Here is a 143,610-nt window from a genome sequence, read left to right on the forward strand (position 1 = left end):
ATCACATTCTTCTTAGCTCCTGAGGATAACTTTAAGTACGGCACAGCTGGGCGTGGTGGCACAATCCTGCAATCCCAGCTACTCCAGAGGCTGAGGCAGAAGGAGTGAGAGGCCAAGGCCATTCTGGGCAACCAAGCAAGACCCTGTCTTGGGAAAAAAGAGGGTTGGTGGTAGGGGAGCTGGAGATGTAGCTCAGTGGTAGAGGGTCCCTGGATTCAATTCCCAGTACTGCAGGAAAATGAAAGCAAAAAGGACCAAAAGGTCACCAAAATGCACAAGGCCTTAGTAAACTAGAACTTGCCCTGAGAATAATTAGGACTTACTGTAATTCAGCTCTTTCCCATTTCCTGATCTTCTTATTCACATTGATGTGTACTAATGTTTTAGCCTTCAAAAAGCTGTGGTAAACAAACCTAGTGCAGCTTGCAGTTCATTTTAGGTCTCTCAGAATGATCATATAATTTATTATCCAAACCAGGCACTTTTGAAGATGAAAGGAGACGCTAAAAATAATGAACCGTGGTAACTGATCTACACCAGGAGTAACCAGGGGCTGGCCCAGGCAAATCAGGACATCTGGCTACTCTGCCTATCTATAGATAAGAGAGGCAGAAAAATGGAGAGATCTGTCGTTCACTTGCCTGTTTTCAATTTTTATGTATTTGTTTTTCTTTTCTTCCAGTGCTTGGGATTGAACTCAGGACCCCTGCACCCTTAGCAGCATTACAGTGACATTTAATAATGACATGTCCCTCATGCTTTCCTTACATCCATTTTTGCTCAATCCTACCTTAACCTCCCCGCCTCACCCCTCCTCCTGGCTCTTCAGTCTAGTCAATCCACCAGCTGGCCCCTGCCTTCCTTTATCTATGAAAACACACATTAGGACTCAGCAGTAGAGTGCCCACCCAGCACAAGCCAGGCCCTGGGTTTCATCCCAACACTCCCCCCCCAAAAATTTTTTTTTAATTAATTAATTAAACCTACCAGGTCACATTAATTGCTCCCTCTTCTCATGCAAATCACATTCATTTTTTAATATCATGGCTGATTTAAAACCAAACCAAATTAAATGTAAAAAGAGGACACTGAGGTCCACCCCACCCCACTTCACAATCTTCTCAAAGTCTCCAGGTCTTTTTCTTTACTGTCTCCCAGGTGTACTCTGTGTGTGTGTGTGTGTGTTTCCTATGCTATCTTCTATTTACTGAGTGTCACTTTATCAGGGGTGTGTCTTGCTTAAGATGATAAAAAATTAGATATGCTTTTCTCTGGCTCCATACTGCCCTGTTCAGCATGCAGTGTGCTGAACGCTGCATTCTGAATAATGCAGCATTCTGACTGACTAAACACATCCTCTTCCTGGGACGTGGGGGGCAGTGCTGGGGAATCCAACCTAGGGCCTCGTGCACACAAGCACACGTTCTACCGCTCAGTTACACCCATGAGCTCTAAACAAAAATTTTATTTTCCCTGTACTGTGGCTTGAATCCAGGGACATATACCACTGAGCTATATTCCCAGTCCTTTTTAAAATTTTTATTTTGAGTAAGGGTCTTGCTAATTTACCCATACTGGCCTTTGAACTCAAGATCCTCCTACCTTGGCCTCCCAAGCCACTGGGACTATAGATATGCATCACCATGCTTGGCAATGACAGCCATAAAATTCCAAGAACTTTTCCTCCCCTTCTCCAAAATGTTGCATTTTCTTATTGTTCCTTGATTTTCATTAAAATATAATTAATCTTTATTTTCATTGATTCCCAATTCGTGAATTTGCTTACTTGCTAAAATTTATGCATAGCCTCGATAGCCGTACCCGTGGCATTTCATGGTCATTTGTGTGACAAGGGCAAAGTGGTGAAAAATTTGTCACCAGTGGGTATGTTCCCAGCTGAGGCCCAGCAGGGAAATCCATTGCCTTCTTGTTCCAGTTCATGGTGTAAATAAGTATCTTTTTCATGGTGAATTTGGTGCCACATTTTTTGCATTCTTGTACTTTCTGTTGGTGATTTAGCTGTTTAAAATGGTTCCCAAACATAGTGCTGAAGTGCTGGCTAATGATATATATATATTTATATATTATATGACATACATATATATGACAATTTACATAATTATTATATATATGATGTTTATATATAAATATATATATGGTTGTAGATGAACACAATATCTTTATTTATTTTTATGTGGTGCTGAAGATTGAACCCAGTGCCTCACATGTGCTAAGCAAGCACTCTACCACTGAGCCACACCCCCAGCCCAATGGCTCATGTTCTTAAGCACAAGGAGGCTAGTGCATTGTGGAGAAAATGTGTGTCAGATAAATTTCATTCAGGCATAAGGTGTTCTTTACCATGAATATAGTGTTAGTGAATGAATCAACAATATGGCTGGGGTTGTGGCTCAGTGGTACGGCGCTTGCCTGGCATGGGTGAGGCCCTGGGTTTGATCCTTACCACCACATATAAATAAAGAAATAAAGTAAAAAAAATCCACTGGCAACTAAAAAAATTTTTTTTTAAAATGAATCAACAATATATTTTAAATTAAGTGTCTTCAAACAGAAACATGCAGAAGACAAAATCATGTATTGACTGATTAACAAAAACATCATGACTAGAGGCTTATAGGAACCTAACCCTAGTGGCATTTGTTCAGTATTTGCAAGTTTGGTGTTCACAGCAATTTTATAGAATGTAAGTACTGCAAAAAGTGAGGACTGAACTTAAATGGTTAAAGCAATGTTTAGATTTGCACAATCTGAAGTACTAGAGAAAATGTGCTCAAGAATAATCCATACTAGGCTGAGTGTGAATCAAGATTGTGCTAACATGTAATAATTTACTCCCATAATCATCAAACACATTCTGCCCATTGAGAACATTTTGTTTATTCTAGATCAACTCTGTTCTATAAATAAACGATAAACTATTACATAGTTTTGATGTGGCTTATATATATGAAGACGCTACTGCCTAAGCTATTGTAATTCTCTTGGAAACAACTCAAAGAGCCTATTTTTGCCAGTTATTTCTTATGACAGAAAAATGTGTCCAAAACCACACTGTAAGAGTGACAGCGATGGATGCTCAAATATGGAATACGGCACTCACTGCAGGAGGTATTCTTAGGCCTAAGGAACATCTGGAGGGAAAAAAAGATCAAGGACTAATTGGAATTAGTAACTAATTTCATCTTTTTTTGAGGAAAAATATATATTTGAATTGCCTGATGTCCTGAATTAATTTATGTAGAGTTATTAATCCTTCTGAAGAGCTTGTTAGATTGCTCTAAATTCCTTTGCATGTTGAGTAGAAAATCCAAACAATAAGCTGAGCTATGTGGTTTTGGGGGGAGCAGTAGGAAGAGAACTAGGCTAAAAGTCTGGAGCACATTTAGGGTTATTCCAATTGAATCTGCATGTGTGTTCTTTATACTTCTTGTTTGGAAAGAAGAACTACAATAGATGGTCAGCTTCAGTGTTGTCTGGCACACAAAAAAGGGTGATAAATCTCCTTAACTTTGCCACAAATGGTGAGTCACAAGAACAATTGCGTATATTCATCCCTCATTTCCTACATGCCCTCTGCCGAGTGTTTGCATGTGGCAACTCAACTAAATTTCCTGCAAGGGCCACAGGAAGCATTCTGAAGCCAGACATGGTGGTGCTCTCCTATAATCCAGTGACTGGGGAGTCTGAGACGGGAAGATTAAAAGTTGGAGGCCAGCCTCAGCAATTTAGCAAGACACTGTCTCAAAAAATGGAAAGGCTCGGATGTTGTTCAGTGGTAAAGTTGGCTAGGTTCCATCCACATTACAAAAAATAAAAATTAAAAAAATTAAAAAAGTATTCCAATTTTCAGAGAAAAAAATCGAAGCAAGAGGGGCTTATTGTTTGTCCAAATCATTTTGGTAAGAGGATGAGAGCATCCTAATTAAAAAAATATTTTTTTGCAGTTGTAAATGGACAGAATGCCTTTATTTTGTTTATTTTTATGTGTTGCTGAGTATCAAACCCAGTGCCTCACACATGCTAGGCAAGTGCTGTACCACTGAACTACATTCCCAGGACAAGAGTACCATAATTTGAACAATACACCAACTCTGTTGCATGAACACTTACACAATTTTTTTCATGCATGTTTTTATGCATTATTTCGGCTTCTCACAGTTTAAAATTCTCAGGTGACAGTGTAAAATGTATTAAGGCATGCTCCCTTAGTCAATGTTTTAAAATTTCTTCTTTGCATCTCTAAAGAAGAATCATTAAAATAATGGCCATATGGGCTGGGGATGTAGCCCAGGAGCAGAGAGCTAGCCTAGCAATGCAGAAGTTCCAGGGTTCCATCCCAGCACTAAGAAACTTCTTCAAAGACCATAGTCCTTAAGAATGTATTATCTAATCAATCAGTTGATAACGATCTGTTTTGGCTTCAGAAGATATCAAGACTTGTATGTATGATGAATGTGACATTTGCAGATAAATAAGAAAAATTGAAGAACAGCAAGTATTCTTTGTTTTCTTCCCATTGGAAACTAAAGCTGTTGACAAGACAGAAAGATAGATGTCACTTATAAATTTTAAAGTTTGAGACCATAAATTTTTTACCAAGGTGCCTTGTCAAAGGCAATGTCTATCTCAGATGGAATTTTCAAAATTGTATCAAGTAATTCCTTGCTTCCAAAATCCAGATCAGGCTAGATGGTGGAGCCAGTTAATAATTCTTTTCTGCCTCTCCCTGATAGGAGTTTGACAAACTGGATTTTTTTTTAATGAAAGGTGTCATCACTAATTTATGAATTTACATAAAATTTTCTTAGGGTGTTAAGTGTTTCTAACATGTTTTGTGGACTTTACAATAAGAATTTATTTATCTCGTTTTGATTGGGCATGTAGCTCACTGCCTTCAAAAGAAAAGTGTCCCCAAATGCACACAGCCCGATGAGCCTCTGATATCATGGCTAACAAGCAAATAGACTTCATGAAGTAGTTCCACCTTGGATTTCTGCTTTAGGTAAAATGTTCACACAATGAAGCATATAAATTACTATGGGACACTTTTGCTTTAAATTAGAAGAAATTCAGATCGTTATAGGAAACTAACAGTTTTCTAGTGCTCATTTAAGGTATTATAATATATATATATATATATATATATATATATATATATATATATATATATAACACTTTGTGATAATCCCGTGACTCTGCTCATTTAAGGTATTATAATATATATATATATATATATATATATATATATATATATATATATATAACACTTTGTGATAATCCCGTGACTCAGGAGTCTGATATCTAGTGTTAGTTGGGGGTGTAGCTCAATGGTGGAGAACCTGCCTAGCATGCTCAGGGCTAGGAACAAAGATGAGGGACCAAGAGCATGGGAAGCCCAGGTAAGCCTCATGATTCTCACCACCACCCCCTACCAGGGGTTGAACCCAGAGGCACTTTACCACTGAGCCACATCCCCAGCCTATTTTATTTTATTTTTATTTTGAGACAGAATCTCACTAAGTTGCATAGGGCATTAACTAAGTGCTGAAGCTGGCTTTGAACTTGCGATCGTCCTGTCTCAGCCTCCCAAACTGCTGGGATTTCAGGCATGAGCCACTGTGCCTAGCTAAGTCTCATGATTCTCAATCACATCCTAGGTGTGAATTGGCTTCTCTTGATCCATTTTCCTGTGCCCAGATGATCAGCAAGTTGGTGGGGGAAGTATCCTGTGCTGCTGCCTCAGTAATGGTCACCACCCTCCTCTCAGACAAACAAGAGCATGTCTGGGTTTCCTGGAAGCTGAGCAGGTTCACTGCTTCCCAGAGAAGTGTCACTGAGTGCAGAGCCTTATAACAAGTGAATGAGGAGATGGATTTTTTCTTTAGGTAAATTGATCACACATTTAAGGGTATAAGTTATTATGGGACACTTGCTTTCAGACACAGAAGAAATTCAGACCCATGTGGTCCCATCGTCCCAGATGTGGTACACATCTGTAATCCTAGATACTCAGGAGGTTGACACAGGAGGATCTCAAATTTGAGACCAGGCTTGGCAAGTTAGCAAGCATGACCCTGTCTCAAAAAAATATATAAAAAGGACTGGGGGTGTAGCTCAGTGGTAGATTCCCATTACGGCAACAATACTTACATATACCAGTGTATACATTTATAACAGTAATAATTACATATAATTATATAATAGTAATAACAAAGCTATAACATATTATTAATATTTAATATAATCTATAAACTCTAGATTATGATTTCCAAACTATTTTAATGCAACTGTGTCAATTTTTTTTGTTGCAATATTCACAGAAATTGAAAACTTGAAACTTAATGGGGTTAAAGTAGTTGGCAGTGTATAAAGATTTTACACTCAGTACAGTATACTGATGAAGGTCTTGCATTTCCAGCTACTAGACAGGCTGAGGCAGGAGCATCCCTTGAGCCCATAAGCTTGAGACCAGCCTGGGTAACATAATGAGGCCCCATTACAGAAAACAAAAATGAATTCACACTTGCAGCCTTCTGCCATCCATATCCACATTTTTTCCTTATGGCTAGGACCAGACGACTATTACTCTATTTTTTAATGTGCTTAAAAGCTCCATACCCAACTGGGTGTGGTGGCATACGCCTATCATCCCAGCAGCTTGGGAGGCTGAGGTAGGAGGATTGTGAGTTCAAAGCCAGCCTCAGCAAAAACAAGGTGCTATAAGGAACTCAGTGAGACCCTGTCTCTAAATAAAATACAAAAAAAGGGCTGGGGATGTGGCTCAGTAGTTAAGCGCCCCTGGATATACTCCCCAGTACCAAACCAAACCAAACCAAACCAACAAAAAAAAACCCTTCATACCTAGAAAGCTCTTCCCTCTGTCTTTATTTTTTTGTTTGTTTGTTTGGGTTTTTTATTTTTTATTTATTTATTTTTGTGGCCAATTCTCTGGCTACTGAGCCAGAGTTTGTTATGACCATTCTGCTAGAAAGAATAAAGGAAGACCCTCTTGGGATCTTGGCCTAAAGTTTCCTGGGAATGCTGCAAGAGTCAAGAGTGTTCTCTCTTCCAAGAGGCGACTCCCCACATCAGGTATACATGGTCCTACATCTAGAGAAACGCTTGTAACAAATGTGGGCTCACTGACTGACCGTACCTCAGGAACTATACACCCGTCAGTGTATAGGAATGCCTGGAAGCTCTAAACATGGGGCTTCTGTCAGTTTGGGCTCACTCATGAATTCTCAGGGGTTTTTGTTTGTTTGTTTGTTTGTTGTTAGTACTGGTAATTGAACCCAGAGCCTCACACATGCCAGGCAAGCACTCTACCACTAAAGTACATCCCCAGCCCTGATCCTCAGTATTTTTGCACAATCTCTGTCATGTAACAGATGTTCAGAATGAAATTTATTTACTGATAAATTCCACTTATAGTTGATTAAGTACAGTCACCCTTAGGTATCTATGGGGGATTGGTTCCAGGACCAAATCTGTGGATGCTCACATTCCTTATATAAAAAGCTGTAGTATTTGTATATAATCTGTATACATCCTCCCATATACTTTATTATTATTATGTTATGTTATTTATTTATTTATTTTGATACTGAGGGTTTAACCTAGGAGTACTTTACCTCTGAGCCACATCCCCAGCTCATTTTATTTTTTATTTTAAGATAGAGTCTTGCTAAGTTGCTTAGGGCCTCGATAAGTTGCTGAGGCTGGCTTTGAACTTGCAATCCTCTTGCCTCAGCTTCCTGAGCAGCTGAGATTATAGGCATGTGCCACAGTGCCCAGCCTCCCATATACTTAAAATAATCTCTAGGGGTTACCTGTACTATCTAATACCTAGTAAATGGCATGTAAATACCATGTACAGTAGAGTGTTGCTATTCTATATTGTTTAGGTAATAATGACAAGAAAAAAGTTTGTACATGTTTGATACAGACAGAATTTTGCTTTTTTTACTTTTTTTTTTTTTTTTTGTGGTCCTGGGGATTGAACCCAGGGCCTTGGGCATGCAAGGCAAGCACTCTACCAACTAAGCTATATCCCCAGCCCTCAAATATTTTTGATCTACGGTTGGTTGAACTTGTAGATGTAGAAACCACAGATACAGAGGCCAACTGTATAGTATTATAGTCATCTCAGTGTGCAGTTGGTCCTCAAATTTTTGGACAGCTGGGCACAGTGTCACACACCTGTAATCTAAGGCACTCTGAAGGCTGAGGCAGGAGGATGGCAAGTTCAAGAGGTCAACCTCAGCAACTTAACAAGACCCTATCTCAACAGAAAAATTTAAAAGGACTAGGTATGTAGCTCAGTGAGAAAGCACTTGTGTAACATATACAAGACCCTTGATCCAATCCCCAGTACCAAAACAAACCAACCAACCTCTTGGACAACTTCTTAGGAGATTCAGTAGAAAAAAAGATTTGATTTGAGCAGTTCAACTCACTTTCAAATTTGAGAATTACCCATATTGAAGGGAAACAATTGTTAGCTGCTAGTTGTAGACAGGCATAACTTAAATTTGTTTCCTCCCATTTTTTCCTTCTTTCACTTGTTTCTTCCCATGATATTTTGTGGACAAAATGTTGTTAGGGGGGATAAGGAAGTCATACAGAAAGATACAGATTGGATTACATGAGACAGCTTTTTTGTCTCCTTCTGTTATTTCCCCCCAGCGTGGGTCTTTTGAAGGCTGGGATGACTTCAGTCCATTATTTGCATGATCTTCCATTTAGAAAGTTCATGGACAGATTATGTCCTTACATGGTATAATTTTCTGCTTGGCTCTTGTAACGTCTGGACTTAGGGGATTTTCTTTCTTCTCTTTGCAAATCAAAAGCTCAACACTGCCATCAAAGCCTATGAGAAATAAAATGGACCAATGGCTTCATTTACTAGAGTAAGAACACAGCAGTTTTATCATTCACAAAACAATTCACAGCCAACAGTATCCTATGAGCTCACTGGTGTTTCAGTAAATGTATGCAGTCTGCAAATAACTTCATTACAGCGTTCATCGGAGCAGCGGGTCACCTAAAATATACATAGCTCTCTCCAATGTGTCTCTGAGAATACTTTGGAGGTGATTTTACCTTGACATTCTTCTGTGGAGTTATTTCATTCCCAAAAGAAATTGGTTAAGTTCGGTGTAACTCAAGAATAGGCAGAAAATTTCCAAGTGGAAGGTCAAATGTCTAAACACGGAGAAGGAAAGGCAAGGGCTGGGGGGTGCGGTGGGTAGCTCTGGTAGAGCGCTTGCCTATCATGTGCAAGAACATGTACTGATCCCCAGCACCAGAAAGAAGAAGAAGAAGGGGGGAAAAAACAAACTCAAGACAATGCCTTTCATATTGATGGAAAAAGAAAGTTCAGACTAGGCCATCAGAGGCAGAGGCTGTGAGATCACCTTTCAAGCATTGGTGTATCCTGTAATAGAGTTTGATGCTGGGCTTCAGAAGCTGTTGGGAAGAGCGGAGCCTTGGCCTGTCCGGCTGCCGCCTTCGTGTCGACTTGGATGCCTAAGGCAGCGCTGGGTAAAGAAAAGAGGGCCAGGGTTCATTTGCCCCTGAAGTCCTCTCTTAAGTCCATAAAGGTTGCGGGGAGGGAATGGCCTCGTCTTGCAGGGAAGGAAATATGAATTGAACCCCTACTCCCTACCCTCTGGGGACTGATAACGATGTCCCTAGTTCACCCCGGGGAGCCGGCACCCAGGCACGACGTGAAAACCTCCAGACTCTCCGACTGCTGCCACTTCCCAAGGGGCCGGGGGGCGCGCCTGTTGGAAGGTGGAAGGCGGAGTCGCTCCGCTTCTGGGAAGAGACCAAAGGAATGAGTAATTGGAAATTCTGTAACCTAGACCCTTATCCCAAACCCTTTGGCTCTTTCACCCCAGATCCCCTGCCGAGAGGCAAGGGGACTGGAGACAGGAGACGTGGTGAAGGAAGAGTCACGTTTCGGAGAGGGAAGTGAAATAAAGAGGGCGGCACCCGGGGGGACCTGTGCGTCATTGAGGGACCGAGGAGAAGCACAGGGCGCACGGGGCTGCAAAAGGAGAAGTGGGAGCGAGTAGCCGTCGGGGGCGGCCGCCGAGCGGGTGGGGGCGCGGCGAAGCGCCCGAGCCTCCGGCCTTTTCGGGCGGCGCCCCGGCAGCTGGCAACCTCGTGGCGCTAGTCGGGATCCGCCGCGCTCCGGACCCTGGCAGGCGGGGCGCGCCCGCCGCGCGCAGAATGTGGCAGCCGACCCGGTCCCGGCCCCGCGCGCTCTGGCGTTGGGTGCTGGCGATACTGACCCTTGGCGCCGCGGGACTGTGCCACGCCGGCCCGCAGTCCGGGTACCCCGCGCGGCCCAGCGCCAGGAACAAGTAAGTGCGCGCCTCCTCGCTCGTCCCAAACCCGAGAGCTCGGGGACCCCACCTTTACCTCCCCGGCCCGTCGCCGGTTCCTGGAACTGGCTTGCCAAAGGCGACAAGCGACAGCTGGGGGTCCCTTATGGACTCTCCCAGGAGACTCATCTCGGTGGCCGTGCGCTCCACCGCAGGAGCCTCAAGCAGTGCTGACTCCAGAGACGCGGGACTCAGGGAGTGTCCTGCGGAGCAGCGTGATCTGGGAAGGACTCCCAGAAATTCCAGGAGCCCCTGGGGGCGTGGGTGCCTTTCTTTCCCCGGCCTTTCGTGGGGTAAAGGGGCTGCTCTCCGAAGGCACCCTCGTTACACCCTCTGGTGTCTACTGAGTTAATCTCCCGCCTCCGCAGGGGGTGACCGGTTCCCTGACCCTCGCTCCATCCGCTGCTGTATCAGCTCATTCCCTTTTCCCGGGCCTCATTGTTCTCGGGGTGGACTCTACGTCCTTCTCCCTCTCTCCCCTTCACCCCAGGAACTGGTGCGCTTACATCGTGAACAAGAACGTGAGCTGCTCTGTACTGGAGGGAAGTGAGAGTTTTATCCAAGCTCAGTACAACTGTCCCTGGAGCCAGATGCCCTGTCCATCCGCGCTGGTGTAAGTCCTGGAGCCGAGCAGCGGGCGGGGCTCACCCGGGCCCGGGCCGTGGGGGTGGGGTGGGGTTGGAGCGTCGTGTAAAGTCTCTTACACATCTAGTGAAAACCCAGCCGCTGACAAGTTTGAGCGCTGAGAGGGGGCACCAGCTACTGAGTGAGCATTGAGGATGCGCAGGACTTGGGAGTTTGTGATTCCCCAGGACTTAGGAGAGGATGAACAAAACCCCCACCCTCACTTCTCTCTCTCTCTCTCTCTCTCTCTCTCTCTCTCTCTCTCTCTCTCTCTCTCTCATTACTAACGTAAGGCAGCTGAACCTAATTAGATCCATATTGCGTGTTCTGGGGCACACAGAAGATTCTAAAATGTATACTGCTAACAACTTTTAGATGTAGGATTAACTGAGAGGTTTGGCTAGCTAGTTTCCTAAAACAAGCGAGTTTTGTCGAATTGTCCCCATAAAATGGACTTCTTCAGTATGCTACAACTCTAAATAAAAGCTTTAGGAATAATTTGCTTAAAAGTATGACTTTTCAAATTAGATTTGAGGATTTGCTAAGCGGTTGTCAGAAGAGAATGATACTTAAAGACCAGGGAAGAATTAATCATCGTTTCTCTTATAAAGATTTCACCATAAATAAAAAATAAAAGAAGAAGAAGAACAGGAAGTCATGCGATAAAGTACAAATTCCGTTCAACACATCACACTCATTCGATTGTCATCAGGCAAGTCTTTGAGTTTTTGTGTAAGTCAGATACCAGAAGATGGGCCGATGTGAATAAATGGCTGTTGGGGAAACACATGTGATAGCTGAAATTGTTTTCCACTAAGAATACGTTGTTTGTCTTAGAGCACAGTTGTCATCACAGCAAAGAATGGTCAGTAGGCAGATCTGCCTTGCAAATCTAAGGGACAGACTGAATTTGTACTCTAGGAAACCTCCTTCCAAGGGGCAGTAGATAGGGTACTAGATAGCAGATACTCTGGGTGGAGCTGACACTGGATTTCACTTGGGTGACTGGGGGAGCTGCAAAGAGGGATGGGATAGTTCCTGTTGGGCAAAACAAACCCCCACGGGTGGTGGCCTTTGGGAAACCTTAGAAGAGGTCTCTGCTTTCTAACTCATAGAGGAAAAGGCTAAAATGGAGTTTCTGGCTATCACTTAGAGTAAAAAATAAGCTGTCAGTGAGATAGATACCGTCATCCCATTTTAATCTAACCAGTCAGATTTAGACCTCAGAGTCCAGGGTCAGCAGTCAGTGACATGAGAACCAAGTAAAATTTTTATGTTGTGGTAGAGAAGTGAACTAGTGAACACCTTTTGAATGATTTTGTTTGGAATTAGAATTGATTTTTTAGGGAAAAAAATATATTCATTTCATAGAAGGACTGTATTTTTGGGTTTGTTAATATTTTTTAATACTGTGGCAACGCAGAAGTAAATGAATTTTTCATTTGGGGAATAATTATTTTTGTTTAAAAGATGACTTGTTTTCATTTTCTCAAATAATTTTAGCTGGGTGGAAAAATCAAATGATTTGATTGTTGTATTTAACCAAAACTCAAAGAAACTTGGTCATCAGTGGGGAAGTGAATTACCTCCCCATCTACAGGTTAATGAAAGGCAGTAGGAGTGTATTTTTGCCATCCAGTGAGAAGGACAACAGAATTGTTATTTTATTTATTTATTTTTGGTACTAGGGATTGAACCTGAAGCACTCAACCACTGAGTCACAGCCCCAGCCCTATTTTGTATTTTATTTAGAGACAGTCTCACTGAGTTGCTTAGCACCTCACTGTTGCTGAGGCTGACTTTGATCCCTGGACCCCCCTGTCAGCTGCTGGGATTACAGTCGTGTGCCACTGTGCATGCTAGAATTGTTAGTTTCAAAATGGCAGTTGTTTCTGTTGTTTTGTTAAACCAAACCAAAATAAGTGACCTGGGTATTCTTCTTCAGTAAAAATCAGGTAAACAATTCAAGCATATTTTTACATCTTAAGTGTTGCATTATAAATGTGAAAATTGTAAAATGCACAGAATATTTTCATTGATCAACTTGAAAATCTTTTTTTACACAATGTCTTTATTTATTATTATTATTATTTTTTTAAAACATTTATGTTTAGTTGTAGTTGGACACAATACCTTTATTTTATTTTGTGGTGCTGAGGATCAAACCCAATGCCTCACACATGATAGGCTTCTTCTTTGAGCCCCAGCCTTCTTTATTTATTTTTATGTGGTGCTGGGATTGACAGTACCTCCTACATGCTAGGCAAGCACTCAACCACTGAGCTACAACTCCAGCCCTTCAACTTGAGAATCTTGAAGAAGCTTTGGCAGTTAATCCAATCTTGACCTTAGGGATAAGAAGGGTATGGTTTACCTTCTTTTTCTTTCTTTCTTTCTTTCTTTTTTTTTTTTTTTTTGTGTGTGTACTGGAAATTGAAGCAGGGGAGCCTTATCACAGGGCTACATCTCCAGTCCTTTTTATTCTTTATTTTGACACAGGTCTTACTAAGTTGTCAAGGCTGGCCTCCAACTTGAGATTCCACCTAAGCCTCCCAAATTGCTGAGATTACAGGTGTGCACCAGGGTGCCTGGCTACCTTATTTTTCAGCAGCTAAATGTTTCCTATATTTAAGGATTTAGTGGATGAATGAAAACATAAGGACAACTGATACCTTTTTAATTTATTTATTTTTATGTGGTGCTGAGGATTGAACCCAGGGCTTCACATATTCGAGGCCAGCACTCTACCACTGAGCCACAACCCCAGCCCAGAGAAACATTCTTTTTATACTTAAAGAGGATGAAGGGTTGTATCGCATGTGATTTCTTTCTTTCTTTTTTCTTCACGTATATTTTTAGTTGTAGATGGACACAGTGCCTTTATTTATTTGTTTTAATGTGGTGCTGAAGAATGAACCCAGTGCCTCGCACGTGCCAGGCAAGCGCTCTGCCACTGAGCTACAACCCCAGCCCCGTGATTTCTTCATCCTTTCTGATCAGTTACTAAGCCTGCTGGAACTCTTTGAGTCCACTGGTATTGTGGACACAGCCTTTGCATGGTTTGTTCCTTAGAACCAGAGACCTGCAGGAGTGAAGGTTCTTTGGAAATGCACTCTAGGGTGACGGAGGGGTGATTCTTGTCACTGTTAGAGGTACAGACTGAATGCTGGCTGAGATGGCTGGAGTGTTTCTGCAGCAGGGATGGTAGGTTTGGCCCATGCAGAGCAGAACTGAGGGCTGGGGTGTAGCTCAGTGGTGGAGTGCTTGCCTAGCATGGGCGAGCCTGGGTTCAGTCTCCACTGCCAAAGGGAGAGACAGAGAGGGAGAGAGCAGAACTAATTCTTAGGGGCAGTGCAAGGGAAGAAAAGCCCGGGAAGGGATCAGAGAGCAAAGCGAAGACATTGGAGAAGGAAATGCTGTTGGAGACCCGGAAGGCTTGGAGGCTGAGACCTTCAGAAAGGCCTGGCAGGGGCAGGGTGGGGGGTGGGGGTGCTGGCACTGACAGGAAGAAACTGCTCATGCAGAAAGAGACAGCAAGTCAGTGGAGTAATCGTGTGAGTTAGGGGAGTTAGTTGGAAGGAAATCCATTTACCCAGGAATCTATATGGTACTTTGAAGACTGGTAGAAAAAGCAAGTTATGTGGTAGACAGACTGGTAAAGAATTACTTTAAAAATGCACCCATTTGGAGGCAGAGTGAAGAAGCCAAATGGGAAAGACTGAATGGCCTCCGAGACTGAGGGGAATTCCCTGGGGAACAAGGGGCTTGAGGGAGGGACTCAAATCAAAGGAGAACTGCAGCACCCAGCCATAGCATTGGGCGTGAGCATCCTCCTTGTATGTAGAGACTGAGGGCACATGCATTTTCAGAAGGATTTATTTCTGAATATGAAGATGCTATTTGTATATATGAAGAACCTTAGATTCCAGGTTGTGAATTTAGATATCATTAAGTGAAACCAGGAGGGTGTTTTTGTTTTTTTGTTTTGTTTTGTTTTTTTTTTTTTTTAGTACTGGGGATTGAACCCAGGGGCATTCTACCACTGAGTCAAACCCCCAGCCCTTTTTTATTTTATTTTGAGACAGGGTCTTGCTAAGTTGCCCAGCCTGGCCTCCAACTTGAGATCCTCCTGCCTTAGCCTCCTAATTTGCTGGGATTACAGGTGTAATCTGTGCCTGACTGAAAGCAGGAGGTTTTTATATAATACTTGGGCATACCAAGAGCCTGGCAGGTGGAAAGCTCTGGGTTCAACCCCCAGCACCACCAAAAAACAAACAAAAACAATTATACCCGCTTTCATGGAAGGCAATTCCCATATAAGTGTAGAGAATGGTGTGTGTGCACGTGGCCTTAACCTCACTCTACTGTGTGGATCACTTTGCTATAATTCAAGGGACTTTGTCATGTGTCACACTGTCTATTATGTTATACAGTTTGTTTGCTTATTTTAATCACTGACACATCTAATGGTTTAGGCTGCTAGGTCAGTTGTTTAAAGTGTGACATTCATGAGACCAGAGTTCCTGAATATAAATGTAGGGGCCAGGGCTCAGCTGCCACCACAGAATTTGTTACAAGGGGATGGTGTTCAGAGAATATTTCCAGAAAAACAATTTAAAGTCCATGCCCTAATGAAGTGAGATAGTGCTACTATTCTTGTATGTAAAAATGGTACATTTTTCTATGAAGATTTAGCATCACTTAAGAAGTTAGAAGTAGGGTGCTCATGTGCTCTTTCTCTCTCTCCCCCCCCTTTCTCTCTCTCTCTGTCCGTCCTTCCTCCCTCTCATACATAAGCACTAGATGTAAGGAGAGTCCCTTCAACAGAAAATGATTTGTCTCCCCTTAGCTAATTCCTAAAGTGGTCCAATGGGATGGTAGTTATTTATCATTTACTCTGAATTCTCCAAGGGGGCCTAAGGAAAAAAAAAATCTTTTTTTTTTCTGAGATAATTGTTTTACTTTCTACTTCCATATTAAGAAAGCCAAATGTCACTGAAATTTTCATTGCATTGAGGAATTTTTCTGATTGCTCATAAAGCCATTGGCAGTTTGGCCTTTTCTGTAGACTTGTGGCCACCCACGATGCGCTTAGGAAATAGCCTGTCAATACCGTGGATCCCAACCTCTGAATGTGGAATCTTTGCATGGAAGCCTGGGGAGGTTCCCTCTTGGCCCTGGGTTGGCTTTGGAGACGGATTTTGGAAGACAGGGCAATCTGAGTGCCTTGGATTTCTTCCTGTGGGGTATGGGGCAGATGGACTTCTTGGAACTGAGGCTGCTTCAGATGGGACTGTCACTCTAGAGTGTGTCCTTGGGGTGTCATGAACCCTTTGTGTTCCTTATCTTCTGTCTTGGGATCATTATCCCCCATTTTACAGGAGGGTAAGTGGTTAGGAAGTAGCAGAGTCTGCAACCGAGTCCTGGCATGTTGTTTTCAAGCCTTAGGCTCCTCCCACACCACACCCCTGTAGCCCCAGCTGTCTAAACCCTCACCCACCAGGACTCTGGCAGGGGTGTGTATGGGGACCGGCACCTGCTGCCAGTCCTCCATGGGGTGGAAAGGGTCGAGGGAAAGGTGTGCGGTCTCCTGCAGCCCCCTCCACCCATTGCTGATGTTTGGGTGGACAGGTGGGAGACTACGGCAGTTCTTCTCTTCACTGGACTAGGCACGACGTTCTTTCATGCATCATTCATGCTTCGTGGAAGTAATTCCAGATAGTCACAGAACCTCCTGCCTGGCCGGACAGCTGTTCCTATTTGTGGCATTTGGAGGCTTCCTGTCCACGGAGCCTCTGCATTGTTGGCAAGGATGGCCAAGGACCCCAGATGCAGGGCAGGATGGTTGTCAGTGTTCTCTTTGCCTCTCAGCTCAGGCCTGGGAATTTTCTACTTTCTGACCCCACGAATGGACTGGGGCTTATCCGTGTCTACTCTTCCCCACCTGCCAGCTTCCCACCACCTCCTTATGCTTTGTATGTTGGCAGAATTTTTCCCATTCTTAAAAAACAAAACAACAAAAAAACCAAAACAAACAAACAAAAAACCCTCATGAGCTGGGGAAGGGATCTGGGTGGGGTCAACACAGAGCCTGTGAGCTGCCAGGGGAATGCAAAGAGAATGTGCAGCAGGTGTTAGTTCTGGGCTGGAGTTCCAGGACACCTCTATCCTCAGGTTCCCAGGACAGCAGAGGATGGTGGGTCATTGAGCTGGAAGAAAAGTTGTCTGTTAGGGAGCAATCTCCTCCCAGAAAAGTCACTTTTTCTTTCTAAAGCACACAACATTTAAGGCTAGGGGAAAAAAAAAAAAAAAAAAAAAAAACAAAAAAACCTGTGATGGCTGACTTCTACAGCCAACTTTATGTTTACTACATCTCCAAGAAGAGAATTGCATCCAAGTCAAAAAATGTTTTGTTTTTGTTTTTTTCCCCTGCAGTACTGGGAATTGAACCCAGAGGTGCTTTGCCACTCAGCCACATCCCCAGCCCACTTTATTTTTTATTTTAAGATGAGGTCTCGCTAAGTTACCCAGATTGGCCTCGAATTTGGGATCCTTCTGAGTTATGGGGATTAGGGTTGTGCTCTACCACGCCCAGTCTATGCTCATTATTTTATTGTTGGCACGGACTTGGCCTGGAGATTGGGTTGGACAGAAGCTGGGTTCTTAGAATATAATGCTTAAGGGCTATATTTTCTATCTTTTTTTCATCTTGGAAAAAAAATTATTAGGATTCAAATAGAGGTTATGGCCTTAAGAAAAACAGGTTGCTTCTTGTTAAAATCTGCTTTAGTCCTGTTAATTGGGTAATGGGTCTTCCTCATGATCTGTTCCACCCACATTAGCTTGTGGTACTTGAGTTAAAATTCAGAGGTAGCTAGGAGAGGGCAAGTGGGCGTGGGTGGCCTGCAGGGAGCTACTAATCCTCAGTAGGGCTGGGGCAGGCTCCCTGTGGTTCCTCCAGCTCCATCAGAGCTGGGTGGGGTAGCACACCACTGGCTCTGGAAGGAAGATAGGAGACTTGGCATCTGGCCCGTGTGACTTCAGGCAAGTCCCCATGTCTCCATTGCAGGGTGGGGGGAGGAGGCCCAAGGGAGAGCCCTGGTAGAGGACTTGTCAAGCCAGCACTATCACTGGACTGTAAGGAGCACCAGGCAGAGGGTCTGGCGAACACAGTTTTCTATTTGGAATGTTGATCTTTGAAGGCTGATCTTTGAAGGCTTTGGATTTGAAGTTCATGCAGATATGTTTGAAGAAGACTGGTGTGTTGAAGAACATAATAACTCAGTGAGCTAAGATAATAATTAAGAAGATGGCATGCTTAACATCAACCTTTAAAAATTAAGTGAAAATCAGAGAAGGCTTTGAAAGTAGAGCCAGCCGTACAGTTTCTTTAGGGAGTGCATGCCAGCGATGATGTCTCCTTCAAGCAAATGTTCCAGTTGCTGGTGGGTGTGTATTGCTGTTTCTGCAGGTGTTTGCATGCCTGTGGTAGAGTAATAGAGAAAGGGTGGCTAGGATGTTGGGTATTGTGGTTAACTAGTGCTGATCCCTAGGTAATCCTTCACCTAACCACTAACACATTGCTTGATTTTTTTTTGGCCAGGGCCTTGTACATGCTAAAAATATGCTCTCCCATTGGGCTATATTCTGTAGCCTCTAATTCTTTACTATTATGGGGGAGAACTTTTCCTCATGTGGATAATATTAAGATATTACTCGTGTTTGCCGAGTGTGACTAACGTGGTAGGTGCTGCATACAACAGTTACACAATGTTTTATGTACTGTTTTTTAAAAACCTAAAACTGATAAACTCTGCCAGCATTCAGATTACTTCCAGTCTGTCACACAAATGTTCTGATTTATTGCTTCTCCGAAGTAAAGAAGTCATGGAACCAGCAATAAATGCTTCCTGAACCAAATAGCCAGGATCTTTCCAAACACCCGGGTCAGAATCATTATAGGAAAGCTAAAGATCCCAACTAGTGGGCAGGCCTTCCGTCCTTATGAAGCAGTTTTCCGGGCTTAAAAATAACAGTGAACCGTTGGATCAAATGATGTAGCTGAGCGTGACATATCGTTACAGAGGACAGTTTTCCTGGGAGGATCCAGGGGGGAATGTGGTGCTTTTCAGTGTGACAGCAATGCACATTGAAGGAAAAATAATCATCAAAACTAAACTCAAGGGGAAGGAGGGGAAAGGAGGGGGTAAGGGGGTAGGAATGAAGGTGGAATGAGTTAGACATCATGACCCTAAGTACATGTAGAAGACACGAATGGTGTGGAAATACTTGATGTACAATCAGTGTCTTGAAAAACTTGTGCTCTATATGTGTAATATGACAGGAATTGCATTCTGCCATCATGTATTACAAATCAGGAATAATTTAAAAAATTATATTTATATAAAAAAAATTTGCCAATAAGTTTTCTTCTTTCCTTCCTGTTTTAAAGAGGGTGATGGGGTGCTGAAAGAAAGTAGGGAGGATTCAAAGGAACTAAATTCCTGGTTTGAAAAATGCTGCAGAAGGCAAACTTTTTGGGGTGTGTCGTTTCCAGGGACCCAGCTGCTCTTAATGTTTTTTCCCCCCACCTAAGAAAATACCAAAGGATGAGGGAATACGCCTAAAAATTATGCTTTGCCGTGTCAGCCTTTCAGGACAATGTAATGTATTATGCATTTGGCCAAGAGAGAAACGGTGCAGGCAAAGCCGTCTCAAGCTGGTCATTTGGATGAAAAATTTTTTTTTTTTTTTTGCTGAGATGTCTCAGCATTTGCCCAGCTTTTCCCCATCTCTCTCCACATCTGTGATGCTTGTGAAGGGTTCTGCCTAATGTGTGGGCTTCCTTAGATTATCTTTTAACTGAGATCAGTTCTCAGTCCATTATAAAATAAGGTGCTAGAGATGGTTCCCCCTGGCTGGAAGGTTTTCCTTACATTTGCCGGACAGGGATATTGTTAGAGGATAATGAGATAAGGCTATAAAAATGCCTTCTAAACCATACTGGGGGAAAATACTGCTTGTTTTTCTGCTAACTGAAGCTTTTCCGCATATCTTGAAAAGGGAGGACCAAAGCTGTGGCTTCGATTGCGACAGAGCTCAGGGCGGGGGTGGGTTTTGCAATCCATCCAGCCCTTTAACAGGAGAGCTCATCTCCATTAAGCGTTTCTCTGGCTCTTTTGTCAGCCCAGAGCTCTCACATGCTGTTCCTTTTTCTCTGCGGCGCTGGGGATGGATCCCAGGCACTCACATGCTGAGCAGGTGCTCTACCTGTGAGCCACACCCAGCCCCTCACATGCTGTTTGAATGAGGGGCCTGGGCAGGGAGGCAGCAGCAAACCTTGATATTCTGAACACTCCAGAATCTGGAATCCAGCCTGCCAGGCTGAACAGGGGTCAGGCTGGTTTGTGCATCAGGTGTCTCTTACCTTGGTGGTTCTCCAGGAACTTCCTGGACAAGGATGAAGGCCAGGACCCTTAGCTGTGCTATGATAGGCCAGGCGCCCCTTTCCCATCACAACCCATTGCATCATTTTCTGGCCACTGGCTAGATATTTAGGAGTCATTCTGTTGCATCATTGCAGAAAACAAGTGGTAAGACAAAACCCAGAGCTCCTTCTCATTGCCTGCAGGAGGGAAAGCCAAAATGCTGCGCATAATGCTTCCTACACCAAATAGCCAGGATCTTTCCAAACATCCGGGTCAGAATCATTATAGGAAAGCTAAGGATTCCAACTAGTGGCCAGTTTTTGCTGTATTTTTTTTTTTTTTTTTTTTTTTTTTTTTAATTTCTGTGCTGGGGATTGAACCCAGGACCTTGCACGTTAGGCAAGTGCTCTACCACTGAGCTACATCCCCAGCCCCTGTTTTATTTTTATTTTTATTTTTTAATGCTAACATCCATTTTTGTATATTTTATACAAAATGGGTTTGTTTGGGATTTTTTTGGTACTGGGGGTTAAACCCAGGGCACTTTACCACTGAGCCACATCCCCAGCCCATTTTCTTTCTTTATTTTTATTTTTAAGACAGTATCTTGCTGAGTTGCTGAAGCTGGCCTTGAACTTGTGATCCTCCTGTCTCAGCCTTCTGAGTCACTGGGAGCACAGGTGTGTGCCACTGTGCTCAGCTACAAAAACATGTTAAATCTCAGTTCTCAAAAGGCAAAACTCACAGGCTGTGTGTCTGAAGAGTAATCCTGTACATTAAAAACAACTCAGTTAAGTCCATTTTAAAGTTGTAAAAGACTCAGAGATGTTGACTTTAGTTTCTTTCTTTTTTAAAAAAATTTTTTAATATTTATTTTTCAGTTTTCAGTGGACACAACATCTTTGTTTGTATGTGGTGCTGAGGATCGAACCCGGGCCGCACGCATGCCAGGCGAGCGCGCTACCGCTTGAGCCACGTCCCCAGCCCCCTGACTTTATTTTCTAATTGAAATTTATTATTGGATTTTCAAGATAAGACTCTAGCACTTTGCTTTCACAGACTTGGAAATTTTATTTTTATTTCTGTGGTTACTTTTTGATGCTGAGGATGGAACCGAGTGCTTCACACATCCTCAGCTTTTGCTCTACCACTGGACTACATGCCCAGCCAGACCTGGAGATTTGAAAGCACCCTAATACACAGTTGTTTAACTTTATGGAGCTGGGCGCAGTGGTACACACCTATAATCCCAGTGGTGTTAGAGGCTGACTCAGAAGAATTACAAGTTCAAAGCTAGCCTCAGCAATTTAGCAAGGCCCCAAGCAACTTAGTGAGACACTGTCCCAAAAATAAAAAAATAGAATGAGCTAGTTGAGTTGTAGCTGATGGCTTTTGGGGAGATACAAAGTATGGGCAATTATTTATGTTGATTGTAAGGTTACTTCCCTGATTTTTTTGAACAACAGTTGAGAGGAGAGAATAACTACATAACAGATGTAGACATGAGATAAAACCATAATGGAGCTTTACAAAAAAACACATTTCACATTCATAGCCCTGGAAAATGTTGGATTAAGGATGCATAATTAGCATAAGCCATTTTGAATTGGCAGAAAGCTCAATCGGGTTGAGAGAAGACTTGTAATTAGGGGATTGTTGGTTTCTCAGTTTCATTAAACAAATATTTTTGTGCATGGCCTACGTCTGACCCAGAGCTGGGCTCTATGGAGATTCAGTAGGGACCCCTTTCATGCCCTCTGTAAGTTCAAAAGTGAGACAAGTAGATAAAATAAAACAAGTAGAAATAAGTACAACATGTAGGAATGAGGATTGCAATAAGAGAACCACAAAGTGTTCAAGGTATTCAGAAGTGGGAAAAATTATTCTAGCTAGGAAGAACCTGAGAACTTGTTTGGAAGTGGCGACATTTTGGCAGGGCTTTGAAAGAAGGTTCTAGTTGAGTATATGCAGGTGGGAGTGGAGTCAAGGATAAGTCATGAAAACAACTTGAACAAGGACCCAGAGGCCAGAAATGAAGGGACATTCACAGGGAATAGCAAACCAAGGTGTTGGTGGAGTTAGTTCCTCCAGGACTGAGAGCTAAGAGTCTGTTCCAGGACTTTCTCCTGAGCTTGTACGAGGTCATCTTCTCCCTGTGTTCCTTTACGTCACCTTCTCTTTATACCTGTGTCCAAATTTCCCCTTTTCTATCCAGCCATCCATTCTCCCATCAGTATTGGGGGTTGCTCTACCATTGATTCCATCTCCAGCCCTTTTTAAAACTTTTTAAAATTTGAGGCAGAGCCTTGCTAAGTTGCCCAGGCTGGACTTGAACTTGCAATTCTTCTTACAGCCATCATTTCTTTCTTTCTTTTTTCTTTTTCTTTTTCTTTCTTTCTTTTTTTTTTTTTTTTTAGAGAGAGAGCGAAAGAGAGAGAGAGAGAGAGAGAGAGAGAGAGAGTTTTTTTAATATTTATTTTTTAGTTATTGGCGGACACAACATCTTTGTATGTGGTGCTGAGGATGGAACCCGGGCTGCATGCATGGCAGGCGAGCACGCTACCGCTTGAGGCACACCCCCAGCCCCATAATTTCTTTTTTTGAAAATGTGCTAGTTGTCCATTTGTATGTTTTCTCTGGAGAAATATCTGTTCATGTCCTTGGATGATTCAATTTATTCTTTGGCGGGGAGGGTACTAGAATTGGATCCAGTGACTTACAACCCCAATCCTTTTTATTTTTCATTTTGAGACAGGTTTTCACTAGATTTCCCAAACTAGCCTCAAACTTGCGATCCTCCTATCACTATAGATTTGTTTGTATTTTAGAGTTTATGTAAATGGTGTCATCTGTTTTGGGAGGTCTGGCTTCTTTAAGCATAATTAGGAAATTCATCCTTGTTGTACCCTATCAATAGTTGATTCCCTTTTATTGTTGAGTACTGTTTGCAAAACACGGCCCTGTCAATACACCTATCAGTCATACATCACCCCATGCCCAGTTTGACTTCCCCACACAATTCCTTGGCTCTGATGAGATCCCTGATCAAAACCGTCCCTGACTCCCCTTTACCTGAACAATGAAGTCCAAATTCCTAACCATGTCATTACAAATTTTGTCCTCTAATAAAGATTTGCTGGAGTCCTAGCCCCTAATACTTTAGAAGGTGACTTCATTTGGAAAAAGGACCTTTTCAAAGTCAAGGTAATCAGTTAAATTGGAATCTTAGGATGAGTCCTAATGTAATATGACTGGTATCCTTAGAAAAAGGGGAAATTTGTCTGGGCCAGGTATCAGCCAGATCCCAGGTCCTCAGGAGTCTGAGGCAGGAGGATCAGGTGAATTAGTTCCCAGACTGTTGACTGGAGGTTATGGAAGGATCACTTTTATCCACGAGATGATCAGGACCTCATTATTCATCACCTCATACTAGGGAATTAACTATAATCCATCATGGGGGGAAATGAGTCCATTATTATAGAAGGGGGATCTTCTTGAGGGGAAATTCTTCTATATCACTTCCATTACCCTTCCCATTAACAGCAAATACCGTTTTTTTTTTTTTTTTTTTTTTTTGGTGAGTTTTTCTTTTCTTTTTTTTAAATTGATTTTATTTTTTTTAAATACATGACAGCGGAATGCATTACAATTCTTATTACACATATTTACCACAATTTTTCATATCTCTGACTGTATATAAAGTAGGTTGACGCCCAATTCATGTCTTCATACATGCACTTTGGATAATGATGTCCATCACATTCCACCATCCTTGCTAATCCCCTGCCCCCTCCCTTTCCCTCCCACCCCTCTTCCCTATCTAGAATTCATCTATTCCTCCTGTTTCCCCTCCCTACCCCACTATGAGTCAGCCTCCTTATATCAGAGAAAACATTCAGCATTTGGTTTTTTGGGATTGGCTAACTTCACTTAGCATTATCTTTTCCAACGCCATCCATTTACCTGCAAATGCCGTGATTTTATTCTCCAGTATTTTTTTTTTTTTTTTAATCATTCCAAGCAGCCCCCCTTCCCTCCCCCTACTTGTCACAACCTCAGGCCTGGGGGGTGGGCAGCAGTCTTCCAAAGAAAAATGCTGCCCCTTTAAGCAGTGGACATCTGAGTGACAATGGTTCCACCTCACTGTGTCACAGGTGACTTCAAAAAACACTTTGCAGTACTGAGTTAGTATGATTTTTGAAAGAAAAGCCTCAGTTATAATATTTTCATCTTTTCCCCAGTGTGGTCATAAATTAGAAAAAAAATCAGTATTCCTATGTTTTCAGGTTCCAGATTATTATTATGTTTCTGAGAATGAATTGTCCCAAAGGAAGAGCCACATCCCCTCCCCAGCCCTTTTTATTTTTTCAGACAGGGTCTCACTAAGTTACTTAGGGCCTCGCTAAGTTGCTGAGGCTAGCTTTAACCTCCTGCCTCAGCCTCCGGAGCCACTGGGATTTCATGTGCCACCATGCCCAGTAGAACATATTTTTATATCTGCAGAAAGACTCCTGTGTCTGGATACTCTGTTTCCGAGCACAAGAGCTTGTCCATGTCCAGAGTCTTCACCCCAAGGTCTGAAATAGATTACGGGAGGGATGGCTTAGCCAATTCTCTTGTAGCATCTAAAAGCAATTCTGAGAACTTTGGATAAGTAGCAGGTTGAGGAATGGCTGGAAGAGGTGGAGCTGAGAGAGACCTTTGAAAAGAGAGGGATTGCTGTTGCAAACTAGAGAGAGGCCAAGCTAAGGAAAAAAGATTCTTAAATTATTGTGACTTTTGTAGAAGTTGGGTAATTAAAAAAGAAAGAGGGTAATTAAAATAGAGTTCTTCGGTTGGCTCTGAGTAGAAAGGCCTGGATCACAAAACCACGGGAAGTGGTGTCTGGGGTGAGCATTATGCTGGCCCAGGCCAGCAGATGTTCTCATGCTCCATACTGTGGGAACGCAGAGAATGAGTTCACTGGGGAGTGATCGGGAGACAAGTGTTCTGTGATGCTGACTCCAGGAATGAGCACACTTGGGGGAAGTTGGGGAAATGGAGTATGGAGTTTATCTGGGAGAAATAGCTCTCTCATAAAGAATTCTTTACAAACATGTAGGCCTTCACAACCCCTTGAATCATTCGGCTGTCACAGTTGGCCAAGGCCCCGTGCTCCCTCCCCCCACCCCACTGTGGGGGAGTGATTTGGGGATGTGTCTCCCAAGGTGAAGAAGTCAAAACTGAAAGTGTGGATTCCTTGGAACCCAGGCATAGGCTATATGTCAAGAGACCGGACAGCAGCCAGCTCTTGGAGAGATGATGTCATCTTTAGCAATGCAAGTTTGCACAGAGGAAGGTTCTGATTTTTGAGCAAATTCAGGAATAGCAGTTGCACTATCTACAGCAGCAGAGTTTTGGGACTTAGCCTTGCTGCTGAGCTGCTGTGGTTTTCTTTAATCCCCCTTCTTTATGACTGTGGAATTGTGGATTAGGGGGATAAATGGATGGTGGGGAAAAACTTCTCATTACACCATGTCATCAGAGCAAAATGCTGAGAGGTATTTTGGATTTTAGGTTTGGAAACCCAACTTGCCACTCTAAGTGCATAAGGAAATTCATTCAAGAGGAAATGAAAATATAAGCAGCTTACAGTTGTGGTTTCTCCAGTAAATGTATGGTTGTGCTGGGAAACAGGCTCCTATATTTTTATTTCTGAACACATTGTTTTGGTCTAGGATCTGCATTTGAAAACTATATAAAGCTTTATTGTAATCTAATTTTAACCAGGGCATATCAGTTTGGCTTGTAGATTCATTAGATACATTTCGTATTTCAAAAATATATTTGCCCAAGCCAGGCATGTATTGTAATGTATTGTACATGCTTGTGATTCCAGCGGCTTGGGAGGTATAGGCAGGAGGATTGAGAGTTCAAAGCCAGGCTCAGCAACTTAGCAAGGCACTTAACAACTCAGTGAGACCCTTTCTCTAATAAGATATAAAAAAATGTCAGTGGTTAAACACCCCAATATAATTTGCCCAGATATTCTAGCTTTTAAAATTTATGAATTTCCTAAATATCCGAGTAAAATGTTTCACATTTCTTTGCTTCACAGTATTAATTTCTCCATGCAGAGAACTAATTAACAATGTATAATGTAACAGAAAAAGATGAGAATTCTGATTTTATGTGTGTTCACATTTTATGTGTTAAACTGTAGGAAGGTCCATCGGTGTCTTCGTTTTCTCTTGAGTGGGGACACTTTTCCAGACTTGGAATTGCAGAAACTGTCTTTGTAGATGCATATGTTTTTTTTTTTTTTTTCAAATGGCCAATTTTTTATTGGCAGTAGGACAAAGTGGATTCAAGTGGGAGGTGTGTCATCTGCTGGGACAGAATCACTTTTCACTTCGATATTGTTCTTTTTTTATTTTTAATTTTTTAGTTGTTGATAGACCTTTATTTTTTATTTATTATTTTTAAAATTTTTTGTTTTAAGTTTTTTAGTTGTTGATAGCCTTTTTTTTTTTTTTTTTTTTTTAATATATGTGGTGCTGAGAATCGATCCCAGTGCCTCACACATGCTAGGCAAGTGCACTATCGCTGAGCCCCAGCCCCAGTTCTTACTTCAATATAGTTCTGAAATCACTTCTTTTTAGGTTATAGATGGACACATGCCTTTATTTTATTTATTTTATGTGGTGCTAAGGTCCAAATCCAGGGCCTCACACATACTAGGCAAGTGCTACCACTGAGCCACAACCACAACCTCTGAAATCACTTCTGACTTCAGATTTATAGCCTCTACTGCCTGACTGTATTTTTGTTTTTGGCAAAGTGTCAAAAAAATATGCAGGTTAGGGATGTGGCTCAAGGGGTAGCGCGCTCGCCTGGCATGCGCAGGGTGCTGGGCTCCATCCCCAACACCACATAAAAATTAAAAATAAAAATATTGTATCCACCTAAAAACTAAAAAAAAAAAATTAAAAAAAATATGAAAAGTGTCCATAAATATCAAAAGCTCATTTGTTTATTCACTAACAGAGCAAAACCTGAAACCTCCCAACATCTCAGACCAACAGCCACAAAAACATTTGTCACAAGTAGTTTCTAGAAAATAAACCCACTGTCATCCATTTCTACCATGGAGACGGAAATTTTGAAAAGTGAATTATTATGTAAAAAAGGAAGGAAATTCTGACACATGCTATAAGGGATGAGCCCTGAGAACATTATACTAAGTGAAACAAGCCGGTCACAAAGATAAATGATTCTAGGATTCCTTTTATAGGAGATAGCAAGGGTCATCAAATTCATAGAGAAAGCAGGAGAGCGGTTGCCAAGAACTGGAATAGGGAGGAATGGAGATTTAGTATTTAGTGAATACAGAATTTCAATTTGGGAAAATTTAAGAAGTTCTGGAAGTGGGTAGTAATGGTTGCAGAGCAGTGTGATGTGCTGAATGTCACGAACTTAAAGATGGTGAAGTTGGGCTAGGGGTGTAGCTCAGTGGTAGAGCCTTGCCTAGCATGTGCAAGGTCCTGTGTTCAATCCCCAAAACCACAAAACAAATAAAAGGTTAAGAAGCCAATTTTTTTTTCTTCCTTGCAGTACTAGGGATTGAATCCAGGGATGTGCTTTACCACTGAGTTACATCTCCAGCCCTTTGTATTTTTTATTTTGAGATAGGGTCTCCCTAGTTGCTGTTGATCTCACTAAATCGCCCAGTTTGGCCTCCGACTTGCAATCCTCCAGCCTCAGTCTCCTGAATGACTGGAGTTACTGGCATGTGCCACTGTACCTGGAAAGATGCTAAATTTTATGCCACATGTATCTTACCTCAATTTTTAAAAAATAAATTACTGTGGATGGAATGGATGGTGGATAACCCAGTCTATTCTGGGTGAGCAGTTCTGAATCTTGTGGACTTGTACCCTTTGCATGCTGATTTCCCTCTCTCTGGGTAGCTGATTATTTGCTAGGTCTAGCAGGGATACTTTTCCCAGTCTTGGGGGGAAGTCCTTCTTTCTGGCTTCCTTCTGCATCCTCTCAGTTCCGTTCCAGTCAATACTGTGTGGAACCACACATGCAGAATAAAACCAGCAGAGTTGGCTCCAGGTTGTTTGGGGCTGGCCAGTGATTGGAAAGAGAGGAGTTACTAGAAAGTTTGTTCTTGGAAGAAATCCCAGTCTAGCCTATATCCCCAAAGGGTCACGGGTTGGATAAAGCTTTAGTAAAAGGCTGTGTGAAAATAAAATACAGGTAAATGCCAAATGCAGGGCAAACCCTTTATCTTGTGCAAAGTTGTCTAAATGTTCCCTTGCTGGGGATGTGTCGCTATTTTCAGGGAAGCATTCTGCATCAGGGAAGTAGTTCTGGAATCCATGTTATGCAAATGTTCTAGTGGGAGGAAGAAGAGGATGGGTTGGTGTGGGTTGGCGAATAGATGTGTGCATATGGCTGGTTCACACACATCTCATGAATGTCTAGGTTAGTTCTGTCCTGTAGAATTTACTATGATGATGGAAATGTTCATGCTTTGAAGTACTTGAAATATGGCTATTGTGACCAAAGAACTAAATTTTTCATTTTAATTTAATTTTTTTTTTTTTAACTGGGGATTGAACTGAGGGGAACTTTTACCACTGAGCTACATATACCCCTAGCCCTTTTTACTTTTTTATTTTGAGACAGGATCTCGCTAAATTGCTGAGGCTAGCCCTGAACTTTCGATCATCCTGCCTCGGCCTCCTGAGTTGCTGGGATCACAGGTGTGCATGAGTTGCTGGGATCACAGGTGTGCACCTCCGTGTCTGGCTAATATTGTTTTTAATTAGTGTACATTTAAATAGCCACATGTGGCTAATGGCCACCTTATTGGACAGCACAGCTCTGAGTTAACTTTTCGCTGTGTGATTCCTGTGCAGTTCTTCATGACCCCAGGATTCTGGAGTTTGATTTGGTTCTGGGGAGACTTAAGAATTCATATCTGCTTTGAGTTAGACCAGAGGATAACTAGGTTTATTTGTTTGTTTATTTGCAGTACTGGAGATTGAATCCAGAAACTCTTGACCACTGAGCTATGTCCCCAGTCCATTTTATTCATTTATTTTTTCGAGACAAGGTCTCACTAAGCTGCTGAGGCTGGCCTTGAACTGGCGATCCTCCTGCTTCAGCCTCCTGAGTTGCTGGGATTACAGGTGTGCACCACTACACCTGGGTCCCTGACAGTTTATAAAAGTTTCTAGGGCAGGATGTTTTCCTGTAGTGCCCTGGGTGATGGAGAGGGGGTCCTGGGACTCCTATTCGTTTTTTCCTCATCCTCTGGGGAACCTTCAGACCTGATTTCTTCTGGGAAAATCCCAATGGAGCTGTGAGACTGGACACCCCTATATTGTGGCCCACTCCCCCCCCCCCCCAAGGCCTGAAGGCCATGGAGCAGGGCCCAGAGCCACCTCAGGGATCCGTGTCGTCGTTAGGCACCGTGAAATCCCTCGGTGAGCTTTCCCACGGCTGGATGGAGGTGGCCTAATGATCATTTCCAGCTGTCGATCATTTCCAGCCAGGACGGCCTCCTCCCCCCACGGGGCTTGAGAAGCTGTCAGGAACGTGCGGGGGGGGGACCCTGGAAACCGACCGCAGGCTGGGCGTGGCGCCCAGGTGGGCGTGGCGATCGTGCAGGGCGGGAGGAGGGCGGGGACTCCAGGGAACTTTCCTGAGCCTTGAACTGGCTGCAAAATCACTGCCTTTGAAGAAAGCGATGAGGTGGGTTGGGAAAGCAGGGATTTCCTGTCTTGCAGCGCCTGCAGTTAGGGGGCAGGTCCCCAGGGCAGGGTGTGGTGTGGTGGGGAGGTGGCCCCGCGCCCCTCCTCCACAGTTTCGTTCCCTGCCTGGCTCCACCTTAGCCAAAAAGTTTTCTTATGGACTGTCACCTCCAGATGCACAAGCCCCGCGAGCCAACACGTGTTCACATTCCGTCTTTAATGCTCAGAGGAAAAAAGGTTTTCTGAGATTACACATTTTTCCAGCATTATGCTTGGCTTGAGTATGCAAGACTGTGAAATGGAATTGTCTTTTCTTTTTTCTTTTTTTTTTTTTTAAGAGAGAGTGAGAGAGGGGAGAGATATATATAGAGAGAATTTTAATATTTATTTTTTAGTTATTGGCGGATACATCTTTGTCTGTATGTGGTGCTGAGGATCGAACCCGGGCCGCACGCATGCCAGGCGAGCGCGCTACCGCTTGAGCCACATCCCCAGCCCCAAAGAGATTCTTTTCTTTTTTAAAATTGTATTTTATTATTTTTTTTTTCAAGAATTCTCTGTATAGGGGCCGGACGTGGTGCCGCTGTTCGCCTGTAATCCCAGCGACCTGGGAGGCTGAGGCAGCAGATTTGAAAGTTCGAGGCCAGCCCCAGCAATTTAGCAGACCCTTTCTCAAAATTAAAAATAAATAAATAAATAAACAAGGAAAGAAAGAAAGAAAAAGGCTGGGGCTGTGGCTCAGTGTTAGATTCTTCCCTGAGTTCAATTTCCAGTATCAACAACAACAAAAACCTTTGTGTAGGTGGGGTGGGAGGGGACCAGGGCCAGGGCTGGTGTGTACCTCGACCAGTTAGATGCTCAGGCATGAGTCTGCTGAGTGAGGAGGTTGACTATCTTCTCACCAGGTTTTGGGGGCTTTTGGGAACATCTCCAGATGGGACTGCTGACACACACTTAAGGCAATTACCAGAGGGAACAGGTGCTGCTGCCTGTTGAGGGCATGCAGGGTACACAGGGAGGGACAGGGGCTTGAATTCCAGCCCTGCCACTTTCGGAATGAACGCAGACAAGTCATGTAACCCCTGTGAGCCTCTGATTTTTCACCAGTGAAAAGGAGACAAATATAAAGTAATAGAGCCACGATGGGGTGGGGGTGGAAGGGAAAGGAAAGAATGAAAAACCTGAAAGTGGGGGGCCTTTGCTCCCCTTCTAACCTAACCCCACCTCCCATGAGCACCCCTTGCATTTCCCTTTTACTTATTGAGATTCCTTTCCAGTTTTTCTTCCCAAAAACCTCCCTTGGGAGCTTCTCAAAATCCACATGCTGAGACCCCACCCAGACTCTGTCAGAACCTCCGAGGGGGACAGCCAGGCATGGGTATTTTTTCACTGTTCTTTGGGTGATTTTGATGGCCTTGGTTGAGACCCACAGTCTTAAAAGACCTATGGAAATGGTACAGCAAAAGGTTCAAGGCTTGGCAGGTTCCACCCTGTTGGTGGGGCCCTGGGGTTTCTGCAGGGACACCTCGCTGTCCAGTGAAGTAGGTCCTTACATGGAGGGTTTATTGTCATGGTTTTGCTGGGGCTTTGCTCAGTGATGGCTGGCCTGCCTAGCATGCTCAAAGCCCTGGGTTCCATCCCCAGCACCATACCCAAAAGAAGGATCTTATGAGTCGGACCCAGTGACACATGCCTATAATCCCAGCTACTGGCAGGAGGATCACAAGTTTGAGGCCAGCCTGGGCAACAAAGCAAGAGCCTGTCTTAAAATAAAAAATAAAAAGAGCTAGGAATATAGGTCAGTGGTAAAACGTCCCTGGGTTCAATCCCCTGTACCCCAAAAGAAAGGACCTTCAGTTGTCATGGTTATGACCCTCAGGGGAGATGTCAAAGGTCCATTGCATTTAGCAATTTGTAGTTTTGTTAAGAACATGATTTTGAAGTCCCCAGCTCCAAGGTTGGTGCTCAAGTTGGACTCGCTTGGCTGGCTGAGTCCTGCAGGTCCCAGCAGCCCCCACAGCTGGTCATCCTAAGGCCCCCCGCAAGCAGCACGCAGCAGCCCTGAGGAAGTGACGCAAAACCTGTTTCTTTCTGGGAACTGACCCAAAGACAGGGCCAGCTGCTGGTGAGAAATGCAGAGAAAGTGAAGGTTTTCAAGAGAGAACGGTTCCAAGCCAGAAAGTCCAAGTTGGGGTAAATCAAAGGAGGGCCGTCCTGTGTGGCCATGGCTTCTGTCTGCTGAGAGCAGAGGCATCTGTGAGCTTCATCCGTAGTGTGCACCATGGGCTGCTGGGCTGTGGCAATCTGTTCTAGGTCCAGGCCCAGCCCTGGGTCTGGAGGACTTGACAACTCACTGGAAACGTCTCACGGTGTGTCAGGAATGTACACTGGACTCGTGAGGCAAGTTTACTTGCTTTCAGTTCCACCTCCTGATTGCTGCATTGCCCCAGGGCATCTTGGGAAAACATAAGGAGGCCAGCAGTCTGCTGCTTCCTTGACCATGATAGAGATAGACGGTACAGAGGGGAAATATGTGGGTTTTATGGGGAACAGGGGTGCAAGGAATTTTTTAAAAGATTCTCAATAATTAGTTTATTAAATAATGAAAGCATAGTCATACTGAATTACAAGTGAATATGAATATTTAATGTGTGTTCTCCATGTAGGTAGCCTGATACATTTCACACATATTATTCAATTTGCTTGGTACAGTAGTAACCCCATGTGGTAGCGTTTCTCATTTTAAAGAATAGGAGACTAAGGCTTACAGAAGTAGGTAGGCTTCTTAAAGTATTTAATCTAGAAAAAGGCAGATACATACTTTGAATCCAGATCATGCAACTTCAGAGCTGCTGTTTTGAACCATTATGATTATGCACATCTGTTTCCTCTGCCAACAAAGGCCAGTCTCCTTTTCTCCACTTCAAAAGCTCATTCTTTTTTAAAAATTCTAATTTTTTACGTATGACAGCAGAATGCATTACAATTCCTATTACACACATAGAGCACAATTTTTCATATCTCTGGTTGTACACCCAGGGTTGTTTTTCTTTCTTTTTTTGGCGGGGTGGGTACTGGGGATTGAACTCAGGGCACTCGACCACTGAGACACATCTCCAGTCCTATTTTGTGTTTTATTTAGAGACAGGATCTCATTGAGTTGCTTAGTTTCTCACGTTTGCTGAGGCTGGCTTTGAACTCGCAATCCTCCTGCCTCAGCCTCCCAAGCTGTGGGTGTACAGGTGTGCGTCACTGCGCCGGGCTCGGGATGTTTTTCTTAAAACACAAAATAGAAAGCAACACTGAGTCTCACCTGAAGAAATCCCCACAAAGCTGTGAATTGTAAACAGAAGTTTGTTGGTGAACAAAAGCTCAGTTTAGGGACCCAAAATTGTCCACATCAAATGGGAATTGCAGGCTGAGTTTTTCTGTTTGCCCTGAATTCAAGAGCTGGAGGGAGGAGGCCAGTACCCAGGGTGGGAAGGCCCTGCCTTTCTGACCCCCAGGGAGTCAGCTGGACCCCAAATCCTCTTTACTTGGCTTTGTCTCTGGGAGAGAGACACTAAAAGAGAGGTGCTGCCCTTTCTGTCCTCAGGTATCGGGTGAACTTCAGACCCAGGTACGTCATCAGGTACAAGACGGTGACCCAGTTGGAATGGAGATGCTGCCCTGGCTTTAGAGGAGCGAACTGCCAAGAAGGTCCCAAAGACCCTGCGAAGACCCCCCACCCCACGCCTGCTCGGCCTCGAAATAGCATAAAGAAAGCCACAGGTAATGTTTTATTGGTGCCTCACTCTGCATGGCCACCTTCAACATTTCCAGTACTGCTTCAGAGGGCGAGATTTGTCATCTGCGAGATTTATCATCTGCAAGATTGAGAAATTTTTTATTTTGATACTGGGGATGGAACCACTGAGCCACGTCCCCAGTCCTTCGAGACAGGGCCTCACTAAATTGCTTAGGCCTTGCTAACTTGCTGAGGCTGGCCTCAAACTTGCCATCCTCTGGCCTTAGCCTCCTAAACTGCTGGGATTACAGGTGTATACCACCATACCCAGCATGGCAGGTTCCGCTCCTGCAAATAAACTGCTGTCATGCTGGGTATGGTGGTATACACCTGTAATCAAACCCTGTTGTGATTAAATTGCTTTATTAGAGCCAACTCCTGTTGCCAGCCAGCACCTTAGAAACCTAGGTGGTAAATGCTGATGGGTTCAGACTGACGTAGCCTGGGGCAGTAATGTGAAGAACATCACATGTAATGATGCTCTGTTTTTACTTTCAATTCTAAGACCCAGAAATCTGAGTTTAAAGGAGTTAAAATTGTCTTTAAAAAAAAAGTGAATGGTTCTCCTTGTGTTTGAGATGAGATATTTGCAAAGCTTAGTCCCAAGTTAGAATTTTCACCCATAGATCACGTCAGCTTTTGAAGTGTAACATTAAGGGAATAATTCTTACGGGTAAAAATTTTCCCTTGCATTTTGCTCCTACATCAGCTCATCTTTCCTCCTCTAAAGATGAATCACAATAAACACAGCTTAGCTTTCCTTGGGAAAAAAAAATGTTTAAGTTATGTTTGATTTTTATCTTCCCATGAGGTCTTTGAAACTGATAGTGCTTCCCAACATTATTCATAAAATATATTTTAAATAATCTTTTTATTAAAGTCATGCATATCAATTAAAGAATGTTTATAAATCATAGGAACATGTTTTTTATTTAAAATAGTTAACTGTCAGGTTGAATGTACTCAGGCTGTACAAAGTAATGCCTTTATAGTATGCATATGATGTATAATGATTAACACAGTCAAATTAATTAACATATCCATCACCACCTAGGGTATATCTAGAATTTGTTCATCTTACAACTGGAAGTTTATACCCTTTGACCAATATCTCCCCGTTTCCCCCACTCACAAGCTTCTGATAGCCACTGTTCCTTGCTTTTATGAGTTTGATTCTCTTTAGATTCCATGTGTGAGATCATTTGTTATTTGCCTTTCTGTGTCTGGCTTATTTCACTTAACAGAACATCTTCCAGATTCATCCATTGCTGTACATGACAGGATTTTCCTTTTTAAGACTGAATGGTATCATGCTGTATGTACACACACACACACATACACACACACACACACACACACACACACACACCCTACAATTCTTTGTCCATTCATCCATTGAGGGACACTGAGGTTATTAATGTACCTTGGCTGTCGTGAATAATATTGCAATGAACATGGAGATACAGATATCTCTTCAAGATATTGATTTCATTTCTTTGGGTATATATCCAGAAGCAGGATTGCTGATTGTGTGATAATTGTACTTTAATTTTTTAAGAAATATTCATACTTTTTTAAAAAAATGTTTTGTTCGGCTTACACTTTCCACCAAGGTCTGATTAGGTTGGATTTATTTATATATTTATTTTAGTTGTAGATGGACACAATAACTTTGTTTTATTTATGTGGTGCTGAGGATTGAACATAGTACCTCACACATGCCAGGCAAGTGCTCCACCACTGAGCCCCAGCCTCAGCCCCACTTTTTATTTATTTTTTTAATACTGAGACTTGAATCCTGCTCTACCATTGAGCCGCATCCCCAGCCACATTTTTTATTTTTATTTTTTATTTATTTAAATATTTATTCTTTTGTTTTAGGTGGATACAATATCGTTATTTATCTTTATGTGGTGCTGAGGATCGAACCCAGTGCCTCGTGCATGCCAGGCCAGCGTGCTACCACTTGAGCTACATCCCCAGCCCCCACATTTTTATTTTTTTATTTTGTGACAGGGTCTCACTAAGCTGCTTAGGGCCTTGTTCAATTGCTGAGGCTAGCCTCAAACTTGCCATCCTCCTGTGCTACCTCCATACTTTTTTCCATAGTGGCTGTACCAATTTATATTCCCACCACCTTTCTTCATACCCTCACCAGCACTTATCTCTTATCTCTTTGATAGAAGCCACTGTTTCAGTCTGTTTTAGGTTGGTCTAAACAAACATCAGAGATTGGAAAATTTAGAAAGAAGAGAAATTTATTTCTCATGCTTGTAAAGGCTGGGAAGTCCAAGATCAAGGGCCAAGGGCCAGCATCTGCCCATAAAAAAAAAAAAAGCCTCATCATAATATGGCAGAAGGACAGGCAAGCATGAGGAAGACAGAAAAATCAGGTCAGTTCATACTTTTACCAGGAACTCACTCGCTCCTGCAGTGACAGCTGCTGTCCATTCACAGGGGTAGAGTCCTCAGGGCCTGACCACCTCTTGTCAATGAGATCTCAACCTGAGATCAGGGGCATTCAAACAGGGACAGCCTTCCTAACGTCTAGTCTTCCCTGTGTCTGCAGACGTCTGACAGGCTCTGTCCTAGGCCCTTGGAATAAGTAAAAAACAAGGCAGACAGGGTTCCTGACCCCAGAGAAGATAGACATTAGACTGTGATTACAGTAAATCCTGTCATTTGCACTGTGGGAAACATGAGGCAGGGGCTGCTGGGTCCTAGTGGTTTATCTTTGTTTTGTTTAGTTTCGGCTTTTATTTATCAAAGCTTGAATATATGTATAGTTTTACAAGTTGAATAGCTTTACTACACAAATGGGAAGAAGCGGGAACCCCTCTTCTCTCTCACTTCCCCTTCCCAGAGGCTATTACTTTAAACTCCAACCCCCCCCCCATCCTCCCCCCCCCATCCTCCCCCCCCCCCCCCCCCCCCCCGCCCTTCTGGTGCTGGGGATGGAACCCAGAGCCTCCTGCGTGCTAGGGGAGCACTGTCCCACTGAGCCACACCCCAGCCTGCTCTAAGCTCTTCAGATAAATCTCTTGAAATTTACCTCCGTATCTATTGACTTCTTTTTGTGGAAGTTGAGGATTTAACAATCTTTCATCTATTCCCCAAACCCCTACTTTCTGTACAGAAAAAAAAAAAAAAAAAAACACTGTCTTTTTTACTAAAGCCAATATTCAGTATTTATACTGTATTAATTTTATGGCTCATGTTTACAGCTAAGCCCTGTGATATATTATGAATGGGTCTTTCCTACACAGATTTCTGATCTTCTATAGTTAATAATTGTCTTACTTTTTCCTTTGCTTGGTCGTGTGTGTGTGTGTGTGTGTGTGTGTGTGTGTATTTGTGCACGCTGGTGTGCGTTTCCTATTTCAACCCAAATCCTTGTCTGGTTATTTGATTGTCCCTGCATTATGTTCAGACACAGCAGCTTCATTTTCTCGAAGAAACAGCTCCAGGAGCCTTCTCCCACCTCCCATCTGGACTGTCATCCTCTTTCTCTGTCACCCTGGGGTCTTAACCTGCCTCTTTTCAATTCCCCATTTTCTTTTGTATCTCCCTGCTCACTCTCTTATTTTACTCCTTTGTTTTACTTGAGCACATCCTATAGTAGTTTTTTTTTTTTTTTCAGTTGTTATGTTTCTAAGGATAGAACATGCTAGGCAAGTGCCCTTCCCCTGAGCTACACCCCCAGCCCACTCTAGTAGTTTCCTGAGAAGATTGTGTAGGAGGTAAACTTTTTCAATACTTTATAGTATAAGAATATTTTTACTCTAGTTTCAGAACTCTGGTTGGAAATATTTTTCCTTTAGAATTTTGAAAACATTGCTCATTTTCCCTCTACCTCCCAATACTGCTATTAAAAAGTTCTTAGCCATTCTTATTCCAATTCTTAATATATAAGTTGGATGGGGTTTTTGGTCCCCTCCCTTTTTCATTGTTATTTTAGTGGGATTTTTAGGAAGAAGTGAAAGGAAATGCTTATTCTTGATCAGCAACTTAGTTTTTACTTGTCAGTCAATAATAACCTTTCATGCTATTAAATATCCTACAATATCATTTTAAAAATATTTTCATTAGTTGTTGATGGACTTTTATTTTACTTATTAATATTGGTGTGACATTCGAACCCAATGCCTCACACTTGCTAGGCAAGTGCTCTACCACTGAGTCACAACCTCACTCCTCTACAATATCATTTAATAGCTTCAAAGAATATGATTGTTTGAACATAGTCTTAATACAATATTGTATATTGTATTTGAATAAGTGTCTTTCTCTGTTAAATTTTGTTTTGTCATTGATTATTTTCTGGAATACATTTCTAGAAATGTAATTGCAGGGTCAAAAGGATCTGAGTATTTTAATACATAGTACTGTAATATCCTTTAAAGATATTTATAGCAATTTACACAATCACCAGTGGTGGAGGAGAGAAATATTTCATTATATTTTTCCCATTCCCCCACTTTTTCTGCCTTTAATTTTTTTCCCCTTTGCCCAGTGTTTTAGTTGTTTTTTTTTTTTCTCTTGTGACTAAAAGACCTGACAAGAAGAATTTAGAGGAGGAAAAGTTTAATTTGGGGCTCAGAGTTTTAGATGTCTCAGTTGGGCTCCATTCCTTGGGGCTCAAGGTGAGGCAGAACATCATGGCAACAGAGTCTGGCAGAGGGAAGCAGCTCACGGGATGGTCAGGAAGCAGAGAGGCCCCACATGTCAGACACAAAATATATACCGCAAAGGCATGTCCCCAGTCCCTACCTCCTCCAGCCACACCCCATCACCTCCAGTAACCACTCAGTTAATCCCACCGGGGGATTAATTCACTGTTTGGGGTACCGATCTCATAACCCAACCATTTCCCCTCTGAATGATCTTGCATTGTCTCACATACGTGTGAGCTTTTGGGGGACACTTAAGTTAATATCAACACCATAACACCCAAAATAGCATTTCACTTATTATATGTGATTTGGTAACTTATATTCTCCTTGTAGGGTCCCCGTGCAAGGTACCAGATGCGCTTGGGAGTTGGGGCATCTAAATTGCAGCATTGGTTTACAACTAAATTATTTGTTAGAATTAATTTTAACAAATAATAGCTGCTGCTCTCATCTTGTGTGGAAGTTTAGGGGCGGAAGAACAAATATCTGCAGCTTTCTCAATTTGCTTTTCTTGTTTTCAGTGTAGTGTGTTGCTGTGTTCAATTCAGGTGTAATGTGTCTGACCTCTTCTACTTACTTTCCATGGTCTCCTCCCTGTGGGCTCTAGGGTGGACAGTGTTGGTCCCCTTCTGATAGCCCTTTCTAGGGCATGGCTCCTGACTTATTCTCTTGCTGCAGGTTTTTTTTTTTTTTTAATTTTTGTTTTTTTTTAGTTGCAGATGGACACAATGCCTTTATTTATTTTTATGTGGTGCTGAGGATCGAACCCAGTACCTCACATGTACTAGGCAAGCACTCTGCCACTGAGCTACAACCCTGGCCCCTTTCTGCAGGTTTTGGTAGTCTCTTTTTAAAATTAGACTACATCTCTCTGTATGAATTTATTTCCATTTTATGACTCATCACTATCATTATCACTTTTTTTTCATTTGGACTGTCTCCTTGGGAGATATTTTATCAAAATAGGCCTATCAAAAATTGAGTGTCTGTGATCTTTGACCTAAGGCATCTTACTATATATGGCTAGATGGCTTATTGTTAGGAGACACCAGTATAGTAGTTGTTATATCTGTCCTTTGCTTTTAGTTTTCTTGACCTCTTCATAGGACCAAGTGATATCTGTAAGATTCTTAGCATAGGGATGCTAATAAAAGCTAAAGAACATTCAGGAGTGGTTTTGAGGATAACCTCAAATGATCTGATATTATATATTATCATACCTTCCAACTGCTAATGGGGGGCTTCCTATGGCTTTACGGTGTGCAGTCAATGACTGGGTGTGGCCACATTTTACTAATGTTCACATGACAAAGTAGTTATTTCCCTTCAGGGCGAAAGGGACCATGGATGGCCTGTATATGATATGTACATTTTCTCTTAACAATCCTAGTAGATCCTACCCCCCCCTCTTTATAGATGAAGGGATTATAGTTCAGAGAAGTTAGTTAACTCATTTGAGGCCAAACAGTAAATAGCAGAGCCAGAGGTACATAGAAGTTTGTTTGACTCCAAAGCCCATCCTGTCTTCCACTCCACCACAATAATTATCTAAGTTAGGTAGGGGGGGCTTGTAAGGGAAGATTTAAGCATGTCCTCTAGGTACCCCCATTTATTGTCTTTGCAGCAGCTGTGGAAAGGAAGCAGATGTTAACGGAGGTCCAACCTTTTCTTTATAATAGATAACGAACCAAGCCAAGTCTCAGACCCCACGGACACTTCACCACCAACTCCTGCAGGAGAACCGAGTCAGAAGGTGGATCCCAAACAGGGGCCTGAAGAACTTCAGGATAAGAAAATCCAGATGCTTGAGGAGAAGGTTCTCCGACTCACAAGGACAGTTCTCGACCTCCAGTCTTCCATTTCAGACCTGAACGAAAATCTCAAACATGCTACTCAGGATGATGCCAGCAAACCGACCTCATGGCTGGGCGACCCGCATCCCCAGCCGGGGCCTGGCAGTGAGATTGCCAGAGACACAGAAAGAGCCCAGCCTCCCAGCGTCCTCAGTAGTAAGGATTCTGGTATGAAGGACATTAAGTCTGAATTGGCCCAAGTCAAAGATACTCTGAAGACCAAGAGTGACAAGCTGGAGGAGCTGGATGGGAAGGTGAAGGGTTATGAAGGGCAGCTCAAACAGCTGCAGGAGGCTGCCCAGGGCCCCACGGTGACCATGACCACCAGTGAGCTCTACCAAGCCTACGTGGACAGTAAGATCGATGCTCTGAGAGAGGAGCTCATGGAGGGGATGGACAGGAAGCTGGCCGACCTGAAGAATACGTGCGAGTACAAGCTGGTTGGCCTGCAGCAGCAGTGTGACGACTATGGCAGCAGCTACCTGGGGGTGATAGAGCTGATCGGGGAAAAGGAGGCGAGCCTGAAAAAAGACATCAACGACCTTCGAGCCCGGCTGCAGGATTCTCCAGCCCAGCCGAGTTGCTGCAGCGGGGGAAAGGGTGGCGACTTCGGTCAGCAGCTCAAGACGTTGGAGCAGAAAATCGAGAGAGTGGCGGAAGCCACCAGAATGCTGAATGGACGGCTGGACAACGAGTTTGACCGCCTCGTGGTTCCAGAACCAGATGTGGACTTTGATGCCAGATGGAATGAACTAGACGCCAGGATCAACGTGACGGAGAAGAACGCGGAAGAACATTGCTTTTACATCGAGGAAACCCTCCGGGGGACCATCTCCGGGGAGGTCGATGACTTGAGGCAACTTCTGGATCAGAAAATACACTCTCTGGAAGACCGTCTGGGGAGCGTCCTCCTACAAGTGGCCAATGACACTGGTGGTGAATTTGGTCCCCCAGCGGCAGCCCTGCCTGGGCTGTCTGGATCAGGCCATGAACAGGTCATGATAGCATTAAACCACCTGCAGGACAGAGTTCAAGTGGTTGAGGACATTTGCCTGCAGAACTTCCAGGGAGGACAACCTGGGTTGGAAGGTACTGTGCCAAACAGAGAGGACCACCTGGTGGGCGATAGCCTGAGCCTTTTGAAATCTCTCAATGACACGATGTATAGGAAGTTTCAAGAAACCGAGCGTGACATCCAGAAGCTGCGAGAAGATTTTAGTCGTCTTTATTCCCAACTAAACCACACAGGTAATGACGTGACTCATCTTCAGAAGGAAGTGAGCAATTGTAAAGCAGGTAAAAATGCTGCAGCAGGTGGGTCTACTAAGGTGGGTGGGCAAGAAAGGACGGTGGACACCCGCCCGTCTCCCCAGGACCCTGTGGCTCAGTGTTGCGGCCAGCTGGAGGAGAGGTGGCAGAGGCTCCAGAGCCAGGTCCTGTCTGAGCTGGACACTAGTAAGGAAAATATTCACGGGATCCAGAGGGGGGTCTCCGTGGTTGAGGACAGGGTGTCGCATATGGAGAAAACGTGCAGCAAGCTGGACTCCATGTCGGGGAGTCTGCAGAAGATCAAAGAGGGGCTCAACAGGCACGTCAGCAGCCTGTGGAACTGTGTCAGGCAGATGAACGGGACACTCAGGTCGCATTCCAGAGACATTTCCGGCCTCAAGAATTCCGTCCAGCAGTTCTATAGCCACGTTTTCCAGATTTCTACCGACTTGCAAGATCTGATCAAATTCCAGCCATCGGCAAGTAAGTTGAACTTGACCGTTCCGTTTCTTGTGTGCATTTGTGGTGTCTTTTGGACGCTTTAATCCCAAGTGTGGCTCCGGGTTTAGTGCCAGCTCGCGAAGGGTTTGGTGTTCGGTAGCAATGAAATAGGGGCCAGCATTGAGAGTGTGTATTTAAGGCCTTAAAACTAATTTGATGTCACGTTGGCATTCAAACACGAAATCCACATATCTTACAAGAGCACCAAATTGGAAATTAAAAAGGAAAACTGGCCCTTCGCTACGGATAGATGGCCAAGTATCGATGACACTACATGTCGGGGCACTACGATTTGGGGTCAGATTTTTGGCACAACAACTTGGACAGGGGGTATTGCTGTTCCCGTCTCTACCTGGGGAGTCCCCTAGATGCTGACCTGGTCACCTCTCTCCAAGCTTCACCTACTGTTTATGTCATCACAAGCTTTATCATCATTGTCATTGGGTTGTTACCCTCTCCCTAGAATCTAGGGCTTAGATCATGGTGGATAGGATGCTGTGGAGAGGATGCTGTCGTATTTATTTCCAAAGACCTGGGCAGGACCCTGGGCGAAAGCAGTTTAGGGGCAGTCACTGCCCAAAGCCCCGTGGTGCTGCGATCTGGAAGTGTGTCAGAAGGGCTGAGAGCCCTGCTTGCAGCACCTTAAACTTTCCACACATATTTGTTGAAAGTTTGAATGAATAGTCTCTTGATAGTTTGAGTAATAATTCCATTGTTTATAACTGGTGGCTAAACACATAATTCCTGAAGGACAGAGCTTCTCTTATATCTAAATTCTATTTTTTTTCCCACTTTAAAAAATTCTAAATTTATTTTTAACCAATAACATAAAAACTATCCCTATTGGGGCTGGGGTTGTAGCTCAGCAGTAGAGCACTTGCCTAGCGCACACGAGGCCCTGGGTTCGATCCTAAGCACCACATAAAAATAAATAAATAAAGGTATTGTGTCCAACTAAAAAATAAATATTAAAAAAAGAATATACCTGAATTCCCCTCCCCCTCCCCCTACTTCTCCTTCTCCTTCTTCCAGGGATTGAACCCAGGGCACTCAACTACTGAGTCACATCCTCAGCCCTTTTTATTTATTTATTTTGAATTTTTTTTTTTTTTTTACATTTTATTTTTTAGTTGTAGTTGGACACCTTTACTTTATTTTATTTATTTTTTTGTGGTGCTGAGAATCAAATCCAGGGCCTCGCACGTGCTGGGTGAGCACTCTACCGCTGAGCCACAACCCCAGCCACCAGCCCTTTTTTGTATTTTATTTAGAGATAGAGTCTCACTGTGCTGCTTAGCACCTTTCTGTTGCTGAGGCTGGCTTTGAACTCATGATTCTCCTGCCTTAGCTTTCCGAGCCTCTGGGATTACAGGCATGTACCACCGCTCCCGGCTGGATTCTTATCTTTAGATAGCCTCAATAATAAGCTAGCCTTTTCTAACTGGATGCACCAGCACTGGGCTAGTCCCTTCAGGGCACAGCTCATGAGCCCTGTGACAGCCTCACAGAGAAGGTGCATCGTTTTCCAGAGGGAAATATGTGCAAAGCCACATAGCTGGTGACAGAGGGTCAGCGGTGTGCCCAGAAGGAAACTATTTCCTGACATCCCTGTCTTTATTTTCTCTTCCCCACCTCCCGCAGGTCTGTCACCTTTTCCTTCTGTTCACTGTGGGTGACACAGGCCTATAAATACTGACAGAGATTTCATGGGCTCTGTGAGCCTGAGGAATTTTAAGATTAGGTCCCAGCTAAGACATAAAGCCGGGCCGGGCACGGTGGTACACACCTGTAATCCCTGTGCTCGGGAGGCTGAGACAGGAGGATCACAAGTTCAAAGCCAGCCTCAACAACTTAGTGAGGCCTTAAGCAACTTAATGAAACCCTGTCTCAAAATAAAATATAAAAAAATTGCTGAGAGTGTGGCTGAGTGGTTAAATACCCCTGGGTTCAATCCCCGGTGCCACCAAAAAAATAAATGAATGAATTTTTAAAAAAGATGGAAAGCTAGAACACGGGAGGTGGACAAGCCCTTCCGCACCTGGGGAGAGCCTCAGGAGGAGTGGGAAGGGTTCCATGTAGTCAGGAGAGAAAATGCTCTGGACGGTGACCTCAGAGCACGGTGCTTATTTTGCAGATAAGGAGTTACCCAGTTTGAACAGGACCAGGCATCTGGCCTCCTCCCCGTGCCCAGCCCTCTGCACTGTATATGACTGACTCCTTCCTCCCTGGGCCCACTCAGCTCCTATATCTCTGGAATGTTGAGTAGAGGTCACAAGACCTGTGTGTGTTCACAGAGTGATTGTCCTTTGTGGTGACAATGCTGTCTGGACTGTGCTTTATAATAACAGACTGGGCCAGATATTTCCAGTTGGTTTGCAGAGCCCTGGCTGCGTGGGAAGCTGTATTTGCTGTTTGACATTTGTCTGGGCAGTAGGAGCTGCAAGGAGATGCCTTTGGGCAGAATGTGGCTTCTCAACAGGGTCTTTGGGATGGACCCATTGTGAATGTGGACGGCATGGGCTCTTGAGAATTTCCATGACTGAAAAGAGCCAGAAATAAACAGAGCCTCATGCAGGCTTGTAGCACACCCAGGCCTAGGAGACCTACAACCTGGACATCAAAGCTTCACAGGTGACCCTGGGGCTAAGGTCCCAGAGAAAGTCACATGTCTGTCAGTTGAGCACTGACTGTGTGCGAAGCTCTGTGAGGGATATAGAGATGAGCTGGCATGATCCTCACTCAGGGCATGCCTCAGCACAGTGGGAAAGAGACATACAGGTCTGCAGAGAATGCATGAGGTCATTTGTAAAAAGCAGGATGACACCTGTAATCTCAGCAATTTGGGAGGCTTGCAAGTTTGAGGCCAGCCTCAGCAATTTAGTGAGGCCCTCAGCAACTTGGACCCTATCTTAAAAAAGAAAAAAAAAAAAAAGGTGGTGTGTGTGCACAAATAGTGTAGGGCTTGTTCTTTCAGTACATAACCCCTTATTGAGCCCCTGGGACGTAGGTAATGGTTGTATGTGGCACATGTGGGTAAAAATGACAGTCTGGTAGAGAAGCAGGCAAAGGGGCGGCCATGGGAATGGGGTATGGATGAGCCTCAGGGGGGCAGGTGGAGTGCCCACAGCTGCTGTGGAAGTCTGGGAGGACATCTCCAAGGAAGGGGCCCCTGAGTTGAGCCTATAAGATTGAGTAGGTATTTCCTCCAAGGGCTGGGGGGAGGGGCAAGGTGAGGTGATGTGACTGGATCAGTTATTTATTGCTGTGTGACCACCTCCCCAAATCTTGGTGGCTTGAAACACGGGGAGGTGTCATTTTATGTTGTGTACGGAGACGGGTAACTCGGGCAGGGCTGAGCGGGGTGGCTCTTCTGCTCCATGGGGCATCAGCTCGAGCCGCCCACTCAGCCTCCCTTGGCTGGCGGTTGGCTGGAAGGTCCAGGCTGACTCAGTGGCCCAGCAGGTACCTCTGGGATCCTCCACGTCGCCCGCCCCTCTCTCCCACGTGACTAGGTTGGGCTTCCTCCCGACATGGTTCCTAAGTAGTCAGACCTACTGTGTGGCAGAGGGCTCCTAAAGAGAAAGGGGCAGCTGCTGGCCTCCGACAGTGGGGCCCAAGAGCTAGCACGGAATCACTTCTGCCACATTCGTTCTGTTGGTCACAGCAACTCGGCTCTTGAAGGTGACAGGGCTGACGTGCCAGGTGGCAAGGGTAGTCATGGTGGTCGTCATGCCTGCCTCAGTGGGTGCAGGTCCAAAGGTGAGATGATGGGCTTAGGTTTGGACCCGTAACCAGGTTCTGGGCCACATACACAAACTCTGGTGCTTCTGCTCAGTCCATTGGCTCTTGACAGATCCTGTTCTTTGGCCACATCTCTGATGGGGCTCAGTTACCAGGAGGCAGCTGATGCTCAAATAGATGCAAAGCTTTTTTTTTTGTACCAGGGATGGAGCTAATGAACACTCCACCATTGAGCCACATCCCCATCCCTTTTTTGTATTTTATTTAGAGACAGGGTCTCACTGAGTTGCTTAGGGCCTTACTAAATTGCTGAGGCTGGCTTTGAACTCACGATCCTCCTGCCTTAGCCCTCCAAGCTGCTGGGATTATAGATGTGCCTCACCACTCCCGGCTCAAGTCTCCTGCTCCCATCAGTTCCTGACATGTTATGCCGACATTTGGCTATTTTTTTAGCTAGAGGGATGTGGCTTTCACCTAGCACTCTGAAGGGCACCTGGCTTAGGAGAGATGAAGAACCACTGTGTCCCGTCGTCACCGTCTCACCCTCAGCTCTCCTCACTCCACATCCCAGTCCCTTCATTCACTCACTCATCAGGTTTCTCCTGAGCCATGTCCTGGCGTCTCGGCCCTCATGATCCTGCGCTCTAACAGAAAGACGGCCAGTGAACAGCCGCGTAAATATTGGATTTCGGGTATTGATCAATCAATGCCATGAGGAATGATGAAACAGAAGGCGATGGAGGATGGGGGCAGGAATCTATTTTGGATGGATGGTCAGGGAAGGCTTCTCTGTGGAGATGACCTTTGAGTTGAGACATAAATATAAAGGGGGAACAAACCCTACAGAGATGTCTGTGAGATTATGGTCCAGGCAGAGCTGGGCATGGTACACACATCTGTAATCCCAGTGACTCAGAAGGCTGAGGCAGGAGGATCTCAAGTTAGAATCCAGGCTGGGCAACTTAGGGAGGCCCTATCTCAAAACAAGTTGTAAAGGTTATGTGTGGGGGTGCTGGAAGGTAGCTTGGTAGGGGAGTGCCCCTGGGTTCAACCCCTGAGTACCCAAAACAAACATTCAAACAAAAACGCTGTAAGGGCCAGGGCTGAGTTTGCCTTTGCCCTAGTTGAAGAAGGCCAGGTTGTTCAAGTTCATGAGCAAGGGGGAAGGCCATAGGCAATGGGTCAAAAAAGTGGTCGGAAATGGATCATGCCAGATTTTTATAGGCTATGATAAAGGATGGAATTTTTTTGTGTGTGCACACTGGGGAATCAAACCCAGGGCCTTGTAAATGCTGAGCAAGTGCCTTGTCACCAAGCTACATCCCCATCCCAAGGATTTTGGCTTCAGTCCCAAAGGAAACCATTGGGAGATTAGAGCCAGGGAGGATTGTTATTTCCCAGGTTTGGAATCACGGCTCCTCCATGCTGGCTCTGTGACGTTGTGTCCCTAGCATCACTTTCTCCATCCATCTGAACTGGACATGATAGTGATGAACAATCTACCTCAAAAAGTAGGTAGGAGAATCGACACCCCTGTGTCGTGGAGAGTGGTGGCTCAGTATTTCCCCCCGTTCAGCCCTCTCCCCTCTGGATGATGACATGATCTTTGTCCCTTTCTCTTCCAAGGCAGCCCCAGGCCTCCAGCCTGGAGCAGAGCGAGGCCTGGGGGCGGGCTGCTCTGGAACAGAAGCGACAGGGTGGCTTCTCTTTCTCTTCCCTGGACTAAGAGTCAGACTGAAAGCGTGGGCGCCTCCGAATCCCCCCCTCCCGGCAACCACAAGTTCACGTTCAAAACTTGTTGACTGGAAGCTCATGACAAATCAGGTTCTAAATGAAAAGGTTTCTAGATCCTTTTTCTGTGCCTTGTGGCCAGCAGGGTGTGGCCCTGGGCTCCGGATCTGCTGGCTCCTGCTTTCACGGGTGGGCAGGAGCACCGGTCCTTGGACCATCTCGAGCACCCTCCCTCTTTCCCCAAGGCGCTTGGTTCTGCTCCTTCTGGAGCCAGTGGCTTTAGGTGGTCATGCACACATGTCCCTGGGGTGGGGCACATCCTGGGTGCCCTGATGTCTGCCATCCTAGGAAGTGGTAGTCTATCTTGCTGCCTTGCACCCAGATGGCCCTGGCCTGTGACACAGGCTGGGTGCAGCCACCCCAGCGGGTGGATCCTTCTCCTGGCCTGGCATTGAGGTGACGCTGAGCCCCAGCTGGAGCCCCAGGTGGCACTGATCCTCGGGGAGGGAAGGGAGGCTGGTACTGAGGAAGGAAGGTAGACAGAAGGACACTGCTGTGAGTCAGGAAAGTCTCTTCCTCTGCGTCACGCACACTGGAAGGGACAGCGCTCCTTACACACCGCAGCAGTGTTTCGACATCATCTGGGGACGCAGCAGGGCTTCCCTCTCCTTCTTTCCCATCCCTTTCTGTTCCCGTCTCGGCTCCTTCTTCCTAGTACTTGAATTCTCTTAATCACATCATTTCTGTTTTTGTCAGCTTTTTTTTTGTGGCTGTGAACAAAAGAGCTGACCAGAACCATTAGAGGAGGAAGAGTTTACGTGGGGCTCACAGTTTCAGAGGGCCTCAGTCCATACAAGGCCAGCTCCATTGCTCTGGGCTTGAGGTGAGGAAGGACATCATGGTGGAAGGGTGTGGAGGGGGAGAGCAGCTCGGGACATGGCATTCAGGAAGGGGAGAGGGAGACGGACGCCCAGTGACCCACCTCCTCCAGCCGCACCCTACCCTGCCCACAGTTAGCACCCAGTTGATGCCTACCAGCGGACGAAGGTGTGATAGGGTGAGGGCTCTCAGAACCCACTCGTCTCACCTCTAAACTTTCTTGCATTGTCCCCGATGAGAGCTTTGGGGGAACACCTCATACCTAAAGCACAACGATTTCTTTGGTGTGTTATGGATTTAAGAATCCTATTTTTATCAAGTTGCCCAAGTAAAGCAGTAAGAATGAGAAAGCACAGACTATCAGAATAACTGTTGGGCCGTGAAGTTTGGCCCGGGTGAGTGGCCTGCCGCCAGCGTGATCACAGCTTTGGCCGCTGACTTGCTGTCAGCCGAGGTTGGGGTTGATTTAGGTCCAAGACAGCGTGATGGGCCGAGTCACAGGCTTACAGCTTTATATAAAGGCCAAATCAGCTGTGTGTATACATCAGCACCCCCAAAAAAGACAAAAGGAAAAAGAAAGGCTGAGAGTTCACACCCTTCTGCCCTGTGGGCATCTGGTTTTTGTAATGCTCTTTGGTGGAGGTAAGTGGCAGCTGCTTGTCTCCATGGTGACCTGGAATCTGTACTGGCCCTGTTCTAGATCCCAGCTTGGCCCATAGCTGCACCCATAGAACCCTGAAGGATCCTTACAGACAGGAGGACTCCAGGGGACTTAGGGGATGCCACTCCGCAGGGATCAAGTGAGCCCCAGCAATGTGCAATTCAAACAAACCCTAGCTCTGGTTCTGAAATGGGAAGGGAGGTCACCTTGGAGGTGGCAGAGTAGGATTAACCATTAGGGTAATGGGTGCCAGAAACAAGGGGTGGGGGCGAAGAAGGGAGAAAGAATATAACCCTCCCACCTTGGCACTACAGCACCCACAGAAGGTTGGCTGGTCCTGTGTGAGCCCTGTACAGACTGTTCCAGCTATTTAATTATTCTGACTTCATGCAGTGCTGGGGATTGGAACCCAGGGCCTGGGCATGCTAGGCAAGTGCTCTACTCCAGCCCCCTGATTCAATTATTGATATGCCCCTCCCCTATGGCTTATTCATATAAATTTTATAATTGGCTTGTGAAGTTTTAACAACAAAAAAACACACAAGTGATGTTGATGCTCAGGTAGGTCAGCCCCACTCTCTGTGGGAAGTGATAGCAACGCCCTTTCCAGTTCCAATGTCTTGGTGGAGATCTTGACCAAGGCTGTCTTGCTATTTTCTCTAGTTCCTACTTTGCGCAAACTGAGATCTGCATTCTCTAGCCAGCCTATTCCGTTCCACGGCGTTTCAAGGTTGGCACGTCTGGACTGGTGTTTTACAGCATGGCCTGTGCAGTCTCTACTCTTGAGGAAGAGCAGTCCCTTTTGTGATGCAGCCAGAGAGAGTTTTTTTTTTTTTTTTTTCTCTTCATTCCAATCACAGCCAAAAGCCTTGAGTTGGCCACTTGCTCCTGGTGGATTATTCCAGTGCATCTAAGTTTCCCTTCCTGTGTTGTCAAGAGAACAATCCAGGTTTTCTGAAGAGCTGCTTCTCAGCCCTGAGGGGCCTTTTGCATGCCCACCTGTCAGGCTGACTTATCGGCCACTTCCTGGCCAGTCTTCCTCACCCGGGGTCCCTTCAGCCCCCGTTTTGCTGATTTCTTGATGAAGCAGGTGCATCTCATGCCCAGGGCATGATGGCTGGGGTTTCCTCCCAGGAACTGGGGCTCTGCCACTGGTGTGGCTGACTTCCCTGAAAGCATCCCTTGGCCCCCACTTGGTGTTCTGTTGCTCAGCATTTTGGTGGATTTTTGTTTTCAAGTCTGGATCAGCGTTTTAAAAATACCCCAGTTGCAGCATTTGCTTGGCAGAGACACCCTTTAAATGCTAGGGAGATGGTTTGACCTCCACTGGACCTCAGATGGATTGTACTTGACACCTGAACAGTGCTTTTCAGTCAGCGAGACGCCCCACATCCCTCACTTTGTCTGATGGGCGTTGAATTCTGCCTGGTGACAGGAGGACACACAGCAGGGTGAGCCCATTGCATGGATAAGGTTGATAACTTGAGAGATTTCAGCCTCAAACATAGACCCTAACAGTGTAGGCTGGTCCTTGTCCCCAGCTCCTTGTTTATCGACTAGACACCCCCCAGCTGCCAGGTGCAGGGCTAACCCCATGCCCCCAGGTCCTCCCACAGCCCAGCTCCTCAGGGCACTTGTTGGGGCAGGTTCCTTTGAAATTGGCTTTTAATAGGAGCTTCAGAGAAGAGGGGTTGGAGTCAATGCTGGGGGTCAGGTCCCTCCTGCCTGCTCGTGGTGGCATGAGCCCGCCTCTTGGCAGCCAGGCCAGGTACCTTGGGCCGATCTGCCCCTGACTCTTCATTCCTCAGGCATTATGTCCCGCAGGGAGTCACACTTGGCTCCTGCGAAGATTTGGATTCAAATGGTCGCTCCGTGAATTGGAACCATGTGTTCTGTGCAGCAGTCAGCCACGGAGAGGGATCCTTCCAGAATCGCTGTCCAGTCTTTTTTGTGACTTGGTAATGACTGTCTGTGCTGGAGCGCCACGTGACGCTGTGGGTGGGGCCTGAGCTGGGAGAGGCCGGGGCTGGGGTGATGACTGGAGGGTTGGGGGCCTGGACAGTATCTTGGTTCATTCTTTTTTTTCCTCTGCCTTCCACTGGGTGTGATAAGCCTTGGTGTTGAGAGAGTGATGAATATTAAAAAAAAAAAAGAAAAAAAAATTGTCCCATGTGTGCTGCCCCCAGTGGGACCCCGGAATAGCAATGATTTTGGGCAAAATTCAAGTGCCCAATTTAATGCCTGAGAGCAATTAGGCCATGACCCATAGTACCTGTCATATTTTCAGCCTCCTTTTATTTACCAAACCCTTCAGTTGCTCAATGTCATATACTAGGCTCTGTGCCAAGCCCTGGGGATGAAAGATAATTGAGATGTATAATCACCAGACAGCCGGAGAAGAAAAATACACAAAATCAACAAGTCCCTGGAGGCCCCAATTTTTGCTGGTTCAGAGAGAAGCTTGCTCAGGGCTTGCTGGGCAGATCCAAGAGGGCTTCATGGAGGAAGTGGTATTTGAACTAGGGCTTCAGGCATGGGGGCTGGAAGAGGCTGTTTTAGGGGGTGTGCACAGCAGAAGCAAAGGCATAAAGCCAGGAAAAGGCAGATGAGAGCCGGGCACCAGCGAGGCAGCTATTGCCAAAGGAGGTGAGGGACTCAGTGTCAGGAGATGGAGGACTAGAAGGGGAGATGGGGAGAGCCATGGTGGATTTCTGACAGAGTACTGATTAGGAGGTTTGGTGAATGAGGACCCATCTGAGAGGCCTGTACATTGCCATTTTTTTTTTAAATTTTTATTTTTTTGGTACTGGGGATTGAACCCAGAGGGGCTTAACCCCTGAGCTACATCCCCATCCCGTTTTATTTTTTAGTTTGAGACAGGCTCTACTAAGTTGCTGAGGCTGGCCTTGAATTTGCAATCCCCTTGCCTCAGCCTCCTGAGCTGCAGAGGTTACAGGCGTGTACCACCATACTTGGCCGTGCTTAGCTATTTTTAAGATATTTTGCTGATTGCAATTCATTCAGGGTTGTAGGACTGAGGAAAAAGTACTTTAAAATTTTGGATGGAGGTGCATAAACTTGGGCTAAAGAGCCAGGAAGCAACCAGAATGGAGGAAGGAAGAATGATTGAAAAGAGAGGAGCAATGTTGGTTGGAGCAAATCCAAGAAGAGAAGGGAGGTGTTGGGGCTTGGGGCTGGGGTGGAGGTGTGTGCTGGGGAGGAAGGCAGCCGCTGAGCTGGGGGCAGGCGGTGGCAAATGAGGGGGAAGAAAGAAGACAGACAAGGAACACACTCAAGCATGCTTGAGTTGGAGGCGAAAGAGTGGAAACTGGCCCTTATGAGTGTCTCCTACAATTAAATTTTATATGAAGAGGTAAAATAGCACTGAGAAGCTGATACTGAAACCCAGACCCCCTATCCCCCAATTTCCCTTCTACAACTTTTTCCAGGTGTTCCTCCTGCCCCCACCCCCCTTGATATTTACCTCCGTACTTCTAAATTGACTTATCAACTTTAGACATTTTATATTGGCTTCCCCTCCTCCCAACTCCAAAGTGGTTATACTACCATAAATCAATTTTCAATATTTATGCTATTAGGAGCACCATAGCTCTCCATGGTCACATTGCATTCTTTAACTGCTTTTCTCAGTTAGCAGTCAGGACTTGCTTAGATTTTATGTATCTATTTTGGATTCTTCCCATTCTCCCAACAGACTCTCAGTATAATTTTATCTGCCATAAAACTTATCAGGCCATTTGGCCAGTTCTGTTTTTTTTTTTTTTAATTGGAAACCTCATTTCTGGAATTCTTTCTGATCCAATCTGGGTCCATCATTTTTCTAGATTGACTCTAAGGCTTTCAATCTGAGACTGCTTTCACTAGTTGTTCTTCAAGAAACAGCTTGCACCTTTTTTTTTTTTTTTGGTGTGAGACCCTCTTTCTGACTCTTTTTCATGGCTGACTCCTTTATTTCAGTGGAAAATAGTTTCAATTGTTGTTTTTTTCTTTTTTAGTATTTTTAAATTGTTTTTTTGTAGTTATATATGACAATAGAATTTATTTTGATATACTTATACAAGCATGGAATATATCTTATTCTACTTAGGATTCAGTCTTTTGGTTGTGCATGATGGTGAGATTCACTCTGGTATATGCATATATGTGCATGTCAGATTCCTTATGTCAGATTCATTCCACTGCCTTTCCTATTCCTATCCCTCCTCCCTTCCCTTCATTCCCCTTTTGTCTAATACTTTGAACTTTGAATAGCTTTTTAAGAAAAGGGCGCTTTTGAGGGGTTTTGTTCTGTTTTCTTTTAAACTATTGCGTTTCTGAAAATGTCTTCATTTATTTACTTATTTTAGTCATAGATGGACACAATACCTTTATTTATTTATTTTTTATGTGGTGCTGAGAATCAAACTCAGTGCCTCACACATGCTAGGCTCTACCACTGAGCCACAACCTCAACCCAAAATGTCTTTATTTTGCTCTCATGATTGATAGGTATTTTGGCTAGGTATAGAATTCAAGGTTAATAATTATGTCCCTTCAATATTTGAAGGCATCGTCCTTTTGACTCTGGTTTTTCATAGTGTTGTTGAAGAGCTTGATGATGCCCTTGTGGTTTATACTTTTTATGTGTTTTCTTTTGAAAGTTTGTGGTATCTTTTCTTTTTTATTTATTTATTTTTAGTTACAGGTGGACACAATATCTTTATTTTTATGTGGTGCTGAGGCTCAAACCCAGTGCCTCACATGTGCGAGGTGGGTGCTCTACCATTGAGCTACAGCCCCAGCCCGTAGTATCTTTTCTTTATCTTCAGTGTTCTGAATATGCTGTGGTGTTTTAGTCTTCTTGTGTTGCCATAACAGAATACCAGAGACTGGGTAATGTATAAAGAAGAGATTTATTTCTTACAAATCTGGAGGTGGGATGTCCTAGGACATGGTACTGGGCATCCGGCGAGGGCCTCTTGGTTATGTTATTCAATGTTCCAAGGGCAAAGAGGCAAGCAAACTCGTGGGAATGAGAGAATCACAAAGGGGATAAGCTCACTTTATAACAACCTGCTGTGGAGATAACTCACTCCCATCACATTCACCTGCTGTAAGGTTAGAGAACCCGATGACCTAAATACCTCCTGTGCCCCCCCCCACCCCTGTGCCCCCCTTCCACCCCTGTTGCATTGGGGATTAAGTTCAACCTGAGTTTTGTATGGGACATTCAAACCATAACACTTAGATTTTTTTATTCAACAATGATGCTAGGATCTTTAATTTTCTTCAGTTCTGGGAAATTCATTCTCTCCTTACCACCCCCCACCCCTACTCTATAGTTTTTCTGATCATTTTCTAGAAAGACTGAGTTGACCCAATAATTTTCTTTTTTTTTAATGTTTATTCTTAAGTTTTAGGTGGGCATAACATCTTTATTTTACATTTCTGTGGTGCTGAGGATTGAACCCAGTGCCTCGTGCATGCTAGGAGAGCGCTCTACCACTGAGCCACAACCCCAGGCCCCCACCACCACATGATAATTTTCTTATGGTTTCCTCCTCCTGTCCATCATTTTGTCCTACCTTCTGAAAGATTCCCTTGATTTTGTCTATCAACCCTTTTATCAGACTTTCTTATTTTGCAAACATACTTTTAATCTGCAAAGGCTCACCATATTCTTATTTCTTTTAATTTATATTTTAGTTATGGATGGACACAATACCTTTATTTTGTTTATTTATTTATTTTTATGTGGCGCTGAGGAAGGAACCCAGTGCCTCACACGTGTTAGGCGAGTGCTTATTGCTGAGCCCCAGCCCCAGCCCCCCTTATTTCTTTTTTAATATCAACCGATTCCTACATCTTGTCTGTAGTGTTACACATTTATTTTCTTTGCAGTGTCTCTTAAGAGTTCCTTTTCACTAGTTGTTTAGATAGCTTGTTTTGTTCTGTTTCATACTGGTGGCTTTGCTCACATGCCAGGTGATCCTTACTTGGTTCATCTTTAACAGTGAATTCTAGGTAGGGTTTCATGACTAGATTCCATTTCAGGGGCAATTCTGAAGAATCCTATCACTGATCAGAGGTATGAACAAATGTCTTCAGGGCTGAGCAGAAGAAGGGGTCTATTCAGTGTATATACTTTGACTTAGTGCTTTTATACCAGTATCTTCATGTCTATACTCCTTCTGTCTCAGTGTTTTTTTTTTAGTTGGAGTTGGACACAATATCTTTATTTTTATGTGTTGCTGAGGATCGAACCCAGTGCCTCACACATGCCAGGCGGGCACTCTACCACTGAGCTACAGCCCCAGCCCGTGCCTTGGTTTTTCTATCACACCCAGACCTTCTCAGCGACAGAAGCCATTCTGTTGTATGTAATGAGTGAACTTTTTGGTACATAGAATGGAATTAGCTCAGTACCATCCTTGGGAGAACGGAGATAAAATGATCAAATCATTTTGTGTAGGGCTTAATTCTCTCATGAAACGTGGGTTAGGAAAGGCCGTTTGAGAAATAACCTCTCTAGGGGTGGTCTGGGAACCTGGCTCTGGGAGGAGGGGAGCATGCATTTGATCTGCCATATTTACCTTAGAGAATGCTCACTCTAGATGTGGGCCACGACACAATCACTGTTGCCCAGCTGTGATGATGTAGATTTGGAACCTGGGGCATGGCAGGACCAAACAGAGGAGGTGGGTGTTTGTTTTCCCTTTGCAAATGGTATCTCAGGCAGACTGGTTATTTTTAGAGGGGTGCTCAGGAATGGGTTCCTAGAAGGTTGGTTCTGAGAATGTATTTGGAGAAGAAATGGGCGGCAGCTTCGGGATGAGTCACAGTGACCATCTCAAAAAGAGAATGTGAATCAGGAGGTTCCTCTGTGGGAGATTCCTTCCACTGGTAATCCACAGGGTGTGGTGAGATGAGTGTGCATCCCTGGGTCTGTGTCAACTGCAGAGAGGGGTCCCCTGAAATATGCATAGATCACCTGCTGGGGATAGATGTGGGGTCTCCACAGCAGAGTTCCTCAACAATCAGCTGACCCTGAGACTAGCTTGTGCTGGAGACTGAGGTGGCCAGTGGCTTCAGGTTCCTTTCGTTAGTAACCTGTGATACCTCTATGGCATAAGCATAGAGTGAAATCTGTTCGTTTAGGTGCTGGAGTCAAGCAGGATGCCATTTTGGAGAGTGCCTCTGTCTGCGTAGGAGAGGTGGAAATCCTTTTGTGTTGGGCAGAGGGTCCCATCTGGCTTCTTAGGGTGACCAGAAGGCAGCTTAACCGTAGCTTCTTCTGATGTGATGCAAACTGCCCCAAGCTGTGGTGCTGTTCTTGGATGTCCTGGTGGGGACAATGCTCTAGCCACGTGGCTGATGCTCCTGAGACTAGCTTGTGTTGGAGACTAAGCAAAGTCCCTCGCAGACCTGAGACCGGCAATGACTTGGAGATTTTTTAACCCTGTGTTTCTTTCTCCTAATTCTTAGCGGAGGAACCCTCAGAAACGCCCCAGCCCCTGGCCCCAAAGGCCCCACAGGTGCCTGCAAGGCCCTTGCCATCGGAAGCCCCTACGGAGCTGCCGCAGCCCAAGCCAACACGGCCATCACCGGAGGACCCCGCAAGACGACTGCACACAGGCCAACGGCCAGTGCTGCCCAAGAGACCCCCGCAGCGGTGGCCCCCAGAAGAGCCACTGCCCCCACCAGCTCGACCTGGCTGGACGGGGCTGCCTTTCTTGCCTGGCTCCACCGGGGTCCTAATGGAGACTGGAGAGGCCGGGCCTCCGGGGAGGGTGGGCGTATCAGGGAGGGGCCTGCCCCAGGGTGTGGATGGCCAGACGGGACAGGAGGCCATCCCCAGCGCGGAAGGCTATGCAGGAGCACCAGGTGAGCCTATCACAGAGAATGCACAGGGACGGCTGCAGATCACCTGAGCCTTGGGGGACAGGGGTGGGTGTGCTGCAGGGTCTTAGTGGGTTTAGGGTCCCAGATTTAGGGGGACAAGTTCAGAAAGAAGCTTGCAATAATGGCAAGGACTAGAGGGGGGTAATTTATGCTAATCTAATAAATGTTGGCTGGGACACTCCAGGGACAGCAAAGAAAATTATACTTAGAAATGTCATCATCTCAGGGGTTGGACTGTCTGTTCCACGGGGGCAGCTCACTGGGCTTCCCAGCACGAGAGGTCTCCAGAAACCAAGTTTAGTGAGCCTGGTCGGGGCAAAGACCGTTAGGGGCACAGCAGAGTGGGAGGCAGCTTCGCCACAGCCCTGGGACCTGGCATTCAGTGTCCCTAAAATTTAGTTCCTTCAATGCCAAGGGAGGACGGCAACAGAATCTCAGGGTGAGAATGAAAGAGCAAAGGACTTGGCTGCGGAGCGTGCCACACGTGTTGTGTCACTGCTGTTACTGTCCTGGTGATGGTGTAGTTAAGAGTTAAGGCAGGAAGAAAAAAGGAGTGAGCATTCTGGGCTCCTTCCCCAGTGCCAGGTCTCCAGCCCCCAGCCCTCCTGGGAGCTGTTACCGGTGAGGAAACAGCCTTAGGGCTGTGGAAACAGAGGGGGCAGATGATGTCGGCTTCCATAGACATTCCTGGTCCCCTCTGGGACCAGGCTGACCTTCAGGGGCACCTGATCATGGTCAGAGTTGGGGTTGGTCCCTGTTGGTGACAGCCTAGTGCACATATGACCAGCGAAACATGGTGGCTGCTTGGGTCACTGCTGAGTCTCTCCTAGCTCTCCTTTTCCCGTTCCTTCTCATCCTCCCGAGCTACAGTGATGGCAGTTGCCTTTTCTAAGATGTTGGGCTTCCATTAGTTCCGTGTGTCATGGGTGACTATATTCTGCTGGGCTTTTTTTTTTTTTTTTTTAAATCCATCCACGTCTGCAGGCCCCTGCCCAAGTGTCCACTCGGTCAGTTCAGTTGAAGGCCTCCCTGGCCTGGCCCCAAGGCCCCAGCGCCCCACCTTTCTCTTTGGATCCCTGCAGCGGGCTTGCTCTCAGGGCCCTCTGGCTGTCTAGGGCTAGGCAGGCTAGTGAGGAAGCAGGAACAGGAGTGCAAATGTGCTTCCAGATCTGAGAGGCAGCTCTCAGGATGGATTTCCTTGCTGTGTCTGTTTCATTAGTAATAGAGAATCAAGTAGAACACGTTGGCAGGGAGGAAAAGGGGACTCAGCAAAATGAGTTATTGTTTCAGGTCTTGACATTCCTTTCTCTGTGTTTCAGGATACCCCAAGTCACCTCCTGTAGCCTCCCCAGGTACGTCTGCTCAGAGACAGGGCAGAAAAAAGGATGGTCCTCTGTAGCCTCTATGCTGCTGTATACTCCTGCTTCTTCCCTGAGCTGTTAGCATGAGCAGAGCTTAGGGCCCGGCCCTTGCACACCCACAGCAGCAGGGCAGGCCGCTGCTGACTGCAGTGGACTGAACCCTTCAGAGAGGCTCGAAGGCAGGTCCAACACAAGGAATTTTCCACCCTACATCATCCCAGCTCAGTTTCCCAAGGGGATCACTGGGTGGGCCCATGCCCTGGGTGGTCCTGATGAGCTTCCTGGGGGCCCAGGCTTTATGGGCTCATTAATAAGTAACCAGCTCCCTAAATGATTCTTTTTATGCACCCAGAACCTGCCCCTAGTTTGTAAGCAGTTTTACACATGCATATACCTGTCTTCCTCACACATGCAGTTAGTCACTCTCATGGTCATAGTCTACCTGTCTTGCACACATGCGTGCGTGTATACACACACACACAGTCTCTCTCTCTCATCCTTCTAACCAGAGCCAGTCCAATCCCAGGCTTCCTTAGCTGACTGCTGATCACAGATGAGGGGGACCTTCTGGCACTTGGGTACTTTGCCACTTTCAGATGAATAAAATGATCCTGGGATGTAGGCCTGATTTCCTGGCCCTGTCACCTGTCCCTGCTCCAGATAGACCCCCCTCCCCGGAAACTGCCATTGTGTTGACATCCCCTCTCCCCCAGCAGGGGTTCCAGGGCCTGCTCTGGTCTCTTTTTCTGCTGGGCTTACCCAGAAGCCTTTCCCCAGTGACAGTGGTGTTGTCCTCTTCAACAAGGTGCTGGTAAATGACGGGGATGTTTATAACCCCCAAACTGGTGAGTACTTGCAGGGAATGTGGTGCAGCCTCCTCTTACCCCAGTGCAGGTGGGGCGCTCCCACTCCCGTGGGGTCAGGGAGTTCACCCTGGGCATGTGCAGCTCTGCCCAGGACTGTGGGAGGCGAGTGAGCAACCACGTTCTCTAGTCATGAGGTCAGCATGCTGGTCCCTCATCACTGAAGGGTCATTCACTTTTGTATGGTACTTAAGAACGCTCTGACAGCCCTGGCCTATTGCACTGTGACCAGTTCCCTCCCAGCTGTCCTCTAGTGGCCATGAAGCACCACTCTTTCTCCACATCTGACAGTCACTCTAACCCCCTGGAACTTGGCAAGCAATAGGCTTCCTCCAGAATCTTGTTTATGATGAACAGAGCTAAGAATGGGGCTGTGTTCTCTCCAGAAGGGGAGGATTCTGGCATTTGGGTCTCATACTGTAAACAGAATTACTTAAAAATGTATACTTCGGAGTCTGTCTGCAGTGCCTGCATTGTCCCCATGCCCTCAGCCCTGGGTTTTGGGGAACCCTGTGAGGATAGTGGGGTTGGAGCTTACCCCAGGCTCCCTGACAGTGCCATCCGTCTTCCTTTCCTCCATGGGACCCTGCGTGGGGATCTCCTTTTCCTCTGTATGAAGGGAAGGGCCTTTCCCATCAGCCCACCACTGTCCACCCAGGTTTGCTTGCCTGTCTGGACCACTGGGCAATCCCAAGAGAAGCATGGTTTCCTGGCATGCCTGAGCCAACCAGGCCAGGGAAGAGCCCACAGGGCAGGTGGTGTGAGGTTGAGGTCCTTTTCCAACCAGCCTTGGTGCCACTGGCAGTTGTTATTCGATGTGGACGTGGTGCTCCCTAAGGCACGCTGCTTGTAAGCTACTGGAGAGGGACTTGATTGCCTTTTGGTAATTTTTAGCCACTGTCCTCACACTGGCCCACCTGGTCAGCATCCATTCTATATCCCCTGTTGTGAGGGCATAGAAGCCCCCTGCAGAACTTGGAGAAACAGAACTCCGGGTACCCCAGGCTTTTTTAAGTTTCTGATCAGTTCATGGGAGACTGTGCAGCAGCATCACATGCCTTGAAGGAGTCACATGAGCTCACCTGTCTGCTTTCCTCCCCCTAGGGATCTTCACAGCTCCTTACGATGGGCGCTACCTGATCACAGCTACTCTCACCCCTGAGCGGGATGCCTACGTGGAAGCCGTCCTCTCAGTCTCCAATGCCAGTGTGGCCCAGCTGCACACAGCTGGGTACAAGAGAGAATTCCTGGAGTACCACCGACCCCCAGGGGCTGTGCACACTTGCGGCGGCCCAGGGGCCTTCCACCTTGTTGTGCACTTGAAGGCCGGAGACGGTGTCAATGTGGTGGTGACCGGGGGCAGGTTGGCCCATACAGACTTTGATGAAATGTACTCCACCTTTAGTGGGGTTTTCTTATATCCTTTCCTTTCCCACCTCTAGGGTGGCCAGGGAGAGGGGAGAGATAGTTGTAAAGACTCTGAAGCTTTAATATATTCAGTTTATGTATGTAATTGGAGCACTGATCTAGAGTTTTCTGCATACATCCTTCCACCTGCCCCTAAGATAAAGGCCTTACCTCGCTGTTGGGCCACCACACCTTAGAGTTTGCAGACAGGCAGTGAGGAGTTCACCCATTTTTCTGTCACTCTAACTGGACAACTGGAAGACTTGGAAAGCCCCCTTGCCTGCAATCCGGCTCCCCTCTTGCATCTTCCCAGCCTCTAGCTCCGTGTCGAGGTTCCTGGGGAACACACCTGGTGCTACCTGTGGAGGTTTACACAGCTTCCCAGAGGGCAGGGCTGCTGGTGTCTTGCTGCTAGAGAGGAACTGCAGCTGGCTGAAGGTGGGGGGCGCGGTGGTAGTGGTGGGTAGCCAGCAGTCTCCTCCTCCGTAAGCTACACGCGGGAGAAAAGTTTAAACACTGAAGTGCTAACGTGGCCCATGCCACCCCGTACAGGGACCCAGAGTTCAGTTTGGGTTGTTCCCTACCTGGCTAACTGCCATGGCCTGGGACTCATCCCTGCTTACTGGGCCCTGGCCCCACTGCAAAAGGGGATGTGCCACACACTATTTATGAAACTTGTTGGGCTCCTTAGATGACATGTACAACTGAAGTGCAAGGACAGGGAGTGTCAATAAATATGTAAAACCACTTTGAGTTACTTCTCTAAGTTTGGTGCCTTACGGATTGGGAGTTACTGCTAAAAAGCAAACTGTAGAAAGGCAATTGACTTTTTTTTTTTTTTTTAAATGGCTGCAGAAAAATCTTGCATAAATTAGTCTCTACTATAAAACTTATCTATGAGCAACCAGGCTGTATGCCTGGGTTTTGTCTTTGGCTTGTAAAGGCAGACTAGCTGTGCTTGGAGGTCTGGGTTCGCCATGATCCCGCAGCTAAAGAAGGGCTCTTCCATGGAAGACTGGAAACTCACATATAATCAGCAGATTTGGTCCCAGGCTGAGACCAAATCCTCACTGCTTCATTGCACAGATCACTGGCAAGACATAGCTTATGAACTCTTTAAGGTTCCTAAGCAACAAGAGGCTCAACACAAAACTGATCACTTCTGAAAGTTGAGATCATCTGAGAAGGTGGGCATCTTCCCAAAGTAAGCACACACTGTTCTAGGCCCAGGCGCAGTAATACTTCATTAGCAGCCCCAGAAACCTATAGGCACACCAGACCCTTTAGCACAGTGTGGATTCCGCTAACCAGGTTGGGAAGATGTGTTCGTCAGTCAAGTTAGCCGGGGGAAGGTACACATGAGAGAAACAAGAGCTTTAGTGTCCTTGGCCTGCACTGAGCTGGCAGAAGAGGCTCTTGAGCTTTAAAAATGCCTTGTGTTTCAAGGCCTGTTTGCAAAGAAAATTACAGGGTGGCCACTGCACTCATCCCCTACTGCAGCTGGGGAGAAGTGAACAAGCACTCAAGGTTTGCTGCTGACTATTTTATAATTCAGACCTCTGTCCAGGAAAGGGAGGAAGAATGGCCGTTCTCTCCCCTTGTTTCTGCAGCTGGTGAATTGGCTAAAGGCAGCTGTCAGTGTATCCTTGGCTATCCTAGAAATGACTCATGGAAAAAACCCAAAGCAGTGGAGTGTTTTCAGGAAAACCCAGTTGGCACACATGCTTACACCCTCTTTCCTCACACTCCCCTTCTAAAGACCTCAGTGCCAAAGGAGACAAACACTCAATGGAAAAGCAGGAACTAGAGAGAAGGTAGGTAACAACTGCATTGTCTACTCTTCCACAGGCTGCTTCTAGTGCATCACACACAACTTAGTCATCCTCAGTGCAACTTGACTCGTTTACCAAAATACATGCATTTCAGCTCTGTGCATCCAAGACAGGCAAAACAGCATAATTATAGCAGGAGCCTGCATTTATTTCAAGATAAAATGAGATGAAAGCTAGACCCTGCCACATGTAACAGCAAGATTATAAGGGAAGAGCCTGTCTTTTCATAGAGATGGAAAACAATAGGGTCAAGAGAGCTCAAAGCTGAGTTGGGGGTAGGACAGAGTTTCAGAGCATGGCCCTTCAAGAAGTCAATACCCTTGAAGCTGTGCATGAGAGGTACAAACCAAATCCTAGGGCTTAATCAAACGTAAGTGGTTATGACTTAAAAAAAAATTTTAAGGGGTTTTTGCTATGCCGCCCAAGTTGGTTCTGAATTCCTGGGCACAAGCCACTCTCCCAATCAGCCTCCTGATTGGCTGGGACTAGGAATGGGTGCCATGACACCCCCAGCTGAGGTTATAACTTCTGAAATCAGAGTTGTTACAGAGAAAAAGGTCCAGGTACTCAAGTCAACACTTTCCCCCCACATGGAACACTACCAAATGGCCTCATTAAAGAATGCAAATCAATGGACTTTGTATTTGAAATTATTTCTAGGTTAACAACATTACTTAGCTTTCCCAATGACTACCATATTTTAAATAGTTTCCCACATATTATTTGCAGTTTGAAAGGGGTATCTGTGGTCAGAGACATGACTAAGTCCAGACCTATAGATCTGAAAATGGCTTTGCCCATATCTGTTTTCTAAACATTCATGTTTTTCTTATGCCTTCCTAAGATGGGAAGGAAAAAAGGACACATGCAAACTCCACTGGGTGTAGGATGTGACAGAACCACAATGGAGCTGGGCCTCTAAGCTTAGGGAAGGATGTCCGCTGACCCCTTACTTAAGGGACCTGGAGCTGTTCTGGGCAAACCATTTCCTTTATAATCAAATTCCCTGAGAGTGTGTGAATGTGTGTGTGTGTGGTTTTTTTTTTTTTTTTGGCTGGGGAAAGAACAGAACCCAGTACCTTATACATGCTAGGCAAGTGCTCTATCCTCTAACTCCCTGGCCTTCTAGTAATTTTTTTTTTTTTTTTAACTTAAGTTTTTGCCACCTGGAAATCAGTAATTACAAAACATGCCAATATACCAGTTCTTTGGTCCCTGTCCTGAGTTCTGTCACTGACAGGAAAAGAGATGACAGGGATGCTTTCTCCAATCTCACCCTCAAAGGTTAGGAAGTAACCCCCCATGCATCATTTTTCATGAAGGATGACTAATTACTTGTCTCCTTCAAGAAGGGTGACTGTGCTGTTCAGAATCTGTACCAGCTCAGAAATAATCACTTCCCTGAGTTTGTTAGCTTTGTGTGAAATAAGATTTCCTGTACCAAAAAATGCTCCCTCTCTTGATATTAGGGAACATATTTAACAGATTACTAATCCACTCTACCTTTGTAATTCAGAAAAGTTAGCTACCTTGTTCAATGCCCTAGCATTTGAACCAAAACAGTCTGGGCACATATGGTACACAGGGTCATGCATTCAAGTGGTCTAATTATTGCCCAAGAAGTCCTGTGGAATTCCAAGAAGAATTCAAGAGGTCTGGGAAAATGCAATAACGACAAGAAATTAACTGGTGTAACAGTCACACTGTTACATGATGATCCTCATGGTGCCAAGAAGAAATCAGTACTGCGGTTCTGCTACTGGACGGCCCACATTTTCAGCTTCAGGTAGATGCAGTCTGCAGCTGACATCCAACTGCTAACAGGCTCTTACAAAGCAACAGTAGCACAAAATGATATAATGCATGCCTACAAAGGAGTGATTATTAATTTCTGTGGGCCTCAGCTTCTTTATCTGTAAAATACTAAGGCTACTTTAACCCTTGCTGAGTAAAATGAGATCTCCAGACCAGCAATAAAGCTCGAATTGTTAGCTTGGGAGCTAACCAGAAATGCAGACTCAGAAATGCAGACTCTTGGTACCCTCAAACCTGTTGCACTTTAACAAGCTCTTAGGAGATTTCTGTACACATTATAATTTGAGATGCTGCAGTCTCTGAGTTCTTCATTTTCAGTCCCAAAGTATACCCTAAAGACTCATAGTTCTGTCACCCTGCCCTCTTATCATAGCAAAGAGGAATTAAATACCAAGTTTTTTGATACTTGAAAGCTCACTGATGGAGGGACCCGTGATCCAACATGTGTTGCCCTGCAGCAATCTGAGAGGATGAAAAGGATTTAATCTGTGGGATGTGGGCTTTTGGTCAAAGATTACTTTGACTCCCCCTGATCTAATGAAAACATCAGGATTGCTAAGTGGCAAATCCTGAGGAAGGGTTTAATGAAAGGTGGGGTGTTCAGGACTCTGAGTAGAACTCCTAGGGGACTCTAACGGGCTGATATGTCCACCAGCCAGACTACAAGAGAAATTACTTATGTATGAATGAATCACTTCCTGGCAGAACCTACAAAGCAAGAGAGGTTAGTTCCTATGAGTGTAGCTTCATTTCTGGAATCAGGTTTTAAAAATAAGCACATAGACGCATCGTCTAAGTGTCAGAAAAGATCAAAATGCTAATTTATGGAAATTATCAATTTCTGGCAAAAGTATAGAGAATATGATTTAACTGTCCCTTGAAAGAAAGAGTCAAATGCACTCAGAGTTTATGTTTGTTTATTGTTGTAACATTTTGTTTTGAACATCAAACACTGCACCAAAATATGAGCCATTCATCTTAAGACGTCTTTACCATAACTAAAGAGTACTGTATTGATGTTTACAATTAATTTCAGACAATTGAAAACTTATTAGTGATATTTCTAATAATCAAATACTTCATCACTGGCTGAACGTAATTATTAAATTAAAGAGCAGTTTCCCCTCCCTTTCTTACCCTCAAACCAAACCAAAAGTCATTTTCCACCTGGAAATAACATTTATTTTAACCAGTTTTAAATAAAACCCAGCATGCTCTAAAACATGGGAAAACGAGGTTTCCCAGAGTGAATATGATACTTGAAAAGATAAAGCTCCCTGGATGAATCGTTTTCACCAACTTGCAAAAAGAGAAAGTGCTTAATGTTTTTTCTAACCATTTCTTCTCTCAAAGGCCTTGCTTCACCTTCAAAGCAACTAGAAGGGCTGTGTGCAGGCCCACGGTCAAGTGGGCTGTTCAGGGCAGAAGCATGTTTCAGTCACTTAGTTACCTTTCCTCCTCAGTTGGTTTCCCTATGATTTTTAGCAGCTTTTGTTTTAGGACAAACTAGTAGGTTTCTTTTTCCAAATGAAAACTCTATGTAGATGTGTTTGAACACAGTGAAACATTACTGATTATGGCGCTAAGTGTGCATGCTCCAAGTCCACACATGTACCTCGCAGAGCCTGATGGAGAGCAGACATTAACTTCCACAGCAGTACAAGCTTTAACACATGATATCAGAGCAAACACTAAAGTTAGACTGAAGTGGGAAGAGGGAAAGGGGTCATGTCACCAATGGAGCAACTGACAAGAATGACTTAGAAGAGCCCAATCTCCCTACAGCTGTCCTTGTGACGTTGCTTGTCACTGAGCCAGCATGAGGTTGATGCTTCAACTCGCCATCCTAAGAGATTGTGTGCAAACACACTCAAGGGCATCTCTCTTTCACAGAAAGAACAAATGTCATTTGTACCAAATGGCAATGGATGTTCAGCACAAACTTAATATTTTCTTAACATTACAGCAATAGTAATCATCTACTTTCAGCAAAAGGGACTCCTTTAAACAAGGAAAAAGACTCACGGTCATTAGCCTACGTACCCACTGGATCAATCTGCAGCAACAAAGTCTAGGGCTAGTGGACATTGAGACAGAAGAACCAGCCACCCTCAACACAGGCTGGGAGATCCAGATACTAGGCTGGATCCTCTCAGAAGGCCTGTATATCCAAGGAGAAGAGCTTGTCAAGAAAAACAAACTAGTCAAAAATTGTGAAGGACAACCTAAAAAGAGGATGCATATTAAGATTTTCTGTACCACACATACGCAAAGAAGTCCTACTAAGCGCAGATTAAGCACATAAAGCTCTCATTCTTCCTCTAAATCAAAGGCAATTGAAAGGACACACTGGTGGCATCTATGGAAATAAGAAAACTGCTTGGATATTTTACTAAAATTTTAATTCACTAACTGGCAGAACTTCATATAAACATAACCTAGTTCTCTTAGTTATATATAAATAAACTCATTAGACAATTAGTCCTTAGCACTATTTAAAGGGGAGGTTTTGCACTGGAGAAAGCCTGTGTCATCTCTTCTCTAGGAATATGTGCCTCCAGAGTTTGCCACTGAGAACTGTGTTCAAGGGGTTTCAACAGTGCCTCCATACCCAACAGCACTAGGGAAAAAAGGCTGCAATCAGTAAGGGCCTTTCAACTCTCCAATCTGGAAAAATAATCACCCGTTTCTCCAACTCTAGATCAGTATTATTTTGGGTAAAGCAAACTAAAACAAGAGAAGTTCCCCGAGAAGATGACAGGGACACACAGGAGTTGGAAATGAAACTACCTAAAAGCATCTGCAGCTCCCCCTCAGCTCAGGATCCACTGCTTCCTGCATCTTCCTCAACGGAGGGCTCTGACCTGGGGCCATTTCAAGTCCCCTGAAAGCCCTGAACAGTTCTCTCGATGTTAACATCACAGTGACTGTCAACACTCAACTGATCACCAACACCAGAGGGGCTTCTGGCACACAATCCTTCCCTGCTGCTCTCTATTCCCACATTTGATACGAGCTCATTACAACCAGGCCAGTTCATGCAGTTGCCATGTATATTTTAGTGCAAATGCATGAGTATCTCTCTGTCCCCATGGGGTCTCAAAGGGTAGTCTCTGCACTTGCCAACCACATAAGTGCCCCAGCTGCCAGAGGAGTTAGAAAGCTGGTCTGGGGTCACTGAAGGGCTGATTGCTCAACAGGAGCTCCAAGACCCCTTTCTCACATGGTTTCTATAGAATTTAACATAGGGTTGTGATGACAAAGCCAAAACTACCAGCCAGTGGCCTTTACACAAGCTTCATTGTGCTTCCCTGACTAAATTGAAGCATGGAATTTTAGAAATCCTGTCCCAAAGCAAGATACCTAAAGCCCCATCTAAGCCAGGCAACAGGCACAAGGACAGAGAAAAGGGCTATCCCCAGGACCCACTGCAACTGTGTACTTGCATTTCTGTGTTGGTGTTCTTTGTTTTGAAACTCAAAATCCCACTATTATTCCAGACATCAAATATAAATCTATTCTTCAGCTATGTCTAAGAAATAACTTAAAGGCCTCTCACCATAGAGTAGTCACAGATAAGAAACTGATTATCCAAGGGGATTTTCTCCCCAGAAGTTCATGTTGGTGGGTCTGGGTTCAGTGGCTCTGGTGCATAAGCCCTGGGGGCCCACCCAACTTGGCACAGCGAGCAGCTATTCTGTTTCAGGGTGCAGAAATGGAGGAACCCAGAGGAAAGATGTGCACAGATAGTTTTACCCAGCATCACAACTGGATCTGTGGCAGTTCAGTGGACCGGACCCTCTGAAGAAAGCCCTGGTTATAGAGAGACAATCTCAACTGCTCGGTAGAAATTGTTAACACTTTACTTTGTGTAACGTTTTGGTCCATTCTTTAACTTCTGTTTTCTTCCTTTTAAGTTACGAAAATTGAAGGAGTGCCCAGTACACAACTCCGCAGGAAGTACGTGTGAAGGCCCATGTGTGACAGAGCACAAGGGCTTTAACTCAGGCTGAGCCCCTCTCTCCTCTTTCCGAGGGCTGAGCAATAGCCTAGGAAGGTGAAGGAGGGCGGCCGTGCCAGTTCCAGGGGCCCTGTCCCTGCTCTAGAAAGCAGGTGCCCCGCTGTCAGCCCTGGATCCTTGTCCACAGGATAGGTCACCTTCCCTGCTGTGAGGAGAGTGACTACACCTCCCCATTACCCCTACCACAGGTGCCACTTCAGGCCAGGTCATCCAGGTCCACATGAGGGATTGGGTCTCGCCAGTAGCAGAAGGAGCTGAACTCTGGGCACAAAAAGGCAGAATTCTGTTCTTTATCGAGAAGTGGGAACACATGCTCCACAAGCTCACTCAGCCTATGATACCTAGGAGAAGGGATTGGGGAAGAGATGCAGACTGTTACTTCAAAATCAAGATAAGGCACAGTGCATGGGCTGTAAAGCTGCTTATTCAGATTCTTCACATAGGCAGGTTCAGAGACAGGTCTCAGTCCCATCCCAGGGCACAGACTTCCTCTTACATATCTGGGTAGTCAGGAATCACTTAAACAGCTATTCTAGAGGAGAAAACACCCAGAGGAGGAACAGCTCTCTGATCCTCCAAGATAGGTCTAATTTCAGTTATATCTATTCCCAGCTGCAACTGTTGCTGTATGGTGCTGGCTGAGAATTAGGAATGCACTTACGATGATTTGTTTCCTTTGGTCCTTTCTTGGATTAATTCACCCTTAGGATTCACGGTGAATATTCTACAGTCTGGAACTCCAACTTGTGTGTAAGCATAAACATCCTGCAGAAGAAAACATGGAGAAGATGTTAGGAAAAGCTTCACTGGTTACTGTGAGTCAGAAACACTGCATGAATAGAAGACTTTACAGAAACATATGGTGCGGGGCAGTATAATTTTGCCTCTGAAATTGAGCTTTAGACAAATCCAAGCTAGTGTGTGGTGCCACCTGAGGGTATAGAGGGAATCAAGCAAACTTGGGCAGCGCCAAGGAGAAGCAAGGCCTTCAAGTGTAAGATAAATCCAGAAGTAACACCTTCGGTACATCTGAGATGTGGTGGCCCCAAAAGATAGGAAGCAGGTCAGGGAAGTATTAATAAAGGGTGGAGGGTTTACACTGTGGTTCTGGGGTAGATACAAGAACATGGCTTAAAATCATGAAGGTCAAGAGGCAGAGCTGCCTGGGGAAATGGAATTGAAGTTGCAGAAACAAAGAGTATTCCTGTATACAATTCTAGGACAGATCTATAAGTCCCTATAGGACCTCCTCAATTGCCATGGAAAGGTGGAAGAGATCCAGTGAAAATACTGAACAGAACAAACATTTCATTCTGCTTACAAAAATGGGTTGATAATTATGACAACGTAAATGATCTGAATTTAGCCTATGTCAGAATCTGGGTCCAGAGACACTTACGTTTGGACGGTTTCCAAAGGCAGCATAAAAGGGCTGCTTGGATGGGGCAAACAGGTTCTTAATATCATTGAGACATTCAATCTTGAACTTCTCTGGTTTCTTTTCTATTACTTCCCTAAGAACAAAAAATACAATCACCAAACTGAAAATGGCAGTTTTCCCTAATGTGTGTTCCTGAAAAGATTTTTTTTTTAAAGGAGAGAGAGAGAGAGAGAGAGAGAGAGAGAGAGAGAATTTTTTTTTTTTTTTAAAGAGAGAGAGAGGTAGAGAGAGAGAATTTTTAATATTTATTTTTTAGTTATCGGCGGGCACAACATCTTTCTTTGTATGTGGTGCTGAGGATCGAACCCAGGCCGCACGCATGCCAGGTGAGCGCGCTACTGCTTGAGCCACATCCCCAGCCCCGAGAGAGAGAATTTTTTAATATTTATTTTTCAGTTCTCGGTGGACACAACATCTTTGTTTGTATGTGGTGCTGAGGATCGAACCCGGGCCACACGCATGCCAGGTGAGAGCGCCACCGCCTGAGCCACATCCCCAGCCCCCTGAAAAGATTTTAATGCTCACAAAATCCTCACTTTTTCTTTTTTAAAATATATTTTTAGTTGTCAATGGACCTTTATTTTATTTATTTATATGTGGTACTGAGAATCGAACCCAGTAAGTGCTCTTCCACTGAGCTACGACACCACCCCCAAAACCCCCACTTGTTTAATCCTATGTAACTGGTACACTTCTTTTTCCTCTTTTGCCAGTCTAATCTTATGATTAAAAAAAAATCTGATGGGAGTTTAGGGTTGGAGAAAACTTTTCATTACAATATTTGACAGAGACTATGAGTCAGAACACTTTGAGGCAGCCAAAGAACAGAAATGCAGAAGCTCTGAAACAGACTGGTAACCTCTAAGAGCCCAATATCTGTTCTCACACATACTCTTCTGAGTCCCTGCCCACAAGCACACAGGGAAACCCAGAATTCTTGTTGGAGAGGTACCTGTGGAAAGCGGAGAACAAGCTGCTGGGGGACAACATCAGAGGACCCCGGGGCAAGATTGTGCCCTTGTCATTGACCCAGTGCAAGTAGCCACGGGTCATGTCAGCCATGCCAATGGCACGAGCGGAACAGTACAGAAACTTGTAGCCATTCCTGAAAATAAAAACAAAAACACATCCTTTGTAGTCCAGGTATTTTGGCAAAAGGAAAAAAAAAAAACAACTATTATTATTTTAATAGATGAAAATCAGATTTTTGAATTTAGCAAGAAACTAGTTAGAACTGTAATGATTTCACCTTTCCATGGAAAACACCAAGGGAATAATGGAGATATATTTGAATACAGATTATGCTAATATGTGACCACAGATTATGCTGAATTTAAAAGTACTGATATAATACACAGAGCATCTAATCCATGAGAGCCACACACAGAATGGACAAAAATCTTCAACTATCTTTAAAGTATCTGCTGTAAAGGAAAGACACAAAGAATCTTGTTTATAAGGACAACTTGTAGGATGCAAATCATTCTGAAAGAAGCAAAGTTACACATGGTAACTGACATTCATAATTTCATATTCTAGGTAAAAAATAATTATAGTTATGATGACATATACAGGTGGTCCCCAAAACGCATAGCATTGTGAGAATTAGCTGAGATAATACCTGTAAGTTGGTGCCAGGCACACACAGCTCAAGCGCCATAAACGGTGGCAGAGCAGAAATGCCTGGACCATAACATGATTTATTGTAGACTGATGATTTATGCTATTTTTATATAGTTCTTGAGCAAAGCAAACTTCTATCTCATTAGACTAGGATGACACATGGGAAGAGAAACTTACTCATTAATGGAATGATAGAGCTTTGCTATACCCTGATGAGTCCAGTCTTTACCTAGTTGTGGGAGAATCTGCCCCAAAGCATCAGACCTGAAAAGGGAGTATTAACAGAAAAAGGTATCAGGAATGCAACATATGAAAGCCAAGAATTTTCCATCTCATTTTCTCTTTGATCAGCAGCTAATTAATCCTGACTAGTGGAACAGGGAGGAGGATACTCTATAAAGCTGATTCACTATATATTTGCTAGGCAGACCCTCCAAAATCATGAGGTGCTTCTAAAAGTGGGGTCACATGAGAGCCAGATGTTCATTTTCAGAGATAATTTACAAGCACAAATCCTCTTTTTCTCCTTCTTAATATCCAGTTTTATTTAATTATTGGTACCAGGGGTTGAACCCAGGGGAGTGTTTAACCATTGAGCCACATACCCAACCCTTTTTATTTTTAAGACAGGGTTTCTCTAAGTTGCTTAGGGCTTTGCTAAGTTGCTATGGCTGGCTCTGAACTTGCAATCCTCCTGCCTCAGCCTTCTAAGCTGCTGGGACTATGGGGTTGCATCACCACACCTGGCTATTTTCTTTTTTCTTGCAGGGGTGGGTACCAGGAATTGAACTCAGGGGCAATCGGCCACTGAGCCACATCCCCAGCCCTATTTTGTATTTTATTTAGAGAGAGGGTGTCACTGAGCTGCTAAGCACCTTGCTGTTGCTGAGCTGGCTTTGAACTTGTGATTCTCCTGTCTCAGCCTCCTTAGCCGCTGGAATTACAGGTGTGTGCCACAGCACGTGGCCCAGCTATTTCCTTTTTTTAAATATATTTACTTTTTAGTTTTTTGGTGGACACAATATCTTTATTTTACTTTATGTGGTGTTGAGGTTTGAACCCAGTGCCTCATGAATGCTAGACGAGCACTCTACCACTGAGCCACAATCCCAGCCCCCAAAATTTGTAACTGAACATCTTTTTTTCCTTTTTTTTTTTTTGGTGGTACTGAGGATTGAACCCAGGGCCTTGTGCATGTGAGGCAAGCACTCTACCAACTGAGCTATATCTTCAGCCCTCCAGCTATTTTCTTTTAATGTATGAGTTTGAAGGCCAAATAACTACATCTTTCTAAAGTTATATTTGACATTCCATTTGTGTGGTTCCACCCATATTCTCCCTCCATAAAATGATTATGTGTGGATTACATTCAGGATCTCTTAGGAAATATGGCTTAAAAAAACTCTCCACTGGAGCTGAGGACTGAGAGCCCAAGGTGAAGGACCCCCCTCCCCCATGCACATTAACTGTTCCTCCCTGGGCATAGGGTTGCTCTCTGCTACCTACAATGGGCTTCAGCTTACTTGGTTATTGTTCCATCGATATCAGAAATGATGATCTTGTCATTCCAGTTCCACAGGTAAATGGTACCTGCACAACGGCAGGTACCTTGATACTGGGTTGTAATACTAAACACAATATCATTGGGGCCATCATGGAGCTTCAATTTTGCCTTTTATAAAAAATAAAAAGCACAAGAATAAAGAAAGTCAGTAGAAAACTCAGTTTGGAACAGTTTAAAAATCTATAAAGCAGTAACTGGCATTTCAGGATCCTAACAAATTCAAAGCAGGATGTCTGGTGTAGCACATAGCCCAGCCCAGAGCTTAGCATGCTCACAAGATGAACCAAGAAAGCCACTGCTTGAGTAGTGTTCTGGGTTTCCAAGGACTTCTCGAATACCCCATAAAACCAGGTAAACAGAAGTGAAGGACATCAAATTAAACAGTTACTAAGATAAGTCCTATTGGATTTGCACAGATCACAAGAGACTCACTATCTGGTCTGAGGAGAGTCGGAGAGACTTCTTATATGAAGTTGTGCTGCTGTGGCTCATGGTCTCTGTGGGGATGGGGTCCACTTTGATGGATTCTTCAAGTTCTTGTGACCCCTCATCACTGGATGTGTCATCCTCAGTTGGCCTATTTAACATCAAACTAGTTATGGAAGAGGCAGCAGGGGGAGTTTATTGATAAGAGCTTTTCAGTAGGACCAAGAAAATACAAATATCCTTAATCCTTTCTAGAGTTAGCAAGAGTTGTTTCTTCTTCCATCTTCCCAGTTTCTCTGAAATATGTACATCACTAATTGATAATGATAAGGACACCTTTCTCTTCCTTCTCATAACTGGCATGCAGTTACATTCTGACTTTCACATGTTACTTTCTGCTATATCCAGTAAAAGCTATCAGGTCTACCTATTCCTGCTGTAAAAGATGTGTATGTTTCAAAAGGAACAAATAAAAGATTGGTCCTGGGTTATACATTTTGGACACTGCTTAACCTGGGTTAAAAAAAATAGTAGTAAGAAATTTTATATACTCATTCAAAGAAGAGGGTAAAGAGTAAAATAAAACTCCTAGACTTAGACTGCTGGGTTAGAGAAGGGATTGAGGAGAGAACCTGGACCAAGGAAAGTAAACAGATGGAAAATATCAGAATAAGATACAGTGTGAGCAACTCTTCTCAGAGTCAGCTAACTCAAATGTCCAAAAGAAATGACAAAACATTCAAATCAACCCTTCAGATACTTTTTTATGTCTCCCTTTGGTGCCTACAGGAAGCAGGAAGAACAAGGTCACCAAGGGTAACACCTCTTATAATGCCTAGAATTCCTTCCAAAGTCTCATATTTCTCAGCACATAATATCATGGCTCTGTGACAGAGGCAAGGTATTTATAAAGTAGTAATGAATATATTTATTCCTCTAAGCCGATAACATTTTTCAGAAAAGCAGTTGTCATCTGCTGAGTGATGTTAGTGACCTACTTGATGTCATGTTCATCTACAAGAGAAAGATGTTTCTGACTAAAAATTACACAAAATTGCCACAATCAATTCCTAGGTAATGGTCAAATGAGCAGCCCGAGTGCTGTGAGTGAGAGGAAGAAGAGAGCACCCCACCTGGCACTGGCTGGCTCTTCAGTACTTGATGGTAGGTCACTGGTTGGCGGCACCTCGGACTTTCCCTCCTTAGCCTCTGGCAGCTAAAACAGAAAGATGATAATGGCAATGTGAAATATTTTCCCTATGAACAAACCAAAATTAATCAGCAGCCCTCTCTAAGAAAAAATAAACCTTCTGAATCTGCGACCCCACTACAGAGAAACAGATTTTCTCTACTTTGAGCTGAAGGACAAAAACCTGAGACAGAAGTCATGCACTGCCATGTAAAAAGCTGTCTCTAGAGAGCCAGAAGTAAAACCAAAAGCATTTTAAAAGGTGCCAAGTAACAAAATATAATGGTCCAAACTAGCTGTTGGGTCACTGGCAGACACACAGGAACTGAAGAACAGAAGTGACTGAAACTGGTTTTTAGAAATAGCTCAGCACCTACATGAGGAAGAGGTGGTTGGTGTGGACATGAACGAGGTTCAGGCAGAACTATCCTTGTAATATCTGAAGAACAACAGTTGAAAATCCCAGAACCCTGTTTATCAGACTTGGGGTAATAAAGACTTGATCTACTGCTTGTTTAGTGTGGTTCTCTGGACAAACCTATTCTTCTGATGCTTTTGTTAAAAGAGCAGATTCTGGTTATTTGCATGTGGAGTTGTGCAGAATAACCTTTTGCTTGTAACATGTGAAAACTAACTCAGGAAGTGGACCTTGGCTCTGGAGCCATACAAGGTCAGCCCAGGCTCCATCCCTTACCAGTGCCTTGACCTTATTTAACAACAGCACCTCTTTATGCTCAAGCTTCCTTAAAGTAAAGTGGCAATGCAAACATCTCTGGTGCTGAGCTGCAGCAAAGGCTGTAGGTAACATGGGCAAAGCACCTCATAGCACATTCATGCATTAACTGCTCAAAAATGGCAAAAGAACCTATGTAAGAGTACTTTCTTGTATGTGGTAAAGGTTTGTTGAACACATGATCCACTTTTTCTCAGCCCATGGAAATGATTACCGCTAGGTCTATTACCTGCTTAGTCATGCTTTCTCTCTTCCGCCAAAACCACCAGCGGCCAGATTTCTTTGGCATCTTGTCTTTAACCCAGGACTCAACAGTGGCCTGGAAATAATCAGTTTAGGTCAGCCTGGTCAATCTGTTGGTTGTAAAGCACCCGACTTATAAAATTGGCCTGCAAGACAGTGCCTTTTTCTGGAAGTAAGTGATGTTCTCCATACCTCCCAAACTCCTCTAGTATTTTTTATTTATTTATTTTTTAAGTTGAGGATGGACACAATACCTTTATTTATTTTTATGCAGTGCTGAGGATTGAACCCAGTGCCTCACATGTGTGAGGCAAGCGCACTAGCACTGGGCTACAATCCCAGCCCTCCTCTAGTGTGTGGTGGTGTTTTTTTTTTTTTTTTTTAATATTTATTTTTTAGTTGTAGTTGAACATAATACCTTTATTTTATTTACTTACTTTTACATGGTACTGAGGATTGAACCCAGGGCCTTGAGAGTACTAGGCGAGCGCTCTACCGCTGAGCCACAACCCCAGCCCTCTAGTGTTTTTAATACCCTTTAAAGATGAAAAAGGTCCAACTTTGGTGGCAGCAGGCTTTGTGGTGGGAGGCCTGGTGGTTTGGCTATGTAAGACTTTAGGCCAGCAGTTCTTTTTCATTAACTTTGGAACATATGAGGATATGAGGACTGACTAGGCTAATGATATCTTCATGGAGAACAGATTAAAAACAAATTTTGAGGTTCTAAATTAACAGGTGTCCCAGCCACAAGCTGACCCAACTACACACCAAACTGATCTTATGCTTTAGCTGGTCACCTCCCCTTCTTCTGAAAGCTGTTTCTTCCTGTATTAATGAGGGGAAGATTTTTCCCCCTCCTATTCATTTCATATTTTATTTATAATTAATAAAGTCTCTAAACTTTTATTTCCCTCCTGTGATGGGATCAAACCCAGGGCTTCCCACAGACTAGATAAGCATTCTACCACTAAGCTACATTGCCAACTCAGATCTCTGAACTTCAAATACACAATCAGAAACTGGCATAAATATCTAATTACGATGACAAAAAAGTGCAGCCCAGGTAATTTCCCAGATTTGGGGAAAAAGGTAATTTTGGTAGGCACATATAGCAATGTGGATCTTTTATTAGATTAATAAAACTTTGAACTGTATCTGTTCAGAAATATAAGTGTTAGAATTTGGATCTTTAATGCTGCCCTAGCTCATGTATTAGGCAAAACAGGGATTTTTAGAGTGAAATGATCAGATTATGAGAGCTATAGGCTCATTAATAAATTAATCCATATGATGAATTAATAATTTAAATGGAGTACTTGTGGTAACTGTAGGCACACGGGGTATGGTTGAAGGAAATAGGTCACTGAGTACCTGCCTTTGGACTTTGATCTGTCCCTGGCCCTTTCCTGTCTCTCTGCTTCCTGGCTCCAATGAGCAGAGCAGCACTCCTCCACCACACCATTACACCATGATGTTCAGCCTCACCACAGACCCAAAGCAATGGAGTTGGCTGAATATAAACTGAACCTCTGAAACTGAGCCCCAAATAAACTTTTCCTCCTCAAAGTTGTTCTCATTAGATTTTTGGTAATCAATGTTGGAGAAGTTCTCAAATGTAGATCACTCACCTTAGGCAAACTCTTCTGAAATACTTGCAGGCTAAGGATCATAGGAGCAGCCAAAGCCCAGTTATAGTAACTGTCAGAAACAAAAATTGTGCAAAACCATTACACAGAGTAAGATAGAGAAGCAAAGGAGGCTGGGAAGGTAGTGAGTAAGGGAGAGAGGAGTACAGAGAAGTAGAAATAACATATCAAACTGCTTATTCTTTAAAGATTATCAACTAAATTTTTCTCACATAAAAAGTATTTGCTTTAAGCCAAACTTCTATGAACAGAGAAGCAGTAAAATCTATGAAACAGAACAACAGTATTTCAATGTCTTATTTACAAGTAAATTTGAGGCTTAATTTTCACTTCAAAGTCATTGCCTATTGATTTGTTTATATAAGATGACAAACTTTATATCAAGAAAAATGGTGTCAGTTAAAAACAGTACTTATTTAAAAAAAAAATCTCATATGATGATGTTCAAAGCAAGAAAGCAAGGGTACTTACCGGTTATATATACGAATTACAAGATTAGGATTGTCTATAAGTCCAGGGTTTTCTGCAAATTCGTGATAAGTAATGATATGCTCCATGAATTTTTCTGCAATATAAAATAATAACTATCAATTTGGTTAAAGTGCATAAATCCATTAAGAAATTACGCAATCCTCTTGGCACTGTAAGAATTGCAGGCTAAAATAAGTCCTTAAAAAAAAAACTAATTTTTTTTAATATCAAAGGCAAAATGTCACTTTTTTTTTCCCTAAGAAGAAAATATAGTTTCTTTTTTATCCTCTCTCTCTTACCCCAGTTAAAAAAAAAAAAAAAGAAAAAGAAAATCCAGGAGAAAGACTTTTAGGAAAATAGATTAAGATGTGGATAGAGAGAGAAGGAAAGAAAGACAAGTATAAGCAAATAAACTATTAAAAAACTAAGTTCCATTCTCATCAGAGGGAAAACTTTACAGACAGGGAATTGCACAATTGGGGAATATTTTTATAGTTCTAAGTACATGCTATACTAGAAAATCAAAACATCTTTATAAATGCTTGAGAAAAAAAATCACATATTCAGAATTTGGCTCAGAATCTGTCAATAAATAAATCCCAAATTCTTACAGAATTGATGAAGATTTTTTCCTTGAATTTCTGTACCCTGTTCCTAAATCTGCACTCCAATAGAACCAGACTGACAGAAATTTCTTGTGTGGGTTATTCCTCCAGGTAATATGTGTATTATTTATTTTTACTTGCCATTTCTGCCTCCTCCAATAACAAACTCTACCAAACGAGCGGCATTTAAAACAAAAAAATTATATTTTATATAAATTTTATATTTTCCATCCCCTCTCACATAATTTAACTGAGGGTTTAAAAGAAATGGAGAAGAGACATAATTAGCATTTGGTGACTCTAAAAAGGAGAAACTTGAGGAAAACTTGATTCTAGGGCACTGGATACCCATTCTGACACATCACACCTTCAGTTCCTCTGAAGGGGAGAGAAAACAAAGACTAATGCTAAAATGATGATACAAATTCATGGGAAGAAAATATTTCCTTGGAGGAAAATCAATTATGAGCCTTTGGCCAAACTGAGAAAACATTAAGAGTTTGGTTTAAAAATGAAGGTAAAACCAAAAAGGCTAAAGAAAGTAGGACAAACCATGCAAGTGTTCCACCATACCTAGAGGCATCCATTCTCTGCTAAGATCTTTCCCTACTCTGAAGCAGACTTTACCTCACTGGCCATCTCTCAAGCCTGAGACAGAAAGTAAACCTTCTACTTTTTGCCATAAAGATTATTTACTCAGTGGATCACCAATTTTCTACAACTTCAGAGCCCTCATGTCTAAGTCCCATTGCTTTCCAGGAGGGATTCTGGGTCTCAGTCCCACAAACATTTGAATGATTTTACCGATGAGAAATATCAATGCAATGTGATCTGACCCAGGTCATTAGCAAACAGGGCACCCTGTGAACTTTCAGCTACTTATTTAGAGCCTTCAAGGTACACACCCTCACCAAAGCCACCCCACAAGAGGTACATTAAATGAGAGTCTAAGGACCTGACATTATAGGAAGACACTTAAGACTCACACAAGTTCACTGAAGAACTAAAAACACCCTGAAATGGCTAAAGGCAGATTTTAAATCAAGTGATGATCAGGCTTCTCTCTGAGGTGAAGATAGGGCATAACTGCCCAGTATACCTTTAGAAATTTCTCCATTTTCACTGAGGCCCCCACATAGCGAAAGGGTGACATCGGGCAAGTCCATGGCAGAATCTGAGAGGCACTCAGTGCCACTATCTGCAGCTGCACTTCCCACAGACTGTGGGGACTGGGAGCCAGAGAGTGTGTCAGACTCGGGCCACTGCCTGGAGCCAGGGTCCGTTTCACTGTGGCAGGTGAAAGAGAAGGTAAAATATTTGATTTATTACAATTTATGGTATTCTTTGCTTACTAAATGATTGTCGGGCTCAGATCAAACAACGTATTCCCTAAAAAGGAACAGATGAACAATTAGACATAGTTTTTCTTAGGCAATGTTTAGAATAATATCATAAATGATATTAGAGAGATTCTAAATAGTGATTCTGAGGAATTAACTGTGAATATAATAATATATCAATATATCAGAAAATCACTAGTCATTCACAATAATGCAAAATTTCAACTATAGCTTTTCTGATAATTAAAGGAGTAAAAGAGTTATAAGCATTTGTTAACATTTCCATGTTGAAAATGACAGGGTAGTTAAGAAAACTCTCATGTTTGGAGCCTTTTGATCAAGTTCCTAGAAAAAGCTATGGTACATACTGTATACACATCCTGTGAAAAATTACTGTAGTCTAAACTATACTCTCTTTAAAAAACAAGGCTTTTGGGGTAGGTTGTGGTTCAGTGGCAGAGTGTTTGCCTTGCACATGTGAGGCACTGAGTTCGATCGTCAGCACCATATAAAAATAAACAAAACAAAGACATTGTGTCCATGTATAACAAAAAAATATTTAAAAAACAAGGCTTTTAAAAATTCATCTATTACCTCAAAAAAAAAAAAAAAAAAAAAAAAAAAAGAAAAAAGAAAAAAAAAAGGAAAGAAAAGAATAAAGGAAGCAAGAATAAGGAAAAAGTCCTCAGGAGGCTAGACCCATCTTGAAAAAGAAATATATTAAGAAATAAACTAAAATTAAATTGTCCTTACAGTGGTGAGGGCCAAAGCTAAAGATGAGTTTATTCAATATTTTTATTTTTCTTGATGATAAGGCACAGAAGCCAGGTCCCAGAAGGTGACCATAATGGAAACCTTATATAATGGAGCATACATTTGAGAGAAAAGAACAAGGAAATGGTGTCTTACGTTTGTTAGTCATGAAAGCTGACGATTCTATACCTTTGAATAGGTATTTAATGTCACATTTGAGATATTATTCTAGAGTTTTCAAATTCATTTATTTTATTAAAAAACCACTATTTTTAACATGTGATTAAAAACATGATATCTGATGAAGTTATGTGATCTTTTAAGAAAACTTGAAGATGAACAGTAAATGGCAGTAGAGTGCAGATACGTTACTGATTGGGTGCAGTTTCAAAACTATTATTTTTTGCTTTTGAACTAATGAGAGACTCAGGTTTTGGAGAATTTCCCATTAATAGCAATATATATACTCACATCCCCCAAATTCAAATTAAATAGAGTGATAGAATGTTATAGAAATATATATACTCACATCCCCCAAATTCAAATTAAATAGAGTGATAGAATGTTATTAGAAATGATAAAAAGTCAAGCCTGCTGGCAAATAGTAATGCAGCAAAACCTGTGAATATGCTGGGGTGGAGTAACAAGGCCAACGTTCAGATGAAGAAAACAGACAGAAGATGGCTACATGTTCACCAATGGCTGTGCTGTCTTTTACTGTGCACATGTGGAGACTCCAGAAGCAGTCAGGTGTGGCTACATGGCCACATGACCAAGCTCTTGTTAGGTCCTCTCTCCATTCCCTGTCTGCTATCTATAAATATTGAACTCTGAGGTCCTGAGGGGATGACAAAAGAAGCCTGTGCTTCTAAATGCCTATGTGTAGGCCTCCCACCAAACACCAGCATTGGAATGTTATTACAAGAAGAAGAAATAAAATTCTACTGTGGCAAGTCTCTGAGATCTTGCACTTTATCAGTTACAGCAGATGGTGTCACCCAAACAGAAATGTTGACTCTCAACATCTAAAGACAGGAGGAATGTCATCTCACTCAGCATGCTGCCAAATCCACAGGATTCCTATGGATTAAAGTTTAGCTATAACTATAAATACTGGTTATTAAATAGTAAAGATAATTATAAAAAAATAACATATTAAAGGCTAACTATAAGTATTTATGACATGTTTCAAGAAATAATTAGTGCATAAACTAAGAACTTTACAGTGGCCCTAACAGTTAAGTTATAATAGTGTGGTACTAAGGTCTTATCATATTAGTTACTCTCCCTACTTTTAAAATGGAAAACTAAAAAATCTACTAAAGGAATACTAATATAACTAAATAACAAAGGATTGGGAAACAAAATGTTAACTCTAAGATAGCTTACATTTTAATTTTCCCACTATAAAAAAGAGAGCAGTTTCAGTTTTCTGACCTTAAAAAATCCATACTTCAAGTGAAGTAGGTAGATATTTTGAGACAAGTTTAGGGTACAGAGTTAGGAAGAAATTTTTAGAGCCTCCCACAAATATCTGTAAAAAATTTATATGATAATCCCATCTTTCTATTCCAAGTGAAAAAAATATGTTTTTTCAATAATTTACTTAAAAGTGTTTAATTATGTATATATTTGACTCAATAGATTCAAGGCATACTCTCTGTGGGAAAAAGTTGAGTTTTCTAACCACAGAGTAACATAATGAAATTCCTTTATGGATGAAATGAACTTGAGAAGACAATCCACATGTATCATATGTAAAATTCATGTTTGGGTTATTCTAAGGAGAAAATCATGAGGCTCTCAGAGGGCAGCTGTGTGACAAATGGTGGGAGCTACAGGAATGTGGAGAACCTGCAATGGGGTCTCACAATATTAGGCCTCACCAAAGAAAAGGCTTGGGAACTCAAGACTCTCCAAAGGAGTGAAGGCATTCTTTGTAAAATGTTTTCAGATAAAGAAGTATTATTAAAACAAACGATAAAGAACTTTTCCAAAGTATGATGAATTTGCAAATTTACACTGGTGACTATAAAGAGAAATAATCTGAAGTCTTATACTCATATGTAGGTTTGACTAGTATCTCTCTCTTATTGTATTAAACATGTTTTCTTTTTTAAAATATTTATATTTTAGCTGTAGTTGGGACACAATACCTTTATTTTACTTATTTAAATGTGGTGCTGAGGATCGAACCCAGGGAGTCACATATGCTAGGAGAGCACTCTACTGCTGAGCCACAACCCTAGCCCTTAAACATGTTCATAAATAGCTATTTATTAATTTCAAGTCGCTACAGTCAAAACAATATATTCACTATTTATGAATTTTCTAATTCATGAAACACTCCTACATGCTTGATTTTTTTTTTTTTTTTTTTTGATTGTGGTGCTAGGGAGTGAACTTGGAGCCTCATGCATACTAGGCAAGTACTCTGCCACTGAGCTACAATCCCAGTCCCTGAAACAATCAGATTTAGCTAATGCATAAGCATATTGCTCTTTCTGCTTAGATGAAATGATTACAATATTTCAGAGCTGTTTACCCCTAAGTACACATACTAAGCACATACTACCTTTTAGGGAAATAGAGAGCTGCAACTTCAGGTTCTAGAGCCTTTAAGTCATCGAGGTAAATATCATCAGGTCCCTGGTGCTGACTTCTCTTGTGGACACCTGTTTAAGAAAAATGTATCAGAGGTACAAATTTAGTTATTCTTAATTTAAAATTCTGTAAGAAAGTAAAAGGTCTGCAAGCAAACTGACCATAATTAGAATAGGGTTTTATTTTTAAGTGTCAACTGGTTAGTTCCACTTATGTTGATTCTCAACCATCCAAGTCAATGGAAGAGAAAGTTTGAGCTCTAAAATAAACATATATCATTTATTCATTCTTTCATTTGTTGTTATAGGAACAATCCTAGCCCCTAATAATTCACATTTAATGGGGAAGTTTTCAAACACATTCAGATAAGAACAAATGTGCCCAAACTTGAGGAAAATTACCTGCATGAGAACAAGGCCATTACTCTAAAATCATGAAAGGAAGTTTGCTGGGGATGGTATATTTACACAGTGCCCAAGTATCAACTCACATATTACCTTCTAACTGCAAAAGGACAAAAATCCTTTATGATTGATAGTATGGCAGATGATATGTTAAACAATGATTGCATTTAGCATCACATATAGTGGATTATCATGAAATATAGTATGAGGTACCCAATATATCTCATAAAGTAATCATCAATTTAAAACATACAAAAGAGGGCTGGGATGCAGGTCAGTAGGAAAACAAATAACCCTAATATAATTAAGCCTCAAGATTTATACTACTCATAATAGTGGCCACCAGCCACATGTGAGCACTTAAACTGTCACTAGTCTTGAGTCATGTAAAACATGTTTTAAGAAAGTATTATCTCAACTTCTAAAAATCATCTAAATTAATTTTATAAGTATAAAATTTTATAAGTATAAAAAATGCAAAATATTTTTATATTGATTACCTATTAAAATTTATAATATTTTAGATTTATTGCCTTAGGATGCACTGCTAAACAATTTCACTTGTTCATTAAAGTGGCCCTTGGGCTGGGGTTGTGGCTCAGAAGTAGAGCACTTGTAATGGTGCTGTTCTAAAATAAAAAAGATCAATGACATAAAAATCAAATGCAGTGAGTGAACCTTGATAGGATTTTTGTTTTGAAAAACATTCCACAGGCTAGATGTGGTGAGACATGCCTGTTATCCGAACTACTTGTGAGGCTAAGGAAGGAAGATCACAAATTTGAGACCAGCTTGGGCAATTTACTGAGACTCTGCCTAATGACACAGTTTTTAGACCACATGCATCATTAAGTGATGTGTAACTATATAATACTTTTCATAACAAAAAGCTGGGGGCGGGGAATGAGGCCAAAGAATTGTGGGAACCATTCAGTGTTCCTATCTCTGTCAGCTCCTATACTCTGTGCTCGGACTAGGGGGTCATTATCTCCTAGATTAGAACAAAGCATTCACCATGGAAGAAATGAATCTCTCTCCTTCACAATTTTTAGAATAAAACAGTTATGCTCTTTTGGTGAAAGTTAGGTACCAAGATAAGCCATCATCAGTTGGATGGACAGATATGGCCAAAAATAACCTTGATAGTCACATTCTTTCATTTTGGGTAACTTACTTCTAAAAGGCCTTGCAGATCCATACCTGTTTTGGATATTTATTAATGAGCTAACCTTTGGTGCTAATTCTTATTTTTTTTAAAGCTACAGTAGTAAGTATTGGATTATATATGACGATGTGTAATTTTAGGTGAAATTTTACTGCGCTAAAAATAGGACTTAATGGGGGCTGGGGTTGTTGCTCAGCATAGAGAGCTCGCCTAGCAAGGCAAGGCGCTGGGTTCAATCCTCAGCACCACGTAAAACTAAAATAAAGGTTTTGTGTCCAACCACAACTAAAAAAAGATTTTATATATATATTTCATAATAGGATTTAAGGCCAGTGTTCAGAGAATATGTATGTTCTGATCTTACTGTACGAAGTATCAATGGATAACTATACTTTTAAATAGTAAGGATGTTCTGATTTATTGAACTTAATACTCCAAAAGTGAGAGCTGCTGAGTCAAGAGTTTGACCCCATCCTTCTCTCTACCTGTTTTAGAGGAAAGAAAAGAAAAGCACTAATAATTTTTTAGCATATATTTTTTAACTTTATATCATTGCAAAAAAGTACTTAATTCAGCCTTAATGAAGATGTTTCAGATGAAATTCATTTTTCTGTTTTCCTTCTGTTTAAACATGTAATTGTTTAAGACTTCACTTTACTGGCATACCTACCCAATAATCAAATGCAACATGTTGAGAGTCCTAACAGACTCTTGGTCAGGGGGGAAAAAAAATCAGCTAAGAAATATTATTAAATTTTGGGAAATATAGACTCTTCAAAATGACAATGATACTATGATTGTATACATTAACTGATTTGAACTCATTATTTTCTAAAAGGCCAACTGAGTCAAGACAGGAGATCTAGTAAGGAAGTTAAGAGCCCTGCTACAATGGAATTTAGAGAGTAAAAGAGAAACCACAATAAATAATCAGGACAAAGCACATAACAGGTTCTGACTGGGGGCTGCGAATACAAGATCGCCATTACATATTATGTGAAACACTGAAATAATTATCCATCTAAACTCAGAGTACCCAATACCAAATTAAACAAATGATTACCTTTCTTCTTTGATGGTGAGTCTACTTTAGCCACTGGTTTCGGTTCTGAGGCAGTTTCCACTAAAGATGGGCTATGAAGGTGGTCTGCATCTAACATAGATGAAATCTGAGGAGTTGCAAGAGGAGGTTCAAGAAGTTCTGCAGGAGACGTCGCATCACTCATCTGCTTACACAAGGCTCTGGGTTTGGGTTTCACTATGGTACAGACAGTATCTTCAATGGAAGCATCTTTCTCTACTTCTCTTATGAGGCTATCCTCACTTGGAATTACCCGAAAATGGGTATTTTCTGATGGTGTAATTGTAGCTGTCCTAGGATGGTAGTCAGATCTTTCTCTTTTGCTGACCTAGAAAAGGTGAATTGTTTAAATATTAAACTAATTTCAAAGGTATCTGTTAAATCTAATTCTTATGCTAGTCAAAATATGTTCACTTTATAGCATGTTCATTAAATATATTATTTTGTGTGAAATAGTTAATAATTAAAAAGTGGTAAAACCAAATAATTGCAGTTTGTTCAATATCATGATGTTAGTAAACAAGCTGTATTATAATCATTCTATTATAAAGAATTAAACAACTGGAGAATATTGTGATAAAACAGAGGTAAAGAATATTTATTTTGAGGGAGACAACTTATAATACCAAATAAGAAGTTAACTCTGCTTGGACTATTTCAAGGTTCTGTTAAAACAATGTAAAGTGGGAAGTCAAATCCAAACTCAGTCACAAATATGAGCAAAATCTGTCTCTCTGAAAAACCTTAATTCAAAAGGAGGATCTAAACATTTTCCTCCCTCAAGAAATGTATCTTGGGTTGTGGCTCAGTGCTTGCCTAGCAAGTGTGAGGCGCTGGGTTCGATTCTCAGCACCACATACAAATAAATGAAATAAAGGTCCATCAGCAAGTTTTAAAAAAGAAATGTATCTTTCCATTTTTTCTTCTTTCATAATGTGTTGTCAAAAAAATTTAATAACCATACATGATAAATTTTCAGAGTGAAAATTTTAATTTCCTTTAGGTGCCTTTAAAACATCTTTAATTAACAATCAACATTATTGTCCACTAAATACAAACACAAAATACTGTTGGATTCCTTCTACTGCAATGCAAATGTTATGAAAAATGTTAACTTTGAATTTATTTTTATGACCACATGAGGGCACTACTGTCATTACATTCAGTGAGCTCAGTCAGAAATTGCTTCTTAGAGATGGAGGGACTAGTCTTTATCAGATATATCCCATAGGCAAGTTAAACACCAATACCTTAGTGGACTCTGGGAACCCGCCCCATGTCCATTCCATGTGAGATTCAGATCTGAGCAGGCTCTCGGCAGGTTTCACCTCCAGCTCTGAATCACTCTTAGGACATACTGCCTGGACATAGGTGCTACAAACACAAGAACAAAGAAAAGTGAAGCCTTCCATCTTGCTGAGCCTTACAGAGTAAAGGAAATATAAGTCGCAATATGCAATAACTCTGTATCCCACAGATATAAACATTCTTGAAGGAAGAATCAATTACTTATTCCCTTTGTGTTCTTTAATGATAAAAATGGGGCTGAGTCATAGCTCAGCGGCAGAGTGCTTGCCTAATATGTGAGGCACTGGGTTCTATTCTCAGTACCACATACAAATAAATAAAAAATAAAGGCCCACTGACAATTAAGAAAATATAAAAAAATATATAAAAATGGCAACTAGTGTTTACTGAGAAGTTACTGGGTCCTCTCTAAGCACTTTATATTCTTTATCTCATTTGCTTCTCACAGGAAATCAATGATACAAGTAATTTTACAGAAATGTACAGAGAGTTATATTAACAACTAATAGGTGAACATTTGATTGCAGAATAAACAGTAGGACTACATGTGCTTTTTCATTATATTATCCATAGTTACACATAATAGTTGACATGAAACAGAACTGAAGAACTGGCAAATTCTATGCCAACTATACAGATCTACAACTGGCCAACAAGATTAGGGTAGGCAGATTAAGTTTAGGAACAAAATAATTATTTAGAGAAATAGTTCTTATTCATAAGAAAAGAAAATAGTTCATTTTAATGTATGAGAGAAATGGGAAAAATTATTGCTGTCAAATAACAGAAAAAGTTACTTAACATGTCCTTTCTCTTTCCTTTAAGAAAACAAGAAATTTCAAAGATACTCACTTCTCTAATGGGGACCAATCTCCATCAGATAAGGGGTAGTGATCTCCAGAATGGAAGAGCAAAGGCTCCTTAAATTCTTCTTCCTTTAAGGAAGCATTTGAAGATCCTCTGTGAAAGGGAAAACAATGACGACATTTATTAGCTTTAAAATACTACCCAAATCTGGCCAACTTCCTAAATGACAAAAACAAAGGGGGCTTTCCCCCCCCTTTTCAAAAGGAAATATGAAAGGGAGATTTACCAATGCCATATGCTACTGTAATCACTAACTATGGATCAGAAGAAGGACAGAAGAAGGAAGAAGGACAGAAAGAAAATCTAATTAAAAATTCATTTTTAAATCCTTCGGGATAATAAGGCTTTGTATGTATTTCATTCAGTTTTTACAAATCTGAGGTAATAACATTCCTTTCTGGGGGTAGAGGGGTACTGGGGATTGAACCCAGGGGTACTTTACACTGAGCTATATTCCCACTCCTTTTTATTTCAAGACAAGGTCTTGCTAAGTTGTAGAGGGTAGCCTTGAACATGCAATCCTCAAGTCTCAGACTCTCAAGTCACTGGGATTATTACAGGCGTGCTCTACCATGTCCAGTGTACTACTACACTTTAGATATCAGGTAATCAAGAATCCAGAAGTTTAGTAATGACCCAAATCTAAACACTAATGCCCTGTGCACCTGTTTTCATCTTTATTTTTTTATTTTTTTAAATATTTATTTTTTAGGTGTAGAAGGACACAACACAATGCCTTTATTTTTTATGTGGTGCTGAGGACTGAACCTGGGTCCTGCCCATGCTAGGCGAGCGCTCTACCGCTGAGCCACAATCCCAGCCTCTGTTTTCATCTTTAATTGGAAATTTATTACTTGTCCTGTCTACTTCACAGAACTGATGTGAGATTTATGTGGTGTAACATGTTAAATTCTCAAAGTAGTATAAAGAAAAAACTCCGAAAGATGTAAAGCACCATATTATACAAGTCTAAAGTTCTTAAAGTATATTCAATGTTCTATTATGTTAAGTGAAATAATATGAACTCAAAAGGTCAAGGGTTGTATGTTTTCTCTCCTATGTGGAAGCTAGAGGAAAAAGAAAAAGAAAGGTGGGGGAGATCTCATGAAAGTCAAGGGGAGATAAGAAGAAAAGAAAAAAGGAATCAAGGGGAGGGAGGATGGAGGAAAAGGGGAAATACTGGAAAATAATACTGGCCAAATTTTATTGTTATATTGTATGCACGTATGAATATCTAACAATGAATCCCACCATCTATAGTGCACCCATAAAAAATGTGGGGGAAAAACATTCAATGTTCTAATAGCATAGATATTAAATGTAAAATGAGAATATTCATATCAATTTGCTGGACTAACATTAGGGAGAAAAACCAGTTAAATTATTTTTTAGTATTATTTTTCTTCCTTTATAAAAACTATTTATCATTAACTCTGACATGCAGTAAGTTTTCCACATCTCTGCATCTATTATTTTAAAGTTTTCCTAATGCTAATTTTCCTTCTGCCAAAAGATTTCCCCAACACAATCTCATTCAAGGGAAGAGAAACACAAAACTAAGGAAGGCAGACATTCATGTCACCTTAAACACTTACACTCACCATAGAAAAACCTGTAGGGTTCCCTAGAAGTCAGTTATTGATCAGGAGATGAAGAATGTAAACTGTTTGATCCAGAGACTACTGTTCTGTAACCAGAACTCTTAATAGGTCCATGCTTCTTATTTCAGAATACAACCTGCATTCTGATGATTGTTTACATTTTGCTGTCTTTATTAAAAAAAAGTGTTGTCTACATAATTTAGCAGATCTTGTTTTAAGAAAATTTCAGGAAAACATTTCTTCAAGTGAGAGCATCTACAATTCACTAGTGACCCAAAGAAAAAATAAACCACCAAGCTTCTGAGAAATACCACAAGGTACTAGTTTACACGTGTTGTGACTTGCCTGCTTACCAAACAAGGTGCTAACTTAGATAAGCTGGCAACCATTTTAACTGTCAATCAAAATTGGTACACCAACAGATTTGGCTGACGCAGCCTTTTGTACAATTTGGCTCATATTTCTGCAATGCATTAACTTAACATTTATAAATTTAGTGACTTACTTATCCATTTATAAATAAATAATGACTCTTGTCTTTTTAAATTTTTTACATATATTTTTAAGTTGATGTACCTTGATTTTATTCATTTATTTATATGTGGTGCCAAGAATCAAACCCAGTGCCTCACACATGCTAGGCAAACACTTTATCACTGAGCCACAATCCCATCTCTGACTCTTACACATTTAGTAAGGAACTTCGTGTATGTCTTAGACATATTTTGGCTTCCCAAGTTAAAGCTGCAGATAGTTTAGGAGTTTTAAGCTTTGCTCTATTATTTTAACAAAGGAAACATGTCAATAAAACTTTTGGGGCAAAAGTATTACTTCAGGCTCAGGAGTTATAGCTCAGTGGTAGAGTGCTTGCCTATCATGCATGAGGCCCTGGGTTCGATCCTCAGCACTATGTTAAAAAAACATAATAATAATAATAATAAAAAAAATGTTTCCATCTACAACTAAAAAATATATTAAAAAAACAAACTTCAGTTGGCAAAAATATTCTTAGGAATAAAGCACTTAAGGAACACTACAATGCTAATCCAAATAAAATTTAGATATATAAGTAATTGGAGTTTTTCTGAAAAATACAAGTTTCTATATGTAAGAAAATTTTTAAATTTTTAAAGATTTTTTTTTTTTGTGTGTGTGTGTGTGTGTGTGTTCTTAATGGTCCTAAAATCAGGCAGTGGCATAGCTGAAATATTCTCAAAGTTTATTCTCCTAGGTGAGGAAAGGATAAATAACCTCTAAGAGACTGAAAGCAGTATGTGGGGGGGAAGGACAAGAAGAATATTTAAGAAATTATGGCACTTTAAAAAAATATTTATTTTTTACTTATAGGTAGACACAATATTTTTATTTTTATTTTCATGTGGTGCTGAGGATCAGACCCAGTGTCTCACGCATGGTAGGCAAGTGCTCTACCTCTGAGCCATAACCCAAGCTCCATTATGGCACTTACTAGTAGCTTAAAATTCTTTGAGAAATCAATGATATGTAAAAGAAGATTTGTAAAAGAGGAACATAATTAAAGTCTTCCCATTTTTTAAAAAATAACAACAGAAAGACACTGTTGATTTATTCAGGATTTTAAAATTTTATAAGAATAGTTTATGCTGGTTTGTAGAGTGTAAAGTACATTTTCACCATTTCTTTGGATCTTTAATTGGTTAGCTGTACAACTGAAATAAAAATCTAATGGCAAGAGTGAGAAAGAATATCACACAAGTGAGCTGGTAAGTAATATAAGACAGGCAGAAAATTTTTCACGTTAAAAAGTACTATCAAATGTAGGACTTTATGTCAGGATTTACCATCCAGATTCCAAAATTTTAGAAAATGAGTAAACAGCTGGGTGTGGTGGCACACACCTATAATTCCAGCTATTCAGGAGGCCAAGGCAGGAGAATTATAAATAAATTGAAGGGTAGCCTTGGAAAATTAGTGACACCCTGTCTCAAATAAAAAAAAAAGGCTCAGGATTATAGCTTAGTAGTAGAGTACCTACTGTGGGTTCAATCCCCAGTATTTAAAAATAAATAAATAAATAAATAGTTTTGCCAAAAGGGAATCATTATACCATGCTATTCATTAATGTAAAACAATTAAAATATATCAGTCACACATTAGTACCATTTTTTTCCTGGCTTGACCATGAAAACAAAAGCGTGGCAAATAAAATATGTACAAGATCCAAGTAAGTTACTGTTTGGTTTCGAAAACTAGAAAAAGAAATTATTTCCCCTTCTTTTCTCTAATAAAAAACACTTTAACATAATTACTTTTCCAAAGGACATAAATTTTCCTTTCAACAGCTTATCTGAAAACACACAAGTAGATCAGAACCTTCCTCCTAATCCCTGGGCCTGCCCCCAATTACATAAAGGTTTTGAAAACACAGGGCCACTTATGGGCAGCAGTTTCTTGTCCAACAGTTGGGTGAAGAGAACCACCCACTTAAGCATGGATGGTCCTTCTGGTGCCAGGGTAACCACTGAGTGGAACAGGTACAAAAAAAAAAAAAAAGAAAAAAAGTTGAATGAGAAAATAGACTCTCTGCCCCCAATTATTATCTTTAAATTCCAGATAGTGCTGACTTGAAAAGAGGCATATGTTTTGAGCTATTCTACTAAGCTGATAAATAAGTGATAAATAAGAGTTCTCACTTAAAAAAAAAACAAAAAAACAACGAAAACTCTGTTGTCTTCAACTTTCAGGACATTTTTAAAAAAACATATTTATTTTTTTAGGTGTAGATGGACACAATACAATGTCTTTATTTTTATGTGGTGCTTAGGATTGAACCTGGGTCCCGCCCACGCTAGGCGAGCACTCTACCGCTGAGTCACGATCCCAGCACCCTTACAGGACATTTTGATGGTGAATTTGAATAAAATAAAACTGTGAACTGCTCAGGAACTGGTGAGATACTGACCATAAGACCCTTGGTAGCAAAACTCCACAAGTGGAATGATGGTGTCCCTACCTGTATCTGCTCATGCAGGACAAGTCACTAATTCAGATCTTCTTTTGACTTATGATTTAATGCCTTTTGGTAACTTACTGGATGAAGAGAGATACACCACTATTCTGCCACAAATGAAATTTTAGTATCACAGCAGGATGTCTTATGGCAAATTCGCACAGTATCAAAAAAAAAAAAAAAAAAAAAAAAACCAAAACAAACAATCTCTTCCATTTGATTCCACAATAAACCACTGTGGAAAAACAAGTCTAAACTCACACTGCACATCCATAAAAGCAGTAGCAGCTTTTGGCTTTCCTTGAGCCCATTCTATGGCACAAGGAGCTAGCCAAGCACCTGCACAAGCCCCTGTCCAAGTTGAAAGCCTACCTCACTGCCTGGGCTTCCTTCTCATCATCAGAGCTCACACCCACTTCACAAGTGTCTTCTGCAGCAGGAGAAGCAGGCTGCTCTTCCTTTTTATTGTCCTGTTTGCATTTCTTTCTCCTTCGTTTTTTCTTTTTCACAGAAGTTGGAGTGAAAATGGTCTCTGTTTCTAAGATGTGTGAGATATCTGAATTCTGGGATAGTCTTTCTTCTCCACTTGATTTCACCAAAGGAGTGTCAATATCTTTAAAGAACTGATCTTCAGTGGGAATTGGTGAGGTGGCAAGGTAAGCTGGAAGCTTTTCCTTAAAGAACATGGAGAAAGAGATTATTCATGACAACACTGGATCAAAGCAATTGTTACTTCTTTGAGTACATACAGTTTCACAATGGTGAAAAGAGTATGTAATCCCTAAAGGTCAGAAAGTCATACTGAACTGAGACTCTGTCTGCTCTGAGCAGGTCTTGTCTTTCTAGACACAGTTGAGGGTTAGTTCATTTTGGTCCATGTAGCTCAGTACATTTGGAGGAACTGAAATGTCAGGTCAGCACAAAACACATATAAGCTGTAATTAAAGCAGAACTAATTAAATTCTCTGCAAAGAGAAGTTCAAAACAGCAGCAGTATTCTTAGGAGGCATTAAAAAGATTATTGAGAATTTATAAAGAACATTAAGAACATGATAAAGCAGAAGCCACATCAAACAAAGAACAGCAGAACGGGTAAGTGATGAACTAGGTAAATTTATAGTGGTTAATACCAAATTAACTAACTATCCGAGGGTGGAGGAAAGTGATAATACAGATGATACATAATACCCTGTAACAAGTGAAATTAGTGAATTTTAAACCATAAGTAAATATATTTTAAGAATTCAAAAGAAAAGGCAGCTCAATATTAATAATTAAATTTCTAATTTAATACTGAATAAAATGATCAGTCTGGTGCCCAGTAAATTAACTTCTCATCCATTTGCTTCATTCCTTTTTATCATCAGTAAAAACAAAAGATAAGTAAAAGGTATAAACTGACCTCAGATAATTTAGAATACTCAAGGTCTTTACAAGTAGTCCTGAAAATGCATGCATTTCTAAAACTGTTTCCTATTAACTTTTGAACTTGGTTTAGGTAAACATTTTACCCTAAAATCAAGAGTTCTATTTACCTAGGCAAAATCTGTGTTCATCATCAACACACAGAGAGAAACTCTGCTGAGATATACTCTGCTGAATGTCCTTAAGGCAGCCAGATGAGAAGCTCTGGTTTCTGATTTCTAAGAACTTAACCTGAATGCCTATCAATAAGAGAATGGTCAAATAATTTGTGGTATATCTACATCATGGAGTTTTTTTTGTGCAGCTATTAAAAGAATAGTTAGATCTAGAACTTCTGACTTAAAGAGATGATTATAACATACAGTTAAATAGGAAAAGTTTGAAACCAAAACTAAATAAACAGCAGTCAGATTTATTCCCCTCTAAATAATGAACTCTTGGGCTGTTTTATTCATAGTATATGGCATATAGTAGTTATATCAATGGTTTTTTGGGTTCATTAAATTTTCTATTTAGGGAAACATGCTACACTATAGAAAACTGTCAATTTGATCATACATGAAATAGGAAAATGGCTAGAAGGTTGATGTTCTCCAAAAGTTGACCTCACTAAGCATAACTATTAATGGAATTGTAAGAACAGCACATAAGACTAGGTAATGGACTATCCACAACCCAGTCTTCTCACTTACTGTATCTATGCAACAATAATCACTGATATGGGTTATACATTATTTTAATAAAGACATCAAGAATGTTTTAATCTGTGACAACTGTCATTTATTATGCTTCATTCTGCTCTTTTTCTCTGCTGAAGGAAGGAAAATTTTGCTTAGATTAAGTAAATGCAAACAAAATAACATAAAAACAAGTAAGAAAGATACTAGGAAAACCAATGATCTGATAAAGTTCTTCATAAGTCATACTGTTTCAATGCTTGCTTTACATACTGGTACCTATGTTAATGGCCTTTCTATAAACTAAAAATAAACACAATCTTATTTTTCTATTGTTTATTTTTTTGGTGATATTTTTATTTGTGATTTTATAACCCAAATTAGTAGTTTACCTTTGAAACAAACAAACAAACAAACAAAAAACAGTTCTTAATAACTTGAAGCTTATCATTTTTGCTATTTGAGATTTTATTATTTATGGAAAAAGATAAAATAATGCCTTCCACAGGTTTTTCAAAAAGATCCACACTAAATCTATTTAAAAACCCAGCTTATCTCTGTCTAAACTAGTTTATACACTTCTAGGGGGAGGAATAGGATGGGGCTGGATAAATTATGTTCTCTTGCTGAAGGAAGCCAAACATGTAATCATTTATAGAGGGACACAGACCAAATAATTAAAATCTCTTAATATCATATAATTAATTCACAGGACTACTCAAGGTTACAGATATAGTGTTCCTAACCAACAATGGTAATTATATTTTCCAAGTTTAAAGGTCATGTATATACAAACACACATAGCCTGAAGAGAGATGCCTGATTACTTGGGTAGAACTAAATGAATTCAGGTCAAGATATGAACTAGAATAGACATTAAGAAAGTTCATTAAAGTCAGAAAAAGACACGCTACTCATTACACAAGAACCAAATACAAAGACTTTTTGCATGTTTTCTGTACCCTTAAAGTTGGTATGAGGGGCTGGAGATGTGGCTCAAGTGGTAGCGTGCTGGCCTAGTATGCGTGAGGCGCTGGGTTCGATTCTCAGCACCACATAAAAACAAAATAAAGATACTGTGTCCACCTAAAAAATAAATATTTTTTTTAAAAAAAGCTGGTGTGGAGTAAATTTTCTCATCCCTCCAGCTCCTTTTTGACAGCTTAGTTCAACATAAAACTAAAGCTTCACTAACTAGCAGCAATCATTTATACAACCAACAAGGAAAACTGACTATCTTTGAGACTGAACACAATGTGTAAAGTGGATATGACTGTGGAGAACTTACATATTCTTCTTCAGTCTCCTCCACAAAGAAAGCTTCTCCATTGTCACCCAATTTCATGTGAAGGTCCACTGCATTGCCATTAATTTCTATATCGATCTAAGGAGAGAAATGTGATTTAGCATTCAAAAAGTCTCTCATTCAAGCTCAACCAAGTCTGGTTGAGCAACCAGATTTCATACTGAGTTTCTGAAACTGTAGCCTTAGAGAAAATACTGTCACCTGCCTCACAACCTCCCCTTAAAAAACAAACAGATCTGGGTTGGGGGAAGAGATGGATAACCAGGCATTGAAAGAAGCACTTCACCACCTATTTTTACAACATATAAAATTTGTTTATTTTCTAAAATGTTGTTAAATGGGGAAAATACTGTCAACAAATATTTGTGTACTTTCCAAGTTATGGCACAGGTTAGCCTCACCTCACCAAGAGTTCAGACATACCCAAGATTCAGTAACCCCTGTGTATATGAGCTGTGCACAACTTCTCTGCCTGCTTTTTTGTCCACAGACAATTATGTTAATAGTAGATACCATCCGGATCAGTGAACAATCACCACTCTTCTTCAAAATCTGTCAGTTACCGGTCACTGGGCATCTATTATCAGTTCAGGCCTGATAATTATGTGGCCTCCTCATTCTCCAGTGATAGACCCATGCAACATTCTATAAAAATACATAACTAAAAGAGGAAATTGGTGATGAAACTGCAGCAAAAAACATCCAAACTGATAATCCTAGAATCAAAATTCAAATTAAACTTAAGAAGAGTTAAAGAAGAAGCAGGTGGCTATGGAAATTATGATTCTGCTAGTCACTAGAGAGATCTAGATGAGCAACTGTGTTTTTATTTTATTTCTGCCAATGGGATTGAGCCCAGGGGTGCTTTACCATTGAGCTATATCCCCAGGCTTTTTATTTATTTATTTATTTTGGAGATGGTGGGTCTCACCAAGTTGCTCAAGTCCTTGCTAAGCTGCTGAGGCTGGTCTTGAACTTGCAATCCTCCTGCCTCAGCATCTTGAGTGGCTGGAATTATAGATATGTACCACCATATATGGCTAGAATAGCTATGTCTTCAGATGCATTAAAATGTCTAAAGACAAATTATATATGTATTTGTATATACACACACATTCACACTCACAATACAGACACATATACACACATCCATAAACAAATATTTTACAGTAGTAATTTTTTCTTATTGTAGATGTAGATTAGCAATTTTAAAACTATTTTATAGGTCTGAACAAATAACTAGATAAACCTGTGGATAATCAGAATCATGAGAAAAGAGTCACAAATACGGAGGGGCTAAGAAGCCTGTGGTGATGTACTGGAATCAGGGGAATCCAAGCAAATTCCTGAGTTTTTACAAATAGATGTAGATGGGTACATGTATGTATGTGTATATACATACATATATTTTCTGGTTCTGCCAGGTGAAACAACCTAGAAATAATGATACCTCAATAGTAATGAACACATCTAGTGATCAGATCTTTGTTTTCAATACTATTTTCCAAGTAAAAGTAGCCAGAATTCTTTTGGAGGTATAAAATAATTAACTTCAGAACTCAGACAAGGAAAACAGATTTTCCTGTAATATGTTATAGTGCCAGAAAAGAAGGGCTCAAAAAAATGACAGAAGCAGCTCAGAAAGAACTCAACTTGAAGGAGCTACGCTAACAGCTGAAATGGGACAATTTGAGCAACCAAATAAGTAATTATAATAATGGGTAACAGAAAATCCCATATTATAAAATTAATATCTATGCATTCATACTGATAGAAATAATTGAATAAGTAAATAGAAGAACAGGGACAGCTCTGAAATACAGATTTTCAATTAATGACTAAATAGTAATTAATTATTGAGTTATTATTAAATAGTTTATTTATTTATTATTAAGCTTTCTCCCCCAAGTAAATTTACAGTACAGAAACCCAGCAGACACCATTAGCCAAGGGACGAAAGTTATTATCACCACTGAGTGAGACACTGCAACATGACGGAACTCCTCATGTGATTCACTGAGAAGGATACAGCATATTCTTGTGTTGCTCTTGCCCCACAAGAGAAAAAGATCAACAAATTCAAACTTAGGGTCAGTCTATATAATAACTGTTTTTATCTTTTTTTTTTTTTTTTTTTTTTTGGAATACTGGTGATTGAACTCAAAGGTATTCTACCACTGAACTACATCCCTAGCCCTTTTTATTTTTAATTGAGGCAGAGTCTCACTATGTTGCTAAGGCTGACCACAAACTTGCTACCCTTCTGCCTGAGCCTTCGAGAGTCACTGGGATTACAGGCATGTGCCATCAGGCCTAGTTGTTCTACATTAATAGTCAAGGTCAGGGGTAAAGTCTAAGGAACTATAAGAGCATGCAGATTAAAGCAATTTGGGAATATGATCCTGCAACAGAAAGTTGACAACTGTGGAAAAAATTGTGAAACTTAGATAAGGTCTTTAGTTAACAGTATTATTAGATGAATGTTAATTTCCAGTTTTGATAACAATATTTGACGGCCAAAAAAATGTTAACATCTGGGGAAGAAGCTGAATGAAAGAAATTTAAAAAACTACACCTGCAACTTACCTCAGTCTAAAATTAATTAAAAAATAAACAGTTAAAATAAATTGATGTCATAAAAAATAAGGGCTGAGGGCTGAGGATGTGGCTCAAGCGGTAGCGCGCTCGCCTGGCATGCGTGCGGCCCGGGTTCGATCCTCAGCACCACATACAAACAAAGATGTTGTGCCCGCCGATAACTAAAAAATAAATATTAAAATTCTCTCTCTCTCTCCTCTCTCACTCTCTCTTAAAAAAAAAAAAAAAAAAAATAAGGGCTGAGGAACTGTCAGATTGGAGGAGACTGGAGGATAGAAAACAAAACATTCCTTATTTCAACTGGCAATGGCTTCCTGCATGCAATATGTATTAAAACTTATAAAATTGTATTCTCTAAATGCATGCAGTTTATTTTATGTTGAATATCAAACCATTAAGCTGAAAAAAAGGATAAATAGTATAAAAAAGATGGGCAGAATGAGTAACAAAATCCTGTGTATTTAAAGAAATTATTTTTAAATAATTATTTACATAATTATTTTACATGAAATCATTTTCCTTTTACTTTTTCTTAAAAAAATGGCTACGTAAATCACTTTCCAAAGGACAAACATTAGCCCTAACTCATTTTTTCCAGTCAGTCTTTTTAACATTCCAGAGAATATTTGCTATAAAAACACTTCAGGCTAGTTGAAGCTGGTTTCACACCTAGTATCATCCAAGATTTCCAAAGCATCTGCAACCTAGCAGCAGCTTCTACAATCAAAGAAGAGGCTTACTAAATTAAAAATTTTTAAATTTTTGTTAGAAATGAAAAAGTAAAAAAAAAAAAGAAACTAAACAGTCCCATCCTAGCATATTACAAATAAGGAGAAAACAAAATTAGCTCCATAATCCCAAATTTCAGGATTTTCAGAATGACTTAAACATTAAAATCTGTTCAACTGAAAGCTTGACATGGAAAGTAATTAAAATAATTGATTTGTTGTATAATGCTTATAAATTAATATAAATGAAATAAAGGTACTTTATCTTTAATAAAAAATAGTTAAACTAATATTTCTCCAAATTTTCATTTCAGAGATTACATACTCATTCCACCTAGCTAGAGAAATGGAATAATGCTTCTTTTAGGATACAAATTCAGAGTTTAAATTGTTTACATACTATCTTAACACTTCATGGCCACAACTTTAAGGTTTCAAATACGACATTACTCAACATAACTACTTATTTTATTCTCCTGATTAGGCTTGGAATGGATTTTGGTCTTTTCAAAACTTAAATTTAGCATCAAATTAGAGCAAATTGAGGACACTTAAAAGAATATGAAAGAGCTCTTTAGGCAACGAAGGACAAACATTTTAAAAATATTTTCAAGGGGCCGGAGTTGTGGCTCAGCTGTAGAGTGCTTGCCTAGTACATGTGAGACCCTGGGTTCGATCCTCAGCATCACATAAAAATAATAAAATAAATGTATTGTGTCCAACTACAACTAAAAAATATTTTTAAAAAATTTTCAAGTCCACTTCATAGATGTCAAAAATATTTGAAAATTTAGAGTCCTAGGGAACTAACAGAGACTGATAGGACAGTGCAAATTGCCAGTGTTATCTCAAGGTAGACATAGTTTCAGTTTTATTGTTACAGGAAAATTGTGTTTTGGTTTTAAATCAAATGGCCAAATTTCTTCCCAAACATATCCTCTGGGTTCCCAGGATACCAAGGGAGGAAGTAGAAAAAAAGAAATTTTATCTTTCCTTATGTCTCACTGATTACACTCCTATTAAAAATATAGGTTGAGGGCTCAGGCTGTAGCTCAGTAGCAGAGGGCTTGCCTAGCATGTGCAAGGCACTGTGTTCGCTCCTTAGCACCATATACAAATAAAACGAATGCATTCTGTCCATCTACAACTACAAAAAAATAAAAATAAATAAAAAATACAGGTCGAGCTGGCTGCATGGCCCACACCTGTAATTCTAACTGCTTGGGGCAGAGGGTTTGCAAATTTGAGGCCAGCCTTAGCAAGTCAGCAAGACCCTTACTTAAAATAAAAAATAAAAAGTGCTGAGGATATAGTTTAGTGGTAGAGCACCCCTGAGTTCAATTCCAGTACCACAAAACAAACAAACAACAACAAAAAAACCCAAACCCACAAAGGTTTGACAAGGTATTTAACAATGAATTAGGTAGTCTTGTACAAAAATTATATTCCTAAATGCATATAACATGTAGAAAAAGGCACCTTTATCTGCTTGATCATCATTAACAGATATACAAGTGCCTACATATTTGCCTGAAGGTTCCATTTTGAATGGCCAAAAAGACCAATTCAATCTGGTGATCAACAACCCAGGTCAGCAGGGGAGCCTCAAAGGCATTGGTCCTTGCACGACCAATGGGATATTTCAGGGTACATTCAAACAGTTTACAGCTTTTGCCAATTCCTCCACAACAGATCCAGTCTGAAAGTACTTTCAATATGACAAGAGAAAAATATTGCAGAGAAGCTAAATTGTGGCAGAAGAATACTGTTTTGCAATGGAAAGTTTCCAAGTCACTAGGTAAACTGCAACTACTTTTGCTTCTTAAAGGGTAACTCCAAGAATAGGCCAGATCACACAAACCCTGCCATTCTGAAATGTGATTCTCCACTGAGACAGCACAAAGTTGAAAATAAATTTTCTCAAGTTATTCCTCTAACATATATATATATTTAGACCTGTGCCAGAAAATGGTCAGGGTGTCCTATGGGGCTTTAAAATATGGATAGAACCTTCAGTAGGTAGAGGGACAACAGTAAAAAGGAATCATGTACCTGCAAAGTACTACTAACTCAAGTTTTTAAACTTGATTGACATTAGACTAGCAAACCTTCCTAATGCACCATAACTTGAGGAAAGAGGATATAAAAACAAGAAAAGCCAACACAAATATCCTCTTTCTGAAGAGCTTTTTTCTAAAACAAATAAAAGTCAACCAGTCTATGGTCTGTGGCTTACCATTTAGTCAATTTTGGGGATAAGTCCTGGTACAACAGTAAGCAAATTTAGAATACAAACAAGATTTTATAGGTTTGTCAAAACAAACTAAAATGTGGTATTAATTTCCTTTAAACAAATATAACCTATTCTTGATTATATAAGACTTTTATTCATAATTAATATGAAGGTTATTATCCTAAATATTTTAAAGTGAAGAAAAAATTCATGATAGCTTTGCCACTGATATCAAACTGCAAAAGTTAAAGCTGTAGTGTGATAAGATGGAAAAGATATTACATCATTTGTATATGTGTGTACAGGTAAGTACATAGTATATTCAGTTTGGTACTATCCATGGTTTCCAGCATCACTGGGAGTCTTATAACATATCATCCATAGTTAAGGGGGGACTCTGTACAGAGGTTCCTTGACTAATGATAGGGTTACATCCTGCTAAACTCATCATAAATTGGAAATGCTATTCAGTTGAAACCTAGTGAATGTCATAGCTTAGTCTAGTCTATCTTAAATATGTTCAGAACACTTATGTTAGCCTACAGTTGGGCAAAATCATCTAACATGCTGGGAATGGTAGTGTACAACCTGTAATTCCAGTGACCTGAGAAACTGAGGCAAAAAAATCACAAGTTCGTGCCCAGCCTGAGCAAATTCAAGGCCAGTCTTGGTAACTTAGCAAGACCTGTCTCGAAATAAAAAATAAAATGGGTTAGGGGGATGTAGTTTAGTGGTAGAGCACCCCTGGGTTGTAGTAAGGCACCCCAAGTTTAATCCCTAGTACTGTAAAAAAAAAAAAAAAAAGGTTGTGTAGTTTATTGAATATTGTTCTGAAAGTGAAAACCAGAATGGTTATATGGGTACACTTTCATACCAATATATTATATATATTTCAATAAAAACTGATTTACAGCTGAAAAACAAAGTGAAGAAAATATATATATTTTTTTCTAAATAGACACCTAATTCCCTCATGTATGACTATTTTCTGTTTTGCTCTTTTGAGTTTCAACATGTAGGATTATCATTATAATTTTCAGCTTCTTTTTCCCTTGGGAAGACTTCCTGTAATAGGGCTTTACGAATTCAGAAACAATTTCAAAAGTAATACCTATACAGATTGACTTCTCATATGAGTGTCTTTAACAACATGCAAGTTCAAAAGAAAGAAGCATAGGGCAGAAAGTTCACAACAACAATTTACTCACTGACGCTCTCTTTTCCCTCCTAGAAGACAGGCTTGTGCACTGCACTCACCACTTTCTCTTTGGATCTCAGGACTCCCAGCTTCCCAAACCGCACGTGAAAAGGTGAACACTGATAGGTGCCATCCTGCTGCTGCACCACGACAACATCGATGCACCCTGACAGTGTGGCTTGGTTAATGCCCTTGTAGAGCTCCTTCACGGTGACAAGCACCTGCCCAGCCAGCTGGCCCACATAATTCATGGTTTGTGACTATAAGAAAAAAAAAAATTAGATGAGATGTTAACAATGAATCTCTGCATCTAATCACAATGACAAAAAATAATAGCAATGACCAAAACTCTACTGCTCATTGGTATGCCAGATTTTACATCATTAACCATGCTAACTTAGAACCCATCAGTTTCTGGCTACCATTGTTTTCACACACTTCCATACATGGACAATTCCCAAACAGTTCTTTCTTTTTGACTGAAGGCCATCCCAGCCAGGACCTGAGGCTTCACAAGTTTTCTTTCCTTTCCTACCACCAAAAGTGGTACCGACTGCCATTACAATTTCTTCCGGAAGCTCAGGACCTGCATAGACTCAGAATACTGACCACCACCACTGCCCTCCTGACAAGACAGTCTGGAACCAGGGGCTACTGATTCATCTTCCAACAGAAACAAAGTTGTGAGAGCTGGCTTCTGTACAGAACTATTAACAGAATACTATACTTCAGATACATAAACAAACCTGGGTGAGCTAGCCTAGGTCTAAGCTGTTTATAACATTACCTCTAGAGAAAATCCCTGCAATGCCTCAACACGACTCACTGGAACATATATTTGTGTTTAGCAAAGTTCAAAGCAAAGAGTTTTAATTTGGTTCCTCAACCTCAATTCTCTACCCAAATCAGATCAGAAGAGGTCTTCAGAGTCCTCCAAAAAGTGACAAAAGAGGGAAAATATAAGCTAAAGCTGACTTTACCTCCTCTCCCCCCATCCTCATTCTTGTGCGTGTATGCATGCACTCACACACACAAATTCCAAAACAAAAACAAACAAAAAACCCTTTGGTTCTAAGGCTGTAAGATTTCATTTCCAGCTGCTGTGCATACCCTCACATTTTATTCACCATCACCTCTGACATTATGTCAAAACATGATCTAGGGAAAGTCACTCTGGGCAGCAATATGATGCAGACCAAGACGGGAGTCCTTCCACTGCTCTGGCTAATCCAGAAGCCAATTTTTACTGAACCACAGGACTGTTAAACTGGTCTCTAAATTATTCACCATAAGCACAGTTGTCTTTCTAAACCCAGCTTTGCAGCTGCCCTGAGCTCAAAGTTCCATGTTCTGCAAAGTTCCAGAGAGCACAGTCTGTGTTGCCAGGTTAAGTCCAAAGTGGAACTGGGAGAAAGAATGCCCTTCCCTTAGGAAAATGCAAGGGCCTGCCAGTTTATCTGCCCACACAGAAACTCACCCCATTCTTTACAGATGAACCAGAGCCCATAGCAGTGTCCTAATTCCAATAAACAGTTTTTTCCCCCACTTTTACACACAGCTGAAAGTGTACTCAAGGTCCACAAAGCCTAGCCACGATAATTTTACCCTAGAAAAATTTATGTTACCAAGGCTCCCTCTAATGCACCTATTTAAGAAGTGACTTTGAACAATGTGGCAAAATGTACTACTATTTATAAAATAAGGTGGTGATGATTTTGATTTTAGAACAATTGATTTGACCTTGATGTCAAGACTAGATTAGGCACACATTTAGTAATAATTATTTCTTGACCAAATAAAGGAACAATCAAACGATCCACCAACAAATGAGACTAAAAAAATAAGAAAACACAAGTGGGGAGGAAGTAGTGTTTCATGAGAATATTCTTACAACATCTCAACTGGAATTAAAAAAATTTTTTAAGTGGTACCAAGTGTCCATTTATAGCCACAACTACTTCCCTCTTACTCTTTTTCTCCTTCTTTAGGCTCTGGTAACCACTAATCTGTTCTTCATTTTTGAAATTTTTGTTATTTAAAGAGTTAAATAAATGGAATCATAGGGTAGTCTTTTGGGATAGCCTTTCCCTGCTGGCATATTTCTCTGGAGATTCACCCAAGTGGCTATGTATAAGCAATTCATTCTTTTTATTTTTTGTGCAGTATTCCATGGTACACATATAACATAGTATATTAATCATTCATCTGTTGAGGTGACAGCTGGCTGAGCTGTTTCCAGTTTTGGGCTATTACAAATAGCAGGATTATAAGTACTTATGAACAGGTTTTGGTGTGAAAATAAGTTTTATTTCAATAGAACACATGTCCAGGAGTACAACTGCTGGGTTGTATGGAAGCTGCATACTTAGTTTTGTAGGACACTGCCAAATTGTTTTCTGGAGTTGCTACACCATTTTACATTCCACCAGCAATGTATGAGAGATTCAGTTATTTGTCATCCTCACCACAGTGTGGCATTGTAATTATTTTTTATTTTAGCCATTATGACAGGTATGTAGTGATAATGGTTTTAATCTGCATTTCTCTAATAGAATGTTAATGATATTGAACATCTTTTCATATGCTGGTGTACCATGTGACTATCTTGTTGAATATTGTTTCATAAGAGAACACTGCAACTAACATATAGGTAAAGGGAATACACATTTTTATATATTTGTTTCTTACTTCTGTAGTCACAGTGTGCAATTTGGGTTAACAATGTCTCTAGAAACAAGTGAAATAAAATTCAATCTAAGATAATCCATCTTTTCATCTTCTTTTACCAGTAGTATTTCTCAGCAACCTGGATCTGTCAGAATTTTCATATTCTATATGTTTGTAATATGCTTTTTGTCTATCACAACACATTAATTAAACAGTATCCAAGAAATCAATTTTTATATTACCACTTGACTGGTGGCAATATTAAAATGATTTTTGTTACAAAATGTTTAAAAACCCATAATATAGGTTTTAAAAGAAACTGAAAAACAATAATCTTTAAGCATCTACATTCAGCATAAAGTCTTATAAACATGAATGTATAATAAGCTTACATCAATCAGAGCATAAAATCCATAATTAAGTGGAAGTACATCTATTCAAGATGATTTTAAACCATGGTTAAGGGATGTGCTGTTATACATGAAAATCTATTGTGTAAATGCTAGTTGCTAAATGTAGAAAAAACAGAGGCTTATCAAATAACTGGTTTTCTCTTGGCAGACATAAAACAAATGCTTTTATATTATGAAGGCCAGGAAAACAAAAGAAAAGGGAGTTCAAAAGAAAAGAGAGTACCTTAACATGTACTATATCCAGGGAATGATGAGCAGCAACCTGACAGAAGGGTTACCCTAAAGGAACTAAAGGAAGAGGCTTCCTCATGGTTATTGTCTGGGGGGAAAGCAGTTGATGGTCACATACATGAGGGGATCTGTGAAACAATTTCCTCTTTAAGCAGAATATAGTACCAGAAAACTTTAGTTCCACATACCAACCCAGTACCAGCCACAACAAGGCCAAGAAGAACAAAGTCAGGTCTAACACTGGTCTGTCCTGGTCAATGTCTGGGAAAGTCAAACTCTAAAACAGGAACATAACATACACAACGTACCCCCAGTCATATACGGGGAAATGCCCTACCTCAGACACTAGTTTTTTAAATAGAGAGTTTAAAATACAGCAGAACAACATACATTATAAGCTATTTTACAATAAATGATGAAGAAAAAAAGTGGGAGGATATATACGGCATCAAAGACTAAGGAAAAGGCAGGCAGGAAAATTAAAAAAAAAAAAAAAGTCACCAAGAAAATGAGAGAAAAAGCAAAGGCAGAATATATAATCAGAAAGACAGGCTGACATGAGATGGTAGTATAGTGAAACACGGAAATAAAGGAGGTTTCGGAACAGCATCTCAGTCTTGAGGCTCAGAAGCATAAATGCAAATATAAAAATGCATTTATCGATTCTTGAAACTGGAAGAGTTCATTCAGTCCTCTCTTTTATCAAATATCAAAAATGCCTGAAAGCACATCTCTGGTGATGTTAACAATAATTAAAGTAGCAACAACTTTCTTTTTGAGAGCTTACTATGTCCCAACTTCTTAGGTTTATACTTGTATTACCATCTCAGAGCTAGCTTAAATAATTAAACTAAGGCTTAGAAAGGTTAAGTATTGTTATGGATTGGATGTTTGTTGTCCCTGCACCCCCCAACCTAAATTCAAGGTGATGGTATTTGGAGGTGAGGCTTTTGGGAGGTAATTATGTTTAGATGAGGTCATGAGGGGAGACACCCGTCCCCCCATGGATTAGTGTCCTTATTAGGAGAGAAAAAGACAAGAGGATGTTTTTTCCTAGCCAGGTAAGGATACAGCAAGAAGTCTGCAAGCCAGGAAAAAAGAATTTCAACGCCCTAGTATCTTGGTTTTAAGACCTCTGAGACTCCAAAACTTTTTGAAATAAATGTTTGTTGTTTAGTAAACATTTGCTTAAGTCACACACCATCTGTTATTTTGTTCTAGTAGCTCTAGTTGACCAAGACAAATATCTCAAATATCTTAACATATTGTATGTTTTAATTTTGGGATACTACCAATTAACAGACTATTTCACCAAGTGCCACCATACTATTAAGTGGCAAAGTCAATTTTCAAATTTAGGTCTGAGTCTAGGACCTATAACCCTAAGTGCATCTCTAAGTGACAGAAAAACTCAAAACTATAAAAAGTTTGTCAGAATCCCCAGATTTCTTACAACACATGGGCTACTTTCAGCAATTTGAATATATTACTTAATGTTACTTGGCCATACAAATAAGAAATTATTACAAGAAATCCAAAGATGTCATACCCACCTACCAGTCTCCTCATACCACTAAAGAGGTAGCATCTACTACAACAACTCTCCTGCTGGACCACAATTCAATCTATGAAGCTGACTTCCTGGGAACATCGTTTATGGTCAGTCTTATAGACAGAGATTAAAACAACTTTTTTTTTTTTTAATTGTAGATAAACACAATACCTTTATTTTATTTTTATGTGGTGCTGAGAATTGAACCCAGTGCCTCACACATGCTAAGCAAGCATTTTACCACTGAGCTACAATCCCAGTCCCAAATTAAAACAACTCTAATCAAAGAACCTGCCATTCCATCTTAACTTTCTGCTGACAAATGTGAGAAAGAAAAAGTGCTAAGAGGGAACAGAGACTCCTAGATGCTTCAGGAAATAGATACCAGGACACTATTACTTAGTTAAACATTCTAGCTGAGCCAAATACTCATGAACCTAACCCCAAACTGTCAAAGATTACATTCTGCATTTAATGAGCACTTAGTATTTTTCAAGAACTTTATCAAATTTACCTCATTTGATTTTCAAAGAGAATGCAGGTCACACAAGGTCAGAGTTACTCATTTTATATTTGAGACTGAGACAAGATGTATTTACTTTTTGTTATTGTTCACTAAGATCCAGTTCCACTGCAACTTAGGGTCTCAAATTTTTCCACTAACCAACCTGCCCCCGCAATTCCAAGGCTTAAATCATTGGACTTTGAAGGTAATCTGATATTCCTAAGAGCAATAGATTGGCAGGCTGGATTCAACTTGTACTAAATTCCTATGGTTTTCTCTATGAAAAGAGTCCATTAAAGTCCTGAAAGCTAAGATAATACTAAAGATGCTAATGGCTGCACATCTAAACTTCACTGCTTCTGGATCCTTAGCAGGGCAAGACTCCCAAAAGACTCTTCCAGAACAGCGGGTGTCCTCCTGCCCAGGCATCATGAGGTAACATAGAGGTGGCTAAGACTTTACTACCTTGAAAGTGGGTATCAGTATCTGCTGCAAGTTTCTCCCTAGCCATGAAGGGCAAGGGGCAAAAGTGCCTCAGTGTCTTGCCCACATAATCCTGAGTCAAGATGTTTTATAATAGGTTTACAGTGTGCCCAGATGTGACAGCAATCACAAAGAAGGAAAGGAGGTTACAATGCAGATAGATATAAGGAATAAAAAAAATATTTAAGAGTATTGTTAAGAGAAGTAGCCAGTAGTGCCACAGAAAACAGATGCTAAGCCTTGACAAAGAAATGACCTTCCAGGGAGAAGCTGCTCTCAGCCATTACATGCAAATAAAATTGTTACTTTTTATCATTCCCCAAACCCCCATCATAGTAGAATGTCTATTTGTTTAACTTATTAATTTATTAGATATCTTTTAATTCTCATTTTATAATGTAAGAAACAGGAAAGAGGAGAACACATGGAACAACCAAGCCCACCTCCCAGGAACACAACAAAACAGATGGTCCATTAAAGCTATGGGATCTCCTGGAGGCTGACTCTATAAGAAAAGCTGACAGCAACACATCTAAACTTCACTGCCTCCAGACCTTCAGCAGAGCAAGAGCCCCAGATGATTCCTCCAGTACATAGCAGGCCTTCTGCCAGGCAGAATGAGGTGGCTGGTTGAACAGGGCCTACCTTCACTTCTACAATATGTGAGACCCTGGGTTCAATTCCCAGTAGGAATGGGAGGGCGGATCACCTTGGCAAAATGAGCAAGAAAATACCCCAGATATAACTCATTGGAACTGGAAATGCCTTCTACTTAAAAAAAAAAAAAGCAAGCAGATTAAGTTAACTTTTTTCCCCACTTAATGAGAAGACATGAAGCTGACCTTAAACTTAGTTTTCAAGACTGACAAGTTGATAAATTCAGATTTTGGATCTGTTACAAATGATGATGATTTCACCATATTCACTAATTATGTTAGGCTGAGTAACGTTCAAGTAAGGCAAGCTACTTTTGCCACTACAGCTATGTATGTTCTTTACCGGTTGGGGTCCCCAAGCTTTACTCAACTATTTGCTTCAGCTTTTTGTCAGGTGAAGAAAGAACTATGGCATCAACTAAAGAAGAACTATGGCATCACCGTTTTCACTTTAAAAACCATCAACTCCCCTTTCTCCACCCCGCTGTCAAGTGACAATAATTTTCAAGACAATCCTTCAAAATCCAACATCAATTTTCTTCTCATTCTAATATTTTACAATAAAAGAGCAAATCTTTCAGATTTCCTGGATAAAGAGGAAATGGATCAAATGGAAAAATCCACAACAAACTATGCATCCTAAGAGAACAATGGAAAATAAAATCAGGAAAACAGTTGGGATTAGGATGCATGGATTCAACATCTGACAATAAAGAAAAAAGGTGACAAAAAGAGGCCTGTCACTGGCACCCACAGCAACCTGTTCTCTCCCTACCACAGCACTCACCACACTGCACTAATCTGTTTAGCTTATATCTAAACTCTTCTAACAAAGAAGGGGGAAGCACTGCATGCTTCACTATCTTTCCTAAACCTGGCATAGTGGCTACCCATTGCAGAATTGTTTTTGTTTTTTTACCATGCTGGGGTTCAAACCCAGGACCTTGCATATGCTAGGCAAGCACTCTACCACTGAGCTGAATACCTCCAGCTCTGAATATTTTTGGATCTATGAATGAATGAACGAATGAATGCATGTTAGATCTAGTGAAGAGAATCAGCAGAGGTAGGATTATACAAAGTGCTTTGTTTTGTATTACTGAATCAAACAGTGAAATTCAAGAGGTAAATGAAGACAGACAGACAGACAGACACACACACACACACACACACACACACACAAATGTAACACCACACATTAAAAAAAAAAAAAAATCAATGGTAGAGGTCAACCCTAAGTTTTTGATCATTTTGATCATTCAAAAACCAATGCTTCTCTCTAAATGCCAGTAAAGACCTTACCAAGAAAAGCTTACATAAAACTAGTTTATATGGGTGATAAGACACCTACCTACTTCAGGATGGGTAAGTCTAAAAATATCCCTGTGAGAACAAAAGACATGCATGCATGCAGATCATTCTGAAGAACCTGAGCAGCCCAGCTGCGGCTAGGGGCGGAAGAGAGAGTGCTGGTCTATCAAAGGAAGTAAATGTGGGGGGAGATGGCTAAGGCAGAGACAAGGTGACAGTAGATCAAAGATGATTGCAGAGTGAAAGAGAACAAGTCAGGTTATCAATTTTCTAATAGTCACTTTACTTACATGAAAACATCCAACATTATAATTCTACACAGCACAGTCTTCAAGGAAAATAGCTAGTCACAACAGTTTAATTTTCCTAACACTCAGCAATGTGCCAGAATATTATTCATTTTCTTCAGTAACAGAATTTGGTACAGAGCAAGAAAATCTATGTATACACATATTTTAGCTTCCAAAATAATGACAGAAGTAATGTTGTCTGAGTATATCCTAATGTAGCAAGAAGCATGAGAGGAGAGAGGTGGGCCTCAACTTCTTTCCTCAACTTCACTTGACTGTTATGATGAAACTTGTTTCCAACTATCATAGCTCTATAAACTAAAGGGTTTCCCTTCCCACATTTCTTTTCATTGCTCCCCCCTCATTTTCTTAACTGCAGGATATACTAAAGCTTTCTGATAGTTTAATTCTCATCTCTTCCGTCCCAGCAAAAATATGCCCAGTTTTGACCTCTGGTATATGAAGTGACAAATGTTATAGGGATCATTTAACCTGGCTGATGACTATGGAGAAATTTAAGAAGTAAAAATCATTAGGAAACATAATGAGTTTATAATTAATCATGGAAGACATTAAACTATTATTTAAGTTGACCTATGGAATGGTTATATCTATCAGCACATAAAACTTCTGGCAAAATGTTTATGCTGACTCTATGAAATGCAATTTGAAGATTTTAAATAGCTGTACCTTTAACTATTCAAAATAGATTTAAAAATATACCTTATAACCCTTTTGTATAGTTCTGTGAGCTTTAGCCATTGCCATAATTGAGATCCCCTCAAGTCACCAAAACCCCTCTTTAGTTTATCCTGTCCCTAGTTTTGCCTTCTCCAGAATGATACAAATGGAACCATACAGTATGTACCTTTCAAATTTGACTTCTTTTATTTAACACAACACATTTGAGATTAGCTAATATTGTTATATGTATCAGTAGTTCCTTGTTTTTAAGTAGTACCCCATCAGATGGACTTACAAAGTTTATTCACCAGTTGGAAGACATGGATTGTTCCCAGTTCTTGGCAATCACAAATAAAGGTATAGCAAAACACCATCAGAGACATTAAATGTGTGAACAATTTTATTTGGGTATACACTTAGGAGTAATTCTGTTAATCAAGTAAAACTTGATTTTCTAGGGGTGTGTGTGTGTGTGTGTGTGTGTTTAATGGGAATGGAATTCAGGGGTGCTCTACCACCGAGCTACATCCTCAGTCCTTTTAAATTTTTTTTTTTTGTTTAAATTTGAGACAGTCTTGCCAAATTACTCAAGCTAGCCTCAAATCTTGTGATCCTTCTGCCTCAGTCTCCTGAGTAGCTGGGATTACAGGTATGTGCACAGTCTAGCTATTGTTTTTAAGATATCTCCAGTGCACTCATAAGAGTTTGCTATTCAAAGAAACCCCACCTTAAATTATTTTCAAAGTGGTAAGTTAATTATTTTATAAGTTTGCATTTTCATATGTAAGATTTTCTTAAAATGTAGATTCACCTATCCTGGTGAATATTCAAACATCTTTTACTCACAGTCATATTTTTTTAAACACTGCATATCCTTGACAGATCACATGAACTGAGCTACAATTCAGGTGTCTTCCTAGTATTAGCCATGGCAATTAGGTAAAAAGTGAAGGCACTAATATTTACCCTTTCCATATGTCATTATAATATGGCTCTTCTCACCCTTAGGTAAAGTAAATGTTATTTATATATGTTGTACTAGTAAAAACAAAAACAACAAACAAAAACCAGGGCCCAGGGAAGATAAGCAACTTATAAGGAATCAAACAACTACACAAAGGTCCAAACAAATGCCCAGGGAAACCCATCTCAAAACACCCATTGCTCTTTTTACTGTATCTAGGGACATTAATACTATGTTTAAGGACTTTCAGGGCTTTTTGTAGGTAGGAATTTCACAAAGTCTTTTAGAAGGTGATGATAGATTTCCCCGTAGGCTATCATACGCAATAATGTGAAGCTTTCTGAGCAGACTTAAAGATGCAATGTTATAATCATAAATATGTCTTAAAGGACAGGTTCTCATCTTAAACCTGCTAAGATAATTGTGTAACTAACCTGTTTTGGTGGGATAATCATTGATATCCATAGTATTTTTTAAAGATAAACCCAAAAATCTTGAAAGGTATATAATTTTAGTGGGATGCTTTGGAAACCCTACTTTCCAGAAGAAGGCAGATGCCGGTAGACCATTTCCTTTGCAATATTCCATCTCTTTTGAAAGTTCTTTCTATTTACACATTGACCTAGAAATCAAGAATTGGCAACATGACTTTGGCAGTCAAAATTATAACCCTGCACGCAAAGTAACTGTAATTCCTGTAGGTTGTAGGTCTAGGGAAAGATATGCTAAATGTCACTCATCTTTCTTCCATCCTCTCAGCCTCTTACTTCTCCCCAAAAGAATTTTAGATACTATCAAAAGTAAGTTATTTGACATTATAAGTTTGTCCTACTTGTGTTAATTTCCTGGGTTGAAGGCCCCTCACTGCATCATATGGCTTCCTGGTTAATTTCAAATGGGAACAAGTGAGATGGACTACCATTAGGGTTGAAAGGGAACCATATTTACTTCAGCTAACCCACAGGCTTCAAGTTCACAATCTAGTACTTCTCAGTAACCCAAAGCTGAAGAGTTCACTATCAAGAAATCTGACAGGAAAGTTACTGCTTTAGAAAGAAGCTACACTTAGAAAAAAGAATATAGAATCCTTTATTTAAAAAAAAAAAAAAAAAGATGACGACGATGACAATTCAAGGATTAAAATAAATCAGGTTTTAGAAAAATCCCAAGACTTTTGGTCATGTGTGTAGGTGTGCTGTTTGTATGTTAAGAAAATGTTTAACAGCTTCCCTGGGTACTCATACTTAGTCCACTTGATGTTTCCTCAAGTGTGCTCAATTTTTTTCACAAGCTTTTACAAAAATACTGGCCATGAAAGTAAACCACTTTCCACTCCACTACAAAAATGGATATTTCTAGGAGACTGTGAGTTCCCTTATTTATAAGGGCTAAAAGTGATGTAAAACTTCCTTTTAGTATATGAAGAAATGAAAACTAACTCAATTATGAAAAACGATGATTTACAAAGGAAGAGACTATCATTAGTGAAGAGTACTTACCTAAGCCACAAAGGCCTTTGGATCTGTACTGTACCCAGCAGATATATATCCAGAAGCCACTGTTCCCCAAGTCTGATTAGTCATAAATTCCCAAAAAGCTTCTAAAAATAAAATTTTCTAGAGAGGAAGGCTAAAATGAACCCTGTGGTGTTGACTAGAATTGGAGGTCCCAGTACAAACTCATAGTTTGAATACACACTGATGGACAGATGAACAAATATTGGTGGGCTTATGCCTGGAGCAGAATATATACTTAGATATTCTAGCTTGCTGTGAGAAGAGGATCTAGAATAAATAATACTCCCAGATCTTGGTTTCTAAGTAAAATTTATTCAATAGAAGGAACCAAGGCTCCTTGGAAAAGTAGTTGATTTCAGGACAGGGTACATAAAATCATAAGATGATGCTTAAGTATCTTATAGTGCCAGGAAGCAAGCAAACACTCAAAATCAAAATGAGAAAAAAAAAAAAATTAATTAAAAAAAAAAAAAAAAAAAACAAAATGGGAGCATATTAATGGAATGTAGAAATCAATCCGAAAGAACCTCCAAAAAGCTAGAACAATCTGAGCCACAAAATAAAATTATAACCTAGGGAATATAATAAATATTTATAAGCCCACATTGTTATAAGTGAAAATTAATAAAGGATGATAAGGGACAGTTTTTCTCTAGAAGCGGAATTCCAATTAATAAATGAAGAAAGAAGGGCTGGAATTATAGCTCAGGGTAGAGTGCTTGCCTAGCACATGCAAGGCACTGGGTTTGATCCTCAGCACCACATAAAAATAAGTAAATAAAGGTATTGTGTTGGTATTGTGTCCATCTACAACAACAAAAAATTAAATAACTAAGTAAATAAATAAATGAAGAATGAATGAGGGTATCAGAAAACCTCCATCAGAATACTACAATAATAACTGTGACAAACAAGATCCATTTATGGGTATTAAAAATAGAAAACAAAAATTTAAGGAAAAAAAGGATGTCTAAACACTCTCAAACTATTTTCCCCAAGACACACATTCATTACAAAAGGAAAAATAGTAACTTTACAGTGAAGAAACCTGGAAGATATCACCATGATAAAATGATCAAGAGAAACTTCACCAGTGGAAAACATTTTTTAAAAATATATTTTTTAAGTTTTGTAGATGGATACAATACCTTTATTTATTTATTCGTTTTTTAAAAAACCTTTTTGTAGTTGTAGATGGACAGAATGTCTTTATTTTATTTGTTTATATTTGGTGCTGAGAATCGAACTCAGAGCCTCACATGTGCCAGGCAAGTGTTCACTGAGTTACAACCCCAGCCCCACCAGTGGAAAATATTTTGACATCAGGGCCCCCTTAGGATGACTCACTGAAAAGGATATATCACTTCCGTGGCATTTTGCCAAAAACATAACCTCTATCTAATTAGGAGACAACAGCAGAAAAACCCTAAATTAAGGATAATTCCACAAAATACCTGACCAACACTCACTTAGATGTCAAAGTCAAGAAAGACAGGGAAAAGCTAAGAAGCTATCAGACTCTTAAGAGATTGAGGACACATGACATATAAAGACATGATATTCTGGACTGGGTTCTGCAACAAAAAAGGGAGTTTGATGGGAAAAACCTGAATAAAGTCTGTAGTTTAATTCTAAAAACAAACAGAACCAAATAATTCTTGGGCTTCACTACTCTGATTCTGCTTCAGTCTGTCTGAGAAATCTGTATATTCTAGTGAAAGCTCAGCAGTGATTCCAGTGACCAGACTTGGAAGTCAGTGTCCTTGAGAATCACCTCTCATCCCAGGCTACACATAAGTCACATCATGTACTTCAGTGATCCTGACAACCAGGCCCTGCCCTATCCCCCAAGCATAGACTTATAGGTACAGGCACTTTTGTAAGCCCCCACGTGACACCAAAATATCAACATATTTCAAGATGTCAGAAGACTAGTAGTCAGATGGATTGATTCCTAGACTCCTCTTGTTTTCACTGAAGGCTCCTTTCCTGCCTCATTGTCCCTGAAGGAATTACTTTTTCCAACATGATTTCAATTTCAGTCTACAATGGCCATAGTTTCATGCTTTGTTAGAATATAAGAGAAATAAAAGTGAGAAATGACTGCTATAATTTCAGCTATGCCCCTTGACCTAGCTAGAGATAGCCTCTTTTATTTACAGTTCAAGTACAGGTCAGGTAAATCTGAACAATGTGATAACATTCTAGGGATGTTACATAACTCTCTCTATTTTCCCGGGTCTCACTTTAAGGAGGTTTCTAATGAAGGTCCTTCCCACAGAGATAGGAAGTAATATTAAGATAGTATACCAAAGGTACACACAGTGTTCTACACATGATTAGAGTTAAACAGATTCCCCTGATAACTATTTTACTTTCTATGAGATTTTTTTAAAAATGGAAACACGCAAAACTATTTACTCATGAATGTATGTCTATAATTTTTCTCCAGAACTGGCTTGGTTTTGAATATTTAATATCTAAGATATGAATATTATTCATAAATGATCTAAAAAATCAGTGTTTTCTTAGAGAAGTGAGATTTTTATTTAGACCCTTCAGAGTCACGTTCAACTCCTCTAGACCAGGCCAGTAGCCTGACTTCTTGTGACATAACAAAGCACATTGATGGGGTCATGGGACACAAAGCTGACTAACCCACACTTGGATCACATCACAACACTGGGCTCACGCTGGCACTCTTAACCACCTCAGTGAAAGAGCTCAGCAAACTGCAAGTATGCAGTCAGGACCAAATAACTAGGGCAAACAAAAAGCAGTAGTAATTATATGGCCATTTGCTGGAAATCTCTCCAGCTGTGTTATTTACAAACCCAGAGCAGCAAATTCAGACACATTAGTAAATGCAAATAAAAAAAATTAGGGGCTAGGTAGATATCGTTCATTGGTAGAGTGCTTACCTAGCATGTGTGAGATGTGTTGAGACCTTGGGTTCAATCAATAGTACCACCCCCGCACCAAAAAAAAAAAAAAAAAGCATCTACTGCACTCAATTGCAACAAAATAAATATTTGTTGAATGAAGAGAATTTTGCTTTTCAAATTAATAGGTGTAGCCAGGTGCAGAGGTACACACCTAATTTAATCCCAGCTACTCAGGAGGTTGAGACAGGAAGATTCAAAGTTTGAGGCTAGTCCCAGCAATTTAGGGAAACCCTGTCTCAAAACAATAAAAAGGAATGGAACTGTTGCTTGGTGGTAGAGCACCCCTGGGGTCAATCTCCAGTATATCCATACCTCTCTCTCCAAGGATTTAGCCATACACTATATGGTCCTCTGGAGGCAACTGTATGCATGCATTAATTGTAAGCTATCTCTAATTTTTTCCTTAATAAAAATAGATGAGAGCACACATTTAAAAATGAATAATAATTTTCAAACAGTGTAAATGTATTCATGGCCACACTTCCAAAACTACTCTTCTTCAAATTCCTGAGTTCCTTTGTGGATCAGTTTTAAAAGAATTTAACTCCTCAAAACTGCCTAATTAGTGATATCCCAACCTTGTGCTACTCCAGTCCCAATATGTCTTCTTAGCTAGAGATACTACCAAAGCACACTTGTGTGTTTTGTAATCCTTTCTCAAATGCAGGAACCTCTGCAGGGATTAGGGAGTCAGCACCCACCCACAGCTAGGTGACCAAAGGATAAACACCTAGCATTCCTCTTAAGTGTAAGGGAGCTGGGGAAGAAGAGGAAAGGCATAATTCAAAGCTCATCATGGGTGTTAGCTGGGAAGAATAGAAGCTAAAAGATACTTTTGAAAATAGAAACCTGAAAATGTTTATCTCAAAAATTTTTGTGAAACTTTTCCTTATCCAGGAGAGGAGGAAGAAATTCTTACCTTAGTTCCTTGCTTCCTCCTTGTTCCAGGACTTAGAACTCTGGTTAGTTAAGTTCTTTGGTTAATTACGAGACTGTTAAGTTTAACAGCATTACTTGTGAAGAAATGAAAAGCTCAATTAAGTGTTTAATTATTTTTGTGGACATTGCCATGCTAGCCTCGAGAAACATGATTTGTTTTGTCTGTTCACCTAATGCTGTGTCATAATTTCTGGCAGCAACAAGCAATGACAATGCGCTAAGGCTGGGACTTCCTCACCCTACCAAAGCCTAGGTGGACTCACAGTTTCCTAACTTGTTATAAAGCACTTGGCCTTATATCATAAGCCCTGACTGCAGGGTGACTTGCTACTGTCTACCACTGTTTATGTTATGAAATCTTCTTGAGCTTTTTTTTTTTTTTTTTTTGAGCCAACCAGAGATGTCCAGTTCCTAAGACAAAGAGCTGAGAGAAAGGAGGAATACTGCCTTGGGCTTCCTGGAGTCCCCAGCAGCTGAAAATCCAAGAGGATATGAAGACCAGAGGCCAAGTCTCATTTTCCCACCTGGGCAACTTTTGTCTGTCCAGGGTTATCTCTAATAAGAACAGCTAGATGGCCTCTAGAAATCTCTTCTGGCTCTAAACTGGAGAAATACTTTGATTTTCTAAGATTTCTTAGGATAAAAACTCCCATTATACATTTTTACCTAGTCTCTTGACCCCGCCCCCACCTCATCAAGGGAAAATAACCACAATACATTATTTTGAAACTTTGGAGTATTTTAACATAGCCTTTTACCTCACCAAATAAAGGAATTACCTTCACTTTTTAAAAAAATAAAGGAAGAGGATTTTTTAAAAATTCCCAACTTTTTATAAGGTACAGAAATCTTCTCATGGTTTTTAAAAATCATGATGTACACAATACTCAAAACACCTAAAGCCATGCAGAGACAGTCCTTCAAAAATGTAACCGTTTCCTTCTAACAAGAGGTATGCACAGGAGAAAAAACAAAACCCAAGAAACCCAACAACAACAAGTGACTTCTAAGAGTCACCTAGGTCACAAAAGCTTGGAAACCAGGATTCTCCCTTTTCACACATACCCATTCACCATACACACCCAGGTTGTAAAGTTAAACTCCTCCGTAATCATTACAGTTTATTAAGCAGTTATCAAATCCAGTATCCCAAACACTAGCCATTCAGAAAACTCATGTATTTCTCTTGGGTGGGAAGATGACTCATAGGATGTTAATGTTCTAACAGTGACATAAAGGGAATTGTTAATAAAATGCAGCCTAAGCAAACACCCCTGACCTTTCTCTGGAAAACACCCATAGCAAGAAGTCTAAGAACTTCTTCTTTGATGGACTGTTTGTGTGTGTTGGTGCTACTTAGGAACTTAAGAACCAGGTGTGTTCACTTTACTCCCTTTGACTTTTACAACAAATGTGCCTGAATCTATTCACATACATAAATTCTATATTAAAATAAAGGTTTCAAAAGCAAATTGCTTCCCTCAGTAGTATCTGACTTTCATTCATATTCAATTTATTTCTATTAGTATTGAGAGGTCTGAACAAATACACCTATACCTATAGACCCAAAAGTAAAAAACACAAGAGTGTGATGATTTTTTTCCCCCCATACTGGGGACTGAACTCAGGGGCACTCGATCACTGAGCCACATCCCCAGCACAATTTTGTGTTTTATTAATAGTTGCTTAGCACCTCGCTTTTGCAGAGGCTGGCTTTGAACTCCTGATCCTCCTGCCTCAGCCTCCAGGGTCGCTGGGTTTACAGGCATGCGCCACAGCACCCAGCATGTGATAACATTTTTAAAGGTGCCAACAAAAAAATTTAGACCTTTAAAACTTAAAACCAAGCAGATTATGAACCAGATTTTAGAAATTATCAATTTTTTTATTTTGCTGATTTTATGTTTGCTTTCATATTCATCTTTCATTAAAAAATATAAGCATTTGATTCCTATCATTTTTAAAAGAAAGGCTCCACAGGTAGAGTATATTAAATTATATTGTCCTATAGTCACCAGATTTTGTTTCCTTAATGAAGACTGGACTTCACATTAAGCTTATATAACATGCTACATTTTACTTATTGTAACCAAAGAGAACATTCTAGATTTAAAATATTGTATTTTCCCCATATATTTCAAGTTTACAAAATTTTCTTACTTATAATCACAGAAGAAAAAAGGCTATATTCCCTCTTCTTTACCATATATTCAAATGAAAAACCAATTTCCAAATATTAAGTCTACCTTTTAAAAAGACTGACTAGGACAATAAAAACCACAAAAACTTTAAATGATTTTTATACCTCAATTACTACATTAAGAAGCAAAGAGAATGTGAAACCAAATATACTGTTTTGAAACCATAGTTTAAAAAAAAAGTACTGTTTAAAGTAACTTCATTTGTTTTCTAGGCAGAAAATTACTATTTGTTAAAATAACAAAAAACAGAAAAAGGTAGAAAGATAGCAGAGAGCCAGCGGGGGAAGGCATGTAGACAAAGATTCTTGCTCAACATAACATTTAAAAGTTAGTAAAACTCACTACAATATTACTGTTTCCAAAGAAGGGGCATTAGTCTCCTTCACTTGGTGGGTGCACACCCTCTTCTCAGTTCTACCCAGATTGAACACCCAAGAAAGCACCCAAGAAAGGGAGCAGGGTGAGGGTGGATGAAACTCACCAGGATACCAGGAGGGGCCTTGCCAGGGTAAACAGCTTGAGTTTTACTTAGTAAGCCTTTGTGAACCTTCTCCTCATCTTCACTATCATCTTCTAAGTAAAGCATCTTAAAATTGAAGAAGTTTATCAAGCATGTCTTTTTACAAAAATGAAGGTATCATCAAAATAGAAAGCTGCTCTGCTGCTGACAGACTGAACGTTAACTGCTTGCAGACACAGGGATATATGGTTAAAACTGAAAGGAAATGGCTCTTAAAAAAAAAAAAAAAAAAAAGCAATGCATACACAACTTTACCAATGAGATTTGCTCAAAACACCTCAACCCCTTCTCTCCAAAGGAGATAAGCAAGGACATGGGACAGGCTGTGCCATGTGTTTACACTGATAGGTACCAAGTCCTGCCCAATCACATGATGGTCACTGCAGCTCCCATCACACAGAACAGGGATTGAGTTAATGATTCCTTAAATCAATCACATCCTCATTTTTAGAAATAAAAACATCTGTACACATGGAGAAGTAATCTTACATAAATTAATCATGTAAGGGAAATCACTTACATATACTTTTTTGATCATTAGTCAAAGTCAGCCAGGTGTATACATGTTTTGTAGAGTCCAACTACTAATTATTTTTATGTCACACTGGCATATGACCCATATTTTTCACAATTCTGGGAAATACCCTGCTCAGTACTGTAAATAACATAATTTATTAGACTTCAAGAGTATGACAATGCAACATTTAATGAACATTCCCATTATGTCCTTGCCAGAAAGTAACTTCAATTGAATTTTTCTAAATCTAAGACACCTAACACAAAATGCATTAGATTTTTAAATTAAAATATATTTTATTCAAGCCGTTTTCTAGATTGTACTGCTCATTACAAAGAGCCATTAGCCACATGGCTACTGAGCATCTGCAAGCTGGTTAGTACCAACTGTAATGCACTCTAATAAGAAATGCTTCCTGGATTTTGAAGACTTAGTATGATAAAAAGAATGTGAAATAATCTCATAATTTTCATACATATTAAGTGTTGAAATGAGGGTATTCTGGATATACTGAATTAAATAAAATTGTTAGTTAATTTTATCTTTTTTCCTACTTTTAAAATGTGACTAATAGAAAATTTAAATTATATATGTAGCTCATTAAATTTCTACTAGGCAATTTTGCTGTAGGGTCCTGAGACTATCTTGAGGGCAAAGGGAAAAGGAAAGACATTCAGGCAAAATTTTACATAACAAAGAATAGAAGACAAAAGGATTTTTCATCATTCTAAAAAATAATTAGCTCATCAACAATATACTAGTTGATATGCACATGAGCTTCACATTAAGCCTCTTTTTCTACCTTTAAACTTCACAAAAAGACAAAATTTCCAAGTGTTTGACCAAGAAGGGCAGAGGTCGTTAATGCTTAATTTAAATGGTGATATTTAATTTAAATGGTGATATTTAATATAGCAATACACCACCAGTTAGTATAATAAAAAAAAACTAAGTGGCAGAATTAAAAACCAATTTCACCAAAATTAGAACTAGAAAAACTTGTCTTGTGTTCACCTATTTCCCTTCTTGCTATCTAGTCTACCAGATACTAAGGTGAGCTGGAGTATACTGAGGTATCCACATTCATCTGTGCTCTAATTTAGTACACATCACATACAAAAATCTCTCTTAGGGGTTTTATGGTTTAAATATAATGCCATTTACAGAAATTTAAATATTTCCTCCATGACCTGCTACAGTTCCTGATCCCCAATGGCAGAGGGCAGTCATAAAAACCTCATGTAGGGGCTAGGATTATAGCTCAGTGGTAGAGCACTTGCCTGGCACATGTGAGGCACTGGGTTCAATCCTCAGAACAACATAAAAATAAAATAAATAAAAATAAAAATATTGTGTCCATCTACAACTAAAAATTTTAAAAAAGAAAAGAAAACCCATTTGGGGTGCTGTCAATAGGGGAAGAAAGTGAAAGGAGAAATGAGAGGACAGGAAGGAGAAATAGGAGAAAACAAAAAAGGCAGATTAAGGAGAAATGACCTAACAAGAAAAAGGAGACAAAAGGAAATGTCAGGGAGCAGAGGAAATAAAATGTGAAAGAGAGTGATAAGAAATTATACAGGGTGGTAGCAGAAGGGAAGACTGTAAGAAGAAGGGTAGATGTAAAGGAAAAAGAAAAACCTTATCCTTATCTATTTTAAACATGAGGAAATCAAGGACCCACTTCTTTGGTAAATATGCTCAAACAATAATCCCAATTTCTGGTTCAGTGGTCCCCTGCCCCCCACAACATTTTGCCTAGTTCAGAGAGAATGTGCCATGGAAAGATGATGGCGAAGATCAAACAGGGCAGAGAGCAATAGATATGAAATCTGGACAATGTTCACCTCAAAGGCCACTTACACAACAAGAAGGCCCCAAGCCAACCATATGGATTTCCGTCTTGGTATTGTGTCATTGTTTTGAAGGATGACTCACAGAACGTCCTCACTGAAAGGGGGCATGTACTATGGACCTTCAGAGATGAGCTCATTTTCTGGACATCTATGTTGCTACTGGACGGACACCTACGGTTTTTCCCTATGGTGACCTAAACATTACCCTGACCTCCAAGGCTAGAACCCAACGTTCTGGTTCCAGTTCCCCACTTGGTCAATAAATGTTAAAGTCACAACCAACTATTTTCAATTATCCTTATGATTTTCAAAGAAAAACCATTTTAAAACTTTTCTGGTTCTGAAAGCTAAACATAAAAAACTAGCTAAAATAAAAGTAAATAGCTGAATACTGAGAAAAACTATGTTTTTACTTTTACATAGCATCTTCAATGATCTTAAAAAAATAGTAGGCAGAAATTTGAATATTTCTTCATAGACTTAAACCTTGCTCCCTGCCCCCAAAAATCTTTGTTTAGAAAAACAAATCTGAAGTGCAACTCAGAAGAATCTGTCTTGCTCAGATTCCACAAGTGATAATGATGCTAAGTAACTGGTTTCTGTTTTTCCCCACTACTTATCCTATAAATATGAGACTAGTTATAAAGGGATTTTTAAGAAAGTGTAAGGATTTACTTAAACTTCCTTACTTAAACTTTTATTATGTGAAGTTGCACTAAATTGGTTCAACAGAAATACTTTCATGTCACCACATTTAAAATGAAGTACTTTCATTTCACCACAAAAAAACACAAAAATTGCACTCCACCCAGTGGTCATATTGTGGAATAGCAATATATTTCTCCGGGATTACCAATGGAAAGGAAATCACATTTAAAAAAATTTTTTTTGTAGTTCTAGTTTATTATTTATTTATTATACACACACACACACATATGTGTGTGTGTGTGTGTGTGTGTATATATATATATATATATATATATATATATATATAAATATATTTTTTTTTTTTTTTTTTTTTTTTTTTTAAATGTGGTGCTGAGGATTGAACCCAGGGCCTTGCACGTGCAAGTCAAGCACTCGACCGCCAAGCCCAGCCCGGAAATCACATTTTTATTAGTAAAAAATCACAATGAAAATATTTTAAAAGCTTCAGTTACAAAGAATGTCATAATCTTTACCATATTTTTTTCTATAAAGAAAGAAGTGGCTCAAGTGCATTTCTGCACTTTCAAAGCCATTTCATGACAAAGGGATCTACATGGAAAAAGGACTACAGCCTACCTGAAATAAATTTCCTTGTTTTAATGTAGAGCCACATGGTTCTCTTATCATCTAAAACAAAGTATTTCTTCTTCTATCTGGATTATAATTCATTGCTAAGAAAACAACCCAAAAGGGACTGATTGTGTTTTATTCAAAACCAAGAGAAAATTCCTCATAATTACTCTGATTTTTCAAACATTTATAATTTGACTGCTTCATAGATAATAGCTATACAGTTTACTTAAGTTCCAGTGTTTCACAATATCTTCACACGATTCCAAAACTCTGAACAGTACAGCAAGTGTCTGTTCCACTGAAATGTGAATGAATAATCACATGCAAACAGGCCTTTCCAGGAACACAAAGAAAATGCAAGAAGGGTCTCTTGAGGTCCAAGATTTGGCTTAAAGTGACTCAAAGATCAATGAGGAGATGTCAAAGAAGTTTTATCTTCAAAATTAATACATTTTGCATTCTACTGTAATAGTTTTTCCTCCCTACTCCCTGCCCTGGTACTGGGGATTGAATCCAGAGGCATTCTACCATTGAGCTACATCCCCAGCCCATTTTTTTTTCTAAGAGAAGGTCTAAATTGCCCAGGGGCTAGAGATTTGCAATCCTCTTGCTGCAGCTTCCCCAGTAGTTGCAATAATAGATGTGTGTCACTCTGCTGACTTTTTTTTTTGGTGGGGGGGGGGACCAGGAATTGAACCCAAGGGCGCTTAACCACTGAAGCACATCCCCAGCCCGTTTTTATATCTTATTTTGAGACAGGGTCTCTTTAAGTTGCATAGGGCCTTGATAAATTGTTGAGGTTGGCTTTGAACTTGCAATCCTCTTACTTCAGCCTCCCAAACCGCTGGGATTACAGGCATGTGTCATCGCACCTGGCTACTATCTATTTTTTAATATGGAAAAAGTAACTGGTCAAAGTTTTCTTCTACCAAGTTGAAGGGTTAATGTATTATATTTATTGTATGGCTTAGAATATCCTTAGAAAACTGGATATACACATCCTGGTTTAAGGAACTGAACCAAATATACCTCTGAAGTCTAGCCCTTCTGACACTAATGTTCTAGGATCAAGCTTTCACACAAATTTTGAGGCAAGAGAGACAATATTGAAAGATGCCTGGTTGTAGCAGTCAAGTATCCAATTATTAAGACAGAAAAGCTAGGCAGCACAATTATATTCAATATTCAAGTCTAAGAATGCTTTTTGAACCTACGGATGCTGAGCTAAATCCCTAGCCCTGTCTTTTACTTTTCATTCTGAGACAGGCTCATTAAGTTGCGGAGGCTGGACTCAAACTTGTGATTCTGCTTCCCCATCCTCCTGAGCAGCTGGGATTACAGGTGAGCCACTGTATCCACTATACATATTGCTGACGTTGAATTATCAACTTGCTGCTTTGTTTCTGTGGTCAGCTCTCTCTCCCAATTTCTTCTTTTTTAAATTTCCAAGCTTCTCAACCTCAAGCATCCTGCCACTATCACATCCCTGCCAGAATGTGAAATATTTTATATTCTTTTAAGCAGGTACATTTATGTTCTTCAGGAAATAATGAGCAACAAAAGTGACAAAATATATTTTGCTAAAAGAATGATAATTTAAGGAATTTACTTTTAAAATGTTTAGAAAATTCTAATGCTACATTTTAAGTTGTTACCAAGCAGGTTTTCATTAAATGGGTGATATTTAAAAGAATCAGAATTCTTAGATTTTTGTCTTTAGAAGTTGAATCTAATTCAAAGTTTGCGTAAACATATGAGAAAATGTGGAAAACTGTAACACTTTAGACAGCAAGAGTTAGATGAGGATGAATCATAAAAATGAATAAAATTCCAGATGGCAGGAGTAGCTGCACTCTCCACTGAAGGTAAAGCCTCAAAGAATGCCCTTAGTAGTAGAAACAGCTGAATTAGCTTTCTACTCCTAGAGGTGAGATGCTGATAATGTCTAAAATATACCCTTACAATGTCAGGACACAGGATTCAAAAAATAAGAGAGGCAAGTGCAAGCAGCACTAATAGAAGAGATAAGTCCCTCTTTTAAGGAAACAATGGCACTAACACAGCAAGTGTGACAATTTGTAACTTTTTTCTTCTTCCAGACACAACCTATTTTATAAAATAGCACTTTGGAAATCAGATAGTTTGTGTAAAAATCACTAGCCTTTGTGACAAAGGCTAATTTTACTCAAGTTTTTAATGCATTCTTTAATCACAAAATTTCTGAATGTAAAAAGGAATAAGCATAAAAGTCAATTTACAGTAAATATTTATGAGAAATTATATAAGCCATATATATATGCATGTATTTATACTGAAATCATACAAGAAAACAATCCTGGCAATCCTAGCATTATTTGGTTACTTACTCTGAGTTATACTCTGGTGTTAGTTCTTTGTGTATGTCATCTCTGAGCTACATAATGTCCATGAAAGACAGATTTACTTATTCCTATTCTTTTACAGATGAAGAAATAGTGTTTCAAAGAGGTGCAGAATCTCCAAAGTCAACCACCTGGTTTTTAAAAGTGCCAAAGCCAGGACTCAACTCTAACACATCTGAATTCAAAGCTAAAAATGTCTTCTATAGTACCTTCCTGAATTTATTAATTTAAAATACAGATTTAACATGCTAGGTATTTAAAAACATGTCAAACAGTATGCAATGAACCTAAAAGAATAAAATACCTAGGAATAAATTGAACGAAGGAATTAAAAACTTGTTTTATCAAAACATAAAACAATGCTGAAAGCAATTAAAAATGACCCAAGTAAACAGAAAAACATTCATATTCATGGACAGCAAGACTTACTATTGTTAAGATGTCAATACTACCCAAAGTGATCCCAGATCAAATGCAATCCTTATCAACATCCCACAGTCTCAAATTTATATGGAGTTACAAGGGGCCCTTACTATAGCCAAAGCAATACTGAAAAAGAACAAAGAATGAAAGACTTATGTTTCCTGATTTCAAGGCTCATTACAAAGCTACCATAATCCAAACAGTGTGGTAGTGGCATAAGAGTAAACATAGATAGTTAAAAACTTCTTTCGCATCAAAGGACAATGAAAACTAGAAAAGATAATTTACAAATCCCAGCTCCTGGCATCTCAAGTCATCACCATGGTATATCTGAAGAGGGCCCTGGGGATGTGGGAAGATGCTGTGAGGCTGGTGAGTCTTCCTAGGGGCAAGCTTATGTTTTCTGCCCAGTTTTCTTCTACTGGTGCCAACTGAGATCTCAGGAGAATCTTTAGAAATTTAGGAAGGCTATCCCAGACCCTCCCAGAGCTGTCCCCCTTCCCAGTTCTATGTGGACATCTGAGTGGGTAGAGGAAGAGGCTATAAAGACAGCAGCCACACGAATCACACTGCTGCTGTTAGTGTCGCCCATCACTAAGTGTGGCTGAGGCCTAGTTTTATGTAGCGTTACAAAACAACACCATGTAAGGCTATGCCAGTATGTTATCACAAACTGACTTGTACATTAAGTGACTTCAATGAGAGGACTTCTAAGAGCAACAGCAAGTCAGTGAAGCAACATTAGTACTGTGGGTACACAAAATCTGTTTTAACTCATTGAACTGTTTGTGCAACAGCAGTGTCTACTCTGATGTCACACACACTGTTCTATCTGCAGAGCTGGGGATCAAACAGTAAACTTGGCTGATGAATTATCTATCTTCAAGGTGCTTCTATCCTAATGGAGGGAGAGAAAAAACAACAATAGTAATAACAAAATCTTAAGACTGGGAAAATTATATAAAGGAAATGAGAGAAAGGGCGTGCAGAAGTGGGCCACTTTACTTTAGGTAAAGGCATTGGAGAGCCCAAAGTAGGAAAATGTTTGGGAGAATATTTTTAAAAGCAACAAAATGGAGCTGGGGTTTTGGCTCTGTGGTAGAGCGCCTGCCTAGCACGTTCAAGGGCCTAGGTTTGATCCTCAGCACCACATTAAAAAAAACTAAACAAAATAAAAAAACTCTTGTGTCCAACTAGATATACATACATATATATATATTTTTTTTAAAGCAACAAAATGGGGGCTGGGACTGTAGCTCAATGGTAGAGCACTTGCTAGCATGTGTGAAGCACTGGGTTCACTCAGCACCACATATAAATAAATTAAAAAAAAAAGGTATTGGGTCCACTTACAACTAATTCTTTTTTTCAAAATAAATAAATAAATAAAAAGCAACAAAATTTCAAGGCGGCTCACTTCTGAAATTATAGAGTATGATGAACAAGGGAGTAGCACCAGAACCTAGGTGATTATGCTCACATGACTATAATAATACAGGCAGGATTCACTCTCTTGTACAAGACACTGCTGCTGTTCACGCTTTAGTCATTTTGCCAACCTTCAAATTACTTTAGAAATAAAGCAGGAGGAAAAAGTGAGATGACTCAGATGCTAAGTTATTAAACATTTGGGAATCAACGGAAATTTTAGCAGTCACAAGTCTGAACAAAAACCTCTGGTTGTAATTTAAAAATTATTTCTTATCTTCAGTGAAGATTAATGTGACTAAAAGCATCTTTTATGATACTATCATGACTAGACATCCTGTTAAACCCAGAGAATGTCACATAATGTATCTCTACGCTCTTGAAACTTGCTGTTATGTTCAAATATGTCCTCCTTGAAAAAAATAATACATAGTAGTAGTGCTTGGAGCAGTAGAAATAGTTGAAGTAGTAGTAGCAGTTGTTAATAAAACTCTAACCACCATTACCTCAAAAGGTGACCTTGTGTGTAAAAAAAACATTTGTAGAGGTAATAAGTTAAAATGAGATTAATGTACGTTCAAATCCAATATGATGGGTGTCTTTATACAGAGGGGAAATCTGGATAAAAGAGACACACATGCCATGTGAAAATGAAAGCAGAGATGATCAGAGATGAAGGATGACATATCTACAAGCAAGGAATACCAAAGACTGCCAGCAAACCACCAGGAGGTAGGACAGTAGCATGAACCAAACTTGTGGACAATCTTGACTCTGAATTCCCATCCTCTGGAATAGTAAATTAATAAACTTCTGTTGTTTAAGCTACCCAGTCTGAGGTACTTTTTTACTGTAGCGAACTCAAAAGAACAAAGACATTGGATAGAGGAGATGACAGAAAATTAAAGAGATTAAGTTTCTGGAAAAGGAAAAATGGATAGCGAACTAGAAAATAAGCAAGTGAATGAAACAAAACCCAACCCTCGAACTTGCCATGGTGGCACACACCTATATAGTTCCAGCTACTCAGGGGGCTGATGATGGAGGATCACTTGAGCTTAAAAATCCAAGACCAGTCTGGGCCACACAGCAAGGCCCTCTCTCTCTCTCTCTCTCTCTCTCATACACACACACACACACACACACACAACCCCACACTGGTGGGTATATGTCAAAGGGGCACAAGAGGCAAATTAAAGAGCTCCCAATGGTCAAAGCAGAAAAATTTAGACAGCAAATAAAGTCATATTGGATTATAACCCAAAGTATAAAATGAATGCCCATTCCAATATAAATACATGATTGAATAAACTCATAAGTTGGGGCGAAGATACAAACTTCCCATGTGAAATTCCAAACATATAGATAGTGCACCCTCAAGATGAAGCGCTTAACTACCCACCCCTTAGTTGTGAACTGTGTAGAATGACTTCCAAATATAGACACTTTCCAGGGAAGAAATCTGACAAACACTATCTCAACCAGGTGAATAAAGGTCAACATTAAATCAAATCATATTGATATAATGTACCCTTGATTTGATAAAAATGGCACTTTACCTCTATGGTCTTTCTACTAATAACCCATAACCCAGTCATATCATGAAAAAAAATGAGAAATTCTAACACCCTACAAAACGCCTGATTAGTACTCTTCTAAAACTGTGGTTAGCTGGCTGTGGTGATACAACCCAGTCCCAACTACTTGGCAGGCTAAGGCAAAAGGACCACTTAAACCTGCAGAGTGCAAGACCAGCCTGGATAACAAAATGATACCCTGTCTCAAAACAAAACAAAAAAGGTCATCAAAGACAAGGAAGTTCTGAGAAACTGCCATACTGAGAGAAACCTAAAGAAAGACAGGACAACTAAATGTGATGGGGTAGCTTGGGTGAGATCCTGAGACACTAGGTAAAAAACAAAGGAAATCTAAGTATACTATGGGCTTTAGTTAAAAATACTATATTAATATTGGCTCATTAATTTTAACAAATGTATTAGACTAATGCAAGATGTTAATTAACAGAGGAAGCTCAGTATAGGCTATATGGGAACTCTACACTATCTTCTAAATTTCTCTGAAAATCTAGAGCTGTTCTAAAAACAAAAGACCATTAAAAAGAAAAGTAATAGATGGAAAAGAGCCGACTTGCAAGTTGTGACCAGTGACTTGGATGTGACCTCTGACTGCCTTGTGGCTGCATTTGTGCTGGGAACTTCCTGCACCAAGGTGCGGGTCAAGATGGCCCTGTTGCTATGGTGATGCCTGGCCTGGGGAGGCTCCTCGAAAAGGCACAGAGCAATCTATATCAGTCTGGACCTTGAGCTTAGGCACCAACTCCTAGTGATAGAGAATTCTGGGCTCTATAATAACCTTGATGTCCCACAAGTTTCACTGCGACCTTCAAATCTGTCTGCTTTTCCTGACACTTTCTCACAAATAACCTTTTGATGATAAAACCTATATAAATATGCTGAATTAGCTCTGGGTGACTGTTCCTCCACATCAGAGAATGGTGTCCCACCTGGTCCCAGCTTTCTCTCTATATGTGTATTTGTCGGGGGATTTCTCAATCCCCCATCACCCCTCACAGGCTTTCTGAATTAACGGCTGTAGTAGAGGAGGTCACAGCAGCAAATCACAGGAAATATTACCAAAATGAAGCAACCTACATCACTTAGAAACTTATGAAAGTTCAGACAGCAAAGCTACCCTCTCCCTCACTCCACAGTTCCCTGAACACTGGTTACCAAAAGTGAAACACTGAACAGATTCTTCTGAGGGATTTATCAATGGGGACTGAGGGAACCTACAAATACTGATATTTGGAATTCCCTACCTCATCACCCACCCAGGGCTCAAGTCCAGCTCATGCACAGAGCAGTTCCAATCAGTTTTTTGGTCTTACTTTTACTTATAAAGGAAAACCCAACAAATATCAGGCATCTGAGGAGAGCTTAAAACAGCAATTAATACAAATGAGAATTTTTTGAAGGAAACAATGCAAAATCACTTTCGTAAACACTATATTATCAGAGAAAATACTGCAACCATGAAATGACAACAGGATGCTAAACTCCCTGTAAGTCTAACTAGGCAAGATAAAAGAATGAACAAAAGGAGGGAAAAGATATCAATCCAAAAGGGGCCCTTTATTGGATTTGTGGGGTATTTTTTAGAGAGGAGAAAAAAAAAAAGGCAGGGAGGGGGAGGAGGGAAGAATACTATCAAATAAGATGCACAAGAATACTTCCCAGAGTCAGAGACATGATTTCCCAAATTGGAAGTCCTTAGCAAAAAGGATAGGAAGATACCTGCACTGGTGTGAGTTCCAAAGACAGTTACTAAAAACAAAAAATGGCAACAAACAACATTAAAGGCTAAGGAGTTTCTCTAATCCAAAAGCTTCAGAATTGCATGGACATGCCTACACAAAGCAGGATATACACCATACCCTCAATCAGAGGTGTAGCACCCAGTGCCAGCCACCTCCCCAACTTCATGAGGCAACATAGCTGTGGATGATTCTGCATGTGGGGAGGAGAAGCCTCACCAGGCCTGAGAAGCACCACTATATTCTCTAGGTGTCTTTATGCCCTCTGGTCTGCAAAGACTCTGGTAACATACACGCAGGCTAGCCAGGTGTGTGTGTGTGGGGGGGAACAAGGTTAGAAGTGAGGGTTCTCTGTGAAGCCAAGTGAGGTGGGTACTTTCCGGGTTAACTATCACTTCCTGTGTCTGGTCCAAGGACTGAGATGATAAATCAGAAACCAATATACTTCATCAAGAGAAGATAAAATTATAAATACTTTAAGAAGACAAAGTAAAAGTGCTTAAAAAAATCAGAAGGAGAAAGAAAGGATATGAAGAGGGAAAGAAGAAATACAAAAATTAAAAAGGCTTGAGGTGACTCAAAAATAGTTAACTTCTCCCCCCCCAAATGGAAAATTTCCATTCTAGTATTGATTCTATTCTAGTCTGACAGATAACCTATCAATTAAGTATGAGACTTAGAATAAAGAAATCCTCAGAGCTGCAAGATCTCAAAGAATTTACTTCTTGTGAATCTTCTCAAAAAGCTGGTGGAGGAGTACTCCACAAAAATGAGGAAGAGCAGCAAGAGGGAGGAAGTCAAGAGATCTAGGACAAGAGGCCCAACACAGGAGAAATGACAGAGATTCAGGACAAGGCAATTCAGGACTGCACTGATTATCAGAAACTGGGAGCCTGAATTCATGACTGGTGCTCAGAAATGAAAGCTAACAAAATAAATGTTGACTCCATAGGACACAAAAACTTGAACTGTCAAATAAAATCATTGGACATGGTTAGTTATGATAATATTTAGTAATCAAAATGAAAGTATTGAATATTGGGAAGATAAAATATTATGATATAATGGGTGGTCAGTATGGGGAAACATGTTTAAGAGGGTTATGCAAGAAATGAATCCTCATCCTGCACACTAGGAAAATCAATAAACAATGTCTAAAATGGGAAACCCATGCTAGAGTAGTGTAGGCACACAAATATGAAGTAAATTCCACAAGAAATAGGCAAAGGAAGAAAGTTTTTTCGAGGAGGCAGTAATCAGCATGAGGAAAAGGACTGGTATTTATTCATTATATACCTCAGGATTACTTGAATGTTCCAAATACATGTAAAAATAATATATTTTAAAATTCAAAGATGAATAAAGTTGTGATACAGCTTTATGAAAAAAGAATCATTCACAGGAATGAAAACTATACGGGAAAAGGAAGAAAAAGAACACTAAGTGGGCTGGGGATGTGGCTCAAGCGGTAACGCAATCGCTTGGCATGAGCGGGGCGCTGGGTTCGATCCTCAGCACCACATAAAATAAAGATGTTGTGTCCACCGAAAACTGAAAAAAATAAATATTAAAAAAATTCTCTCTCTCTTAAAAAAAAAAAAAAAGAACACTAAGCAAATAAGAGCATCGTGGATAGTGTTTTGTTCTGTTTTTTAATTAGGAAAAGTTCCTTTCTAACTCTCAACATCAGCACCTGTGGTCTATCTGAGCATTAGGTATGCATGTCTCATTAACAGAGAAAACAAGGAAATTTAAACACAGCAATGCCACTATTAGGTTATACAATTCATTCACTTGGGACAGAGAGATGTCATGGCAAGAATACCAGTGAAAGATTTAGTCACCATTTAAAGGGACCACATCCAGAAGAAGCAAAAAGATTCGGTTCACCATAAACATAGACACTAGTACTTTTGAACTAGTAGAGAATAAAATTTTGAGTACACAATCTAAAGAAATTGGTGTCCATTTTTATGAAAATCAAATTATTAAGAGTTTGTAAAAATGTTAATTACTTAGGGGTTTTATGAATTAGTCAAAAACAACTTTTTTTTTTCCTTTTCGTGAAGCATACACCTGCACTTCATTACTTATGGAAAACTACTCTGCTTTCTAGGAATTGCATTCTAGATTCAAAAATAAGGCTCTATTTACTATAATCCTGTACAAATAAAATTCACAGGGCCATAGACAAAATGATGGCAAAAATCACAAGACTTAACATTTATAACAAGCACAGAGCATGAGATTTGTATACAAAATTTGTATACTCAACATTGTGAAGATAAAAGTTCTGAGTCAAGGAAGAAATCTTAGGCATATAAAATGATTTTTGTGAGTGTGTGACATAAAAAACACCTTTCAACTAAACATGTTCTCACATGGTATCTCCTTTGTGCCTCACTTTAAACCCCTCAGATAGTACTTCCTTTCCAATTCCTCCCTGTTCATTTTATTAAATTCTGCTTTATATAAGACTTACTTAATTTCCCTATAATACTACAAGCCACTTTACTACCATAGGAGGAATGTTGAATTTGCCTTTTACTCTCTGTGCTGTGACTGACGCGACTGTCATCTCTGATCTAGTTAGAGTCTTCAGCTGGCTACCAAGCTTCTGGACCTCTAGATAGCTAGTGGCTGTAGTTTAACACACATTTTTCACATAATCTTCAGGGCCTAGTAGGTAGGTATTGTTATCCCAGTGTTACAAAAAAAGAGACAACTGTGGGTTGCGAGGTGTGGTGGTATGCCTGTGTCCCAGGCTGAGACAGGATTGGGAGTTCAAGGCTAGCCTGGGCAATATAGCAAGCCCTGTATCTGAATGTATGTCTGTTTAATGAAAGAGTCTTTTCCCCAACTCATTCATTTATTAATGCCATTAGAGGGGAGCTATCTGAAGACGTAGCTACCAAGTGAGACAAATGATACGGGGGAGAGGGGACACAGTTCAACAGACAAATCAGTTCAAAAAAAACTCAGATACCCAAGGTTTCAGCTGGCTATACAACCTGATGGGACAGAAAGTTCTGAATAGAGAAGAAATTGCCATATCACATCCCAGCTCTGACACTGTTTAGCTTCCTACATAGGCCAGTCCCATGTAATCTAGGAATTATAGTATATACCTCTTCAAATAAAGAACAGTCCAAATTACCAGGGAAAATCCTCGAGGAAAAAGCATCATGGTGGATTCTGACATATCATGTTTCAAACAGTCCAACCACCTACTTCATCTTTCCCAACATTAAAGCAGAACCACTTTCCTCTCAAGCTGAGCCTGAAAGCATTATTTAGTTTTGAGTGTAAAGACCAGATTGTATGAAAAATACAGGTTTTAGACACTTGATCCAGTCTCAGCCCAGTGACAGGATCATTCCTTGAAAAGCAGGCAAGAGAAAATTAGATTCACAATCTCATTCCAGAGCAGGTGTAAAGTCAGTGCAGTAAGGCCCAAATCACCTCTGATATTTTCCTGGCTGGTTTTCTCCTGCGCTAGCACAATTGGTTTTGCAATCATAAATGATGCCTAAAAACCCAAGGCTCCTACAAAGTAGGTGCTATCCCTATAAATGAGTTTATAGACTGTGAAATTAAGGATCATTTCTCCGGTACTTCCTAACAAAAGTAAAAACAAAATCCAAAAAATTCAGGGATGTCAAATCAATGCAAAATTCTTACAGTCCTTGGGCAGTATGGTGGCAACAGAGCAAGGGGCAACACAGGGGTCATTTCCACAAGATTATGTGACCTTAAAAAAATCTCTTAGCTTCAGTGACCTTACCTAGAAAAAAGGGCCATTATCCCTGCCTTGCAGGGTTGTTGTGACTCTAAGAGAAAATTAATGTAAAGCACTTAGCACAGTGTCTGGCCCAAGGGTGTTCAATCATTTCACTGTAATCACAATGACAATACTTTACAAACATTAAATAACTCCTAGAAATATTCAGTATTCCTAGCAGGCAATAGCATCATTGATAGTGGATAGAGCTGATATTAAAGACTTCAAAATTCCAAATTTCTACCTTTCAAATAATGCTAGTTAGGTAAATTACTTTGATCCAGGTAAGCCATTTAGAAAATCCTACAACAAAAGATCAGTCCTTCCTAATAAAGCATTTGTTTAATCCATACTTTAAATTATAAAATAGCTTTCTCTAAATAATACTTCTCTTATTCTGATATTGTTCATATGTAAATAGATGCTATGACTACAGTCAAATATGTATCTACCTACTAGTCATCCAAAATAAAATGGTAAAGAAATTTATTATGTGGATAGATGTTTTAGAATGTTTACAAAGAAAAAAAAAAAGGAATACTTTCAGTGGCCTTACCTAGAAAAAAGGGCCATTATTAAAACAAAAAAATCTCCCTTATGATGATGCTTCACTAAGCCTAAACATTCCCGGACTCCATGTAGCTCATTAGAAAAGCACTCTGTTTTATAAGGACCAGAAGTAAATGCAGTCATCAACTAGAAAAATATACCATAAGACAATTCAAGATCCAGTTCAGAGCTTTTAATTCATATTAACTATCCAATGGTTTTGCTGGCACATAGTAGATAATAATTCAAAAATCAAAGCTGGGCATGGTGGAACACACCTGTAATCCCAGTGATTTGGGAGGCTGGGGCAGGAGGATGGCAAGTTGGAGTCAGCCTCAGCAACACAGAGAGATCCCGTCTCAAAATTTAAAAAATTAAAAAAGGCTGGGGATTTAGCTGAGTGGTAAAGCACCTAAAACACCCCTGAATCCTCAACTTAAGGGGGGGGGATCACATAATCAAATTATCAGACAACATCATATTGAATACTTTACTTCCCAATATCTCTTAAAGGCGATCTATATTCTGAATACTTCTCTTATTTAGAATAAGCCAAACACCAAGTCTCTAGTACAACTGGACATTTCTACCTTACCAGGAGCAATAACCATCATATCATAAAGGCACTGAACAAAATATAACTATCCTGGTTATTAGTCAACTTCAGTGTTATTCAGAGTTTTTTTTTTTTTTTTTAAAGCCTTCTAGGTAGATTTCAATCCCAAATTAACTAATGATCTTTATTTATAATTCTGTCACTTTATTTTTATAAAAAGAACTTATCTTACAAAAGATTAAAAAAATAAGTATTTAAATTAACATCTTTGGGATCAATTATCCCTTTCATTATATTTCAGAAATAGGTAAAAGAAATTCAGTAAGACACTAAAGAAGTTATTTGGTATCATATGCCTATCTTTTTTCTTTATGTGCAGGACCAATTTCAGCTTTTCTAAAAGATCTTTCCCCATCTTCAGCATCTCCTCTTTATCTAATAAAGCTTAGTTATAACCACCAAAACCAAATAATTTAAAAAAAAAAACCACTAGATCCTTCTCTTTGAAATATTAGTATCTCTATATCATGTTTATTAAATTTTCCAAATCTGTACCCTTTTGGGTCTCCCTCAATACTGCTTAAAATTTCAACTAAATTAACAAGTAACCAAAAAGTTAAAATCAAAGCAATGAGAGAGCAAACCAACTTCAAAAGTTTCCAGTGCAAATAACAGGGCTCTACAGCATCTCAGCTCCTTTACTGCGAACTCCTTCTGCATATCAACCTATGCTGGTCTCCTTTCTTTCTCCTTCATCCTTTTAGGGCCTGTACCTTAAACACTGTCACCCTTGGCCCTTCACACTTTAAATCAACAGATTCTTTCTCCCTACTCCATAGGTACTCTCTCCACCCCTCAAATCCTACTTTCTTGACTAGAATTTGTCCAACTTTCAGGAACAGCACCCTGTGACTTCCATTCAATGCCATTCATCACTGTTCTTCTCCCTTTAGTTCAACATTTACAATAAAGGAGGCCAAATGGCTTTACCTACAGGAGTGCTGGAAAACTTAAGGAGGCAACACTTATTCACTCTAACAGGATTAACAGTTAAGAAGAAAACCACAATTGACTTCAGAGCAATCCCAAAGAAATACAGAGCACAAAACAACATCACACATGCAAAAGAGCTTGACTCCTGTAGCAGAAATTAATTAAGCAAAGTGTAATGGGAGAAAATATTAAGGGGATTGGGGAAGGTGAAACTGAATTGAAATTAACTGAAGTGGAACTGAGAAAACAGATGAGAAATTTAGACTTGAAAATAGGTGAGAATGAATTACTGTAGGTTGTTGAACAGGAAAGATAAAGATGCTAGGAGTTGAAAACAAATCAGAATGTACAAATCATTACTTAGATTTCATTTATACTCTGGTTAAACAATAGAATTAAAATAAGGAATTGGCACAAAAAGCAAATAAGAGTATGAAATGAAATAAAGGCAAGTGTTATATTTAATTTAGTGTTCAGTTACTGGCCATAAAATTACATACAGAAGTAAAATCTTTCTAAATTGTTAAATGGAATAAAGGCAAGTAGAGGAAGGAATCCACTGGCTGCCAACTTTCTAAGGTATGCTACTCTTTTTAATTTTTTCTATTTTTTTTTTTTTTTTTTTAGTTGTAGGTGGACACAATATCTTTGTTTATTTGTTTATGTGATGCTGGGGATTGAACCTAGTACCTCACACATAAAAGGCAAGTGCTCTACCACTGAGCCACAACCCTATGCTATTCTGTGACCAATGTTTGCCCTCTAAGAAAAAAAGAAAAACAAACAAAAAAGCCAATAGTTTATGTTGAAAATGTATGACACTACAAGTAAATAAGCACTAAATAATAAAGCTCTTATAATTCAAAGACTCCAAAAATAGGCATTACATTCCAGATTTTTAAAAGATCATGTTCTAGCAGCTACCCACCTACACACACATCTTTTCTAATTTACTTATGTAGTCTCTTTATATTTTTGACCTAAACAAACTAGAAAGAATCCTAAAAGATCCCACTTCTAACAGTCATACAAACTACTCTGGCTTTGTAGAGAAGTTAAATAAAAGATAGGAAAAGATGTTGATGTAATTGTTTTGTTAGGCCTTAAGTTAAATCAATTCTGATTTCTTTCTTCCACATTTCTATTTTTTGTATATATATATATATATATATATATATATATACACACACACACACATATATATATGTATATATACATATATATATATATATATATATATATACATATATAATTTTTTTTGGTTGTTGATGGACCTTTATTTTATTCATTTATTTATATGTGGTGCTGACAACTGAACCCAGTGGCAAGGGGTCTACCACTGAGCTACAACCCCAGCCCTCTTTCTTCCACATTTCTTAGTAACAATTTTAACATCAATCTAAACAGACAAATAAAAATCACTAAAATTTAGTACTATAAAGCTTTTGAGGAAAAAGATTTGAAATTGTACTCACTGAATCAAATTAGGAAAAAAATTTTTATCACCATTTTAATCCTAAATGTCACGTTAAGGACTTTATCTTGCACTGCGGTGGAATTCATCTACTAATCTATTCTTTTTGCTTTCCCTTCCTTCCTTTCAGACTGAGAAGCTGAGCAGGGGTAGAGAGGCCCAAGTTTCCAGTGCAAATTAAGGGGAGGTTGTCACTGACACTTGGCGATTCCTACCTACTTCATCTGTTCCTCATGCCTTTGTTTTGAAAAGTACAGCACTTCACACATATGAAGTGCTTACTGTTATTAACAGTTATGCTAATATAGTCAACAAGGCAGGGAGGTGGACCCAGAAATCAGTTAAATGCTAGCAAAGCCACCAAGACAACCTCTTATCCAAATACATTTTTACCAAGATTACCCATATTTTTACAACTTATAGTAAATATCTCCAAATGTTGCTAAGTTTTAATGACATGGGATAAGGCCAACTACAGTCCCTGCCTACAAACTTGCGAGTTGTTTTCACCATAAAGGTGGCAAGTGTTAGGCAGAAGACCCTGATGGCTCAGCCAGAAATAATAATGACTTACCTAGCAATGAAGGACATGAGAGACAACTAAAAACAATTCCAAAAAAAAGTTCAAAACTACTATCAATTGACGTGGCATGTCAACAGTGACAGCCCCCCCCCCCAAGAGCAAAAAGGAAAGGATATAAAAAGATGGGCAAACTTAAAGAAAAAACCTCCTAACTGAGGTTGCTAACCACTTTAGGGAGGTAGCTGAATCTACTTCCTAACAAAGAAGCTTACAGAAAGTGTTAAGTTTTGATATATAGGAGGCATACAGAAGAAATCTGTTGACACACAAAACCAAGCTATCTTTAAACTAAATATTAATACTTAAACATTGTAAAATATCCACTGTGATGTTCATCAGCTTAATCTAACCTTTGACCACCTCAAAAGTGTGGCACCACCAAGATTATTCATCAGAAACTCACCAATCAGAAAAATTCAGTGAACTCATTCAGGAAGTGCTACCCACTACCAGGTCACTGGTAAGGGCAAACTGCCTGCTGCTTCCTACCTTCATACAACAATCCTCCACTAAGGCTCTTCTAAAGCCCACTGTGTGTTTGGTAAAGGGAAACTAAGGGAGTTTTGCCTTCAGGGACTCTGGTCCCAGTGCTGGGGACAGTCCATACTGTAAACCAAAAATTACAATGCAGGGTGATAAAAACCTTTACTGCTACAAGAATGTAGTAATAAAATAATCAAAGCTCTGGCTGATTCTATTATTTGCTTCTTAATAGTGCTTTACTATAGTGTTCAAGGGTTTTCAAAAGCTTCCATGTCCAGATCCTCTCAAGCATAATGCTTCTCTGTTGATTCTCAACTGTGCCATCACAAACTAAAACCGAAACTGTCCCTTTTATTTCCAGCATTCTTTGGCTAGTTCTAGCAACATCTGGGCAGAAGATACTTGGGTCTGATGGACCACAATCGACTACACATTTAATTAGAGGGGAAAAAGACACCCACACTGTCCAACAGTCTTCCACATGTAGCTTTGTTTGCACTTTTTATACTCTGGCTGGGTCTGGCCAGAGGTGGCTGCACTTAGGCAGAGTGAGGATGCTCAGGAGGACCAGCTCAAGGAGGAATAAATCACCAGCCTCTGCTCCCCCTGCACCTGGTGGTAGGCTTTGCATTTTCCACCTTCAATATCACCTGCCTGGCTTTTCATTCTTAAGCCATTGAAATCAACACCGGACTATCAACACAAACCATTAAGGTCAACTAAATTATTAGTAAATAATCCAAGATTGACTTTGCGTGGTCAAAACATAAACCAGCAAGGTCAAGTATTAACAAACAGTAACACACAGCATCACTACTGTAGGGCAAAAGAACTTCAGCAAGGTCTGGATTGACAGCAAGGCAAGAGATTCGTTTTCAATTTTTAAAAAATGGGGGAAGGGGCGGAAAAAAGCTCTTTATGTGTACTAAAAATCAGTCTGGCTGCTTGTTCATAAATTTTCATAGACTTTCCGAGTATTCAGAGTTCCAGCGGTTTCTGAAAGGATGGGTCATCTTCCTGGTCCCGTTTTGCATTAATTATGTCTTCCAAGCGTCATCCCGAAATTTGCAAGGAGAGTCATCTCAATTTGTGTAAGTGATCAGTGGCGTCAAAAGTTGATAAGTCCTCAGTAAAAACTGTATCCCGACCCACTCACTACAAATCAAGATTTACGGGGTGGGGGTTGAGAAGAAAACTACTCACACTTGAATCCGGTCTGCAGCCTGAAGGAGGCGGCGGCGGGCAAACGAACGGCCTTAAAGAAATAACAGCAACTTGCCAGCCCCCGCTTCGCGGCGAATCACGTGCCCCGGGCGCCCCCTCCCCCAGGGCCAGTGCCAGGGGCAGGGGCAGGGGCAGGGGCGAGATGCGGACGTGGCCTCCCGCGGTGCTTCCCCGGCCGCAACTCGAAGCCCCAGCCTCCCGGCCAGAGACGAAACCAATGGATCTCAGGTGACCATCCCCGCGGGTAGCAGGGCCCCGAATGCTTTTCAGAGTCCTCAGCCCGCTCAGTGACCCTCCAGCCCGTGCTGCTGCGGCGGCGGCGGCCCGGACCGCGTCTACGTGGCGCGGTCGCTGCGAGGCGGGGGGACAGGGGCTCAGGACAGGGGACAGCTTGGCCCGCGCCTCCCGGGAGGGTCGCGGCCTGCGGCAGTGCGCCCCCGCCCCGCCGACCCTCACGCGCGGACACGCGACTGCCCCCCCGGAAGCCGGCCCGCGACGAGGGGGCACGAGGACCCGGCCCATAGCCCGCTTACCTGCGGCGGCTCCGCTCCTGGCCCGCGCCGGCGCACGCGGGAAGGCGGCCGAGGAGCAGCGGAGGATGAACGCCGGCGGCGAGGACCAGCCGGGAAGAGCTGCCGAGGGGGCGGGGCCGGGGCGTCCGCCGCCGCCGCTGCCTCGGGAGCCGCCTGGGCCGCAGCCGAGGCGGACGGCCCTCATGAATGGGACGCGGCGGCGGCGGCGGCGGCAGCGGCTGCTGCTGCTGCCCGGCGGGCGGCGGGCGGTGCGCAGGCCCCGCCCCAGCCACGTGATGCGCTCTTCCCCCCCCCCCCGCCCACCCCCGGGCCGGGCGCGGCGCCGTGTCGCCAGTTTCCCGGGTAGCAGCCGCGCAGCTCCTTGTCCCTGGAGGAGCGGTCGGGGTCCCCTGGCCTGGAAGGGTCCCAGGCAATTTCTCCCGCTTACAGCCCGGGGAACGTTACTTCAAAAAAAAGTTTCTTCTGGTCCCCATGGCAACCCAGTAGCGAGTCACGTGCCCCAAATGCAAAAGTGCAAAAAAAAAAAAAAAAAAAAAAACGGTCCAGGGCATATTATAAAAATGTTATAAAATCATATAACATGAATGCTATGAGACATTATGAAATCTCCTTTTGATCACTCGTGGCTCTTTTGCTTAGTTCCCCATTGCCTCCCCCCAACCCTATTAGACATTTTTTCAAAATACACTTTTTAAGAGATAATTGCCTTTACTATATATTACTGATGCCCATCATCTTAAAAGTCTCCTTTGCAATCTATTATTGGACGTTATGAAGGGAGGCATGCATAACAGTTAATTTCTCAGTGTGCCTCCTGTGCCGGACAGATTATATAGCTCTGAGGGTACTGAAGTGGGCAAGCTTCTCCGCGGTGGTCCCAGCAGCCACACAAAGAGTTTTTGCACAGATTGGGTACTGTGTGACAGGGCTGTGCTGGAACTCAGGGAAGGGCTCCCCTCCCAGGCTACCACTTCATTTCCGCAGCCTGCTTCCTTCCACCTGGCTCTAGAATTCCACCCAACGTTAACCATGGCCCTTCGGAGGCCGCTTGGCATTTCCATTTCACTGCTTTCACCTGGCTTCACCAGTGAAATAATAAATTTTTAAAAGAGAAGAACTGGAACTCTCCCTCCATATTCCAAGCAATTTACCCCATTATGGACAAGTAGAATTAAAAGAATTTCTACATCAATAAAATGGAACCGACAATGCGTTGCTCACAAGATTGTTTGGAGGAGTACATGTGATTCCTATATAGTTCCTAACTTAGCATAATGCAGGGAACCTGGAACATGCTGTTACTGTTTGTTTTCTAGCCTTCATTTTGCCAGCGTTGACTCTTTCTGTTTCCCTGGAGCTATTCTCACTACCTCCTGCTTTGGAAGGGCAATATTCTGCCAAGCTTCCTTCCTTCCCCTTTAGCATTCAGGAAGCCCTAGACATCCCCTCCTTTCCTTCATTGGTTCACGTGTCTAATACTTTCCTCATTCTCTGGTGTCTACCTAATTCACACCACTACTTAAGTAGAGTAGGGACTAGTGAATATATGTTGCATGGTGTCCCTTCACTTCCTGCCCTGACACCTAGGAAGTATGGGGGAGGGAGTACCCAA

At 40.8% G+C, this 143,610-nt stretch overlaps 2 protein-coding genes across 4 annotated transcripts; one reads left to right on the plus strand and one right to left on the minus strand.

Annotated features, from left to right (window-relative positions):
• Positions 1–9,946: 9,946 nt before the first annotated feature.
• On the plus strand, positions 9,947–63,305 carry Emilin2 (elastin microfibril interfacer 2). 2 transcript variants are annotated; one of them, XM_076837071.2, is made up of 8 exons: positions 9,947–10,394; positions 10,906–11,028; positions 33,809–33,984; positions 40,353–42,278; positions 56,794–57,192; positions 58,530–58,562; positions 59,285–59,416; positions 60,539–63,305. In XM_076837071.2, the coding sequence occupies exons 1-8, from the start codon at positions 10,261–10,263 to the stop codon at positions 60,874–60,876; spliced, it is 3,261 nt and encodes a 1,086-aa protein (XP_076693186.2). In that variant the 5' UTR covers positions 9,947–10,260; the 3' UTR covers positions 60,877–63,305. The 2 variants fall into 2 exon arrangements, with proteins under 2 accessions (XP_076693186.2, XP_076693187.2); XM_076837072.2 differs by having other exon boundaries at positions 59,288–59,416.
• Positions 63,306–65,388: 2,083 nt separating this feature from the next.
• Positions 65,389–142,178, minus strand: Lpin2 (lipin 2). Of its 2 annotated transcripts, XM_076836730.2 has the most exons (20): positions 141,999–142,178; positions 102,787–102,987; positions 95,953–96,048; positions 92,935–93,236; positions 87,958–88,065; positions 87,048–87,171; positions 85,780–86,125; positions 83,119–83,218; positions 79,550–79,737; positions 77,846–77,939; positions 77,357–77,426; positions 75,715–75,804; positions 74,697–74,779; positions 73,570–73,714; positions 73,097–73,245; positions 71,751–71,837; positions 70,903–71,055; positions 69,909–70,023; positions 69,171–69,274; positions 65,389–68,850 (listed from the first exon to the last, which is right to left on the minus strand). In XM_076836730.2, the coding sequence occupies exons 2-20, from the start codon at positions 102,976–102,978 to the stop codon at positions 68,706–68,708; spliced, it is 2,691 nt and encodes an 896-aa protein (XP_076692845.1). In that variant the 5' UTR covers positions 102,979–102,987; positions 141,999–142,178; the 3' UTR covers positions 65,389–68,705. The 2 variants fall into 2 exon arrangements, with proteins under 2 accessions (XP_076692845.1, XP_076692844.1); XM_076836729.2 differs by lacking the exon at positions 141,999–142,178 and having other exon boundaries at positions 102,738–102,818.
• Positions 142,179–143,610: the final 1,432 nt, after the last annotated feature.

Source organism: Callospermophilus lateralis, chromosome 17 (genome assembly GCF_048772815.1).
Source record: "Callospermophilus lateralis isolate mCalLat2 chromosome 17, mCalLat2.hap1, whole genome shotgun sequence".
Classification (NCBI taxonomy): Eukaryota; Metazoa; Chordata; class Mammalia; order Rodentia; family Sciuridae; genus Callospermophilus; species Callospermophilus lateralis.

Excerpts from the sequence above, each read along its gene's own strand:
- Emilin2 (XM_076837071.2), top strand. The coding sequence starts at position 10,261 with ATGTGGCAGCCGACCCGGTCCCGGCCCCGCGCGCTCTGGCGTTGGGTG. Across the intron at positions 10,395-10,905 it reads CGGCCCAGCGCCAGGAACAA|GAACTGGTGCGCTTACATCG; the intron begins GTAAGTGCGCGC and ends CCTTCACCCCAG. Across the intron at positions 33,985-40,352 it reads TAGCATAAAGAAAGCCACAG|ATAACGAACCAAGCCAAGTC; the intron begins GTAATGTTTTAT and ends TCTTTATAATAG.
- Lpin2 (XM_076836730.2), bottom strand. The coding sequence starts at position 102,978 with ATGAATTATGTGGGCCAGCTGGCTGGGCAGGTGCTTGTCACCGTGAAG. Across the intron at positions 71,056-71,750 it reads CTCTATCATTCCATTAATGA|GAATGGCTACAAGTTTCTGT; the intron begins GTAAGTTTCTCT and ends TTTTATTTTCAG. Across the intron at positions 70,024-70,902 it reads TTGTTCTCCGCTTTCCACAG|GGAAGTAATAGAAAAGAAAC; the intron begins GTACCTCTCCAA and ends TTTTGTTCTTAG.